This window comes from Cetorhinus maximus, chromosome 2, assembly GCF_964194155.1.
Source record: "Cetorhinus maximus chromosome 2, sCetMax3.hap1.1, whole genome shotgun sequence".
NCBI lineage: Eukaryota > Metazoa > Chordata > Chondrichthyes > Lamniformes > Cetorhinidae > Cetorhinus > Cetorhinus maximus.
The window spans coordinates 22,777,230-22,921,408 of record NC_135880.1 but is presented as its reverse complement, the minus strand read 5'-3'; the positions used below and the strand labels follow the sequence as shown (position 1 = coordinate 22,921,408).

At 43.5% G+C, this 144,179-nt stretch overlaps 3 protein-coding genes across 3 annotated transcripts; 2 read left to right on the top strand and 1 right to left on the bottom strand.

Annotated features, from left to right (window-relative positions):
* Nucleotides 1-3,065: 3,065 nt before the first annotated feature.
* On the top strand, nucleotides 3,066-34,317 carry LOC144692700 (N(4)-(beta-N-acetylglucosaminyl)-L-asparaginase-like). Its single transcript, XM_078561792.1, has 9 exons — nucleotides 3,066-3,296; nucleotides 11,195-11,348; nucleotides 13,335-13,447; nucleotides 17,397-17,509; nucleotides 17,648-17,765; nucleotides 18,354-18,429; nucleotides 22,317-22,424; nucleotides 27,161-27,294; nucleotides 32,727-34,317. The coding sequence occupies exons 1-9, from the start codon at nucleotides 3,155-3,157 to the stop codon at nucleotides 32,819-32,821; spliced, it is 1,053 nt and encodes a 350-aa protein (XP_078417918.1). The 5' UTR covers nucleotides 3,066-3,154; the 3' UTR covers nucleotides 32,822-34,317.
* Nucleotides 34,318-50,082: 15,765 nt separating this feature from the next.
* Nucleotides 50,083-79,230, top strand: aga (aspartylglucosaminidase). The gene is made up of 9 exons (XM_078561800.1): nucleotides 50,083-50,257; nucleotides 57,236-57,389; nucleotides 58,777-58,889; nucleotides 61,787-61,899; nucleotides 62,034-62,151; nucleotides 62,280-62,355; nucleotides 63,978-64,085; nucleotides 72,728-72,861; nucleotides 78,642-79,230. Exons 1-9 carry the CDS (start codon nucleotides 50,116-50,118, stop codon nucleotides 78,734-78,736), a joined length of 1,053 nt encoding a protein of 350 aa, XP_078417926.1. The 5' UTR covers nucleotides 50,083-50,115; the 3' UTR covers nucleotides 78,737-79,230.
* Nucleotides 79,231-87,227: 7,997 nt separating this feature from the next.
* neil3 (nei-like DNA glycosylase 3) lies at nucleotides 87,228-133,360 on the bottom strand. The gene is made up of 10 exons (XM_078557612.1): nucleotides 133,213-133,360; nucleotides 126,577-126,701; nucleotides 120,618-120,752; nucleotides 109,451-109,664; nucleotides 105,593-105,667; nucleotides 102,478-102,644; nucleotides 97,442-97,611; nucleotides 96,361-96,808; nucleotides 93,748-93,919; nucleotides 87,228-87,592 (listed from the first exon to the last, which is right to left on the bottom strand). Exons 1-10 carry the CDS (start codon nucleotides 133,303-133,305, stop codon nucleotides 87,410-87,412), a joined length of 1,782 nt encoding a protein of 593 aa, XP_078413738.1. The 5' UTR covers nucleotides 133,306-133,360; the 3' UTR covers nucleotides 87,228-87,409.
* Nucleotides 133,361-144,179: the final 10,819 nt, after the last annotated feature.

The following is a 144,179-nucleotide window of genomic DNA, read 5'->3' as shown; positions in this document are numbered from 1 at the left end:
GGTTGGGGACAGGGAACTGGAAATTGTTGATGTGACGTAAAATGTCAGAGGAATCATGGATGTAGGTGGGAAGGGACTGGACAAGGGGAGAGAGAAGGGAGTCAAGATAACGAGAAATGAGTTCCGTGGGGCAGGAACAGGCTGACACAATCGGCCTGCCGGGACAGTTATGTTTGTGGATTTTGGGTAGGAGGTAGAAGCGGGCCGTCCGAGGTTGGGCAACTATGAGGTTGGAGGTTGTGGGAGGAAGATCTCCAGAGGAGATGAGGTCAGTGACAGTCCTGGAAACAATGGCTTGATGTTCAGTGGTGGGGTCATGGTCTAGGGAGAGGTAGGAGGAAGTGTCTGCGAGTTGACGCTCAGCCTCCGCGAGGTAGAGGTCAGTGCGCCAGACAACAACAGTACCACCCTTGTCAGCGGGTTTGATGACAATGTTAGGGTTGGACCTGAGAGAACGGAGTGCAGTAAGTTCAGAGAGAGACAGATTAGAATGGATGAGAGGAACAGAGAAATTGAGATGGCAAATGTCACGCCGACAGTTCTCAATGAAAAGATCAAGAGAAGGTAAGAATCCAGAGGGAGGGGTCCAGGTGGAGGGAGAATATTGGTGGTGGGTCAAAGGATCCGTTGAACGGGGAGAGGACTCCTGCCCAAAGAAGTGAGCACGGAGACGAAGGCGGCGGAAGAAGAGTTCAGCATCGTGCCGAGCCCGAAATTCATTGAGGTGAGGGCGTAAGAGAATGAAACTAAGTCCTTTGCTGAGCACTGAACGTTCAGCGTCGGAGAGGGGAAGGTCGGGGGGTATAGTGAATACACGGCAGGGGCTGAACACGGCCACTGAACATCAAGGGAGTCAGCTAATGAACTGTTAACAAAAGATTAAAACATTTATTAAACAAGAAAAGATGAACTATATTACAATACTCCTTCACCCACAGCCATACCTTTACAGATGTATACGGATTTGTAAGGATAACACAAGTTACAAAAGCTAACTTATACTTTAATGTTCACAGTAAGTACACAGTCCATGTAAACTAATAGGCACCCTGTGACCAGGCACACCAACTCTGAAACCAAGTGACTGATGCCGCCTTAACCAGATGCTATGGATCTCTCATCAACTCCCCCCAGCCGCTTGTTACGCCATGAGTGAACTAGTCTCACTGAACTCCTTCTTTCACATGAGGGTTTCCAATCTCCACTCTCTGAGACCTTGCTTTGGAATCTTCTCTCAAACTGATGCTTTCTCTCAGACACCTTCCGCAAGGGTTCACCTCCAGGGTTTCAAACTCTCCTTCAGGTGTTCTCTCTGCCCTGGGGCACCACATACATTCAAGCTGTTTTCCATTTCTGTCTCTGACTCAGCCGTCAACAGTACACCACTGCTTCACATGCCCATAGCAAAGAGTTATAGACCTTCAGCCGTCTCTTTGGATCTCCTGGCCTCATGCAAACTGTTTTCACTTTAAATCTACTTTCTATTGCTTTTGTCAGTTTAAATCTGAAGCTTGGCGTCTTTCTCTCTGCCTTCACTCTTAACTTCACTTAATAGGACCTTTTTCAGGTTCCTGCCCTCCCTTTGACTAGAAGGTCTGCTTCAGACTTACTCCTGTTCCACTCCCCTGGATTTGGGGTTATTTTCTTTAGCTTGGGACTGGCTATCTGTCCCCTTTTCCAGTCTCTCCTGGCAGCTGCTTTTAAAGCGAACTGAACTCAAACAGCTTCCAAATCAAATTGCTGTTTCTAGTTTCTTCTGTGGGTTTGTGGGAGGGGCCTGTCTCTCTGGGCCCCTGTTGCTAGGCAACAGCCCAGTTTCTCTACTCTTGTTGTTTAACTTAGCTGCAACAGTCGTAAAAATCTCAGTAGACAAGCAGGCACCTTTCAAAGTGAAACTAAAACTCAATTTGACCTTTTCTTAACACACAAGCACGGAAATAAAAATCAAACTTAAACTTTAAAGCTAAAAATCATTCCTAACGCCCACAAATACAAATATAACTTACGTAAGCTGTCTCTATTTCCTAACAATTCAGCATTTTTGTAGTAATTGTGGGTATAGCCTTTCCTACTGCCTATCAGTGATTGTTCTTGGAGACTCTGACTAATGAGCCCTAAACACGGGTAATCCAGGGTGGGGCGGAGCTTTCTGGTCAAGGACCTGGTACAAGCATGTGGCATCTGTAATGCTCTCTGTAATAAAGTTATCTGTTTCTGGCTGAAACGGTATGTCAAGTCATTACAATTTTCAATTAATTCTCAGTGCAGAACAGCATGCACAGATCTCCTGACAGTGTTGCCATTATGAATGTAGAAAGAGTGCCCAGAATGTAGTGACACCCACCCCACCACTAACCTGTTAACTAATCCTGTTTTACAACTCAACAGATGACATTGGCACACTTGCATCTGTCAGTGAAGCTGGCCTGAATTCGACCGATTCCAAAATGTGCGAACGCACTCCTTAAAACTTTCCCCTTTGATTAAATTTTTGGTCGCTTTGTGGTTCAGTGACAATTTTTGTTTAATTTCACTCCTGTGATACACCTTGGTTTTACCATATTGAAGGCATGACGTAAATGCAAGAAATCGTTGCTATTATCTAATAAAATGAGGGCAGAATTTCTGAAACCATCACAGGGGTTCAAAGAGGAATATTCAACATTTCTCTTTTCTGCTCTCCCCCCCTTCTCCAATATCCAAACGATGTTGAGTTTACTCAATTTAAGAAACTGCAGGATCAGCAAATCTCTGGAAGCCACTTCTTAAAGCTTAAACCTCCCAGAGACTATAGTCTCTGTGCCCAGCCCCTGGAAGGCGATTTGAAAAATGCTTCCTATATTAAATGGGGGAACGGGATAATTACAACTTGGTGCGGGGTTGGCTTTGGGGTGGGTGTGGGGAGGAATATTAAATTTGCAAGGAATGCACCATCAATTGATGGGGTAGGGGCGGTGACTTGAGACAATGACAGATGGGGAGGAGCAAACCTTGCAGTTAAATAGTTGCTCAGCAACGAGTTTGATTTTTTTTTAAATAGCAGGGAAGTACTGCTTCCTTCACCGTCCTTTTGCAGCCACCGTACAGGGGTGTAATAGGAAGTCCCGATCCTGACCGGGCTGAGTAGTAACTGAACGTGCGGGGTTTTCTGTGAATGGGAGCCGGGCTTCGCGTTGCTATGGGATTCCCGGGCTACGTTCCACTGCTCCTCGCCCTCAGCGCCTGCTGCTTCCTGGCGGCCGCCCGGCTGCCCCTGGTCATCAATACCTGGCCCTTTAAAGCGGCAACGAAGCGAGGTAAGTGCATCGTTAAGAAGAGGGCAACCCAAGTAGCCCCATTTGTGTCAGCCTGTAGATGACCTGCATTTATACAAGAAGAGCTATTGCAAAACAAAAACAAAAATAGCTGGAAAAACTCAGCAGGTCTGACAGCATCTGCGGAGAGGAACACAGTTAACGTTTCGAGTCCGTATGACTCTTCAACAGAGCTATTGCAAACCCGTACACTGCCTTTAATCTAATTCAGTTTCAGACCTAGTTCCAGTACAGCCAGGGCACATCTGGCATCTACCTGGCAATGTGGAAAATTGCCCAGGTATGTCCTGTACACAACAAGCAGGACAAATCCAATCCGGCCAATTACCGCCCCATCAGTCTACTCTTGATCATCAGTAAAGTAATGGAAGGGGTTAACAACAGTGCTTTAGAGCGGCACTTGCTCAGAACAACCTGCTCGCCAATGCTCAGTTTGGGTTCTACCAGGACCACTCAGTTCCTGAACTCATTACAGCCTTGTTCCATACATGGACAAAAGAGCTGAATTCCAGAGGTGGACTGAGAGTCACTGCCCCTGACATCAAGGCAGTATTTGACCATGTGTGGCATCGAGGAGCCCTAGCAAAACTGGGGTCAATTGGAATGAGGAGGAAAACTCTCTGCTGGTTGGAGTTATACCTAGCACAAAGGAAGATGGTTGTGGTTGTTAGCGGTCAATCATCTCAGTTCCAGGACATCACTGCAGGAGTTCCTCAGGGTAGCGTCCTCGGCCCAACTATTTTCAGCTGTTTCATCAATGACCTTCCTTCCATCATGAGGTCAGAAGTGGGGATGTTTGCTGATGATTACACAATGTTCAGCACCATTCACAACTCAGATACTGAAGCAGTCAATGTCCAAATGCAGCAAGACCTGGACAATATCCAGGCTTGGACTGACAAGTGGCAAGGAACATTTGTGCCACACAAGTGCCAGGCAATGACCATCTCCAACAACAGAGAATCTAACCATTGTCCCTTGACATTCAATGGCATTACCATCATTGAATCCCCCCACTGTCAACATCCTGGGGGTTACCATTGACCAGAAACTGAACTGAACTGAACTAGCCATATAAATAATGTGGCTACAAGAGCAGGTCAGAGGCTCAGAATCCTGCAGCGATTAACTCACCTCCTGACTCCCCAAAGCCTATCCACCACCTACAATGCACGAGTCAGGAGTATGATGGAATACCCTTCATTTGCCTGGATGAGTGCAGCTCCAACAACACTCAAGAAACTTGACACCATCCAGGACAAAGCAGCCCGCTTGATGTGCACCACTTCCACAGACATTCACTCCCTCTACCACTAACACACAGTAGCAGCAGTGCGTACCATCTACCAGATGCACTGCAGGAACTCACCAAGCCTCCTTAGACAGCACCTACCAAACCCATGAACACTACCATCTAGAAGGACAAGGGCAGACACACAGGAACACCACTATCTGGAAGTTCCCCTCCAAGCCACTCACCATCCTGACTTAGAAATATATCGCCGTACCTTCACTGTCGCTGAGTCAAAACCCTGGAACTTCCTCCCTAACAGGACTGTGGAGGTACCTACGCCACATGGACTGCAGTGGTTCAAGAAGGCAGCTCACCATCACCTTCTCGTGGGCAATAAGTGTTGGCCTAGCTAGCAATGCCCACATGCCATGTTGAAGTAAAAAAATCTGTTGTTGAAACCCTCATTCATGCCTTTGTTACATCTAGCCTCAACTATTCCAACGCACTGCTGGCTGGTCCACAGATTCTACCCTCCTTAAACTTGAGGTCATCCAAAACTCTGCGGCCCCTGTCTTAACATGCAGCAAGTTCTGTTCCTTTCCTTCCCTGTGCTTGCTGACCTACACTGGCTCCTGATCAAGCAATGTCTTAATTTTAAAAGTTTTGTTGTCATTTTCAAATCCCTCCATGGCCTCGCCTGTCTGTCTCTGTAATCTCCTCCAGCTCCACAGTCCTCCAGGATATCTGCATACCTCTAATTCTGGCTTCTTGTGCATCCCTGATTTTCATTGCTCCACCATTAGTGGAAGCGCCTTCACTTGCCCAGGCTCCAAGCTCTGAAATATTCTTCCTCCATCTCTCTGCCTCTCTCCCTCACTTTCCTCCTTTTAAAGACACTTGTTTAAACATACCTCTTTGACCAAGCTTTTAGCCATCTGTCCTAATATCTCTATGTGGTATGGTGTCACACTTTGTTTTAAGATACTCCTATGAAGTTCCTTGGGGCGTTTTATTTTGTTAAAGATGCTATCTAAATTCAAATTTAGGGCCCGCTCGCCGACGGGAAAATGACGTGGGAAGACGTCGGGAGGAACCCCCGACATCATCCCGGCCCATTTAAATCTTCAGGAAGGCGGGCAGACAGCAAAATCAGCTGTACGCCCACAGACCTGTCTATGGCCTATTGAGGCCATTGACAGGATAATTAGAACAATTAAAGACCCTGCCCGTCCAACCTTAAGGCCCGGCGGGCTTCTGAAAATACATGAAACCTCATCCACCGGCGGGATGAGGTTTCATGTAGGGTTTAAAAAAACTTTAATTAAGTTTGAGTGAAATTTATTAACATGTGCCATTTCATGTGACATTGTCACATGAGGGAGACATGTTAAGGATTTTTTTATTTTTATATTTTTAATGTTTATACAAGTGTAAGTGATCTCCCTGAGACAGCACCTAGCCTCAGGGAGATGTGCGCTCTTTTGTGCACATGCGCGAAAGGGCGCGCTCTCGAATTTGGGGAATCCCCCCCCCCCCCCCCCCCCTGCACAGGAAGCGCATAGCGCTTAAAATGGCGGCGGGGCCTGCTTCTCCAGCAGGGATCGGCTCCCCGCCTGCTGGAGATTGGGTCGGGCCCGCCCACCAGCCAGGCAGAAAATTCTGCCCATAATTTTTCATATGCCTTGTATAAAATTTGACCCCTTAACTTTTAGCTTAAAAAAATTTAGTCTCATAAATTCAATCTTTACACAAATGTACACGGCTGTCTCCTGGACAAGACTGATTTTAGTTCCTGCCAGTCAGCTGGTGGGTAATGCTGGAATTGGGTAGCACCCAGTTGGCAACTACCAGTCCGACTTATTAGGTGCAATGTAAATGCATCATCGCGCCACATAGGAACGTGGACCATGTGATTTGATGGCATCACTTCTGTTTATCAGGTGCCTAGGCCTCCAATATTGCAAATAAGAAGTACGTGCTTATTATTTGGTAGAAGTACATTACCCACCATATGGGTACCTGGGGCTGTGCCTAACATGGCTGATGCAAATAAGGGCCTAACTCCTGTGAGGCTCTGAAGCAAATTTGGCTGGCACTGAACACAGCTAATACCAGGCTGGCTGAATTCAGCAAAACTAGTCGCCGGGTTATCCTGGTCCGAATCAGGGCTGAAATGGAAGTGGGCTGGGGAAAAATGGCAGCCGAGTCGCAGATCTGAAAGTCCCGCCTCCATCACCAGCGCCGGCTATTTTAACTGGCATGGGAAAGAGGGCTGGCTGTGTCCCTGGGATGCCTGCTGTTTAATGTTGCCGGCACCATTTTAAAGGTGGCCAGTTCAGATCCCCGGTGATTTGCATGGAGGCAGTCACGATCGGGAAGTCCTCCTGTTTGACATCTGATGAGTGAGGTCATGAGCTGTGACAGGAAACGTTGCAATCTGCGGTGTGTCTGTGTCACCATAGTCCCAGCTGGCAGGGCTTTGGATACAAAATATAACAATACATTGCCAGGATGGGTGAGGGTAGGTATGGGTGGTGAAGTGGGGGAGGTGGTGGAGGGTGGGTTATGGGAGTTTTGAGTGGCAAGGAGGGTGACGGTATTTATGGGGGTGTTGAGGGTGGGTAGGGATGTGAGGGTGGGTATAAATGGTAACATTGGGTATGGGGGTGTTGAGGGTGGGTATGGGTGGTGATGTTGGAGATAGGGGTGCAAGGGTGGGTATGGTGGTGAAGTTGGGTACAGGGGTGTGGGTATGGGGGTGAAGGAAGTGAGGGTGGATATGGGGTGTTGAGCGTGGCTAGGGGCGTGAGGGTGGGTATGAATGGTGACATTGGGTATAGGGGCATGAGGGTGGGTACAGGGGGAGTGAAAGAGGTGAGGGTGGGTATGGGGGTGTTGAGGGTGGGTATGGGTGGTGAAGTTGGGTGTGAGGGTTGGCATGGTGGCTAGGTGGCCATAAAACTGACTTGCATTGCTTTCGGTATTGTTTTGAGCCGCCAGTGTGCTCACCCACGTAGGCAGGCCTTGAAACCAGGCTGCATCAGCATCGGTCTGCCCGCATATACCTCTGGATCATTTCTACATGGGCCTGTCTCCAGCCCGTAATCCTTGACAAGAAAATAAAGTGGACAGGCTCCTTCCGGACAGAGGCAGAATCGTGAAGTCGGAAAAGTTCCTGACTCCTGATATCTGTCTCGAGCACAAAAATCCGGGCCAGGGTTTGCATGCGTCCTAACTGGTGATCCTTAAAGGGACCACTGCAGGCTATCCACCAGAAATGTAAGTTTGCTAAAAATACTTCAGTATGGAGCCTGAAGTTGCAGCAAAACTTCTCCCACCCCACAATGAAACCACTGCTGATCACTACACATCCACCCCCTCCACCCACCTGATCAGCCCACTCTCATTTGTCTAGTTGCCCACCTTCCAAATCAGATGCCTCCCTTCTTTAATGACCCGCCCTAGGGCAGCTTCAGGTGACTCAGCAGCTCAAAATGCCAAGCTTCTTCTCCAGCGAACTGACTTGCGACACAGAGTATGTGTCCACTGCTTACTGGACTCAGGCCTGAGGCCCAATATTGTGTGCGCCTTGAGCCTGCCTGTTCAGGCTCTGTGGTCATACCTCACTCTTAAGCCTCAACGGCTGGCTAGCACAACCAAATTTCTAGGCCCCAGTATCTTGATCTATACTTGATGCAAAACTCTACTCAAAGATATAAAAGCTTATTACTTAAGGCATCAGAGAAATAATGATTTTAAGAACTGCAATATAATTGCCCATTGTGGCTGTTACAGAGAGTGAGACTTTGGCCCCAGAGCTTTCAAAATATAGTGGGTTAGCTCATTGTAGCATGGTAACATGCCAGTCCTCTTCCCAGACAGTTATTTAACTTTTCCAACACTGTGCCACAATGTTAGTGAAATAGCCCCCATAATGTGCATGTAAGTTGCTACGTGTGGAGGATGCAGATTGAAAATAATTGTCAAAAGAAGAACTGAGAGAATTTCTGTTCCACGGCACGTTATGACGATCTGGAAAGCTCTGCCTGAAAGGGTTGTTGAAGTAGGTTCGACAGTAACTTTCAAAAGGGAATTGGATAAATACTTGGTATTTGCGGGCTATGGGGAAGAAGGAGGGCTGTCAGACTAATGGGAAAGCTCCTTCAAAGAGTTACCCACAGGCACATTGGCCTCTTTGTGCTGTACGATTCTAGGAAGTTAAAATGATCTGAGCAGATTATCTTAAGGAAGCAAATGTTCCTCCATCCCTGCATTATTCAGTCATAATGCGTTTCTTTATTCAGGGGCTTGGAATATTTAAGTAAAACAAATGAGGAAAGCAGTATTGGAAGGATTTTCCATAGGGTAAACGTCAGAAATTGAAGATTTTTTTTTGCTTGATAAAATATATATATTTTAAGTATACTAGCCATTGAAAGTAATCGCAGACATCTATTCCCCTGGCCTCTGTTCTTTATGATTCTGTGGGATGCTTTTTTACCTCAAACTCAAAGTCTAAGTGAAGCTGAGAAAAACGCTGCTGGTTATTCCTACAACTCGGAAGCTATGCATCTCTTACGCCTCGATAAAGGAATAGGCTGCCGTTTGAGAAGTGTTTCCCTTCTCACTTCTAGCTTCCAACCTTTTTTTCATCCTGTATTATTTATAGACGTGACAAGTCCGTGCTGTCTTAAACCTTTCTCTGGCCCTCTACACCTCCAGTATGCTGCCCAACATGTGCATTCTTCCCTGTAGGTGATTAATCATGTTTAAAATTGAGATTTGTCACGTAGTCTTGCAGAACGTCTCACACTCCCCCAGGCCCTCAAAACTATGGAACCTCCTAATCCTACCTTTCTTGACTCTGGTCCAATATTCAAAAACTTAAGAAACCCATTTTTGCCATCAATTAGTCACTGGTTTAGATTTAGTTGATCTGTTCTTTGTCACATTGATGGTATTTGCATTATGGGATTTAAGTTATGACCTTAATATCGCCATTAATGTCAATAAAACCGTGGGGTGCTTAGTTTTGAGCTTTGGTCATTAAGCTATACTTTTTGTTTCTATCTGTACCTTCACCCATTTGCTGCTGGATAAGATTTGATTAAGGATGTGATTAAGGAAAGTCAGCGTGGCTTCATCAAGGGAATATCATGGTTCAAGAGAATATCATGTTTAATTAACTTGCTGGAGTTTTTTGAGGAGGTAACAGAGAAGGTTGATAAAGGAAATGTTGTTGATGTGGTGTAAATGGATTTTCAAAAGGCATTTGATACACTGCCATACAACAGACTTGTGAGCAAAATTCTAGGTTATGGAAGAAAAGGCAAAGTAGGCATTTGGATAAGAAATTAGCTGAGTGACAGGAAACAGAGTAGTGATAAATGGTTGTTTTTCACTTTGGAGAAAGGTTTGTAGTAGAGTTCCTCAGGTTAGTGTTGGGACCCTTGCTCTTCCTGATATATGTTAATGACCTAGACTGTGGTGTGCAGGACATGATTTCAAAATTGCAGATGATACAAAGATTGGAAATGTTGTCAGCTGTGATGGGGATAGCCTTGAACTTCAAAAGAACATAGACATGTTGGTAGATTAGGCAGACAATTGGCAGATGAAGTTCAATGCAGAGAAGTGTGAGATGATTCGCTTTGTCAGGAAAGATATGGTGAGACCGTATAAAATAAAGGGAGAGCCTCTAAAGGAGGTGCAGGAACAGAGGAACCTCAGTGTATACATACATAGGTAATTGAAGATGGCAGGGCATGTTGAGAGAGCAGTTAATAAAGCATATAGTATGTTATTATTTGTTAATAGGGGCATTGAGCACAAGAGTAAGTAGGTCATGTTGAACTTGTATAAAACACTAGTTAGGCCTCATCTGGAGTATTGCGTCCATTTCTTGGTGCCATACTTGAGGAAGGGTGTGAAGGCATTGGAGAGAGTACAAAGGAGATTCACAAGAATGATTCCTGGGATAAAGAACTGTAGAGATGAGGATAGATTGGAGAGGTTGGGACTCTTTCTTTCCTTGGAGAAAAGAAGGCTGAGAGGAAATTTGATAGAGGTATTCAAGATCCTGAGGGATATGGACAAGGTAAATGGTGAGAAACTGTTCCCACTCGAGAACATCAAGAACTAGAGGACACAGATTCAAAATAATGGACAAAAGGAGTATATGTGATGTGAGGAAAAATGTTTTCACTTGGGGTGGTTGAAGTCTGGAACAAACTTCTTGAGAGGGTGGTGGAGGTAGGTTCGATTGAGGTATTCAAAAGGAAATTGGATTGCTACCTGAAAAAAGAGAATGCCCAAGGATATGGGGATAAGGCAGGGGAGAGGAACTAGGTGGAATTCTCTCTGACAGCCAGTGCAGACTTGATGGGCCAAATGGCCTCCTCTGCACTGTAACGACCCTGTGATATGGTGATCTATTTATTTTTGAGATACTGCTCATATTGGCAAAACCGTAGAAATTTGTCTTCCCTATTGAAACTGGATCTTCAATGTTTTTCTAATTTTCACACTTACTCTTCTTCAATAAGACATGATTTGTTTTCCCCACTCAACCAGTTGAAACTTATCTAACACGTGTTACCTGCTTTCTGCCCATTTATGGCTTAAATTGGATGTGTGTTGCATTTAGCATGGGACGCTCTTCAGTCTGGAGGTTCAGCGTTGGACGCAGTGGAGAAAGGTTGCAGTCAGTGTGAGGTTGAGCAGTGTGATGGCACCGTGGGATATGGAGGAAGTCCAGATGAACACGGAGAGACAACACTGGATGCTATGATAATGAATGGGTAAGTCATATACCTGACCATTGCTGCATACTGGGAACTTTATCTGTTTATGAATTAGGACCAGCTATGCAATGAAATAACACACCAATCTTCTATAAATATCTTTGGGCAAAGCAAAATCTAGTTTTCAAAATCTTTGCTTTAGTCCACCACGTTTTTGTTGGTTTCCTATGTAGGTACAATTACCAGACAGTGTGAGGAGGAGGTGGTGTTTCTTCATTTCTCCACATTCCCAAATTGTTTTGGAACGGGTTATGTCTCCCCTCTCCAAATCCCAGAATTGCCTATACTCTATTTTCTTGGTATGTGGTTTTGAAATGAATTTTAATTGCAGTTCAGGATGTTGAATACAATGTGTGTGAATGCAGCAACTGTGATTTGTACACATGGGGCCGAATTTTCATTGCTTAGAGAGGAGAGCAAAGTCGGATGATTTTCAGACTCTGCCAACCCAACTTGGGAGAAGAACCCCCAAAGGTTGGATTTTCATTCTGGGGGATGGGTTCTGACTGGAGTCGGGCTTGCCGCTCCTGGAAACAATGTGGAGGCCTCCGCAGGGGCCACCAGGTACCAAGGCAGGGCTGTTCAAAGGCCCACTTCGGTGCACTGGGACTTGGTCCCAGTCGTAATAAAAGCAGTAAAGTCCTCTAGACCTCGCCCCTCACATCTGCACGCCACCACCCCCCCCGCCCCCCCAACACTCCTCATGGCACATCTGTGTCAACCCATGCCTCCTCATGCCCCCACACACCCCCTTGGCCCCTCATACCCTCCATGCCAACTTATTCCCCTCATACCCCCACATAACCCCTTGGCCCCTCATTTCCACCATGTCAACCCCATAACCCTTTATAGCCCCGAGTCCAACTTAGTGCCAATTCATGCCAGCCGATGGCCCCCACTCACCTGTATAACTTTTTATAGCTCCTATGTTGACTTAGTGCCTACTTATGCCAACCCGTGAGCCTTCGCCTTACACCCTTCATGCCAACTCACCCACTATGCACCATGGGCAGATCTCAGGAGCCATGCTGAGATGAAATAAATTAAAGTTCTAAGTATCTATTACAGACTTCATTATATTTTTTTAAAATGCTCTCCTGGATAAAAGCTCATTCAACATAATTAAATCCCTTCAAGTACTTAATTCCCTAAGAAAATAAACATTTGTATTCATAGCCCCACTTCAAAGACAGCTAATCCCTTTATAACCTCTGAGCTGTCAATCAAAATGTGAACTTACATGTCTTCTACTGTGATAATAGGTTATTGAAGCAGTCAAGCAGCACTAATCCAACAGTGATAGCCCTCAGGTTTATGTCAACAAACATCTATAGAAATTGGAAGAACTGATTTTTTTTTTTCCAACTACAGGCTGGCTGTTTTTTTTTCTCAAAATTTAAAAGGCAGGGTATTTAAATGACTTGGCAGTTCCAAAGACCTTATCCACTTTTTGTGCACATTCATTAATACTGTTAACATCCCCAAAGGGCTACCTTACCTCTCCAAAAGTGAGGTAAGGTACCTCTTCAAAGAGCTCCAGTGGGTTTAGACATTTCTCTCAAATGTCTAAATGAGTCATGTTTCAGAAACCTGGGTGACCAAAATTGTGACCGTTTGATGGCTGCTGCACTTTTAAAATGTGCTGCTGCCTCCATGAGCTGCGGATGTGTGAAATACCTCCCGCTCCTGTTTCCCCTAAGGCAAAAATGGTAGGTGCCAGGTTTGCGGGCGGGACCTCTGGATTCCGGGCTCCTGTGCCATTTTGGCTAAGGCACAGAGGTCCTCCGAGTTGGCCAAAATCCTGGCCTAGATTTCAAGTTGTGACGTAATATTTAATATTTTTAACAAGAACACAGTGGATATAAATATTGAAGTCAAACTGAAAGCGTAGGGAGAAATGAAAGCTCACAACATACCATCACTTAAGTAAAAGATATTTTGAAACCCCTCGCTGTTACATAATTTTTTAAAAAATCTTTTCAGTAACACGATTGAGGTTGGAGCGGTTGGCAATCTTCGAAGAATTAAAAGTGCGATCAGCGTTGCTCGAGCAGTGATGGAACACAGCAGTCATTCACTGTTGGTGGGGGATTCAGGTAATCACTATTGTTTTTCCTTTTGCTTGTTGAAGGAAAAAATAAATTCCACTAATATAGCACCTTTTACAACCTCTGGCTGTAAAATACTTTGGAACAATGTGTTCTGTGGTCACAGACGATGTGAACATTCATTAAGCGGAACCCCTTTTCTCTTTACGAAAGCTCCCGGCTCATCTGTTGGCACCTTGATGGCAACTTGAGTGTAATCTATTGCACTCTGGATATGGGGGAACCCAGCCATCACGGCGAAGCCTCGTGCTTTCTCCGCCTGGCTCTCCTCCACTGTCTGGAAGTGGATGAATGTGCAGACGTGGCTAAAGATAGCATGAGCCACGAGTTTGATGCAACTGTGTGCAGCTGATTGAGAAACGCTGCACAGATCCCCCACTGAGCCCTGAAAAGAACCAGAAGCATAGAGGTTGAGGCCACTGTGACCTTCAAAGGCACCGGCCTGGGGTGTGCTCCCTCGCAGTTGGAGGCAATTTCCGGACCTGTCATGTGACATGTTGCTGTCACTGTGTCCCTGGAGAGGCAGAGTGTCCTGCGGCACTGGACCTCGGATATCTGGAGGTAGTTGGAGCGCTGCCTGAACAATCTAGCTGCTGAGTAATGGCATCTTTGGCGTGCCCACCTGTCCTGGCCTTCCTGCTGGCCCTGCACCAATTGAGCTCGTGCCTCTCCTCTTAAAGGTCTGTCCCTGGGACAGTGCCTGTGCTCACCTGGCCTCCTCTCCCTCCTGCCCCTCTCTTCCTCCTTAGAGGAGGTTCCACAAGCAGAATACACTATCGCCATTAGATGAGATGCAAAGGAGCATTGCCTTGAAGATGAAGGAACACTGTGCTGTAATACTCAGGGGAACCTTCCCGGGAAGATGAGGACCTGAGAAGCTGAAAGGCAGGCTTGACAATCAAACAAGATGCAAAGAAACTCTGGGACAACGTAGTACTCACGTAGTAATGAACTGGTAATGACAGGGAAAGTGCTGCTGCTCCGAGGGTCTTTTACCCCACCCCATGGATGAGGAAATGATTAAAACATGATTTCCGCCCAACCGTTTTGCTCGTGTGATGAGCTAGAAATCGCACGGACAATAGGCTTTTCAATGACCTTAATTGGCCCTTTAATTGTCGGTGGGCACTGCTCCGACTCCCGCACATTCCTGTTGACCTCAATATTGCACAAGTGCGTGATGACGTTGGGACGCATCCCGACGTAATTTCGCGCAAATTTACAGGCATTCATGCCTGACCTTGGGACGCAAGATTCAGGCCAATGTGTCTTGGAAAAGATTCCGATCATAAAACATGAGCAAATTAAGATTCATCATATTGTTATGCTCCAGTATGGCACTGATTAAGTTTGCTTATTTATTTACTGGACAGAAAGGTAAGTCAGGCCTTTGCAAAATGTTACAAGAATTTGGTAATTAGGTTAAAAGTAGATCTCTAATAATTAACTAATCTTTTGAGATAGTGGGTAGTTGTCACAAGCTTTAATGATTCTGTGGAAATTCTGCTTGCTGTCTCCATTGATACAAGAAAAGTACCAGGTACTGAAGGCAGGAATGGACTTAGTCCATCCTTTCGCTTAAAATTGCTGTCAAATCTAAATTTACTTTGGTTAGATCTCTCTACCCTGCTGGCAGCATTGATGGCCAATGTTCCCAAACTGTCTCCTTGCGGAATAGCCAACCTAGAACAGCCCAAACCCAGGAAAACCAAATACAATCTAGAGAATTTGTAGCATTTGTGGTTTTCTTGGACAGGTCTGAATTAGCTCTTATGGGCCCATATGAATACATGGCCCTCGGCATATCCTATGCTCAGGGACGTTCACTAGGGGAACCTGGCAGACAGGCAAATCTCCACTCCAGGATCTCCTTAGAGGCAAGAAAATTGACATTTTTTAAAATGATAAATGCATTTTTTTTGGAGCAAAATCTTGAATAAAAGGGGTGGGGGAATAAAAGGAGTGGGAGGGAAGTACCATCAAATATTGATGGATGGAGTGTCCTAGGCCCAACCATCTTCAGCTGCTTCATCAATGACCTTCCTCCCATCATAAGGTCAGAAGTGCGGTTACTCACTGATGATTGCTCAAAGTTCAGTACCATTCGCAACTCCTTGGATACTGAAGCAGTCCATGTCCAAATGCAGCAAGACCTGGACAATATCCAGGCTTGGGCTGACAAGTGGCAAGTAACATTTGTGCCACACAAGTGTCAGGCAATGACCATCTCCAACAAGAGAGAATCTAACCATCGTCCCTTAATGTTCAATGGCATTACTATTGCTGAATCTGCCCCTATCAACATTCTGGGGGTTACCATTAACCAGAAACTGAACTGGACTAGCCATATAAATACTGTGGCTACAAGAGCAGCTCAGAGGCCAGGTATCCTGAGACAAATAACTCGCCTCCTGACTCCCCAAAGCCTGTCCACCATCTACAAGGCACAAGTGTGATGGAATACTCTCTCTGCTTGACTGGGTGACTGCAGCTCCAACAACGCTCAAGAAGCTTGACAGCATCCAGGACAATGCAGCCTGCTTGATTGGTACCCCTTCCACAAACATTCACTCCCTCCACCATAGACAAACAGTGGCAGCGGTGTGTACCATCTACAAGAAGCACTGCAGAAACTCACCAAACCTCCTTCAACAGCACCTTCCAAACCCACAACCACTGCCATCTAGAAGGACAAGGGCAGCAGATAGATGAGGACACCATCACCTGGAAGTTCCCTCCAATCTATTCATCATCCTGACTTGGAAATATATCGCTGTTCCTTCATTGTCAAAACCGCTGGGTCAAAACCCTAGAACTCCCTCCCTAACAGCACTGTAGGTATACCTAGACCACAGGGATTGCAATGGTTCAGAAGGCAGCTCATCACCACCATCTTCTCAAGGGCAATTAGGGGTGGGCAATAAATGTTTTGCCTAGCCAGTGAAGCCCACGCCCCATAAATGGAATTAAAAGAAAGAATAGTCTGCCTGGAGCACCTTTCCCTAATGAAAAAAGTTTTACTTCCAAAGGATATTTAAAAGGCTGTCTATTAGAAGGGTCATTACAACACTAATATCTGCAGAGTATTTAACAATATTAATATGGCTGGAAAGAAGAGACTTGCTGTCAATGGTTTTTGTCTTGCTCTCATCAAGACAGTCATAAGAATGCCAAATTTCAAAGGGAGCAACAGTTTATACTGCATGAAAAACGTGTGCTGATTAGTTGACAAACTGACTCTGATTGGCCGAGGCTTTGCCATAGAGAATGCACCAGAGAACTATTCTCATGTATGCATTTGTTTAATTCAAAAGAATTTTGATTAATCAGTCAAACAGCATGCCTCTTCGGCTGCTCGTAATAGGCAGAGTACTGACTCTACTCAACCAGCCTGTGCTTGTAAAACTCCAAGCACAATGTTTAACGTTGGATGTGATTCCGGGATTGGACAGCAGTTGCTGTGCAATCCCAAGTGTGCTAAGAATTGCAAATAGCCAATTCAAGATTGTCAGCCAGGTTCCCAATGTAGTTCTCTTAATGCTTGTTAGAAGCTACATATATTCATATGCAGGGACCTGTCCTCTGCAGACAAAAGGATCATGTCCAGGCATTGTGCCTCTTTTTTTTATTGAACAAAAACATTGGGGAAAAATAGTTCCCTGGTACATTCTCCATGTCAACACTGTGACCAATTAGAGCCGACTTGCCAACCAGTCAGCACCCTTTTCTCATGTAGGATAAAATGTTGCTTCCTTTGGAATTTGATTCTTGCTTCTATCCTGATGAGTGCAAGAAAAAAAGCTTTGACAGCATGTCTCTTTTTTTTTTCTCTGCAAAACTCCAGTTCTGTACTATCAAGCGACTTATATTAATTATTGATAGTCATGTACTCAGATATCTTTAAGCTCTTCACATAAATACAATATTTTTCCAACAGCATCAATTTTTGCTCAGAATATGGGTTTCCTAAGTGAAGATTTAACAACGAATAAATCTCTGTCTATGCACTCAGAATGGCTGAGCAATAAGTGCCAGCCCAATTTCTGGAAGGTGAGTATCACGACCACAAAGAACAAATGTTATTAAAAATTTTAAATTCTTTTCAGATAGGATGCCAGGTCTGAAATGAAAATTAATAATTTTACATTACTGCCAGCTATTATGAAAAAAAAAATCTGATTTTCACAGAATGTCTTACCAAATGCTAAAATGTCTTGTGGGCCATACAAACGAATGAAGGGGCTGTGGTCAAAAAAACATAGATTGCCAGCACACATGGTCAATGTTCACAACCATGACACCATTGGTAAGTTCTTCCCTTATATTGTTAGATATTGATGTGTGTGTGGTATAGAAGGTTGATAATCGGTTTATTGAAAAATCGTCATGGTGGAAGGTGTCGAATTGTGATGACGATGCAAATAAAACAAGTAATCATAATTCACTACATAGTTATAGACAATCATTACAATAAAAATAAAGTACAAAATAATAAAAACATTGCACAATTATGAACACTACAGCGTGCAAATAATTACACTATGTTGGAAATTGCAGCTCTCCAGATTTAAAATGAAAAGTCTGCTACACTCTGCATTTTGTATTAAAGTCCATAGATCACCTGTTGTCAGATTGAGTTCAGTAAATTCTCAATCATTTATTATTTTGAGGATTAACTGTTATTAAGTAGGGGATTGGGCTGTCTCATAGTCTATTTATCCTTTATCTTATTTGTGCAATGGTGGCTTTTCTCCTTAATTCTGTCACACGTTTACTTTTGTGTGATTGTGGCAAAAAAAAGTAAATGGGACTTTTAGCATGAAGGCACTTTGTGCAGCCGTAAAGAGTTGCAGATTCATGTATGATTTTTGCCAAATTGAATTTTTGAATTTAGGTATGCTTGTGATTGATAAGAGTGCAAGTATAGCAGCTGGAACATCTACCAATGGTGCAAGACATAAAATCCCAGGGTATGTGTTCTGATCTTTTTAAGCTTCTAGTGAACAACATCTCTCCCTGTTGTACATTAGCATAAGCGTTGTTGAGTAGATATCATTTGGGCCAGTCTGATCTACTTTTAAAGTTCTTTAGTCTAAGGCAGTGTCCTCATCCATTTTATTAACAAATTTTAAATGAACCTCAGGTAACATTTGGTGTTGGCAATTGCCAAATATCATTCATTATTGGAATATGAGTTACAGTAAGATGACTTCTTGTTTTGTTGTCTTCAGCGCGTTACTTCCATCGCGTATTTGTTTTTTTTACTTAGCTGGCATAATGCTGTGGTTAAGTGGAAATTTAAAACTAAATTGATAAGACAATTAAACTATGGAATAAAAATCTGGAGGGCAATCCACTCCGCTACATTACTGCCCAGGCAGTGAAGTTGAAAATTGTCCCCATGATGTAAAACTGTTTAACAGATGGCTGTTTATTGGTCTGAATATATGTTTTAAATGTGTTTCTAATGCTTCAATAAATAACACTGCACCTCGTAAAATTGGGTTGAAAGCAACCTAGCACTATCTGTATGTCTCAGCATCTGTAGCATATTAATTGATGAATTTTGTTTTAAAACTTCGCTAATATCCCCTGTCAGCTTGTTAACAACAACTTGTATTTATAATGCACCTCTAATACAAAGTGCGTCACGAGAACATTATCAAACAAAGTTTGACACCAAGCCATATGAGATATTAAGGCAGATGAAGAGGGTAGTTTTAAGGAGTATCTTAAAAGAGGAAGTTAGGTGTAGAAAGGGAATTCCAGAGTTTCAGCCTTTGGCAGCTGAAGGCATGGTCACTAGCGCTGGAGTGAATACAACTGGGATCCTCAAGAGAGCAGAGTTGAAGGAGCACAATTGGAGGATTATAGGGCTGGTGGAGATCAGAGGTAGGGAGGGGCAAGGCCATGGAGAGACTTGAAAATAAGGATGAATATTTTAAAATAGAGGCATTGCTTAATCTGGAGCCAGTATAGATCAGCAAGCATAGTGGTGATGGGGGGAACGTGATTGGGAGTTTGTTAGGACATGAACAGCAGAGTTTTGGATGAGCTTGAGTTTCTGAAAGGTAGAATGAGGAAGATCAGCCAAGAGTGCATTGGAAGAGCCCAGTCTAGAGGTAACAAAGGCATGGTTGATGGTTTCAGCAGCAGATAAGCTGAGGCAGGAACTAAATCGGGGCTGTTATGGAGTTAGCCTTAGTGATGGCACAACTATGTGGTCAGAAGCTCATCTCAGGGTCAATATGACTTCCAAGTCTAGTTCATCCAAGAGACAATCGCTGGGAAGGAGTTTGTGTCTAGGCAATGAAGTTTATGGCAGGGCTGAAGACAGTATTTAATTGGAGCTAATTTCTGCTAATTCAGTACTGAATGTCAAACAAGCAGTCTGATAATTTAGAGACTGGAGGTATTAAGAGAGGTGGTGGTAGGGTATAGCCTAGTGCACGCGGTGTACATGCAAAAACTGACACTGTGCGCTCCTGAATGATGATGTGCTCCTGAATGATGTTTCTAAGAGGCAGAAAGTAGATGAGAATTAGGAGCGGGCCAAGGATAGATCCTTGGCGGGGGGCACCAGAGGTAACAATGTGGGAGCAAGTAGAGAAGCCATTTCAAGGGATTCACTGGCTATGAATGGATAGATAAGAATGCAACTAGATGAGTGTAGTCCCACCTAGCTGGAAGATGGTAGAGAGGTGTAGGAGGTAGAATGTATGGTCAACTGTGTTCAAGTTTGAGAAGGATGACATGGGGTAGTTTTCTTTGGCATGCTTTGCTAAGAGCTGCTTTGGCACTGTGGAAACCTGATTGGCAAGATTCATACAGTCAACTGTGGAAAAGATGGGCAGGTAATGGGGAGGCGACAACATCATCAAGAACTTTGGAGAGGAAAGGCAGATTGGAGATGGCGCAGGAACAGTTCTGGAAAAGGCCAAGGGTTGTTTTTATCTGAGGAGAAGACGAATGACGACAGATTTGAAGGAGGTGGGGATGGTATCTGAGGAGAACCATTAACAATATATTTTCATATTCATTCATGAGATGTGTGTATTGCTGGCTAATCCATCCCTAATTGCCCTTGAGAAGCTGCCTTCTGGAGCTGCAGTGCATATGGTGTAGGTACGCCCACAATGCTGTTAAGGGAGCTCCAGGATTTTGACATGTTGGCTAACATGGAAACCAGGAAGGGAAGTTGGGTGGTCACCAGTTTAATGGGAATATGGTCAAGGGACTCTGGGTGGGTCTAGGGAATGGGAGGGAAGTAGCTAATTGGATGGATTCAATCTCAGTGCCAAAGAAACCCCTAAGCTCTTGACACTTATTGTTGGAGATGAGATTGGAGGAAACTAGAGAGGGATTTGCGAAGACCATTTACTGTAGAGAAGTCAGAGGCTATCTTTGCATCCCAGGATGATCCTGAAATGGTGAGCAGTTTTGGCAGACAAGAGCAGAACCCAATAGTGCTTTATGTGGCCCAGCCAGATCTGGTGGTAAATAACTAAACCATATCTATTGATTCTGCATTCCTTGAACTTAAAGGAGTGGAGATGAAGGCCATATCAGGAGGATTGGCTGGGGTGAGAGAGAGGCATTGTTTTAATGTGGACTGGAGCATCAAAGGTGGAGGTGAGGTAGGGTGTTGAATTGCTGAGTGAAGAGAAAGCGCCTAATTTGTATTTAATGAACTTTTTAAATTTCTCTTGTATGCCCCCATTCCTTCACTGCACCATTGGCAACTTAGCCTTCAGCCCCCTGTATTCAGCTCTGGAATTTCCTTCCTAAATCTTTCTGCCTCTCTACCTCCCTCTCTCTGTTTAAGATGCTCCTATAAAACTCACCTTTCTCGTCAAGCATTTTGTCGCCTGTTCTAACATCTCCTTTATTTGGTTTGGTGTCAATTTTTGTTTTTTTCGATAATTGCTCCTGCGAATCATCTTTGGGTGTTTCACTATGTCAAAGGTGATTTATAAATGCAAGTTGTTTTTGTAATGTTGTAGCCACTTTCATGCAAGTCTTCTAACTTTTTATGAAGTGTAATGTGAGAGAAATTGCCCTGGTATATAAAAATAATTCCAGTCCCTCCCTCACTCTAATGCAATAATGTTGGGATAATGAAAGAGAACTCATTCCAAAAGATTCAAGGATGGTGGTAAGGCAATATATTGCAAGAGAATGTGAATATAACATCACTTTATTCAAAAATAAATGAAAAAATATATACAATGCTTCAAAATATTAGGTGCCCAAAATTGCCAATATTTGACTTCCCATTCACAGTGCAACACTGCCCCAGTTTCAGCTAAACCCACCTCCTGGAGTAAGTGTTTTACTGTATTTCTATTGGAGATCAGTGACTGCTTGATGAATCCCTGCACCCATCTGGTCCTTCGTCATTTAGTCCAGTGCAGATCAGAGGCACCCCCTTTCTGGTTAGTGTAATATAAGGGTTTGGTGCATATAGAGTTAACATGGGACTGAGTACAGTGCTGCCCACACAATGATGTAAGAGAACATGTGACCTGCACCCAGGGGTCAGTCTAGTATTGGACAGAGCTGTGTGCAGAAGCAAGCATGGAGACAGCTCCTAGCGTGAACCCTTTACTGTATATATGTACATAGTTCTTGTAGTTAATAAATACATAGTTAACCTACTTAAGACTATGAAAACTTCATTAAGACCTACCTAACAACAGTTAGTGAGTCATGTGGTTGAGTGTCAGAAACCCGCTCACTGTTGAATTCTTCGGTGCATCAGTTGTACAGTATTTTCAACAGTAAAATCTAATTTCTAGGGGCAATATGTATATTTATTCAAAATGATAATGATCATTTTATTTGTTTTTTCCCTCAGCCGTGTGGGGGATTCACCGATAGCTGGAGCAGGTGCTTATGCTGATAGCACGGCTGGAGCTGCAGCTGCTACTGGAATGGGGGATATCATGATGCGGTTTGTCCCGAGGTACGTCGTTCTTTCCAAATTTGCTTTTACTGGAGGATGTAGTTCATAAAGTGCTTACAGCGCAGAAGGAGGCCATTCAGCCTGTCGTGTCTGTTCTGGTTCTCTGCAAAAGCAGTTCACCTGATGTCACCCCCTCACCTTTTTTCCCCTTAGCCCTGCAAATCTTTCCTCTTCAGGTAATGTTCCAAGTCTGTTTTGAAAGCCAAGATTGAATCTGCTCCCACCACACGCTCGGACTTTGCCTTCCAGCTCCTAAGCAGTCGCTGTGTAAAGGAGTTTTCTCCTCGAGTCGCCATTACTTCTTTTGCGAGACGCCTTAAATTGGTATCCACTGGTTCTTGATCATTCCACTAATGAGAACGGTCTCTCCCAATCTACTCTGTCCAAACCCCTCATGATTTTGAACACATCAATTAAATCTCCTCTCAACCTTTTCTTCTCCAAGGAGAACAGCCTTAGTTTAGATTCATTTACTTCTCCAATCTATCCACGTAACTGAAGGTTTTCATCCCTGAAACTGTTCTCATGAATCTTTTCTGCACTCTCTCTAATGCTTTCACATTCTTCCTAAAGTGTCATGCCCAGACCTGGATGCAGTACCCCAGTTGAGGCCGACCCAGTATCTTACACGGGTTTCCTTGCTTTTTAGCTTTTTTATGTGCCGATTTATGAAGCCCAAATGCTTTAATAACCACTCTTCTCAACCTGCTCTGCCACCTTCAATGATTTATGCACATAAACCCCTAGGACCCTCTGCTCTTTCACCCCTTTTAGAATTGTACCCTATATTTTATATTGCCTTTCCCCATTCTGCATAGCAAAATGAATCACTTCACACTTCTCTGCACAGTTTCATTTGCCAATTTTCTGCCCAATTCGTCAACCTTTCCATGCCCCTTTGAAGTTATGAACTACCCTCCTTCCTCACAGTTCACAAAACATCTAAGTTTTTGTGTGATCTGCAAATTATGAAATTGTTCCCTGTACATAAAAGTCTCGGTCGTTAATATATATCAAGAAGAGCAGGGGTCCAAACAACCACCTCTGGTCAGTCTTACCAGAATTCCTCCTCCAGTAAGGAAAGCGGCTGTTCAATACTCTTTGCTTCCTGTTACTCAGCCAATTTTGTATCCATGTTGTTACTGAGCCTTTTACTCCATGAGCCTTTTATTCCATGACCTGTAACTTTGCTCATGTGTCTGTTTTGTGGCACTTTATCAAATGCTTTTTGGAAGTCCATGTGCACCACATCAAAAGCATTACCCTCTTGTTATCTCATCAAAAAACTCCAGCAAGTTAGGTAATTAATGATTTACTCTTAACAAATTTGTGCTGGTTTGCCTTAATTAATCCACATTTGGCAAAGTGACTGTTAATTTTGTTCCAAACTATATTTCTAAAAGCTTTTCCACCACTTGAGGTTAACCTGACTTGCCTATAATTGCTGGACTTATCCTTACACTTTTTTTTGAACAATGATGTAATGCTTTGCAATTCTCCAGTCCTCTTGCACCACCCTTGTATCTAAGGAGGATTGGAAAATTATGGCCAGTTCCTTCATAATTTCCACGCTTATCTCCCTCAGTATCATTGGATCCATCTCATCCGGTCCTGGTGACTTACCAACTTAAAGTACAGACAGCCTATCTCATGTCTCCTTTTTACAATTTCTAACCTCTCAGCTGTCTCAACTCCCTCCTCTTTTACGAGGACTAGGGCAGCATTTCCTTCCATGGTAAAGACAGATGAAAAGTAGTCATTTAGTATCTCAGCCATGCACCCTGCCTCCATGGGTAAATCACCTTTTAGATCCCTAAATGCTCCCACTTAGGCACTCAGAAAAGATAATTGGAAGGACAAAACGATTGGGTGGCAATATTGATCGAAAATACTATTGTAACACTAGAGAGGCATGATGTAGTTGAAAGGCCAAGGGCAGTTCTACTGAGTATACACTCAATAATGCAACAGTCCCTCTATTAACTGCTGCAGTCTGTGGTGTATGTTATGAAATGCAGGCTACAGCCACAAATTACTTGTGGGCATGGTGAACTTTTTAAGGAAAATTATGTGTTTTTCAAAATAAATACAAGCAAAGACACTGAGCAAAAATGGCTGAAAATGCAAAGGGACTACTTTCTGGAAAATTCCTATGTGGATTATACTGACAGAACTGTCCTGAGAGAACATGGAATCATACACCTGAAAAAGGTGTCATGGCCTTCTTGAAGCAGAGATACTTGAAAGGGAGATAGGAAAGATGCAAAAGACTGAACTTTAATCTCCTGTGGTTGCAGAGACAAAGGATTGATTACCAAATCTAAGTTCCATCTTCTGTTGATTAATATCTCAGAATATGTAAAATGGTTGGAGATCAAAGAAAGCAGATTCTGGGCGCAAGACATGGTTTCCTTCCCTTACAGGAATACACAGGAGAAAATGGGTTAAAAAGCTAGCTGCAGAGCTGCGCAGTGTGAGCTAGTGTGCAAGTGTGCTGTGAGAGTGACAGCACAAGAAGGCCAACTAGTCACCCCTGCAGTTGAAGGCTGTGTCCCTCTGGTGTGTCCCTCTGGTGTGTCCCTCTGGTGTGTCCCTCTGGTGTGTCCCTCTGGTGTGTCCCTCTGGTGTGTCCCTCTGGTGTGTCCCTCTGGTGTGTCCCTCTGGTGTGTCCCTCTGGTGTGTCCCTCTGGTGTGTCCCTCTGGTGTGTCCCTCTGGTGTGTCCCTCTGGTGTGTCCCTCTGGTGTGTCCCTCTCTCGCGCACTGTCCCTCTCTCGCGCACTGTCCCTCTCTCGCGCACTGTCCCTCTCTCGCGCACTGTCCCTCTCTCGCGCACTGTCCCTCTCTCGCGCACTGTCCCTCTCTCGCGCACTGTCCCTCTCTCGCGCACTGTCCCTCTCTCGCGCACTGTCCCTCTCTCGCGCACTGTCCCTCTCTCGCGCACTGTCCCTCTCTCGCGCACTGTCCCTCTCTCGCGCACTGTCCCTCTCTCGCGCTTGCTTTCTTCCTTGACACAAGGCTCAGCAAAGCCACAATCAAAAAGGAAATAGGACAGCTTCTTCAGCCAGCCTGCAGAACCATGTGCCTCCAAATCCACTGCGAAACTGCCAAAGTTAGCTCTATCGGAATCACCCAACTTAACTGCCACAATGTTTCGCCAGCTATGCCTCATGGGCAAGCCAAAGACTGATTTTTATGTCTTTTTTTAACTTTTATTTGGACTCTTAACCTCTCATTTCTGATCTGTGTATATGTGTGGCGTTTACATCATTTTTCTTGGTTTTTTAGTAACTAATAAACTTACTCTTTCTTTGACTCAAGAAAGCCTGGTTGAATTGCCCCCTTCTTAAAAAAAACATAAATACATTTGGACTGGGAAAAGGTATCCATGGGGGGTGGGGGGAGGGTAAGGGACGTCTTTCAAATTAACCTTGTTGCGACCAAACGAGGGGGTTGAATAAAGAAGGGGAGCCAGCTCATTCCTCCTTACCCGAGAGCATAACAAAGTTGGGGTCCCGTTCAGGAAGTTAACAAATTAGGGGACCAATCATAACAATGTACACCCGCAGTGCTGTTAGGAAGGGTGTACCAGGATTTTGACCCAGCTGGATCCTGGTTACTCGGGGAAGGAAGGGTGTTAATTATGGTGACTTTGGCCATAATATTCCAGTCTTCCTTGGATATGAGAGTCGTGCCAGATGATTACGAATGATATAAAGCTGTATTTTTTGAAAAAGGAGCAAGGGATAAACCTGGCCAAAACAGGCCAGTCAGCCTAATGTTGCTGGGGAAATTTTGGAGACATATTCCAGGGAAGAATTAATTGACGTTTAGAAAGTATGAGCACGCCAATGTTGGCACCGATTCGTTAAAGGCTAATCCTGTTTGAATTAGAGTTCTTTAAGGCAACGGAGAAGGTTAAAGTTGTAAACCTGGAGGTTCAAAAGCTGTTCAACAGTATCCCCTGACAGTAAAATTAAATCCCCCACAGTTAAAGGGATAGTGACAGCGTGGATACAAAATTGGCTAAGGGTCGGAGAGTCATGCTGAATGATTGTTTACCTCCCTCCAGACTGAGATACAGGGGTGTCCCTCAGGGATTGGTATTAGGACCACTGTTCTTTTTCATATACATTAATGAACTGGACTTGGGTATACAGGCATCATTTCAAAGTTAGGAAATAACTCAATGAGAAAGATTGTAACAGAGAGAGACTGGTGAAAAGAGCAGACACACAGTAGATGAAATTTAACGCATGTTAAGTAATGCATTTTAGTAGGAAGAGTCCAAAGAAGCAATATAAACTAAATGGGTACACTCTTAAAGGGGATAGAAGAACTGAGAGATCTGCCCCGATGTCTGGTCTTGCCCACAAGTTGAAATATCTTCTGTGTCTTCCCTGTCAAACCCTTTCATATTCATTAAGACCTCCATAAGGTTACCTCTATTTTATCTTTTCCAGAGTAAAGAGCCCTAATCTGTTCATCTTTCTTGACGGTATAACCTCTGTTCTGTATGCTGCATATCCTGCAGTGGTTCAGAAATGAATGGCTCCTTATAAGTAGGTTTTATTAAAACCAGTTAAGGTTTTAAAAATTCCTCCACTGATAAAAGTTACTTATATTGCATTAAATAAAAATGCTTGGTAAGGTGGTTGTGTAAACATTTTTTTTTGCTATTTGAATATTTTTTTGATGCAGACATTATCTTGGTTTGTTTTTTTTTATCTCAAAATAGTTACCAAGCAGTGGAATATATGAGATTGGGATTTGAACCCGCCGCAGCTTGTCGGAAGGCTATTGCAAGAATCCAAAAGTATTATCCAAAGTTTTTTGGTGCAATCATCTGTGCTAACAGAACTGGTGGTTATGGTAAGTCTTTAAAGCAAAAGCTCTCCAAAGGATAAGTATTGGTGAAAAAAGACATATGTTGTCGAAGCTTTTCATCTTGCACTCATCTGGACAATTTGTAAGAACGCAACATATAAAGGGAATAACAATTTATACTTCATGAGAAGAGAGCGCTGATTGGTTGTCAAGTGGATGTCAGTGAACTGGTGCATTCTCAATGGCAATGCCTCTGAGAGTCCACTAACTTCCTTATGCAAGGAGACCAATACTGTACACAGTACTCCAGATGTGGTCTTGCCAATGCCCTGTATAACTGATGCATAACCTCCTTACTTTTATATTCAATTCCTCTCGCAATAATTGATAACATTTTATTAGCTTTCCTAATTACTTGCTGTACCTGCATATTAGCCTTTTATGATTCATGCACTAGGACACCCAATTCCCTCTGCATCTCAGAGCTCTGCAATCTCTCACCATTTAGATAACATGCCTTTTTATTCTTCCTGCCAAAATTTTCCCACAATAAACTCCATTTGCTAGATCTCTTCCCACTCACTTAACCTATCTATGTTCCTTTATAGCCTCCTTATGCCCTCTTCACAACTTACTTTCCTACCTATCTTTGTGGCATCAGCAAATTTAGCAACCATACCTTTGGTCCCTTCATCCAAGTCATTTTATATTAATTATAAAAGGTTGAGGCCCCAGCACTGATCCCTGTGGCACACCACTCAGTACATCTTGCCAAACAGATAATGACCCATTTATGCCTACTCTGTTTCCTATGAGCTAGCCAATCTTCTATCCATGCCAATATGTTACCCCATACACCATGAGCTTTTATTTTCCACAATAACCTTTGATGTGGCACATTGTCAGATACCTTCCGGATGTCTAAGTACAGTACATCCACCGGTTCCCTTTTATCCACAGCACATGTTACTACTTCAAAGAGCTCCAATAAGTTGATTAACCATGATTTCCCTATCGCAAAACCATGTTGACTCTGCCTGATTACCTTGAATTTTTCCACTGCCCTCCTGTAATATCCTTATTAATAGCTTCTAGCATATTCCCTATGACAGTTGTTGAGCTGACCTGTAGTTTCCTGCTTTCTGTCCCCCATTTTGAGTAAAAGAATTATGTTCGAATGTGGAGTTGAGCCATGGTCTTTTTGAGTGGCAGAGCAGGTTTGAGGAGCTGAGTGGCCTACTCCTGCTCCTTGTCCATATATTTGTATTATCACCTGTTTCTCAAATTTCTATGACCCTTCCCTGAGGTAGACGAGGTACTTTTCAGGGCCAAAAGTGGCAACCTTAGGTCAGTCCATGAATTTGTGCAATATACAGCAAGCAATGATTTGATCAGGGTAGGCATTATCCCGCAGGATGTCTTTGATGCACCCCATTTCGGCCTCAAGCTTGCATGGTGAGTAAATGCCTCGGGCCCTATTTATGAAATTGCCAATAAGGGTAAGGTGTCTCAAATGTTTGAACCACATATGAAGCTAGCCATTGCATGCTGTTACTAAGCAGTAGCAACATGAATGGTATTCTTCACTAACAGGATGCTGCCGTCAAGCCAAAACAATGTTCTGTATATCACGCAAATGCGTAAAGTGGTATATGACTTTTCAGTGCTGGTGTGGTGGCAGACATGTAGGCCATATGTCCCAGTGACTGGCAGATCGTAACAAACAGCACGTCCCTTCATCTGTTCACAGTAGGCAAAGTGCTGACCATAGCCAACTAGCCCATGTTTGCAAAATTCAAAACATTAGATGTGATTCTGTGGTTGTACAATACTTGCTGAACAATCCTGATTGTATATTGGTTTTGTTGAAGCCTTTCACCTTGCAGTTATCAGGACAATTTGCAAGAAAAATACCAATGTCAGGGGAAACAACATATTTATACTGTATGAGAAGAGAGTGCTGATTGGTTAGCAAGTGGACCATGGAGAATGCACCAGTTGATTGTGACTGACAGTTAGCTGCCAAGCATTGTTTGAAATTTTAAACCAGGTAGCCTGATTCTGGTCAAGACATTGCTCTGGGGAATAAAGCAGTGAATGGCTTTCACTTATTTTGTTTAGCTGAAACAGGCACAATATGTGTACATGTTCTTTCTGCCTACAAAGAACAGGGCCCTGTGCATTAATATAGGTAGCTTAATATTTAGATAAATAATTAATATTTGTAGGTTGTCAGCGTAATTCTTAGCACATTGAGTATTATTCAGAAAATGTTGTCCATTTGCGGAAACATCTAAAATTGGACACTGTTTTGAGCTTTGTAAGCATGGGCTGGTTGGGTACAGTCCATAACTTGCCCATTGCGAACAGCAGAAGGGATATGCTGTTTGATACAATCCGCCCGCCAGTCTTTGGGACGCATGGCCTACATACCTGGCATCACACTGGCACTGAAATTCATATACCACATTACCCATTTGTGTGATGGACAAAACGTCTTTTTGGCTTCATGGCAGCATCCTGTTAGTGGCGAATACCACTCATTTTGCTGCTGCGTAGTAGCAGCGTGGAACAGCTAGCTTCTCCTGTTGCTCAAACGTTTGAGAGATCTTGCCCTTCCAGGGTAACCTGAGGTAGACTGGACACTTTTCAGGGCCAAAAGTGATGGCCTTGGGCCCGTTCTTGAGTGTGTGTGATATACAGCATAGCCATTATCCCGCAGAATGTCTTTGATGCGCCTTATTTCAGCATCAAGCCTGCATGGTGGGCAAATGGCTCGGGCTCTATTTGAGGTTGGCGATAGGACCAATCTTACAGCGCATGGTGCTGTAAGAATCTCAACGTGTGTATTGACCAGTGAAGGGAAGCTTTCAGTGAACCGTGGTAGAGAACCCCCTGTCAGATTTCTCAACTAGTAAATCAAGGAAAGGGACACACAAAAGTGATGTCTCTTTACACCCTATCTTATCTATGACCAGTTCTGCAGAGTGCTGATTGATTGGCAAGTGTTTGAGTCAAAGAAGTTGTTGACTGGATTGAATACTGCTTTGAGTTTCAGACTGGATATCAAGATATTTGTTCAGGGTAATTTCCAATCATTCCAGACAGTAACTGCACAACTGCATTCTTCCCTCTGTTGAAAGGTTACCATGTACTGTGGCTGGATTACAGATCCACAGACATCAGCTGTGCGATCACTGGCACCTTGGACTATAGCAACTCAAGAGGGACCAGACCATCATATCACAGCAACTATGGGTGGACAATAATTCTGGGTTTGCAGAGCCTGCTGCTCACATATTAACTCACACCAAGTCCTGTTCACACCTCGCCCCTGTGCTTGCTAACTTGCATTGGCTCACAGCTCGGCAACACCTCAATTTTAAAATCCTTATTCTGGATTCCAAGTCCTCCTGTGGCCTGACCTTTCCTACCTCTGTAACCTCCACCAGCCCTGCAACACTCCCAGATCTATACACCCCTCCAGTCTTTGCATCTCCCATTTTAATTACTCTGCCATTGACAGCTGCACATTCAGCTGCCTAGAGCCTAAACTCTGGAATTCCCTACCCAGACACCTCTGCTTCTCCACCCCTCTGTTAAGAAGGACAACTGTTTTGGTGACCTGTCTTAATATCTCCTCACAAAATATTGTGGGTGCTGAAAATCTGAAGTAAAAACAGAAAATACTGGAAATGTTCTTAATCGTCTTTGCCTGGGAGATGTTAATTATTATTACATGGGACAATACTTAAAATCTAGGATCACCCAAAATTATTTGCTTGAAAATACAGCTTTGCTGAACAATGCCTTTGGAAGCAATACCTTCAAAACAAAAAATCCCCCTACCATCCCTGCAGCAGCAATACAACATTCGTTCCATGTATAGAAAAAAGGAAGTTTTTCAGTCCAGTTATATCTTAATTGTGCTTAGTTTTCTTTGCTGTAAACTACAATTCTTGTTTTGTTTTTTTTATTCATCATGGGGTGTGGGTGTCGCTGGCTATAGCAGCATTTATTGCCAATCCCTAATTGCCCTTGTGAAGGTGGTGGTGAGCTGCCTTCTTGAACCGCTGCAGTCCATGTGGTGTAGGTACACCCACAGTGCTGTTAGGAAGTTCCAGGGTTTTGACCCAGTGACATTGAAGGAACGATGATCTATTTCCAAGTCAAAATAGTGAGTGGCTCAGATGGGAACTTCCAGGTGATGGTGTTCCCATCTCTCTGCTGCCCTTGTCCTTCTAGATGGTAGTACTCCTGAATTTGGAAGGTGCTTTCTAAAGAGGCTTGGTGAATTCCTGCAGTGCATCTTGTAGATGGTACACACTGCTGCCAACATGCATCGATGGTGGAGGGAGTGAATGTTTATGAAAGGGTGCCAATCAAGTGGACTGCTTTGTCCTGGATGGTGTTGAGCTTCTTGTGTTGTTGGGGCCGCATTCATTCAGGCAAGTGGGGAGTATTCCATCACACTCCTGACTTTGTTTTGGATCACAGCATCTCCTTGCGTGGCTAATGTTGAATTTTAACACTCCAGGGAAATACCCTTGGAACTTTTTATTAAGCTAAAGGTGTTACATAAATGGAAGTTGTTGTTGTTACCATCACTCACATGCTGAGAAACCTTTCCTGTTCTTAGTTCAATTGACCATTCTTAACGAATCTATATTTGACAGTGAAGGATATGAGAACAGAGCCTTCTCACGTTATCATTCAATGTTTACGTGTGCTGTTTCCATTCGGCTTCATTGGATAGCCGTTGGAACAGGCACCCTGATTTCGGACAGACAGCTAAAGCGGGTCAAAGATCAGGTCATCACGGTTGACTGTTTAATAGGCCTGGCAAAGAAATCAGAAGCAGCTGCTTTTTACAGTTCTTTATATCTTCTTAGCAATGCAATTTCTTAACTAATTCTGCTTTCCCAGGGTGGGATGAGGAAAGGGCTTATTGGGTAAATGAAATTAATAATTTCGTACAAGAAGTTGAACTACATAAAGGATGAAGCCTAAAACTTGCAGATTGTCAAAGCAATTCCACAAAGTACGCTAACCCTATAAGCTTTATAGTGTATTCACATTAGTCATGGAGGTTGCATTATAATTAGTACTGTTGATTATTAAGGCATGGTAGCTTTTCATCTTCATATACAGCCTGCAACTTTTGAATATGTAGTTACTCATCTAAAGGAAGACAAGAACACTCTTAAAATGGTTTAAATTGGGGGAGAATTTTGCTCTGGTATATTCACTTCTGCAATTGGAAATTCACTGTTACCCTTTTTGAAGAAAAGTTTCGCATTTTTTTTCTGTGACATAAAGCTGAAGTTCATTCGCTGTAATTCACTTGCAAATATGTATCGCTGCAAGAATTAGAAATGTTTTAGAATAAGTACCACGTGGTTCAAGATGATGAGCCTATTTTTGAAGAGTTACATTCCCCATGACTGGGTTTTCCTGAACTTGTCCTTTTCTTTTAGGTGCTGCGTGCAGTAAATCTCCAGGACTTGACCAGTTTCATTTTATGGTTTACAATCCAGTGAAGGCCTCTGAACAGCTTGTGGACTGCATTTAAAGCTGCTGAGATGCGTCGCTTTCAAAGACTTTTAAAGGGCTTGTGATTGTTGACACTCAATTGTGGACCTAAATGTCAACGCTCAAATTCAGCTGCAATCTGCTAAATGTAGTATGGAACATGATCAACAATGTGCTATGGAACGCGAACCATATTGATTTTCCAAATTAGTGAATGCATATTAAGTTTCTGAAGTCTCCGAGGTGTAGCGTGTTTTATTTTGTGGGTCCACATAGAAACAGTGGGTCCGACAGGTCCCCAGGCTTCTGACACTGTTAATATCATGATTGATCTGTGCCACAACTCCATTTACCCACCTTTTGATCTTTAGTAAGTTATTTTTGAACCTCAAGGAAAGCCAGTATGTAATTGGAGAACCCTAAAATTATACAAGTAGCAGCCATTCGTGGGTATGTTTGAAAATACATGAGAGCAGGAGTACGTCTTTCAGCCCCTCAAGCCTGTTATGCCATTTGATCAGATAACTTCATTCACTTGCTGTTGATCCATCGCCCTTGATTCTGTACCTGACGATCTATTGATCTCTAGTTTTGAAAGTTTCAATTGACCCAGCAGCCGCAGCCTCTTGGGGCAGTTTGTAGAAACGTAATGTTGTTAATGTAGGAAAAGCCACAGTTTCGGACCTGCATTAATGTGTTGGTGATAGTATAGCTCCAAATGGCCAGGCCGGCCTCTGCTTCCTGAGTGCACTAAGCTGAGGCACGAGTCTGTCCCCTGATTAAAGAACCTGGCGCTGCTGTGAGTTGTGCTGGGGACACAATCACACATGAAATGCTACATCTCTCAAGTGTCTGGAACTGAAGGGACCATTTTAAAATTGTTAACATTGAAAAAGAAAGATACTCCATTACACTCACTCTAGCATTAAAAATCAGCTGTCTGTGAGTAGGACTCTGGATATGTTCACAAACCAGTACAGGGGGAACTTGGTGAAGAAGTGCACCCAAACTGTGGCTTTCATTTGCACTTTGCATTTTACAGATACAGGGAGGAGATGAATAGTCACTGCATAACCCTACAAACTTTTTTGTGTTTTATCATTGTATGAGACAGTTTTGTTTTTAAGCTAAACTGTTTGTATTGCAGCTGCAGCTATTACCCTGCGCTTGGAACTGTTACTATTAGTTCTACTTAACTCCTAAACAAAAACAGAATTACCTGGAAAAACTCAGCAGGTCTGGCAGCTCCTAGCCTGCCAATTGTTAAGCTGCAATTAAGCAGTTCTCCATTTACCACATCTGAAGAACTCTGTTATTTTTACCAAGTCAGTGTAACCCCAACCCTCGTAACTTAAGCAATAGGAACAGGACTCGTTGTTCTGCCATTCAGTAAGATTACAGCTGATCTTCTATATCAACTCCAAAATTAAAATGATTACCAATCAGCAGAAAAAGATGGAGTTAAAATGATTTATTTAAAAAAAAACTGAAGTCTTTGTATATACAGTAACTAATATTAAAGAGTTTCATTCTTGAGACTATTTTACATTTTTTTGTGGAAAATAATTTTGTTTTTATGAACATTACTACAAGTCAAACACAATAACTTGCATTTATATAGCAACTTTAACATAGTCAAAATGTCCCAAGGTGCTTCATAGGGGCTTTATTGAACAAAATTTGGCACATAGCCACATAAGGAAATATAAGGGCAGATGACCAAAGCTTGGTCAAAGAGATGGGTTTCAATGAGTGTTTCAAAGGAGAAGAGGGGTATCGAGGCAGAGAGTTTCAAGGAGGCATGTCCAGAGCTTAGACCTAAGCAGTTGAATGCTGAAGTAATTAATATTGAAGATACACAAGAGTTAAGAATTAGAGGAGTGCAGAAATCTCAGAGGATTGTGGGGTTGGAGGAGGTTACAAAGATAGGATCGTGAGGCTATGGAGAAAAAAGAGAACATTTTGAAATTGGGGCATTGCTCAGCAGGACATTGCCAGTCTCATTTTGCTTTCCTCTGTAACTGCTCATTTTTGCTGCAATCATTCCCATTCTTTGAAGCTCCCCCACCCCGCATGTAATCGGAGACTTTATAAATGGGGCAGGGGCGGCAATGTGGATGCAAAAAACCCACATAATTCATCATTAACATTTTCTTCTTTTGGAAATCCGCGTGGTTTCCTGTGTCCTGCGATTTAAGTGATCTCTTGTTGGCCTTCTAGCTTCAGTTCTTTTAGAGCTGAAAGAGCAGAGAAACTGATTAAACTTCACCACAAGCAGCATCAAGCACTCAAGTCAGGGGAAGACTTTGAGTCATGATACCAAAGTAACAAAGATAAGTAACAGTGAGTCATGGTTTTAAGGTCCACTCGAGATGTCCAAAATACACATTGTAATTAGCAGATGGATCCAAACAGTAAAGAGTTGGGAAGTTGCTGCATACAGTTTTCTTTCAAATGGCATTAAGATTTATATTCAAATTACATTCATATTTTCCTATTAGCCCGAATCAAGAGTTCCTCTCCTCCTTATGGTTGACAAACATCCCATGACCAAATTAATGTTAGCACAGGGAATAGAATTCTTTTCCGTTCTAAATGATGATTTTATGAAGATTAGAATAAAGAATACTAATAATCATAACATTCTCGAATATATGCCTCAGAAGGAGGCCATTCAGTCCATCAAACCTGTGCCAGCTTTGTAAGCAATCAATGAGTTCCATTTTTCCCCATAGCCCTTTTTTCCCCTTCAAATATCCCTTTTGAAAATTACTCCTATGCATTCTAAACATTTTAGAATAGAGTAGTACACTCTTCTATATCCAGATAAAGAGCTCTCTCTCTCTCTCTTTCTCTCTCCTGCTCCTTCTCTCGCTCTCTCTCTCTCCCCCCCCAACCCCCGGACACAACTGATTTAGTTCCTGCCAAGTAAATGTTGGGTAATGTTGTAACGAAATTGGAACCCGGCAGTCTGACTGGCAGGAGCAATGCAAAATCGACCCACCTGCCATTCAGGAACCAAGGTCAGGAAATTCAAAAGGCCTGCTTTTCAGGTGTTAAATACTTGTCTTATTTCTTTAATTCATTTTCGGGATGTGGGCTTCGCTGGTTAGGCCAGCATTTATTACCACCATCCTGAGTTACCCTGGAGAAGGTGGTGGTGAGCTGCTTCCTTGAACTGCTGCAGCCATGTGGTGTAGGTACACCCACAGTGCTGTTAAGGATAGAGTTCCAGGACTTTGACCCAGTGATAGTGAAGGAATGGCGATATATTTTCAAGTCAGGATGGCGAGTGACTTGGAGGGGAACTTCCAGGTGATGGTGTTCCCATCTATCTGCTGCCCTTGTCCTTCTAAATGGTAGTGGTCGTGGGTTTGAGAGGGGCTGTTTAAGGAGCCTTGGTGAGTTCCTGCAGTGCATCTCGCAGATGGTGCACACTGCTGCTACTGTGCGTCGGTGGTGGAGGGGTGAATGTGGATAAGACCATAAGACATAGGGCAGGATTTTCCCTCTGTCGGAAATTGGAGGCGCGGCGCCATTTTACGTGGGTGGGCCAATTAAGGCCCGCCCAGTGTGACGTCCACACACAAGCGCTATGCGCTCCTTGTGTGGGCGAGGGGAATCCCAAAATCGAGAGGGCGTTCTTTCACGCATGCGCACGAAAGAGCGCACTCCTAAGTGCAGCCTCAGGAAGATCGGCTCTAAATGCAAAAAAGCTAAAAATAGAAAAATAAAATTTCCCTAACATCTCCCCTCATGTGACACTGTCACATGAGTTGGGACGTGACCATAATTTTTAGAAACACTTTATTAAAATTATTTTAAAACCTACATGAAACCTCATCCCGCCCGTGGATGAGGTTTTATTCTTTTTCTAATTCCCGCCAGGGCTCCTGGCCTGTCCACCAACCTTAAGGTTGGACAGGCAGGTCCATTAATTAGTTTAATAACTCTGTCAATGGCCTCAATTGGCCATTGACAGGTCAGCAGGCACACAGCTGATTTCGCTGCGCCCCCGCTTTCCTGAAAATTTAAATGGAGCGCGGTGACATCGGGAGTTCCGCCCGAAATTACCGCGTGTCATTTTATGTGTCTGCGTGCGGGCCTTGCCGCCGCCCCCCCCCCCCCACCCACTCGCCGACAGGAAAATCCTGCCTGTAGGAGCAGAAGTAGGCCGTTCGGCCCATCGAGTCTGCTCTGCTATTCAGTGAGATCATGGCTGATCTGTTAATCCTCAACTCCACTACCCTGCCTTTTCCCCACAACCCTTGATTCACTTACTGATTAAAAATCTATCTATCTCAGCCCTAAATATATTTAATGACCCGGCCTCTGCAGCCCCCTGAAGTAGAGAATTCCACAGATTCACTACCCTCTGAAAGAAGAAATTCCTCCTCACCTCATGAGTGACCCCTTGCTCTGAGATTATGCCCTCTGGTCCTAGACTCTCCTATAGGGGGAAACATGTGGTGCCAATCAAGCGGGCTGTTTTGTCCTGGACAGTGTCAAGCTTCTTGAGTATTGTAGGAGCTGAACTCATCCAGGCAAGTGGGGAGTATTCCATCACACTCCTGACTTGTGTCTTCTAGATGGTGGACAGGCTTTGGGGAGTCAGGGGGTGAGGTACTCATCGCAGGGTTCCTAGCCCCTGTAGCCACAGTATTTATATGGCTAGTCCAGTTCAGTTTCTGGTCAATGGTACCAGGATGTTGATAGTGATGGTAGTGCCATTGAACATCAAGGGGCGATGGTTAGATTCTTTCATTGGAGATGGTCATTGCTTGGCACTTGTGTGGCATCAATGTTACTTGCTACTCGTCCACCCAAACCTGGATATCGTACAGATCTTGCTGCATTTGGACATGGACTGCTTCAGTATCTGAGGAGTTGCAAATGGTGATTAACATTATACAATCATCAGTGAACATCCCCACTTCTGACCTTATGATGGAAGGAAGGTCATTGATGAAGCAGCTGAAGATGATTGGGCCCAGGACATTACCCTGAGGAACTCCTGCAGTGATGTCCTGGAGCTGAGATGATTGACCTCCAACCACCACAACTGGCTCTTTGAAAGAGCGGTTGTGCTTAGCCCCAGCTTTTTGTCTACAACCCTGTAACTTCCTCATCCTTAACTAGCTGTCCAATTCCCTTTTAAGATTATCTTTTTATCAACTTCCACCACTTTCTCAGGTGTAGTGGTTCCAAATCCTTGGAACTATGACTTTTGGCTGTTCCCCTGCACCTGCTTGATGATATCCTTTGCCTAGGCACGAGGGAGGCAACAAACCATTCTAGAATCATATCTGTGGTATAGACAGGAACACCTGTCTCTGCCCACAACCATCAATTTCCATGTGGCTACTGTAATTCTACTGTCTCCACCCCCCACCCCTCCCCTCTGCCCCACCACCCCCACCCCGTCGTGCGCAGTTGAATTCCTTGTGGTGCTGGGGATTTGATTCTTACTGCATTTCTCCAAGGAGTAGTCACCCTCCCCAGTTCTCCCAGCTGAAAACTGGTTTGCGAGAGCCACTAGCTTTGGGGATTCCTGCACTACCTGTGTCTTCCTCCTAAACTGTCTGGTGGTCGGCCATTCCCTCACCACCTGCACCTTCCGTAGAAACTGGAAACTCTGACTCCCAGATGCACTGCAGTGACTCTAGATGGTCCTCAGGCTCTGAAACCTGGAGTTTGAGCAACTGGCAGCACTTACTGGACACACCCAGGATGATTGGCATCTCCTTGAGTTCCCACACTGAACAGGATGTGTGTGCAACAGGATCCTGCTGGCTTGCTATAGTAGTTAATTCACTGACCTCTAAATCACTTGACCATTCAAACACTTGGCGCTGAACTCTAAAACTCTAACAAATTTAACACCTAAGACACTGTTCTATGAAATTCTAAGAGGCTGGTCTCTAAAAAAAACTGACCTCCGAAAGACTGAGATGGTAAATAAAATAAAAGAAAAGGACTGTTACATAATAACTATGGATATAAATTATAGTGGAAATTAACATTAAGTGAATTTCAACAGTGAAAAATAATTCATTTAATTTTAAAAAGTCACTGTGGTCTGCTGCTCGCCAAACCACTCCATCAAAATCTAAGTGGAGAAAGAAACAGAGTTAATGTTTCGAGTCTTTATGACCCTTCTTCAGAGCTAAAGAGAAGTAGAAATGTGCTGAAATGTATACTGTTTAAGGGGGGGTGGAGTAGGTGAAGCTGGATAGAGGGCCAGTGATAGGTGGGGGCTAAGGAGAGATTGACAGAGATGTCATAGACATAGACAATGGAGTGTTAATGGTAGCAGTAAGGGCTAAAGAAGATGCTGATAGTGGCATAAAGGTAAGAAAGCAGGATGTATTAGAGCAGAACAAGGGTAAGCAATCTGTGAAAGAACAACATGGAACAAGTAACAGATAGTCCTTTTGGGTGGGGGTGGTGTGGGGTGGGGTGGGGTGGGGGGTGGGGGCGGTAGTACATTATCTGTAGCACTGCATCCAGTTCTGGGCACCATACCTGAGGAAGGATGTGGAGACATTGGAGAGAGAGTACAGAGGAAATTCACAAGAATGATTCCAGGGATGAAGAACTGTATCTATGAGGAAAGATTGGAGAGGTTGGGTCTGTTTTCCTTGGAGAAAAGAAGGCTGAGAAGAGAAAAAGGTTTTCACCCAGAGGGTGGTTGAAATCTGGAAAGAACTTCCTGAAAGGGTGATGGAGGCAGTTTCAGTCGAGGTATTCAAAAAGGAATCGGATTGCTATCTGAAAAGAAAGAATGTGCAAGGTTATAGGGATCAGGCAGGGGAGTGGGACTAGGTCAGATGTGCTTTCAGAGAGCCAGTGCAGACTCAATGGGCAGAATGGCCTCCTTCGGAACTGTAAAGATTCTGTGATTCTGATTCTTCGCCTGCTTGCAAGCGACCTCTTGGTTCTCTAAACTTCTCACATAATAGGTATTGATACAAAGCCTCGAGCAAAGACATTCAACTCCCAGGGATCCCAAACAAGATTAAAAAAGTGCAATAATATTTGCAAACATCACATGATAAGGAGCTTTGCAATTAATCCTCCAGAAAGACATGAACTCAGAGTAAGCAACCCTACTGAAAAAAGACTTGCATTTATATAGCACTTTCAAGGACCTGAAATAGTAAAGTCATAATAGCCAGAGTAACAAAGAATCATAGAATTACTGCACAGGAGGAGGCCATTCGCCCCATCGAGTCCATGATGGCTCTCTGTAGAGCAATCCATTCAGTCCCATTTCCCTGCTCTATCCCCGTAGCCCTGCAAGTTTATTTCCCACAAGTGCCCATCCAATTTCCTTTTGAAATTATTCATCATCTCTGCTTCCACCACCCTTGTGGGCAGCGAGTTCCAGCTCATTCCCACTTGCTGCTAAAAATGTTCTTCTTCACATTCCTCCTGCATCTTCTGCCCAAAACCTTGAACCTGTATCCCCCTAGTCCTTGAACCATCATCTAATTATCTTTGTTCTTTGTTCTGAAGAGAGTTCCTTGACCTGAAATGCTGGCCGGAATCTTCTGCCCGACCCTGTGGTGAATTTGGTGGTTGAGGACATTTAATCAGGTGGGAGGGTGACTAGTGGGGACCGCACCACCTTCCTGCCTCCACCTCGATTAAGTGCATGGCGGGAAGGCTTGTGGACAGCCTTCGGGTTCCACTGCCAATAGGCCCTTAAGTGGGCAATAAATGCCCAGTCATGGTCTTCATCCACTGCCACAGGCTGGGGGCTCACCATGCAGGGAGCACAACAAACAAACCGATGTAGGTTTACTTGTGGGTTTCCAGGGAGGAGAGACCCCTCATTCGAGGGCACTTAGTGTCTGATCGAGGGACCTGGCATCGGATAGGGGTGCCCGCTGAGAGCCACCCTTTGCCCCTGCTGCTGACCCCGTGATTCCCTTCCCACCATCATTCATCTGTGGCCTGAGATCCAGTGACGATAATGGCCTCGGGTGGGTGTCTTCCTTCCCTGGGTCCTTGATCTCGGGGGAAAGTCTGCCGCTGGCCTGTTAAGTGCCTGAGTGGCACATGATGAGGCGGGCCTTCCCGAGAAGAGGCGACGCGGCGCTCTCACTGGCTGTCCAGCATACGGCTGAGACCCTCTGTCATCTCCACAAGGTTCTGGCCATTAACTCTGTTTCTCTCTCCACAGGTGCCGCCAGAGTGCTGACCATTTCCAGCATTTTCTGTTTTCATTTCCGATTTCCAGCAACTGGTGTGTTTTGCTTGTTTTTTAATCTGACTTGAAAATATATCGCCGTCCCTTCACTGTCGCTGGGTCAAAATCTTGGAACTCCCTCCCTAACAGCACTATGGATGTACCTACACCACATGGACTGCAGCGGTTCAAGGAGGCAGCTCACCACCACCTTCTCAAGGGCAGTTAGGGATGGGCAATAAATGCTGGCCTAGCCAGGGAAGCCCACACCCTCTGAATGAATAAAAGAAATCTAACCTATCCAAACCTGCCGTAACCTTGTACACCTCCATCAAATCTCCCCTCAATCGCATTTACTCCGAGGAGAACAACCCCGGTTTCTCCAGCTTGGCCTTGTAACTAAAATCCCTCATCCCTGGAACCATTCTGGTAAATCTCCTCTGTACCCTCTCAAGGACCCCATGTTCTTCCTAAAGTCTGGTGACCTGAACTGGAAGCAATGCTCTAGCTGTAGCCTAACCAAGGCTTTAAAAAGATTCAGCATAACTTCCCTGCTTTTGTCCTCAATGCCCCTATTTGCGAAGCCCAAGGTATGCTTTGCTAGCCAATTTCTCAACATGTCCATCCACCTTCAAAGATGAATGCCCAGCATCCCCAGGGCAACATCTCCCCCCGTCGGGTGGGATGTGCGGGAGCGGCCATGGGCGGGCAGTTTCCTGATCGGCGCCCCCAGTCGAGGGCACACCATCATTTTATGTGGACGGGCCAATTAAGGCCCACCCAGTGTGACGTCCACCAGGAAGTGCTAAGCATTCCCTGTGTGGGTGGGGGGGTGATTCCCTGAGCCGGGATTGTGCTCGTTCGCGTATGCACGTGAAAGAGTGCACAGATCTCCTTGAGGCAAAGTGCTGCCTCAGGGAGATTGGCTCAAATGTGAAAAGCAGTTTAAACAATAGAAAAAATTTCGCTGCCATGTCCCCTCATGTGTCACTGTCACATGAGATGGGACATGTCCATAACTTTTATTTTAAAATATTCTGAAAGTTTAAAATCTATCATGAAACCTCATCCCGCCCTTGGATGAGGTTTCATGTTTTTTAAGATGCCCGCCTAGGCTCCCAGCCTGCCCGCCAACCTTAAGGTTGGACGGTCAGGTCCATTAATGATTTCAATTACTCTTTAATGGCCTTAATAGGCCATTGACAGGTTGGCGGGCATGCAGCCGACTCAGCTGCACGCCCGCTGACCTGAAAATGTAAATGACGTAGGGTGACGTCGGGACGCCCGCCCAACATCACCCCGCATCATTTTACACATTGACAAGCGAACCCCGCCCCCGCTCGCCGACCAGAAGATGCAGCCCCAGGTCTCTCTGCCCTGTACGTTCTTTAGAACTGTTGTTATAATCCCAGATGACGTTACTGCTGGACAAGCCCGATCCCAGGGTGGAACCCAGCTTGATAGATCCTAACTTTTATTTATTTGTTTAGTTACATGGTGAGTAGCTACTGAATAGGGTCACCAGAGTTGGCTAATAAACTCTGAACAAAAGAAAAAAAAAATTATTAACCAAGAAAAGATGAACGATATTACAATACACCTTCACCCTCAACTATACTTTTACAGATATATACAGATTTGTAAGGATAAAGCAAATTACAAAAAACTATCTTATACTCTAATGTTCACAGTAAGTACAGTCCACATAAACCAATTGGCAACCTGTGGTCAGACACACCACAGTTGAAACCAAGTGACAGATGCCACCCCGACAGATGCTATGGATCTCCCTTGAACTCCCCCCAGACACTTGTTACATGGTTAGCCAACCACTGAACTCCGTCTTTCACATGAGGGTTTCAAATCTCCACTTTCCAAGAACTTGTTTTGGAATCTTCCCCCAAACCGACGCTTTCTCTCAAATAAAAACAGAATTACCTGGAAAAACTCAGCAGGTCTGGCAGCATTGGCGGAGAAGAAATCAGTTAACGTTTCGAGCCTTCATGGCTCTTCGGCAGAACTGAAGCATAGTTAGAAGAAGGGAGAAATATAAACTGGTTTAAGATGGGTGGGGGGGCGGGGGGGGAGAGAGACGTTGAGGGTGTGGTGATTGTGGAGATGAGCAGATAATCAAAAGATGTCACAGACAAAAGGGTCAAAGAGGTGTTGAAGGTGGTGATATCTGTCTAAGAAAAGTGCTAATTATAGGTGGGGAAAGAAGAATCTATATAAATTATTGAAAAAAAAAGCCGGGGGGGGTGGGGGGGAGAAACGGGGTGGGGATGGGGGGAGGAGGAGTTTAAGATCTAAAGTTGTTGAATTCAATATTCAGCCCGGAAGGCTGTAAAGTGCCTAGTCGGAAGATGAGGTGCTGTTCCTCCAGTTTGCGTTGGGCTTCACTGGAACAATGCAGCAAGCCAAGGACAGACATGTGGGCAAGAGAACAGGGTGGAGTGTTAAAATGGCAAGCGACAGGGAGGTTTGGGTCTTTCTTGCGGACAGACCGCAGGTGTTCCGCAAAACGGTCGCCCAGTTTGCGTTTGGTCTCTCCAATGTAGAGGAGACCGCATTGGGAGCAACGAATGCAGTAGACTAAGTTAGGGGAAATGCAAGTGAAAGTGAAGCAGCAATTTATATAGATTCTTCTTTCCCCACCTATTTCCATTATTTTTAAATCTAAAACTAAAACCTTGTTAGTCTTTCCACCCCACCCCCACTAGAGCTGTACTTTGAATATCCTGTCTTCCATTCTTAATTAGCACTTTTCTTAGACAAATATCACCACCTTCAACACCTCTTTGACCCTTTTGTCTGTGACATCTTTTGATTAACTGCTCATCTCCACAATCACCACACCCTCAACGTCTCTCTCCTCCCCCGCCCCCCCACCCACCTTAAACCAGTTTATATTTCTCCCTTCTTCTAACTATGCTTCAGTTCTGCCGAAGGGCCATGAAGGCTCAAAACGTTAACTGATTTCTTCTCCGCCGATGCTGCCAGACCTGCTGAGTTTTTCCAGGTAATTCTGTTTTTGTTTTGGATTTCCAGCATCCGCAGTAGCTTTTAGCTTTTTGTTTTTATCTTTCTCTCAAATGCCTGCTGCAAGGGTTCACCTCCAGGATTTTGAACTCTCCTAATGTTCCTCTTCCCTCGGTCACCACATGTATTCAAGCTTTCATCCACACACTCTCTCTCACTGACTAGCTGTCAACAGTACACCACTGCTTCACATGCCCAGAGAAAAGAGTTGCAGACATTCAGTTGCCTCTTTGGACCTTCTGACTTCTCACAAGCCTTTATATTACCTTGAGTCTGCTTCCTGCAGTTTGGAGCTTGAAGCTTGGAGCCTTTCTCTGCCCCTCGCCCTTAACTTCACTTAACAGGACTTTTTCCAGGTTCCTGTCCTTCCTTTGACTAGAACATCTGCTTGGGACTTTCTCCTGTTCCACACCCCTGAATTCTTGGGGACTTTCTTCTTTAGCTTGGGACAGCTATCTGGCCCTTCTAGGCTGCTTCTGCTTGGCAGCTGTCTTCAAAGCCATCTGAATTCAAACAGCTTCCAAATCAAACTGCTGTTTCTAGTTTCTTCTGTGTATGTGTCTGTGGGAGGGAGTTGCCTCTCTGGATTCCCTTTGCTAGGCAACAGCCCAGTTTTCTCTACCCTTGTTTGTATAACTTAGCTTCAACAGTTGTAAAACTTTCATTAGAAATGCAGGCACCTTTTAAGGTGAAACTAAAACTCAACTTGAACTTTTCTTAACACACAGATACAGAAATACAAATCAAACTTAAACATTAAAGCTCATTCCTCATGCCCACAAAATATAAATATAACTTACTTAAACTATTTCTATTTCCCAACACTGTGCCATTGAGTCTATATTTTCTCTCCCTATCCCTTCTGCTAAGAGGCATCACCTCACACTTCTCAGTATTAAATTCCAACTGCCACTTGTCTGCCCATCCTGCTAGCTTACCTGTCCTTCCTTTATCTCCACGTTTGGTATCACAGCAAATTTTCAAATTTTACTCCGTATTCCAATAGCCAAATCATTTATTTGTATTAGCAATAGTCCTAGCCCGGCCCGGTGCCAGGGTTAATGACATCTCCTCGGGACTGGAGGGGAGGGATTCAATTGTTGTCATCCAGATTGGTACCAACGACATTGCTAGGACTAGAAAAGAGGTTCTGCTGAAAGAATTTGAACAGTTAGGAGCTAAATTAAAGAGCAGAACCTCCAAGGTAATAATCTCGGGATAGCTACCTGAGCCATCGACAAACTGGCATAGGGTAAATAAAGTCAAGGAGTTAAATGCGTGGCTCAAAGGTTGGTGTGGGAGGCACTAGCACCAGTACTAGGGTAGAAGGGAGCTGTTCTGGTGGGACAGGCTTCACTTGAATCGTGCTGGGACCAGTATCCTGGTGAATTGAAAACTAGGTCTGTTGGAGGGGGGGTGGGGTGGTTCTGGAGAGGGGTAAAACAAAAACAGAATTACCTGGAAAAACTCAGCAGGTCTGGCAGCATCGGTGGAGAAGAAATCAGTTGACGTTTCGAGTCCTCACGACCCTTCGGCAGAAGGGTCCTCACGGTCGTGAGGACTCGAAACGTCAACTGATTTCTTCTCCACCGATGCTGCCAGACCTGCTGAGTTTTTCCAGGTAATTCTGTTTTTGTTTTGGATTTCCAGCATCCGCAGTAGCTTTTAGCTTTTTGTTTTTATATCTGGAGAGGGGTATGTAGGTTTACAAAGCAAAAGGATATGGCAGCATTGCAGGGCAGCTATTTAGGTAATGTTACCCAGGGTAGGACAGGAAGGGACAGGCTATACAAACAAAAAAACAGCAACAAATAGGGTTAAAGGGGGGAAAATATGGTAAAAAGGCAAAACTAATGGCTCTTTACCTAAATGCACGTAGAATTCGGATTGAAATAAATGTATTAATGGCACAAATAGAGGTTAATGGGTATGATCTCATTGTCATTATGGAGACACGGTTACAAGGAGCTCAAAGCTGGGAACTAAACATTCAGAGGTATAAGACCATAAGACCATAAGACATAGGAGCAGAAATTAGGCCATTCGGTCTATCGAGTCTGCTCCGCCATTCAATCATGGCTGATAAGTTTCTCAACCCCATTCTCCCGCCTTCTCCCCGTAACCTTTGATCCCCTTACCAATCAAGAACCTATCTATCTCGCTCTTAAATACACTCAATGACCTGGCCTCCACAGCCTTCTGTGGCAATGAATTCCATAGATTCGCCACTTTCTGGCTAAAGAAGTTTCTCCTCATCTCTGTTCTAAAAGGTCTTCCCTTTACTCTGAGACTGTGCCCTTGGGTCCTAGTCTCTCCTACTAATGGAAACATCTTCCCCACGTCCACTCTATCCAGGCCTTTCAGTATTCTGGAAGTTTCAATCAGATACCCCCTCATCCTTCTAAACTCCATCGAGTATAGACCCAGAGTCCTCAAACGTTCCTCATATGTTAAGCGTTTCATTCCTGGGATCATTCTCGTGAACCTCCTCTGGACCCTCTCCAGGGCCAGCACATCCTTCCTGAGATACAGGGCCAAAAATTGCTCATAATATTCTAAATGTGGTCTGACCAGAGTCTTATAAAGCCTCAGCAGCACATCCCTGCTTTTATATTCTAGTCCTCTCGAAATAAATGCCAACATTGCATTTGCCTTCCTAACTACCGAGTCAACCTGCAAGTTAACCTTAAGAGAATCCTGGACTAGGACTCCCAAGTCCCTTTGCACTCCAGTTTTCTGAATTCTCTCCCCATTTAGAAAATAGTCTATGCCTCTATTCTTCCTACCAAAGTGCATGACCTCAGACTTCCCCACGTTGTATTCCATCTGCCACTTCTTTGCCCATTCTCCTAACCTGTTCAAATCCTTCTGCAGCCTCCCCACCTCCTCAATACTACCTGTCCCTCCACCTATCTTTGTACCATCTGCAAACTTAGCCAGGATGCCCTCAGTTCCTTCATCTAGATCATTAATGTATAAAGTGAAAAGTTGTGGTCCCAACACTGACCCCTGTGGAACTCCACTAGTCACCGGCCGCCATCCTGAGAAGGACCCCCTTATCCACACTCTCTGCCTCCTGCCAGACAGCCAATCTTCTATCCATGCTAGTACCTTGCCTCTAACACCATGGGCTCTTATCTTACTGAGCAGCCTCCTGTGCGGCATCTTGTCAAAGGCCTTCTGGAAGTCCAAGTAGATAACATCCATTGGCTCTCCTTTGTCTAACCTACTCGTTACCTCCTCAAAGACTTCTAACAGATTTGTCAGGCATGACCTCCCCTTGATGAAACCATGTTGACTTTGCCCGATTTTACCATGCACTTCCAAGTATTCTGAAATCTAAACTAGCAAGTAATATAAAAATGGACAGAAAGACCTTCTTTAAATATGTAGAAAGGAAGAGAGAGACCAAAGTGAACATAGGTCCCTTAGAGAATGAGACGGGGGCAATGGTAATTTAAGGGGAGGCGATGGTATAGTGGTATTGTTGCTGGACTAGTAATCCAGAGACCCAGGGTAATGCTCTGGGGACCTGGGTTTGAATCCTCGCCACGACAGGTGGTAAAATTTGAATTCAATAAAAAAAAAATCTGGAATTAAAAGTCTAATGATGACCATTGTCAATTGTTGTAAAAACTCATCTGGTTCACTAATGCCCTTTAGGGAAGGACATCTTCTGGTTTACATGTGACTCCAGCCTCACAGAAATGTGATAGACTCTTAAAAATGCCCTCTGAACAAGGCAATTGGGGATGGGCAATAAATGTGGCCTAGCCAGTGATGCCCACATCCCCTGAATGAATAACAAAAAAGAAATCAGGACATCGCAGAGGAGTTGAATAAATACTTTACATCAGTCTTCATGGTAGAAGACACTAATAGCATTCGAAAAATACTAAATAATCAAGGGGGTGGAGGAAATAAATACAATAACTGTCACTAGAGGAAAAAGTACTAGGGAAACTAATGGGGCTAAAGGGCAATAAGTCCCCTGGACCTGATGGGTTGCATCCTTGGATATTAAAAGAAGTAGCTACAGAGATGGTGGATGCACTGGTAATAATCTTCCAAGAATCCTTGGAAAAGTCCCAGAGGACTGGAAAACTGCCAATGTAACACCCTTATTCAAAAAGGGATGGAGGCAAAAAACAGTTAACTATGGGCCAGTTAGCTTAACATCTGTCATTGGGAAAATGTTAGAGTCTGTTGTAAAGGATGTAATAGCAGAGCATTTAGAAATACATAATATAATCAAGCAGAGTCAGCATGGCTTCATGAAGGGGAGATCATGTCTGACAAATTTATTAGAATTCTTTGAGGAGGTAACAAGCAGGATAAATAAAGGGGAACCAGTAGATGTAATGTATTTGGATTTCCAAAGGGCATTTGATAAAGTACTGCACATAAAGCTACTTAATAAGGTAAGAGCACATGGTGTTGGGGGCAGGATATTAGCATGGATAGAGGATTGGCTAACTAATAGAAGATGGGATAAGGGGGGGCAATTTCAGAATGGCAACCCATAACTAGTGGAGTGCAGCATGGTTCAGTGCTGGGGCCACAATTATTTACAGTATATATTAAGTCTTGGATAAGCGAAGTGAATGTACTATCGCCAAGTTTGTGGATGACACAAAAATAGGTGGGAGGGCAAGTAGTCACAAGCAGTCTACAGAGGCATATAGACAGGTTAAGTGAGTGGGCCAAAATGTGGCAGATGGAATATAATGTGGGAAAGAGTGAAGTTATGCACTTTGGCAGGAAGAATAGAGGAGCTGAATATTATTTAAATGGAGGAAGACTGCAGAAAGCTGCAGCACAGAGAGATTTGGGGGTCCTTGTGCATGAATCACAAAAAGCTAGCATACAAGTTCAGTGGGCAATAGGGAAGGCAAATGGAATGTTGGCCTTTATTTCAAAGGGAATAGAGTATAAAAATAGGGAAGTCTTGCTAAAACTATACAAGACACTAGTTAGACCACACCTAGAATACTGTGAACAGATTTGGTGCCCGTATCGAAGAAAAGATATACTGGCACTGGAAGCAGTCCAGAGAAGGTTCACTAGGTTGAATCTGGGTGTGGAGGGATTTTCTAATGAGGAGAGGTTGAGTAGGTTAGGCCTATACTCATTGGAGTTTAGAAGAATGAAAGGCGACCTTATTGAAACATAAGATTCTTAAGGGGCTTGGCAGGATAGGTGCTGAGAGGTTGTTTCCCCTTGTGAGGGAGTCTAGGACCAGAGGGCATAATCTCAAGGTAAGGGGAAGCCCACTTAAGACAGAGATAATGAGGAATTTCTTCTGAGGGTAGTCAATCTGTGGAATTCTTTACCGCAGCGGGCTGTAGAGGCTGGGTGCTTAAATATATTCAAGGCTGAGATAGAGAGGTTTTTAATCAGTAAGGGAATCAAGGGTTATGGGGAAAAGGCAGGAAAATGGGGATAAAGATTAACAGATCAGCCATGATCTCATTGAATGGCGGAGCAGACTCGATGGGACAAATGGCCTACGCCTGCTCCTACTCTCGTGGTCTATTGTCTAGCATTTGAACCTTGAGGGCCAAATAATCCCTTTTAGATTTTGATAGAAGACACCAGCCAATTAACTGGGAGGAGATTGTAAAACTGTTCATATCTCTGTTAAATAAAAACAGAAAATGCTGGAAAACCTCAGCAGGTCTGGCAGCATCTGTGGAGAGAGAAACAGAGTTAACGTTTCGAGCCCGTATGACTCTTCTTCAGAGATCTCTCCAAAGGTCGATTTATTTATTTAAAAAAAACTATTAAATTAACTTGGAGAGGAGTGTAACATTTGCAACAGGAGTCAAATTTTTCAGGCTGAGGAATATGAAATTTGGCATAAAAGTACCACAAACACATTTACTTTCCACTTTAAATTAGAACATGCTAAAAACAGTGGAAGGGGCGGTGCTTAAGACAATGACAGATGGGGAGGAGGAAATCTTGTCATTCAGCCGTGGATGAGCCAGTGTTTGTTAGTACAATTTCTTTCTCCGTCCTTTTGCAGCTGCTGTACGTAGGTGTAAAGTCCCGATCCTGACCGGGCTGAGTAGTAAAGGAACGTGCGGGGTTTTCTGTGAATGGGAGCCGGGCTTCGCGTTGCTATGGGATTCCCGGGCTACGTTCCACTGCTCCTCGCCCTCAGCGCCTGCTGCTTCCTGGCGGCCGCCCGGCTGCCCCTGGTCATCAATACCTGGCCTTATCACGACGCTGTGCAGCGAGGTAAGTGCACGCAGGTATTGCAAAGTAGCCGGCACCTCTGCGCGAGTTTGCATTTGTACAGTGAGAGTTATTGCAAGCTCCTGCACTATTTGCTAATTTTAAAAGTTAACATTTTAGCCCAGTTATTTTGCGGAGTTAAATTCTGACCATGGTCAGAATTGCTGTTAGCCTGGGCACTGGTCAACACAGTCAACGTGAGGTTGGGGGTGATGTGCCAATGGTTATTGTTAAGCGTAAATTTTTTTTTTTTTTTGTAAAAATATACTTTATTCATAAAAATCTTCAATCACATTCAAAACCATTTCAAAAACAACATTACAAGGGTACAATCCAGGTTAAACTTTTACAAAATGTATCACCAGGTGCATCAGTACAAACAATATTACAATCATTTACAGCCTTTCATTTTGATCTGTACAGCCCGAGGGGCTCTAAACAGTTCCCAGTCTCTCGGTGCGCTGTGGTAGAAAGGTCTTAGACAGCGACCCTTCCCCATTGCGCCTTTGCGGCAGCTGCCCCAAGCTTTAGTGCGTCCCTCAGCACGTAGTCCTGGACTTTGGATTGTGCCAGTCCGCAACAATCGGTCGGGGACAACTCTTTGTGCTGGAAGACCAACAAGTTTCGGGCAGACCAAAGCGCGTCTTTCACCGAGTTGATGATCCTCCAGCTGCAGTCGATGTTTGTCTCGGTGTGTGTCCCTGGGAACAGCCCGTAGAGCACAGAGTCCTGTGTCACAGAACTGCTCGGGATGAACCTCGACAGCAACCACTGCATCTCTCTCCAGACTTTCTTTGCAAAGGCACAATCCACAAGGAGGTGAACAACGGTCTCTTCCCCACCACAGCCACCTCGAGGGCAACGTGCAGAGGGGGTGAGACTCCTGGCGTGTAGGAAGGATCTGACGGGGAGGGCCTTTCTCACCACCAGCCAAGCTACGTCTTGGTGCTTGTTGGAAAGTTCTGGCGATGAGGCATTCTGCCAAATGACTTTGACAGTCTGCTCGGGGAACCATCCCACAGGGTCCACCCTCTCCTTTTCCCTCAGGGCCTCTAGGACGTTACGTGCTGACCACTGCCTGATGGACTTGTGGTCAAAGGTGTTTTTCTGCATAAATTTTTCCACCAGGGACAGGTGGTACGGCACGGTCCAACTACTTGGAGCGTTCCGCGGCAGCGTGGCCAGACCCATCCTTCGCAACACCGGGGACAGGTAGAACCTCAGCACGTAGTGACACTTGGTGTTTGCGTACTGAGGGTCTACGCACCGCTTGATGCAGCCACACACAAAGGTGGCCATCAGTATGAGGGCGATGTTGGGCACGTTTTTTCCCCCTTTATCTAGAGGCTTGTACATCGCGTCCCTGCAGACACGATCCATTTTCGACCTCCAGATAAAGCGGAAGATGGCTCGAGTGATCGCCATCGCGCAGGAGTGTGGAATGGGCCAGACCTGCGCCACGTACAGCAACAGCGAGAGTACCTCACACCTGATGACCAGGTTCTTACCCGCAATGGAGAGGGAGCGTCGCTCCCACATGCCCAGTTTCCTTTTCACCATAGCCACTCGCTCCTTCCAGTTTCTAACGCATGCCCCGGTCCCTCCGAACCATATCCCCAGCACCTTCAGGCCGTCAGCCCTGACAGTGAAGGGGACAAAGGATCGGTCAGCCCAGTTCCCAAAGAACATGGCCTCGCTCTTCCCACGATTTACCTTGGCTCCCGAGGCCAGTTCGAACTGGTCGCAGACGTGCATCAGTCTGCGCACCGACAGCGGATCCGAGCAGAAGACGGCGACGTCGTCCATGTACAGGGAGGCTTTTACCTGAGTGCCTCCACTGCCTGGGATCGTCACTCCTCTTATGCCCGGATCCTTCCTGATGGACTCGGCAAAGGGTTCTATGCAGCACACGAAAAGGACAGGCGAGAGAGGGCAGCCCTGCCTGACTCCAGATTTAATCGGAAAGCTATCTGTTTCCCACCCATTGATTGAGACTGCGCTACTGATGTTAGTGTAGAGCAGTTGGATCCAATTTCGAATTCCCTCCCCAAAGCCCATTTTGGAGAGCACATCCCCCATGTAGGTGTGCGATATTCTGTCAAAGGCCTTCTCCTGATCCAAGCTGATGAGGCAGGTATCCACACCCCTGTCCTGTACATAGGCAATCGTATCCCTGAGCAGCGCCAGGCTGTCAGAGATCTTCCTGCCTGGCACAGAGCAGGTCTGGTCAGGGTGAATCACCAATTCCAGAGCGGATTTGACCCGGTTGGCGATGACCTTGGACAGAATCTTATAGTCCACATTCAACAGTTTATTGTTAAGCGTAAATGCTGCTATTCAGCTTAAATCTCTGTTGTTGCATGTTGATGGTGGTAGCATAAGGGGCTGCTGTCCTGCTCATTCTAACACCTTGCACTCAGGGTGACCAACTCCTGGCAGAAAACGTTAAAGGTTACTTTGGCAATGGCATGAACCTGTGGGTTGCAGGGGAGTGCCAGGCCTCTGGAGAGATGATTGAAGAGGAGTGCATTCCAGCCTCAAGCAACCCAGGGCATGGGACAACCAGCTCAAATACGGGATGGTTCAGTAAAACCCAGGACAGTTGGTCACCCTGCTTGCACCCTCTGTAAACTCTGCTTTCATACCCTAACTCAGACTGGGTCCCGTCCCTCCACCAACTCTGTGGTCGGGGACTTTCATCGGCACCAGGACTGGCAATGCCTTGATTTCAAAATTCTCGCCCCATCACCTGACTTATTTCCGAATTCCGCCTCCATCTCCATAGCCAACAAACAGCTGGAATCTATATAGCGCTTTTCACTTGAGAAAACGTCCCAGTATGTTTCACAGGGGCATCATAACACAAAACCCGAAATAGAGCCAAATAAGGAAATATTGGGGCAGGTGACCGACCTGAAGCTTGGTCAGTGACATATATTTCTCTTAGTATAAAGCGAGCCTGAGAGGTTTGGAGGTGGTGCAGGGAGTGGATTTCAGAGCTTAGGGCCTTGGCAGCGGGAGGCATGAGCACCAGTGGTGGAGTGATTAAAACTGGGGATGCTCAAGAGGCCAGAATCAGAGGAGCACAGACACCTTGGAGGATTGTAGGGCTGGAGGGGATTACAGAGATAGGGAGGGATTTCAAAACAAGGATGAGAACTTTAAAATCAGGACTTTGCTTGATGAGGAGCTAGTGTAGGTCTTTGAGCATCGGGGTGATGGGTGGATAGGACTTAGCACAGTTTAAGCCAGGAGCAGCAGAAGTTTGGATGACCTCAGGTTTATGGAGTTAGAATGTGGGGCCCCCACTAGGGGTACGTTGGGATAGTCGAGTCGAGAGATAGCAAAGGCACAAATGAGGGTTTCAGCAGCAAAGGAGACAAGATGGGCAAAGTCAGCCAATGTTTCAGAGGTGGAAGCAGGCGGTCTTCGTGACGGCATGAATATGAGGTTGGAAGCTCATCTGGGGATCAAATGTGACACCGAGGTTGCGGACAGACTGGCTTATTCTCAGACTGCTGTCAGCGAGATGGGTAGATTCATTAGCTAGTGAACGAAGTTAGGAGCGGGGACCAAAAATAAAGGCTTCAGTCTTCCCAACATTTATTTGGAGGAAATTCCTGCTCATCCTGTGCTAGATGTCAGATAAGCATAGACTTGATATCGAGGAATTTAGAAACCAAATTTGAGAAAAGATCCCATGTTCACTGAAGAAAGCAAAGAACAGGGATGGTCGGGGGATGGGGAGGCAGTTTAAACTAGTAGTTAATTTATTATTTTTCAAAAAATATACATTTCATTAAATTTGTAAAAGTACTTTGCATGACAGTGCAAATTTGACACTGCAATATTGTTTAATTTCTTTCAACACAGTATGTGACACACTGAGGTGCCTCACTACACTTTTAATGCTGTTATTTTTTTACATTTGCACTTCATGTCAAGCATTCTCTGATGCACACAGCCTGCGGGTTTTACACTTGTTCCAGCCCCTCAGTGTACTATAGCAGGAGGGCCTTCGATAATGGCCTTTCCCCATTGAGCCTTTGTGGCAGCTGCCCCAAGCTTTAATGTGTCCTTCAAGGTCCTGGACCTTGGAATATGCCTTTCTTGGTCATGGACAGCTCTTTGCACTGTAAGACCAGTAAGTGTTGGGAAGACTAAAGAGCCGATGGTCCTTTAGCCGCAGTTGATGTTTATCTCAGTTTGCATCCCTGGGAACAGCCCATGGAGTCCTGCGTCACAAGGCTGCTTAGGATGAACCTCAACAAAAACTACTGCATCTTATTCCAGACCTTCTTTGTGAAGGCACATTCCAGAAGGAGGTGGTCAATGGTCTCAGAATCACAGAATTGTTACAGTGCAGAAGGAGGTCATTTGGCCCATTGTGTCTGCAGCGGCTGTCTGAATGAGCAATTCACTTTGTGCCTTTCCCATCTTTTCCCTGTAACCCTGCATGTTCTTCTTTTCAGGTAACAGTTTAATTCCATTTTGAGAGACTGCATTCCAGACCTTAACCACTTGCAGTGTGGAAAAGTTTTTTCTCATATTGCTTTTGCTTCATTGTCCAATTACTTTAAATTTGGGCCCTCTCGTTCTTGATCCTTTCATGAGTGGGAATAGTTTCTCCCCATTTACTCTCTCAGACCCCTCGTGAATTTGAACACTTCTATCGAGGGCAGTGGGCGGAGAAGGTGAGACTCCGGGCATGCAGGAAGTATCTGACGAGGAGGGCCCTTCTCACCACTAGCCAAGCTACGTCTTGGTGCTTTGAGGCATTTTGCCAAATGAGTTTGACAGTCTGCTCAGGGAACCATTCGACAGGATCCACCATCTCCTTTCCGTGCAGGCCCTCCATGTTAATTCATGTTGGACTACTGCCTGATGGACTTGTGGTCAAAGGTGTTTCTGTCCACATCTTTTCCATGAGGTATAGTGGTACGTAATGGCCCAGCTGAATAGGGCGTGGCAACATTACCAGACCCATCCTTCACAACACTGAGGAAAGATAGAACCTCAGCACAGAATGACACTTGGCATTTGCACACTGAGGGTCTACACACAGCTTAATACAGCCGCATGCAAAGCTAGCCATCTGCATGAGGGTGAACTTGGGTATGGTTTCCTCCTTTATCTAATAGTTTGTAAGTGGTGCCTCTGCAGACGCCATCCTTTTTTGATCTCCAAATAAAGTGTAAGATGGTTTAGGAGTAGGGTATGGGCTAGATCTACGCTGTGTACAGCAACACTGAGTGCACCTGACACCTGCTGACCAGGTCCTTACCACAATGGAGATGCTCCCATGTTACTGTTTAGCTTTGGCTATATGTTCCTCCCAGTTTTTGAAACACCCTGGCCCCTTCAAACCAAATCACCAGCAACTTCAGGTAGTCTAACCTGATGTAAGCGGGATAAAGGATCGATCAGCCCAGTTTCCAAACAAGGCCTCGTTCTAGCGGTAATTTACCTTCTTTCTCGAGGTTAATTTGAAGTGGGCACAGATGCTCATCTGCCTGCGAATCGACAGCAGATCCGAACAGAAAACAGCAATGTCTGCGATGTACAGGCTTTTACCTGAGTGCCTCTGCTTTCTGGGATGGTCACGCCTCTCATGCACGTATCCTTCTTGATGGACCCAGAGAAGGTCCGATATGGCATATGGACAAGGCAGAGGAGGGAGGACAGCCCTACCTGACTCCAGATTTGATTGGAAAGCTTTCCAGTTCCCACCCACTGATTAAAAATGAGCTTGACATAGGTGGATATGACTGTCAACTGTTGGGCCATGAACAGGAGGTCTTTCCTGGAATGGGCAGACTCCTCTTGCCTTGACCAGCTTTACCTATGCGGCTGTCTGTCTGCAGGCTTGCTCAAGACATCGTGCATCTTGCCTGCCTTTACCTTTACCGCTGCCACCGGGAGTCTGGATGTAGTGTTCAGTTTCCTGTCTGCCCTGCTGGATCGTCCGGCCACATCGATGATGCGGTTGAAGTCACCACCTAGAATGACTGTCTTGGATGTCTTCTGCTGCAGTGAGAGCTGAGAAGGACAGCCAGCCACTTGCTGTTTTGAGCAGCAGCGTTCACTTTGATTAACCAGAATTGAGTGTTTTTTTACATTATGTTTGCTACCATACTACCTTCTTAATGTTGGTGATAGTGAAGTTACCTCGCTGCAGCAGAATACCCAGGTTGGAGGAACGGCAATTGTTATGTCCTAGCCAGATCTATGGCCCTTGGGATCACCACATAAGCAATGTGTATAGGTGCTGAGGTGCAATATTCTGCACTCCTGTAGAAACAGCTTTGACCTTGGCGTGGTACCCTAATGTTGAAACACATCGAACAGAGGCCTTAACACAATGCAAGTTAATAGAGGCGATCTTAAAATCTGTTTAAACTATGTATCGTTTCCCAGTTCCATTGTCCGTGTAGGTCTCAATCTTTGGATAGGTTCCTGCACACTCGTAGCATTCGCAAACTGGTCAACCAACCCCAGGCTGAGAGACCCGTTTTGAATACCCACTATTAGAGCCAAGGGAACTTAAACAGTGGAAGAGAGGAGATTAGGGGAAAAAGGGCACCACATGTCGTGTGGATGGCTAAGGATAGAGGTACACAGTAGGAAGCTGACTGCTCAGGAGCCATCTTGAACTGATTTCAATCGGAAAGAGAAACTGCTTTTAACTTTCTTTTTCACATTTTGCAGGAATAATATGTTTTGTTTTAAAAGCATGCATCAATCAGTTCTAAATTGTCTTCCTTGTGAAAGCTGCTTTCTGCAATTTTTTAGATTATGGAATTGCTTCTCATTAGGAAGTTAAAAGTAAATTACATTTATTTTTAAGTTATTTACAGCACAGAAGGAGACCATGCAGTTCATTGAGGTCCGTGCCAGCTCTCTATAGAGCCATCCATATATTACCATTCCACCCCACCTATCTGTAGTCCTTACAGCTTATTTCTGTTTTATTTTATTTAGCATGGGACACTCTTCAGTCTGGAGGTTCAGCATTGGACGCAGTGGAGAAAGGTTGCAGTCAGTGTGAGGTAGATCAGTGTCGTGGCGCCGTGGGATATGGAGGAAGCCCAGATGAATATGGAGAGACAACACTGGATGCTATGATTATGAATGGGTAATTAACTACTGCAGCTCACTGGGAAATTGACACACTTACAAAGTTGCTTTTTAAGCCAATTGTGCAATGAATTACTCTTGTTGTCATGATGGTCCTTATGTATGATTACTACTTACACATGTAGGAAAGAGCTTAAAATGTGACGTCAAGTTTGGGTACCCATTTTCCTCCTGAGATACCAGGTGGCGATACAGGCTGCCTCCTGCAGGTCTTAGTGGGCCAGTTATTGTGCTGTATTCTACGGTCTCGGATTCATGGCCACAATCACACTTTTGGTCGATCCTCATCTGTCACTTATAGAGCAGGTGGCTTCTTGCCCTTTCTAGACTTGGTTGAGAACGGTCTACTGTCTTCGAGGGAGGTTGAAGCCAGGGACCTCTGTTGTTGGGTCAGTGATGAGCCCATTTGTAATGGGGATATGCCTTCCCTCTCCAAAACTCAGAATTGCCTCTGACATTCTCCCCCATCATGGATATGGTTGCAATCAGGTTTTGGAATGTATTTTAATTTTCAATTGCAAGTGGTTCAAGGTGTCAAATGTAACTTGTATGAATATTACATGTTTCTTTATTTCATGCATGGGATGTGGGCATAACTGGTAAGGCCACTTTTTTATTGCCAATCCCTATTTGTCCTTGAAGATGATTGTGAACTATTGCAGCTGCTGTGGTGTAGATACACCCACAGTGCTGTTAGGAAGAGAGTTCCAGGATTTTGATCCAGAGACGATGAAGGAATAGTGATATATTTCCAAATCCGGATGGCGTATGACTTGGGAACCTGGAGGTGGCTGTGTTCCCATGTTCCTGCTGCCCTTTTCCTTCAGGCTTAAGAGGTCGAGGGTTTGAAAGATTTGGTCAAAGGCACCTTGGCGAGTTCCTGCACTGATTCTTGTATGTAGTACACATTGGAGCCACAGTGCACAGGGGTTGAAAGGAGTGAATGTTTAAGATGGTGAATGGGATGTCAATCAAGTGGGCTGCTTTGTCCTGGATGGTGTCAACCTTCTTGAGTGTTGTTGGAACTGCACTCATCCAGGCAAGTGGGGAGTATTCCATCACATTCCTGACTTGTGCCTAGTAAATGGTGGACAGGCTTTGGGGAGTCAGGAGGTGAGTTACTCGCGACAGAATTCGCAGCCTCTGACCTGCTGTTGTAGTCGCAGTATTTACGTGGCTAGACCAGTTCAATTTCTGGCCATGTGATTTGTCCACTAGATTTCAAGTTGTGAAATGATTTTAAAACTATGGTTTTAATGAAAAGCCGGCAGACATGAACATCAAAGCTCGACTCAGAATGTAGGGGAATGAAAAGTCACACATATTCTGAACAGCTGATATTGAGATTTGTCACTATTGCATATATTTTTTTAAAAACCCTTCAGCGACACGATCGAGGTTGGAGGAGTTGGGCAACTTCAAAGAATTAAAAGTGCAATCAGCGTTGCTCGAGTAGTGATGGAACACAGCAGTCATTCACTGTTGGTGGGGGAGTCAGGTAATCGCTCGTCCTCGTTGTTCTTTGATCTTAGAAAAAAGCTTTAATTTTATTTGGTTACTTTCATGACCTGAAGATGTCCCAAAGCACTTCGTTGCGGGAAAAATGCACAGTGAGGTCAGCAAACAGAAATATGATAATAACCAGGTACTCTGATTGTGACATTGATGATTGAGGGATAAATATTGAACAGGAAGAATTCCCCTGCTCTTCGAAATAGTGCCTTTTGTGTGCTGCTGAGAGCAGGCATGGTGTCAGTTTGAACCTCTCATCTGAATGATGGCAAATCCAACAGTCCAGCACTCCTCGGATACAACGTTGGAGTGTCAGGCTAGACTTTGTACTCAACCTTGAACCCACAGCCTTCTCAATCAAGAATTGAGAGTGGTCGTCACTGAGGCATGGCTAACAGTGTGAGAAACAATTAATAAAAGTTGATTGTTTTAAAAAATGGTAAATTGAAGACACAAAAAAATTACACATTATAAATTTAATTCCCAAAATGGATGGATTGACTAGTCCAAAATCAAAAGACCAGCAGCAAGTCATTTTACGTTTTTATTGGAGTGAAATTTAAATATGGGAGCATAACTGCTTCATTTTCAAACCATAAGACATTTTTTTTTTCTCCAGAGTTGGTCTGTTCATGGAGTACACTCTTAAAATGAATATGCAGGCATTGTTAATTTTAAACTAGTCTCCTGACTGTCAACAAACAACTACTGTTGGAAGGCAGATTAACCTTTGCGTTGGGCCTAAAGTTTTGGAAATAATTCTAGTCCCCATTAAAATGGTGAACCATAAACAAATTATGATTAATAATATTGTTGTGCCACAGTATCTTGTTATGCAAGATGTTGATAATTAAATTATGAACAGGTCTTTAACTAATTGAGAGAGATAATGGGTTGTTGACACAAGCAGTATTGAATGTATGGAAACTCAGGGCAGTGTCTCTACTGGTGCAGGAGAAATACAATATAATGCAGGGAGGACTTTTTTTCCTTCACTGAACATTGCTCTCAAAACTGTTGAACCTACTTTAGTTAGGTCTTCTTTCTTGATGGTCAATGTTCCCATCTGTCTCCTTGGGGAATGGCCAATCTAGCACAGTCAGGGCAACCCAAATGCAATCTAGGGAATTTGCATCCCCTAACATTTGTGGTTTTCTGAGGTTGAGCAGGTCTGAGTTAGCTCTTATGGGCGCATATGAATTCATGCCCCCTGCAATATCCTATGTCAACACTTAGGGATGTTCACTGGGAACATGGCAGACAGCCAAAGCTCTTCTCTTGGATCTCCTTGGAGGTAAGAAAATTGACATTTTTAGAAATGCTAAGTGAAATTTCTTTTCGACTAATATTGTCTTACAAAAGGGGCAGGGGACATACTTTCAACCAAAAACTAGTCTGTCCAGGGTACCTTTCCCTAATGAAAAATATCACGCCTTCAAAGGAACGTAGGAACGGAGTTGTCCATTTTGTTCCTCAAGCCTCTTCTGTTATTCAGTATGATCATAGCTGACCTAACTCTATACACCAGTCTTTGTCCCATTTTCCTAATACCTTTGGTTAACAAAAATTTATCAATCTCAGATTTAAAATTAATTCTTGATGTCGCATCAGTTGCCAGTTGTGGAAAAATAATTCCAAACATCCACCATCCTTTGTGTGCATAAGTATTTCACTCCTGAAAGACCTGGTTCTAAATTTTACAATATGTTTCCTCCCAAATAGCAGAACAAATTTCTCTCCATCTACCCTACCTGTTCCCCTTAACATCAAACTTCAATCAGGTCACCCATAACCTCCTAATCCCAGGGAATGCAACCATTATTTGTGTAATTTCTCATGGTAGTTTAGCCCTTGTAGTCCAGGCATCATTCTGTTAAATCTATGCAGCCTTCCCTCCATGGCCAACATATCCTTTGTTACAGCCAAATGAGGAGTGGTATAATGGCTGCCATCTCTGTCCACCTCTTGGTTGACCGCAACAGGTGTTTTTAAAAGAATTTGCTTACCAATTCAGTGAGTGTTTAACTATTTAAGTGCTGTTACTGTAAAAGACACACATATAGGTTTTCTTGAAGTTTTAAAAGAAAAGGAAATATTTATTGTGCTCAACACCCGATCTAAAAAGAATAATTAAAAATATTCCCAACTCTCACTCACACATGCATTCAAGCGTTCACACACACACAAGCAAGTTACAAAGAGGGAGGGTAGGTTAAATGGTTTAAGATTCCCAAAACAGAGATTTCCTGTAGATTGATCATTTGGGTGGTATCAAGCTGGATTTGATAAGCTTTCGGGATTCGGCATTGAGACGATTTAAAATGTTGATGGACAATTTCTGACTCTTCTTCCGGAGTCAGCAGCTACTTGGTTTATATTGAAGATGCTACCTGTGGTTTTTGGTCAGAATATAAGCCCAGCACATGCTTGGAGAATGGATAGAGAGAGAGAGAGAGAGGAAAGAAAGGGACCACGAGTCTTTTTGCTGTTACCCACGCATGGTCTTTCTGCAGTCTTTTTGCATACACCTTGGAAATCAGTGTCTCTTTAACAAAGGGCTCGCTTGCTGTCACATGATCTTCCTTCACATACTAGCTAGTAACCGAACATGGTCATAACAAGTTCATTCCAGGTCTTTTGCTTAAGGCTGTATTTGCTGCCAATGCCGTGCATGCACAGTTCTAGTGTTTTACTCTGTTATGTATGCTGCAGCCGGGAGCAAAGATGGCGCTGCTCAAATCATCTGGCTGTATTTTAGGCGGCCTGTTTTATCTTATTGGCCTTGTTTGTATGTATTTGTTGTGTGTTGTGTGTATTCAGCTATTAATATTCATGCATCCAGATGGCTAAACACTTCATATAAGTACAATACTTTTTCAACAGCGTCAATTTTTGCTCAGAATATGGGTTTCCGAAGTGAAGATTTAACAACGACTAAATCTCTATCTATGCACTCAGAATGGCTGAGCAAGAAGTGCCAGCCCAATTTCTGGAAGGTGAGTATCACTACCACAAAGAACAAATGTTACTAAATATTTTAGATGCTTTTAAGATGGGATGCCAGGTGTGAAATGAGAATTTTACATTACTGTCAACTAATACTTTGTAAAAATCATTTTGATTTTCACAGAATGTCTCACCAAATGCTGAAACTTCCTGTGGGCCATACAAGCCAAGGAAGGGACTACGGTCAAAAAAACATAGAATGCCAGCAGAGATGATCAATGTTCACAACCATGACACCATTGGTAAGTTCTTATCTGGATAAATGTAGATGCATTGAGCATTTATGGAAAGTTAGCATGCAAAAACTGTGCTGCTCTGAAGAGTTGAGGATTCATGTATGATCTCACTTGATTGTTGATTTTGAATTTAGGTATGATTGTGATTGATAAGAGTGGAAGTATAGCTGCTGGGACATCCACTAATGGCCTAACGCATAAAATCCCAGGGTACGTATTCTTGTGTTTTATGCTTTTAGTAAAAATTCTCTCTGTCTCTTACACAATAGGTTTTTATTTAGCTATCATTTGGGTCATTAGGCAACCTATTTTTTTCCAAGTTCTTTAATCTATCTAAGGCAATATCCCCAATTATCTTAAGGTTAACAATTTTGAGTGAACCTCTTACTCAATCTTTAGGGTTGACTATTATTATAAGCATCATTTTTTTATTCTTTCACAGGACATGGGCATCGTTGGCTAGGCCAGCATTTTTATTGCCCATCCCTAATTGCCCTTGAGAAGGTGGTGGTGAACCGCCTTCTCGAACCGCTGCAGTCCGTGTGGTGTAGGTGCACTCACTGTGCTGTTAGGGAGGGAGTTCCAGGATTTTGATCCAGCGACAGTGAAAGAATGGCGAAACATTTCCAAATTAGATGTGTGGCTTGGAGGGGAACTTCCAGGTGATGGTGTTCCCATGCATCTGCTGCCCTTGTCCTCCTAGTTGATAGAGGTTGTGGGTTTGGAAGGTGCTGTCGAAGGAGCTGTGGTGAGTTCCTGCAGTGCATCTTGTAGATGGTACACGTCGCTGCCACTGTGCATTGGTGGTGTAGGGACTGGATGGGGTGCTAATCAAGCAGACTGCTTTGTCCTGGATAGTGTCAAGCTTCTTGAGTGTTGATGGAGCTGCACTCATCCAGGCAAGTGGGAATATTCCATCATCCTCCTGACTTGTGCCTTGTGCCATGTACATGGTGGATAGGCTTTGGGGAGTCAGAAGATGAGTTACTCACTGCAGAATTCCCAGCTTCTGACCTGCTCTTGTAGCCACAATATATGATTGGTCCATTCCAGTTTCTGGTCAATGGTGATGTTGATAGTGGGGGATGCAGCGATGGTAATGCCATTGAATGTCGAGGGAAGATGATTATATTCTCTCCCTTTGGAGACGGTTATTGCCTGGCACTTGTGTGCTGCGACTATTACTTGCTAAAGGTCAGAAAACCAGAAAATCCAGGTCAGGTAGCACCTGTGGAGAGTGAAACAGAGGCAAAATTTAAGGCTGATGCCTCTTTATCAGAAAGGTTCAGTAGCAAGAGTTGCCATCTGCTGTTTTAAATAGCCTTGTACCCCTCCCTTAATGAGGGGAGGAACCAGTCAAGCCCCTCCCCTGGCTGCTGTGGGACATTGGGCTGCAGAGGACGATTTAAATGGGTATGCTAGTATAGTGGTTATGGTACCAAACCAGCAACTTCCCACTCCCCTCTCTGCATAACGAAGGAGAATCCATTACAAAAGACAATAATAATGATAGGGCGATTGCAAGCGAGCATGAAAATATAATTCTTTACATTCAAAAGCAAACTATAATGCCACAAAAAGTTAGACAGGAGCCTACAGTTGCCAGAGGTGAGCCATTGTATCTATTTGGTACTTCCCCATATAGTCCAGCGGACATTGGAGGACCATTGAGGGAGTTAGTACAAACCTGCTACATGTGCTATGCCTTGGTGCTGCTGATTGATAAAGCTGCCATATTTCCCGACAGTGAATCTAAACCCCAGAGTCAATCCAGATGTATATTTGTTCGAAATGATAATGAACACTGGACATTTTATTTGTATTCCTCACAGCCGTGTGGGGGATTCACCGATAGCTGGAGCAGGCGCTTATGCTGATAGCACGGCTGGAGCTGCAGCTGCTACTGGAATTGGAGATATTATGATGCGGTTTCTTCCAAGGTACATTGTTCCCGTCAGATTTGCTCGTGGTGGAAGATGTGCTTCTAAAGCTTGTGAACTATCATGAGGTGGCTGAAACTCCAGTGTTTAGAAGAATAATGAGTAGTCAATGCTTAAAAATGTGCCTTGTATTTACAACACAAATGGCCGGGATTTTCCAGCCCAGCGGGACCCACCTGGCCAGGCCAGCCAGACGTCCATTGACTTTCGACGAGACTGGAAGATCCCACAGCGGGCAGGGCCGCAAAATCCCGACCAATTTCTCTTGCTTAGTGCCATGGTAGCAGCAGTAGTTTTTTTGTAAAGTGTCACATTTCTGCATTATGATCATCATTAAGAAGGAAAGATGTTCTGTAACCATGCCAAAACAAAAACAGAATTACCTGGAAAAACTCAGCAGGTCTGGCAGCATCGGCGGAGAAGAAAAGAGTCGACGTTTCGAGTCCTCATGACCCTTCAGCAGAACTGAGTAAAGTTAGGAGAGGGGTGAAATATAAGCTGGTTTAAGGTGGGGGGTGGGGTGGGAGGGGTCGTTGTAGGGACAAGCAAGCAGTGATAGGAGCAGATAATCAAAATATGTCACAGACAAAGGAACAAAAATGTGTAAAAGGTGGTGATATTATCTAAGAGAATGTGCTAATTAAGAATGGATGGCAGGTCACTCAAGGTACAGCTCTAGTGGGGGTGGGGTGGAAAGACTGACAGGGCATTACAGTTATAGATTTAAAAATAATGGAAATAGGTGGGAAAAGAAAATCTGTATAAATTATTGGAAAAAACAAAAGGGAGGGGGAAGAAACGGAAAGGGGGTGGGGATGGGAGAAGGAGTTCAAGATCTAAAGTTGTTGAATTCAATATTCAGCCCGGAAGGCTGTAAAGTGCCTAGTCGGAAGTTGAGGTGCTGTTCCTCCAGTTTGCGTTGGGTTTCACTGGAACAATGCAGCAAGCCAAGGACAGACATGTGGGCAAGAGAACAGGGTGGAGTGTTAAAATGGCAAGCGACAGGGAGGTTTGGGTCTTTCTTGCGGACAGACCGCAGGTTTTCTGCAAAGCGGTTGCCCAGTTTACGTTTGGTCTCTCCAATGTAGAGGAGACCGCATTGGGAGCAACGAATGCAGTAGACTAAGTTAGGGGAAATGCAAGTGAAATGCTGCTTCACTTGAAAGGAGTGTTTGGGCCCTTGGACGGTGAGGAGACTTCCTCTATCCAGATTTTTCTTTTCCCACCTATTTCCATTATTTTTAAATCTATACTTTTAATGCCCTGTCAGTCTTTCCACCCCACCCCCACTAGAGCTGTACCTTGAGTGTCCTGCCATCCATTCTTAATTAGCACATTCTTTTAGATAATATCACCACCTTTTACACGTCTTTGTTCCTTTGTCTGTGACATCTTTTGATTAGCTGCTCCTATCACTGCTTGCTTGTCCCTACAACCACCGCCCCACCCCGCCAACTTCTCTCCCCTCACCCCACCCCCCACCTTAAACCAGCTTATATTTCACCCCTTTCCTAACTTTACTCAGTTCTGCTGAAGGGTCATGAGGACTCGAAACGTCAACTCTTTTCTTCTCTGCCGATGCTGCCAGACCTGCCGAGTTTTTCCAGGTAATTCTGTTTTTGTTTTGGATTTCCAGCATCCGCAGTAGTTTTTTGTTTTTATTTCTGTAACCATGCCATGGGTGAGTAACAGGTATCCTAAGAGAGTTATAGGATTTTGGTGTACTAATGGAGGGCTAGGAAGTGGGTCTGCACCTGGGAGTGTCCACACAAGACTCTAATTTTAGTCATGCTCCATGAGCAGGCCCAGTATATTGGCCTATGCATCATACAGTCTGCTTTAATGCCAAAGAAGCAGTGATTGTAGCCCAGCATCAAGTTAAATGTCTGCCCTCATAATCATTATGGGCTCCATTTTACTATTTACATAGAAATTTGTCCTGCGCTTGACTGTAGACTATTAGGAGCTATCCTAAATTGTTGATGCTGATGTTTTCTTGAAACTAATTACTATATTTGATATAAAAGCTTTTTCGGACAGCAATAATGTATATCTTAACTCTTGCGTGTGATGGAGCACAGATGCTACTTTGAAATAGGTATTAACTACCCGACACTGTAATTGTGGGTCCAATATGCTGTTAAATTGGACACCACCCAGTTACTTGTCATACAACTTTAACAGCCTCACCATTATGGTTTCCCTTTTCTCTGTCCCTGCAGTTATCACTTTTTAAAAATAGGGTCTAACCCTGCATTCGATCTTTCCCTGTTTGTTCACCTTCAAAGGACAGGTAGTATTGAGGAGGCGGGGAGGCTGCAGAAGGATTTGGACAGGTTAGGAGAATGGGCAAAGAAGTGGCAGATGGAATACAACGTGGGGAAGTGTGAGGTCATGCACTTTGGTAGGAACAATAGAGGCATAGACTATTTTCTAAATGGGGAGAGAATTCAGAAATCTGGAGTGCAAAGGGACTTGGGAGTCCTAGTCCAGGATTCTCTTAAGGTTAACTTGCAGGTTGAGTCGGTAGTTAGGAAGGCAAATGCAATGTTGGCATTATTTCGAGAGGACTAGAATATAAAAGCAGGGATGTGCTGCTGAGGCTTTATTAGGCTCTGGTCAGACCACATTTAGAATATTATGAGCAATTTTGGGCCCTGTATCTCAGGAAGGATGTGCTGGCCCTGGAGAGGGTCCAGAGGAGGTTCACGAGAACGATCCCAGGAATGAAAGGCTTAACATATGAGGAACGTTTGAGGACTCTGGGTCTATACTCGATGGAGTTTAGAAGGATGAGGGGGTATCTGATTGAAACTTCCAGAATACTGAAAGGCCTGGATAGAGTGGACGTGGGGAAGATGTTTCCGTTAATAGGAGAGACTAGGACCCGAAGGCACAGCCTCCAAGTAAAGGGAAGGCCTTTTAGAACAGAGATGAGGAGAAACTTCTTTAGCTAGAGAATGGTGAATCTATGGAATTCATTGCCACAGAAGGCTGTGGAGGCCAGGTCATTGAGTGTATTTAAGACCGAGATAGATAGGTTCTTAGACTATAAGACCATAAGACATAGGAGCATAAATTAGGCCATTCGGCCCATTGAGTCTGCTCCGCCATTCAATCATGGCTGATAAGTTTCTCAACCTCATTCTCCCGCCTTTTCCCCGTAACCTTTGATCCCCTTACCAATCAAGAACCTATCTATCTCGGCCTAATTTCTGCTCCTATGTCTTATGGTCTTATGGTACCTGTTCTGCCTGCTATTCTGTTCCATCTAATGTGGCTATATAACTGCACTTCCTCCCCAATAGCTCACTTTGTAAATGTAACTGAGCTATTAATGATTAAAGGTCAGATGTTTGTTTTATTGTTAGACTGTGTTGAGTTAGCTGATCTTGGTCGAAGTGGGAATGGAGGGGTCTACAATTGTCTTCAAAGCCTTTGCATTAAAGAGGTGAAAACTAACCAGTACAATGACTGAATCACTACATCTCCTCCGTGTCCTTCAATAGGACAATGAAGGATCGGGGGTGGTGGGGAATAGTGATAAAAAATTTAATCTTCCTTTCAAGTAAAAGACAGCTACCATCTCCTAGCTTTTTGAACATTCACCTATAGTCTTTTTATGAATCAATATTCTTGGCTACACTATTTTCGTTACCCTCCAGTGGAATACCCACATCACCAGCATTTTTAAGATAAAAGCAAAATACTGCGGATGCTGGAAATCAGCTTTGAAGAAGAGCCATACGGACTCGAAACGTTAACTCTCTTTTATCTATCCACAGATGCTGTTAGACCTGCTGAGTTTTTCCAGCAGTTTCTGTTTTTGTATCAGCATTTCTAAAGCGGATTCCAAGGAGCTTAGTTTCCTCTGCATGGGAGAGACCAAATGCAGACTGCGTGACCGCTTTGCGGAATACCTTCGGTCTGTCCGCAAGCATGACCCAGACCTCCCTGTCGCTTGCCATTTCAACACTCCACCCTGCTCTCATGCCCACATATCCGTCCTTGGCCTGCTTCATTGTTCCAGTGAAGCTCAACACAAACTGGAGGAACAGCACCTCATCTTCCGACTAGGCACTTTACAGCCTTCCGGACTGAATATTGAATTCAACAACTTTAGATCATGAACTCTCTCCTCCATCCCCAACCCCTTTCCGATCCCCCTTTTTTCCAATAATTTATATAGATTTTTCTTTTCCCACCTATTTCCATTATTTTTAAATGTATTTCCATCCATTGTTTTATCTCTACCTTTTAGCCTATTTCGATCCCTTCCCCCCACCCCACCCCCACTAGGGCTATCTGTCCCTTGCTCGTCCTGCTTTCTACACTTAATGTCACCTATTTGCACATTCCTTAGATAATATCACCACCTTCAACACCTCTTTGTCCTTTTGTCTATGACATCTTTTGGCAATCTCCACCTATCACTGGCCCTCTATCCAGCTCTACCTGTCCCACCCCCCCTTAAACCAGCTTATATTTCACCTCTTTTTTATTTTTCCTTAGTTCTGTTGAAGAGTCATATGGACTCGAAACGTTAACTGTGTTCCTCTCCGCAGATGCTGTCAGACCTGCTGAGTTTTCCCAGGTATTTTTATTTTAGTTTAGTTTCCTTCTTTGTTTGCATCTCTCTCTATTTTTCTCCCCACCTAATCCACTCTTGAGAGCTGATTCTAGATTTGGGCTTTGCATGTGGCATTAGCTGGGACATGGTGGGCCCGTAGACCCTTTTATTTCTGTTCTCGCAATTTTTAAATGGGTGGACAGTCAGGCACTGGTTATTCACAATTTTCTGACTGACACCCAGCTGCTCCTCACCAGGACTGCAAAAAATCAAGGCAAAATACTGCGGATGCTGGAAATCTGAAACAGAAACAAAAAAATGCCGGAAAAACTCAGCAGGTCTGACAGCATCTGTGGAGAGAAAGACGGAGTCAATGTTTTGAGTCCGTGTGACTCTTCTTCAGAGCTTTGAAGAAGATACAGACTTGAAACGTTGACTCTGTCTTTCTCTCCACAGATGCTGTCAGACCTGCTGAGTTTTCCCAGCATTTTTTGCTTTTGTTGCTGCAAAGAAATCAACCTTGTTTCTACAGTGGATTATCCAGAACTGCACAGAACAGTGTGGATTTTTCAATCCTGACACTCCCAGTGGGAGTGCTGACTAGATGCACATCCCGGGGAATTGTGAGCACACCACTCCATGATTTCCCAATACCCACTCCCTGTTAGAAGGTTGGCCACCAAGTAATATTCCAAGTAATATAACCAAGTAATATGGTTTGATTCCCTATAAAGCCAAAGCCTGTCCAGTATAAAGACTCCAGTACAAAATATTGTGGGGAAAAAGTTCAAGGTTCCTCTCATTCTCTTGCACACTTTTTTCTTTCTCTGTCACTCAGTCACGACTACGATCACCAGTGCTGCATTGAACTTGTTTTGTTTCTTCTAAGCCCCATAGTACGCGGTCATTCAGCCTTCCTCCTCTCTGCATCCTGTGATGAAACAAAAAAAAAGCTTACATTTATATCGGAGTCGTGATTTGGGGACTACAGTTCCTGTTGGACCTCGGGATTTCTGCGCATGCGCCAGCCGGGAAAGGGCTGCACATTCGCAGTTCATCCATTTTCGCGCCTTCAGGCCGGGAACTGGCCCTACGCACAAGCACAGAAGAAAAAGAAGACGACAAGTGAAACAGCGCAGAACTGCAGGTCAGGTGACCTGAAGAGGAGCACTATTGCAGAGGTGTCCCTGGGAGCAGGACACAGAGAGGGGGACAGTGAGTAGGTCTCAAACTAGGGCGTGGGCAGAAATAGGTCCCAGAAGAAGGTCCCAGGTAAGGAACAAGGATAGAGATCAGAATCGGCTGTGCAGAATCAGCTGTGCGCCCACCGACCTGTCAATGGCCAGTTGAGGCCATTGACAGAGTCATTAAACTGATTAACAGACCTGCTCGTCCACCCTTAAGGTTGGTGGGCAGGTCGGGAGCCCTGGTGGGCATTGGAAAAAGCATAAAACCTCATCCACGGGCGGGATGAGGTTTCATGTAGGTTTTTAAAATTGTAATAAAAGTGTATTTAAAAGTTATGGACATGTCCCAACTCATGTGACAGTGTCACATGCTAATGAACTTTTAACACAAAGAATAAAACATTAAGTAAACAAGAAAAATTAACTATATTGCACCAGACAAACAGTTTGGAAATATCTTAATTCAAACACAAGAAAATGATTCAAATATTCACTATTCCATCACCCCAGCTATATCTTTACAGACACTTAGGGCAGAATTTTCCCCCCTATTGGGGAGGATGTTTAAGAGCGGACATGTGGAGGTGCGCCCGTGATTGGCGCCCCCAATTGGGGACATGAGGGGACATGTCAGGGAATTTTTTTTCTTTATTTTTTGGATTTTTTATTGTGGAGCCACTCTCCCTAAGGCAGCACTTAGCCTCAGAGAGATGAGTGCGCTTTTTCGTGCGCATGCGTGAAAGAGCGCACTCTCGGCTCAGGGAATCTCCCCGCCCCCATCCGCACAGGGAGCGCATAGTGCTTACGTGTGGACGTCATGCTGGGCGGGCCTTAATTGGCCCGCCCACGTAAAATGGCGGCACGCCCCCGATTGGGGGTGCCAATCAGAGGCGCACCTTCGCATGCCCGCTCTTAAACATTCTGCCCTATATGTCTGTAAAGATATAACTTGGGTGATGGAATAGCAAACATATGAATCATTTTCTTGTGGTTGAATTAAGATATTTCCAAACTGTTTGTCTGGTGCAATATAGTTAATTTTTCTTGTTTAATTAATGTTTTATTCTTTGTGTTAAAGGTTCATTAGCAGACTCCTGTGAATTTGTTCAGTTTCTTACCTCCACATTTTCCAGAAAAACTAGAAGTTAGCATCTCTCAAGCCAGGTTTCACTCTAGGATCTGACTTGTCCAGCTGGGGGGTCAGCTGGGATCGTAACAACCCTCACTGAAATAGTCTCTTATTCAAACTCATTCTTTCATGCTACTTCAAAACTAAACTGTTTGTCTCCTGTAATCTGCAGGCTTGTATTTCCCAGAGCTGTTCACGTCCTGTGCTCCAGGCTTTAGTTTGCGACCTTGGTTTTTCTTTTAAGAATTCCTACTCCACGGGCAGGATTTTCGGGTCTTCGGGCAGACGTGGTGGGTGGGCCCAGGAGCGGCCGGGAAACGGCCGCCTACCGCAATCGGTCCCCGACCGCGATTTCATGCTGGCTGGCCAATTAACGGCAGAGCTGCCTCAGGGAGCTGAAGAATTTTCCAATCAAAAATAAAGATTATGAAATGCAGGAAAAAATGTCCCCACCTGGGACTTGTTCACCTGAACATTATAAATAAAAAAAATTCTGTCAAAAACATTTTTAAAAAATTCATCTCAGAAACCTCGTCCCGCCCGTGGATGAGGTTTCCTCAAAACTCCAAAGGCTGCCCGGTCGATTCACCCACCCGCCAACCGTAAGGTTGGTTGGGCAGCAAAAAAACCGCTCTTAGTTAATAAAATAATGGCCTAAATAGACCTCTTAATCGTCGGCGGGCACGCTGCTGACTTTCGTGCTTGCCCGTCAACCGAAGTGTTGCGCAATTGCACGATGACGTCAGGACGCTCGCATGGCGTCGTCGCGCGCTATTTTACGCCCAATCGGGTTGGGCGCACGCCTGCCCATGGGACCTAAAATTCTGCCCCATGCTTTCCAATAACATCTGTGAGAAAGTGAGAATTGGGTGGATGTCAGATGAGAGAAGTTTGGGTTCACCTTTGATTAAATAACTTGCCCACATTTCATTATCTCGGCTCACAAAGGATGGTCATTCGGGGAAAGAGAATGATCGGTCTCATTGGAACTGTATCCCAGCGTTAAGCTAGTGTCTTTCAGAGGAGATATAAGTGAGGAAAGAGGACCTGCAACTTAACATGTGTTTAAAGAGAAATGGAATTGAGGTTTTTGGTTATTGTACAATTACAAAGTATTTACAGCCAGAAACTGGCCATTTGTTCAGCAGGTTCATGCCAGTATTTCTGCTCTGCACGTGCCTCCTCGAACCCTCTTCATTGAAAGCCCATCAACATAACCTTCTATTCCTTTCTCATGCGCTTATGTAGCATATTGCTTAAAAACATCTCCACGCCATTCACCTCAAATACTCTTTTTTTAAAATAGTAGCGTGTTTTACCTTCTAACTCTGCGTAAAGAAATTTCTCTTGAATTCCCTTTTGGATTTATTAATGACTGTCTTGTATTTATGGCCCCTAACTCCGGTCTCACCTACAAGTAGAAACATTTCTCACATCTATGTTATCAAACTCTTTTATAATCATAAAGACCTCTACCAAGTCACCCGTCAGTAAGAATCCTAGCCTTTTTGATCTCTCCTGATGGATATAAACTCTCAGTTCTGTGTGGTGAATGTCTTGCAGTGGTTCGGAAATTAACAAATTCTTTTAAGTAGTCTTTTTAGACTGTTAGGTATTTTGAAAATGCTTTAGTTGCATTAATAATTGTTGCCTATTTTGCAGAAAATAGGTCATTGTTCTTGTTCTTTTTTGCTATTCAGCTATCTTTTTAATGTGGGCGTTATCTTATTGTGGTGCTTTTTGTCTCTCAAATTAGTTACCAAGCAGTGGAATATATGAGATTGGGGATTGAACCAACCATAGCTTGTCAGAAGGCTATTACAAGAATTCAAAAGTATTACCCACAGTTTTTTGGTGCGCTTATCTGTGCTAACAGAACCGGGGGTTATGGTAAGTCTTTGAAACAACCTGTTAAAATAGTAAGTGTGAAACTGGTTTCTTGAGAGAATGGCTAAAGCCATACAGAAAATACACAACCTTGAGGAAACGTGTCTTCCACTTAACTATATTGTGTAGAATATCTGCAAAATAATTTGTGTTGTCAAAGCCTGCAGGGCCTTGCAATATTAATTGTGTGTCCTTGCACGTGTGGGTACAAACTTGCATTTGTGAAATCAAAAAGGAAGAAAAAACTGGAAATATGTCCAGTTTAAGGGCCTCTCTTTACATGAAGTCTAGGGAACCATTTGGTTAATGCACTCTAGCCAAAACTGAAACTTCCTGTATGGCCAATACCCAAGTGCAGTCAAACTATTGTGACTCCTAGATGTAAATTCATGATTTTTTAATATTCGTAGGACATTTAAATTGTAGTCTGCAGAACTTGAGGCGAGGTTGATCTTTATCACAAACGTTGAGATGGCAAATTGATAGTGAAGTTTGATCGGAAAGTGGTGGGATTCGACGGGCATTACTCTGGGTCTCTGGATTACTAGTCCAACGACAATACCACTATGCCATCGCCTCCCTGTAATTGCAAGGGGATCTAGGCCGAAATAGGGAAGGGGTATTACGTGGATATCTATGGGTCTGGGATGGAGTTCGAGAAATCAGACAGGATCTATGAAAGAAAGCTCCATCAGGTTGAACAGTGGCCAGTGAAATTCACTGTAGACAATGCAAGGCAGTGGATATTGGAAGTAGAAATAGGAACTATGTGTACCAAAAAGTATACTGAAAGACCTAAAGATACTAGTAGACTTGAATGTTCACCGCACCCGAACATTGTGAAGCTAGAAAACACAATGAACAGGATCCTGGGATGTATTACCAAATCATTGCGTTTATAGTGAAGCTGTACATAGCTCTGATCTATTCAGAAGGGGTGACTACAGCCAGGGTATTGGCTCATAAAAACCAGCGAGTTGCTAGGGTGAGAAGATGGAAAGGCTGGTGTTACAGAAGGTAAAGGTGGCCAGTGGCATTGTACATTCAGATTAATTGTTAATTGCATTGATAGATGGTTGAGATTGTGGCACTATAACTGGAAGAAAGACAATGAGCTTTTTGAATGAATCCAAAGGTTAAAGCTAAAAAGGGATTGAATTCAGATAGTTTGATAAAAGTGGTCATAAGATTTAAATGATCTTAAAAGCAATGATGATTAGATTATGATCCTTCCAAATATTTTAAAAATTATTTTGAGACAGTGCAACTTTTTTTGGGGCGGGGTGGACACGGGATGGGGAGATAGTTTAATAAATCTGAACTTTGCAACACACCTTGAAACAATTTGCAAGTCAAGCTTTGACCCTTTTGTTATCTAAAACTAGAGTGTTTGGCTGTACTACTGATCTATGTAAAAATTTATGTAGAGGACTTCAGTTGTAAAGGTAGCAGTTTATAATAGTTAACGGGTAGTTGAGATTTGCAAAACTGGCAGTCTCCAAAGAACCTTTGCATAAATTTCACTGATGATGATCACTGGTGAAATAACTTTCAATTTATATTTTTTATTCTTTCCTGGGATGTGTCATCACTGGCAAGGCCAGCATTTGTTGACCATTCTTAATTGCCCTTGAGAAGGCGGTGGTGAGCTGCCCTCTTGAACTTTTGCAGTCCATGTGGTGCAGCTACACCACATGGCACTGTTAGGCAGGGAATTCCAGGATTTTGACCCAGCAACAGTGAAAAGGAACAGCGATAGTTCCAAGTCAGGATGGTGTGCGACTTGGAGGGGAACTTGCTGGTGGTGGTGTTCCCCTGTGTCTGCTGTCCTTGTCCTCCTAGATGGTAGAGATCGCAGGTTTGGAAGGTGCTGTCAAAGGAGCTTTGCCAACTTGTTGCAGTGCATCTTGCTGCTGCTGTGTGCTGGCCTTATAGGGAGTGAATGTTCAAGGCGGTGGATAAGGTGCTGATCAAGCAGGCTGCTTTTGACCTGGATGGTGTCAAGCTTGTTGTTGGAACCGCACTCATCCAAACAAATGGAGAGTATTCCATCATACTCCTAACTTGTATCTTGTAGATAGTGGTCAGGCTTTGGTGAGATACGCACCACAGAATTCCTGCCTTTGACTTGCTCTTGTAGCCTCTATATTTATATGGCTGGCTGGTGAAGTTAAGCTTCCAGTCAATGATAACCCCCTGGATATTAATAGTGAGGGTTTCAGCAGTGGTAATGCTATTGAATATCAAGGGGAAATGTTTGTATTCTCTTTTGTTGGGGATGATCATTGCCTGCATGTTGCTTGATTGTTCAGGCCTGGGCAAATAACCTTGTCCAGGTCTTGTTTTGTGGAGCGCAGACTGCTTCAGTATGAGGACTGAACATTGTGCAATCTCCAGCAAACATCCTCACTTCTGATGGAGGGAAGGGCATTGAAGCAGCTGAAGATGACTATGCCTAGGACACTACCCTGAAGAACTCTTGCAATAACATTAGTGCCTTTCATGATCTCCAAGTACCAATAAAATATCTTTGATGTATGTATGTTGTGCCGAAGTAACCACAATAATTCTTAAACAAAACAAGGTAAATAGCCAGATTCCCTGCAACACAAAGTACTTCATTAGTTGTGAAGAGTTTTAGGAAGTTATGAAAGGGATTGCATGTGTTTACTTTCTTGAATCTTTCAGTCATGTTGGTTGAAGGATAAATATTAACCAGGAACTGAGAAAAACTTGCATGTTCACCTGGGGAGGCAGTTGGGGCCTAAAGTTTAATGATTCATCTGAAACAACACTTCTGGCAGTGCAGAGCTGCACTGAAGTGTCAACCCTGAAGACTCCAAAGCAGGCCTTAAACTTGTGACCTCGTGATTTGGAGGTGGGAGTGCTACAACTGAGCCAAGCCATGGTCAGGCAAAACAAGTACAGCATTGAATTTAAGGGGTGGCACAAAACCTATAGCTACAACGTTGACTACTAATTCTTGGCAAATAAAAGCTTTATGAATGGTACTAAAAATTTGAAAATCTGTTTTACTAGGAACAACATCAAGATTTCTATTTATGATTTTGTTTGGACTACTTGGGACTATAGCCATTTCCCCAAGCTAGGAATTATTTCAGTTGAAAAAATAAGTTTCACTCTGGCGAAGTAAACAGAAACACAGTAAAGTGGATAATCCCACTGGTTATCTGAAAATGAGATTCTGATCTGGAAGGAAGGATGCATAATTCAGCACATGTAACTCTCTGTTTGAAGGCATGTAGAAGTTTCATCTTTTGAGTGGTGCAATTTTCTTTTCAATGAAGAACTGGAAACCTATTGTAGCTCTTCTACAAAATATTTCCATTATACAAGGTCGAAACACGGGAGAGAAATACCTGGTAAGAAAACCTGGAAAAGAAACGATCTGAATTTGTAATCGGCTGGCTGGATTAGTTTTGTCTTATGCTATTCACTCCCTGCTGGGAAATGGAGGAGTGTTGGGAGTCTGTTACAAACATACAGGCGTTTGTGTATTAATTTCCTGAAGCACCACTGTAGGATAGAGTATTTGGGAATCTGAAAATCAAATATTGTGATATATCTTTGACAGGGTGATATTATTTTGATAAACCTGCTTCTTTCAAAAAAATAAAGTAGATGCTGGAGTCAGGTTAATAGAAGTGTTGCCATAGAGCAGTATTTTTGGCTGTAAAAACAAATATATTCTGGATGTAAAAACAAATTTCTATCAAAGTAAATTAAATGTTTTCACGGGGACATATTTCGGATTGGTTTTATTAGCTAGCTTGCTAAATGGGTTGAGAGAAGAACACTCCATTTATATAAGCTGTTTAAAAACTAAGTAAATCCATCACAAAACCAGCAGCAATGCCATCTGAGTCTCTGTGAAGCTACACAGCTTTGCTCAGTTCAGCATTTCATTTGAATTTTCTTTATTGATTAAGGAATTTTGTCGATTATACATACTTCTACTTTTGAATTTTAGATGATGTTACCACTGAAGCTAGTATATTTACTTGCAAAAGGGAAGACATCATGGGCCAAATTTTAACTCCGATTAAGTGGACAGTTTTAAATGAGTTAAAATGGGAGCAATGGGACTCATGAAAATGGTTTAAATGTGTGGGGTGGGTGGTTGGGGAGAGATAAATGGATGGTTTAACAAGGGGAGGCGATGGTGTAGTGATATTGTCACTGGACTAGTAATCCAGAGGCCCAGGGAATGCCATGGGGACCCGGATTTGAATCCTGCCACAGCAGACAGTGGAATTTGAATTCAATAAAAATCTGGAATTAAATCTAATGATGATCATGAAACCATTGTCGATTGTTGTAAAAACCCATCTGACTCACCAATGCCCTTTAATCTGCTGTCCTTACGTCCAGACCCACAGCAACGTGGTTGGCTCTTAAATGTCCTCTGAATAAGGGCAATAAATGCTGGCCTAGCCAGCGACGCCCACGTCTCTCAAATGAATTTTAAAGAAGTTACATTATCTTGTACATTTGGAAATTTACTTTTACTTCTAAAAAAAAACCACTTTTTTGTGACAAAGCGGCAAAACTCTAATTTACTTGGAAATATTTAACGCTATTAGAAATATTTTAGTGTAAGTACTAAGAACAAAGAACAAAGAAAAGTACAGCACAGGAACAGGCCCTTCGGCCCTTCAAGCCTGCGCCGATCATATTGCCCGTCAACTAAAACATTTTGCACTTCCGGGGTCCGTATCCCTCTATTCCCATCCTATTCATGTATTTGTCAAGCTGGCTCTTAAACACCACTATCGTACCTGCTTCCACCACCTCCTCTGGCAGCAAATTCCAGACATTCACTGTGTAAAAAACTTGCCCCGCACATCTCCTCTATAGTTTTCTCCTCTCACCTTAAATCTATGTCCCCTAGTAATTGACTCTTCCACCCTGGGAAAAAGCTTCTGACTATCTACTCTGTCCATGCCACTCATAATTTTGTAAACTTCTATCGAGTCGCCCCTCAATCTCCGTCGCTCTAGTGAGAACAATCCGAGTTTCTCCAACCTCTCCTCATAGCTAATAGCCTCCAGACCAGGCAGCATCCTGGTAAACCTCCTCTGCACCCTCTCCAACGCCTCCATATCCTTCTGGTAATGTGGCGACCAGAATTGCATGCAATATTCCAAGCGTGTCTTAACCAAGGTTCTATACAGCTGCAGCATGACTTCCCAGCTTTTATACTCAATACCCCTGCCAATGAAGGCAAGCATGCCATATGCCTTCCTGACTACCTTATCCACCTGTGTTGCCACTTTCAGTGACCTGTGGACCTGTACACCCAGATCCCTCTGCCCATCAATGCATTTAAGGGTTCTGCCATTTACTGTAGAACTCCTGCCGGTATTAGACCTTCCAAAATGCATTACCTCGCATTTGTCCAGATTAAACTCCATCTGCCATTTCTCCGCCCAAGTCTCCAACCGATCTATATCCCGTTGTATCCTTTGACAATCTTCTTCACTATCTGCAACTCCTCCAACCTTAGTGTCATCTGCAAACTTACTAATTAGCCCAGTTACATTTTCCTCCAAATCATTTATGTATACTACAAACAGCAAAGGTCCCAGCACTGATCCCTGCGGATCTCCACTAGTCACAGCTCTCCATTCAGAAAAGCACCCTTCCACTGCTACCCTCTGTCTTCTATGACTAACCCTGTATGGTTCAAGATAACAAACTTATTTCTGATGAGTTACATTAACCGTAACTGGGTTTTCCTAAACTTGTCCTTTTTTTTTTAGGTGCTGCCTGCAGTAAATCTCCAGGACTTGACCAGTTTCATTTTATGGTTTACAATCCATTGACAGCCTCAGAACAGATTGTGGACTGCATTTAAAGCTTCTGAGATACATCTTTTTCAGAGACCTTTAAGGGCTTTAAACCAACCGTATACACTTAATTGTCAATCTAAAAGGCAACTCTCAAATTCAGCAGCAATATGCTAAATTTAGTACAGAATGCTGTTGGTACTGCACTATGGAAGCTATACAGAATGATGTTGATGAACTATGGAAATTAATTTCATGAAGATTAAGTTTATAATTTTCACAAGTTTGATGTAAACATTAGGCTAGATTTTCATTCTACGAAAGTGGTTAGTTTGGAGGTGGGCAGGCAGGAGGTTTTGTACTACTGGCCAGCGTGTCAATCCGTTGGCATATCCTTGCACGGGTAGCCAATCAAGCTAATTAAAATACCCATTGAGGGCACTTTTTACATACCGTCTGGAATTTTCCGGACAGCATATGAATGAGGCCAAAGACCATTGGATAGATGGAGGTGGCCGCCCTGGGGTGGGGGCAGCGAAGTCTTATTTAAATTCCAACCCCCCCCCCCAACACACACAGAGCCACAATTACTAAAGGATCACAGCTACAGCCATTGGCCATCTGGTGTAGCGGCTCCCCCTCCACAGTGCTAGCCCAGCAGCTGTGGACACATTTTATTCTTAAACTTTGAAAAGCCTTCAGAGGGCACCTCCATCTTGAGCCGTCCTCTCGCTCTTCCATCGACATGTGCAGCACCCACCTCTCCAGCTGGCTGTCTAGAGCCTCAGACACTCCAACTGGAGCAGAGATGAGATGCTCACCGTCCTCAATTAGACGGGGCTCCTGGAGGTGGCCTCTTAATTGGCTGCCTCCTCCAAATAACCCTCTGGTTCCCACCACTGGCTTTTCCAGGTTCCTGACCAATTTTTCATCCCAACAGCAGGTTAGGGATCTGGAAATGAAAACCCATCCTTTTGGGAGCTAAATTGGGGTGCGTTGCAGTCTTAAGATACTTATGTTGCCACGTAAGGATCAAAAATGGCATCCAAGCTGCTGATGCATAGTGTTAAGGGACAAATAAGAGGCATACTTTATCCACATTTGAAGCAGGCATTAGGCCCCTTATTTGAATGTGTAAATAGTCCAGCAACTGCATCTATCTCTGCATGAACTTTGCTTTGACCTAAGGCAGTTAGCACCAGTGCTGGTCACAATTGGAAATGCAGCTGTAAACAAACACCATGTTAAGTTAAAGGAGAGCAAGTATTCAATCCTGCATCTCAGACCCCTCTTCAGGCTATCTTCCCAAAAGTACTCCTACCTCTTATGATTTTCCTATCCATTTTCAACCCCAACTAATTTCCTACCATGGACCCCAAGGCCCATGACGTAACATCCAACTCTATCACCAACTTGGAAACTGGAGCACTGGCCTGCGTGTGCTCCTACAGCAGTGGCATTTACATTGAGGTCCAAGGCCCAAAATACAGCACTTCTCTGACCTTGACTATGGGCTGTTAACAATGGGTGGGTGAATTGTCTACTTACTTATACTAGGTACAAACATGAAGGACCAATAAGCCATTTAAACACTCAAGTTTCTTCCGTCGCTCAATTAGATCATGGTTTATCTGTATCTGGACCTCCAATTACACATCTTTGATCTTAGTGAGATATTTTGAAACTTATTCTAAATCAGTAAGTAATTTAGAAAATCTCAGTGCAATTGGGCAGCGTCAACATGGTTATGTGAAAGGGAAACAGTGTTTGACAAATTTATTAGAGCTCTTTGAGGAAGTAACAAGCAACATGGATAAAGGGGAACTAGTGGGTGTGGTGTACTAAGGTTTCCAAAAAGCATTTGATAAGATGCCACATCAAAGGTTACTACACAAAATAAGAACTCATGGTGTAGGGGATAACGTATTAGCATAGATAGAGGATAGGTTAGCTAACAGGAAACAGAGCAGGCATAAATGGGTCATTTTCAAGCTGGCAAGATGTAATGAGTGGAGCGCCACAGGGATCAGTGATGGGACCTCAACCATTTACAATCTATATCAGTGACTTGGATGAAGGGACCAAATGTATGGTAGCTAAATTTGTCAATGGCACCAAGATAGGTAGGAAAAGAAGCTGTCAAGAGGACATAAGGAGACTGCAAAGGGATATAGATACATTAAATAAGTGTGCAAGTATTTGGCAAATGGAGTACAATGGGAAAATGTTAACTTGTCCACTTTGACAGGAAGAATAGAGAAGCAGCGTATTACTTAAATAGACATTGCAGAACTGGGTGGTACAGAGGGTTCTGGGTGTCTTGGTGCATGAATCACAAAGTTAGTGTGCAGGTACAGCAAATAGTTAGGAAAGCAAATGGAATGTTCTCATTTATTGCAAGGGGAATGGAATATAAAAGTGGGATGTTTTGCTAGAGGTATTCAGGGCATTGATGAGACCACAGCTAGAGTACTGTGAACAGTGTTTATCTTCATATTTAAGGACATAATTGCATTAGAAACAGTTCAGAGAAGGTTCATTCGAATGATACCTGGGATTGGTGGGGGAGGGGTTACCTTACAAGTAAAGGTTGGACGGGCTAGGCCTGTATCCGTTGGAGCTTAGAAGAACGAGAGGTGATCTTATGTAAACATATACGATCCTGAGGGGACTTAACAGGGTGGATTCTGAGAAGATGTTTATTTTTAATGGGACAGACTAGAACTAGGGGACACAGTTTAAAGAGGAGTCTTCCATTTAAGACTGGGATGAGGAGAAATTTTCTGAGGCTTGAGAGTCTGTGGAATTCTCTTCTCCAGAGGGCAGTGGAGACAGGGTGATTGAATGTTCTTAAGGCTGAGTTGGATAATTTCTTGGCTAAAAAGGGAGTCAAAAAGGATCGGGGGAAGGTAGGAAAGTGGAGTTATCACCACAACCGGATCAGTTACGATCTTATTTAATAGTGGAGCAGGCTCGAGGGACCAAATGGTGTACTCCTCCAAATTTGTATGCTTGTAATTGGAGAACCCTGAAGTTGTACTAATAGCAGCTATTCATTCCTATTATTGAAAATGCAAGATCTATAGAAACAGGAGTTGGCCTTTCAGGGCTTTGAGCCTGTGACACCATTCGGGCAGATAATGGCTGATCTGTACCTCAACTTCATTTACCAGCCCTCAGTCCATACCCCTAGATTCCCCTACCTAACAAAATGTTGATTTTTGTGTCTTATATTTTAATGGACCCAACATCCATGGCCTTATGGGGAGGCTGTGAAAATAAAATGTAGTTTAAATCAGAGCATGGAAAAGCCAGTTTCATCGACATGGTGATGACAATACCACTGAAGTGAAAGGTCAGCTTTCTAGTTCCTGGCCTGCATTAAGCTAAGAGACGCAACACCATCCTGTCAATATCTCATTGCACTGGGTGCACAACCACCTCATCCCAGTGCAAAGCTGCATTTCACAAATGTCCGGCAGTTGACTGAACTAACTGTTTCAAAATTTTAAATATTTTTTAAAAAAAAAGACACACACTGAGCAGAGCTTTGTGTATATAAACAAACCAGGAAATTGGGTGCATTCCCATTGAATTCTCGAAGTGTGACTTGCATCTGCATGTTCCATTTTACAGACATGGAGATGATTCGTTGCAGTATAACAGCACCCTCTACAAGTTTTCCTTGCTAAACAGTTTTATTTAGAAAGCAAGCACTGGGATGGTCATGCAGAGATGTTGCTGAACGGGACTGAACACTAGTAGTGGAATTAAAAGAAATAAGTTGTAATATTTAAGTGCAGTTGAGTTGCAGCTGTGGCTATTACACTGCACACTTGGACCTGGTACTATGCTAATTTCCCAGTTAACTCATGGCCTGCCGTCTGTTTTCAATTGTTAAGCAATATTTAAGTATTTCTCCATTTACCACACGTGAATGAACTCTGATGTTTACCCCATGTCAGCGTAATCTCAGCCCTTGCAACTGAAAACATGATGATTAAAAATCAAAAAAGATGGAATAAGTATTTTTTAAAGAAATAATTCTTTGGACTCTCATCTGTTATATACAAAGACATCACATGATGTAAAATAAAAACAGAAAATGCTGAAAATACTCAGCAGGTCAGGCAGCATCTATAGAGAGTAACAGAGTTATCCTTTTCAGGTAATTGACCCTTCGTCAGAAGGTCACCAGCCTGAAACGTTAAACTCTGTTTCTCTCTCCATAGATGCTGCCTGACCTGCTGAGTACTTGCAGCATTTTCTGTTTTTATTTCAGGTTTCCATCATCTGCAGTATTTTGCTTTTGTATTACTGTTCAATCTCATTCTACTCTCTATGATTACTGTTCTTAATCACAGTCACTCCCATTCATTGAAACTCATAGAATGTTCTATAAATGAAACTGGGACGAGAAGAAAAAACACAATTCATTGTTAACATTTTCTTCTTTTGGAAATCCACATGGCTCACATGCCTCACTATGTAAATGATCACCTGCTGGCCTTTGATCTTCAGTTCTTTTACAAGAACAGAGAAACCAAATAAAGTTCTTCACAAGCAGCTTCAAACGCTCAGAGGAAACCTTTTGTGTCATCATGCCAAAGTATGAAAGATAAGTAACAGTAAGTAATGAGACTTTAAGGCCAGCTTGACTCAGATATTCAATATGCCAAAATGCATATCCTAATTCGCAGTTGGATACAGAAAGTCACTGATGCTGCACAGTCTGTTTTTAAGCTAAATTGAGAGACATCACATTAGTTCATTAGTGTCTAATTTAGTTCTTCCCAAAGCTTATTCCGGTGTGAACCCAGGGTGCCATACTTTAGAAAAGATTTGAAGGCATTGGAGAGGGTGCAGAAAAGATTAATCAGAATGGTGCCAGCGACGAGGAACTTCAGTTATGAAGATAGATTGGAGAAGGTTTCCCTATTTTCCTTGAAGAGAAGGCTGAGAGGAGATCGGATAGAGGTGTTCAAAATCATGAGGGGTCTGGACAGGGTAGAGAGGGAAAAACTTCCCACCCGTGAAAAGATCGAGAATGAGATGACAAAGATCTAAAGTAATTAGAAAAAGAAGCAAAAGTGACGTTAAAAAAAAAACTTATTCACACAGCGCGCGGTTGGGGTCTGTAACACACTGCCTGAAAGTATGGTGGAGGCAGATTCAATCGAGGCATTCAAAAGGGAATTAGACTTATCCAAAAAGGAAGAAAGTGCAGGGTTACAGGAGAAAAGGTGAGGGAATGGCTCTAGGTGAATTCCTCATTCAGAGAGCTGGTGCAAACACAATGAGCCGAATGGCTTCCTTCTGCCCTGTAACAATTCTGTGATATTAATGTCTCATACTTGGCTTAACCCTGGGGTGAAAATTTGGAGCAGGGCGGGGTGGGGGGTGAAATTAGGAAGGAGGCTTCAGTTGTTGAGCAGGAGGGAAAAAGAGTTGAGCATGCCCCATCTCCCCCTATTTCACACACACATCTCCTTCCATTTTCCCCCTCTTCAGCTCCCTTATATCCAGCTCCTTCACCCTCCCATCTCTCCCATCACCCATTCCTCCAGCTCCCCTTCCTCCACCCACCATCTCCCCCTCCATCTGTCATCTCCGTTGTGGGGAGGAGGGGGGGTGTAATAAAAAGGCAGGGTTTCCCCCCCCTCCAAAAAAAAAAGCAATCAACCTATGCACAGGCTTTTTTGCAGCCACAGCAATCGGGCCTCATAAATTAGTCCATAAAAGTAATAGCCGCCAACAAAAACAAGAGAATTTAAAGGGGCCTCACAGCGGTCAGAAAGCAGTCCGAGCTTCATGGCCATCACTGCCTCGGAGCTCGTGACCCCAAAATCTCATCTGAGATCCACAGTTTGGAAAGCCCTGGTCTAATACATGAGCTCCTATCCTCATGGTTCACAAGAAGCTAAACTGCAAAGAAATACACTCTAGAACTCATTCCCAGTCATGGGATTATCTAGTTATATTTTTAAAATAGATTTACATTTATATAGCAACAGGTAAGCATCTAAAGCAATAATTAAACATTGCCTCGAAGCAGGAGCCAATAGGGTGGATGATGAAAAGCTTAGTTAAAGTGGTAGGTTTTAAGGAGAATCTTAAAGCTTGAAAAACAGAGGTTTGGGAAGGCAATTCCATAGCTTTAAGCCTATTTGGCTGCCAACGTAGGATATACGAATTGGAGGAATGCAGAGTTCATAGAGGGTTGTAGGGCTGCAGACCAAGGACGAAGGGGGTTAGGGTGGACGGGAATGGCCATGGAGGTAATTTAACATGGGATCAGAATTTTAAAAATGAAGGCATTGGTGAACTAACACAGGGAACTAATGTATGTCAGTGAACACACATGCGATAGGTAGACAGGACTTGGTGCGGGTTTAATGTAGACAGTGAATAATTTCAAGTTTATGGAAGGTGGAAAATGGAAGGCCAGCCAGGAGAGCATTGGAAAAGTCAAGTCTGGAGGGAAATACATGGATGAGGGTATCAGCAGCAGATAAGCTGAGGCAGGTGATGTAACAGGAGTGAAGGTAGGTCTGTTTCGTGCTAGAAAGGATGTGACATTGGAAATGCTGCCCAGGGTCAAATAAGATATTCTTAATCAATATGAGACATAGACTAGGAAGGGGGATGGGAAGATTTTGTGACTGTGTCCAAAGACAATAGCTTCAGTCCTCCCAGTGTTTCATCAGGAAGAAACTGACGCTCATCCAGGAATGAATATTGAAAAAGCAGTGTGACAAATCAGAAGCAGTACCCAATATATAAATAAATGTTGAATTAAGCATATGAGTGGGATGTTGTGACTGGGTTAATCAAATGACAAAAGATCCCATGCGTCCTCGATGCTCACCAATTTCAAGTCAGTCTAGAATATGAATAACTAATTGAGAGGAATAAATAGCCACCGAAATCTTACTTTAAAAAAAGGATTGAATTCGCAAAGAACAAATCAAGATGGTATCGAGACGATGAATAGAATAATTTAAATTTCACACTCCTTTCATGAACAGAGGTTCAATGGGAGTGTTGAATAAATTTTATGTGGAATAACCACATGGTCATATCCCAAACTAATTTCGTAGAGAATCCTTTCACAGGCCCAAATGATTGTTTTGTACTTACCTTGTACTTGGGAGTATTAAATAATTCGTGATGGGGAAATGAAGACATCTGACAAATTGGGCAAAAGTTCATAGGCTCTAGCTGAAGCTGAGGAAGACTTCATTAGACCTTTTTGAACTAAACATGAGAGATCATACAGGAGGTGCATGGCGAAATCCACAAAGCCCATAGAGGTACATAACTCCTGAATTAAGCCACAATCAAACTTCAGACATAGGAGTTGAGGGAATTATTATATTAAACTTATTAATAAGCTATATAATCATAGCATGTTTAAAACTCATTCTCCAATTTATTAATATTTATTTGCAACGTTACATAGAAAAGCCAGATGACAAAGAGGATCACGTCAACGATTGAATCATATTAGAGCGACAGAAAAACAGAATATGGAAAACAAGACATTACTTAAAAACAAAATAGCTTTGAAGAATTCTCTTGTTATGCTGATTGAAAACTTTTGCAGTTTCCAGATAGTTAATACAATTTTATAGACATGGGTTTTTATAAAACCACTCGTGCTTTTTAAAAGAATCATTTGCATTAAATGCATAAATATCATCCAAGTGATGTTAAATTCTCTGAAGACAACAAGAAGCAGGATCTTACTAGCAACTAATAATTTAAGTTTACCATTTGAAAAGTTGCCTAAACGTCCACATAAAATATACTCTTAATTCAAATGATAACTTAGTTTTAATCATTAAATTTATACTCTTAACGGGCTTTTTAACAGTTTTACAAAAATGACAATTAGCAGGAGTGGTCAATAGTTGTGTTAAAGCATACCTGTATTTGTAATTTCCTACCCTGAATATCGTGTGGAAAAGAAAATATTATGTTGTCCAGAAATTGTTGCCATATTAACAAATTTTGCTTAAGACACACATTTTCTGACTACAAACCTCATCCACTGTGGTCACTATTTTTGGTTCTGCTTTTCTGTCAACATTTAAAATAGTCAATGTCAACAGTTTCCATCCGATTCTGCTGTCAATTGTGATGTAGCTTTAGGCTTTGGCCACTTGATCTGTCTGTGGAGCCCATTTCCGAAGTGCCCAACTCCATTGCAATCTTGTCAGTTAAATTTAGTACATCCTCGAAGCGTGCAGAAAAACTTACAAGTAAAAAAAATAACTTTGATAAGCCTTTTCCCTATCTGTATCCTTATATTTTTGCTATTTGTTGCCACTACCTCCTAACCACATCCTGCAGCACCCCACACCCCCAAAAGCTCTAAAGTTGCTTGTAGCCTAAAGATTGCAGTCAATTGATCAAAGAGCTTGATGACACTGTGGACAATGTATCAGTATCTGCTACTCATTAGTTATGGAGTGGATCCTAGATCAATGCATACCCAATCCTAAATACAGAATTCCAATGCTCTAGCTTCATTATGCAGGTCTACTGGAGGGGAGGAGCAGTGGGGAGGAGGCCTGAAGCGTTATCATAATGTAAATTCAAAATAAAAATTCAGCAAAATAAAGATACATTTTTATGAAAACATTTAAAATTTTAATTCAAAAGATTTCTTCATTTTCTGGTGCTTGGGTCAGTGGAACAATTCTGTAAATGCTTGCCTCAGCAGTGCAGATCGACTTTCAGCAGCCTGGAATGATCTTGACGCCTGGTCCATCCTTCACCCATTGAAAAAAATTGCACTGTTTGTCCTTTCCTTGTGGGCACACGTAAAAATTACGTCCATTATTAGGTCCAAGTTTCAGCACTGTCCTCATGATGCATCGTTTTCCATGATTGCAGAATGGAAAATGTAAATCAGCCCACTATAAAATACAAAGCAGTGTTAATGCCCAACAGTTTGCATATGACAGCTGACTTGCAGCCCCGTTTACTTGAACTTTTTCAACGGCATAAAAGTTTACAAGGTCAATTTGAAATACTTCAAGTTATTATATGTCAAGCTCTATATACACTGCTGTACAAAAATGAAGATAGCTGCGTGACAAGTTTATACAGGTGTGCTGACTGTAATTAACTTCCGCATTTTCCTACAAAAATCAATCTCAGAATTGTTACATGCAGGCGGCGGCCATTTGGCCTATGATGTCTGCATCGGCTCTCCAAATGAGCATTATGACCTAGTGCCACTCTCCTGACTTTTCCCCTCCATTATTTGAATAGAAACAAATCATCTAATGCCCACTTGAATGCCTCAATTGAACCAGGTTCCACCACACTTCCAGGCAGTGCAGTCCAGACCTGAGCCACTTGCTGAGTGAAAAAGTTTTTTCTCACCTCGCATTTGCTTCTTTTGCAAATCACTTTAAATCTGAGCCCTCTCGTTCTCGATCCTTTTACGAGCAGGAACAGTTTCTCCTTATCTACTCTATCCAGCCCCCTCATGATTTTGAACACCTCTATCAAATCTACTCTTAGCCTTCTCCTCTCCAAGGAGAAGTCCCAACTTCTCCGATCTATCTTCATAACTGAAGTTTCTCATCCCGGGAACCATTCTTGTAAACCTCTTCTGCACTGTCTCCAATGTATTCACTCCTTCCTATAGTGTGGTACCTAGAACTGTACACAATACTCCAGCTGAGGTCTAACTAGTATTTATACAAGCTCAGCACAACCTCCTTGCTATTGATAAAGCTCAGGATACTGTATGCTTTATTATCTGCTCTTTCCACCTGTCCTGCCACCTTCCATGATCTATGCACAAAGACACCCAGGTCCCTCTGCTCCTGCACCCCTTTAAGAATTGTAGCCCTTAATTGTCAATTGTCTCCATTCTGTTGCAGACGAAAGCCGTTCTGTGTACAAGCAGCCCCAAGAGATTTGCAAAGCTCAGCAAGTCCCACTCCTCTGTTTTTTCCCTGCAGTTTTGAAAATGTTTCTCTCTTCAGGTAATTTTCCAATTCCCTTCTGAAAGCTATGACTAAATCGGCCTCCACCACACTCTCAGACTGTGCATTCTAGATACTAACCAGTCATGGATATTTCGATCCCTGGAGGGGAAGTGTAAACCAAATAATCAAATTTACTAAATGAACACCAAATGAAGAAAATACCAACAAGATTCCACTTTTGTAACCTTTACGAATCAGAACCAAAGCAAATTAGACATGAATTAACAGGCAAATGATACTTCAAATAAAATGGTAAATTTCACTTTAAATAGTTGATACAACAAAGATACATGTTATTCAACCACAAGTACCTGCATCACTTCCTGCACAAATTGCACCACGTGAAATCTCAGTTTTTCTAACTCAATCGATCGGCCCTTGAGTCACATTCATCAGCAGGTGTCTCCTGACCAATTGTTATCTCTCAGTCAACACCGCAAACTAAAATTCTCCGGTAATTATCGCACTGCTGTTTGTGGGAGCTTGCTGTGCACAAGTTGGCTGTTGAGTTTTGCACATTACAACAGTGACTACAATTCAAAAGTACTTTATTGGCTGCAAAGCACTCAGGCATTTGGAGGTCATGAAAAGTGCTTTATGAATGTAAATTTTTTCAAATCGATCCTCCCTGTTACGTCTTCAAAAAACTCAATCAAATTAGCTAAACACGATTTTTCCCCAATTAATGTACGCTGGCTTTAATTATTTGACGTTTGTGTAAGTAACTGTTAATTTTGTCCTGGATTATCGATCCTAAAAATTTTACCACATCAAGGTTAAAGTGACTGGCCTATGGTTGCTAGGTTTATCCTTTTTCAACAAGGGTATAACATTTGCAATTCTCTAGTCCTCTGGCACCACACCCTAATCTCTGTAATCTCCACAGACCGTACAACCTTTCAAGGTTTCTGCGCTCTTCTGATTTTGGCCTCTTGCACATCATTCATTTAATGCTGCAGCATTGGTGGCCACGCCTTCAGCTGTCTAGGCTCCAAGCTCTGAAATTACCTCCTCAAACCCCTAAGTCTCTTTACCTCTCTCTCCTCCTTAAAATCTTAAACCACTTTGATTAAGTCAGCTGTCCTACAATCGCTTTTTGTGGTTTGGTGGCAAATTTGAGAATAGCAACGTGGATACAAAATTGGCTGAGGGATAGGAAACAGAGTAATGGTTAATGGGTACTCTTTGGGCTGGAAGGTTGTTTGTAGTGGAGTTCCCCAGGGGTTGGTATTGGGACCCTTGCTTTCCTGATTGTCAGGGAGATATAATAATTTCCATAATGTTATTGGAATTTATGTAGAATAGAGTAATTGTGGGACGTGTCTGTGTGTGTGTGACTTAATTGGATTAAAGGGTCTGAAGGCTTTGATGTCAACACAGGGGAAGTTTAGAATGTAAGGTAAAAGGACATTTGCATTTTTAAATAAACCAGACTAGATTATTTCTAAAGCAGGGGTGAAATGTGAAATGTGTCACCTAGCCAGGTGAAGTTTAGAAAGTGGGCAGAATTTTTCCGTCGGTGAGCTGGGGGCGGGGCCTGCTCGCCGACGCGGGATGATGTTGAGGGGAACCCCCGACGTCATCCCGCCCCATTTAAATATTCAGGAAGGTGGGTGGACAGCGAAATCAGCTGCAGGCCCGCCGACCTGTCAATGGCCAATTGAGTCCGTTGACAGGATCATTAAGCCAATTAAAGGCCCTGCCCATCCAACCTTAAGGCTGGTGGGCAGGCCAGGAGCCCCAGCGGGCTTCTGAAATAACATGAAACCTCATCCACTGGCGGGTTGAGGTTTCATGCCTGTTTAAAAAAAGTTTAGTTTTAGTCACATTTATTAACGTGTCCCATCTCATATGACATTGTAACATGAGGGGGACATGTTAATAATTTTTTTATTATTCTATTTTTGAAGTTTGAAACGCTATCAGTGATCTCCATGAGACAGCACTTAGTCTCAGGGAGATGTGTGCTTTTTTGCGCGCATGTGTGAAAGAGCACACTCTGACAGTTGGGGAATCCCTCCACCCCCCCCCCCCCCCCCCCCACACACACACACACACAAAGGAAGCGCATAGCGCTTCCCATCGGCTGGTCGGGCCTTAATTGGCCTGTCCACTTAAAATGGTGGCGGGGCCCGTTTCGGCGGCGGCGGCGATCGGCCGCCCGCCCATCAAGGGCAAAATTCTGCCCAGTACTTTTATTTTTCCCAAAGGTTACTGGTAAAACTGAGAGGGTTTTATTATCAGAAAGATAAAGTCCAAAGACATAGTGAAACAATGGGAATTTGCATTCAAAGGGGAAATATGTATAAAGGAGCAAAGGCTGTGTGTAAGGGTAGGCATTCTAAGATCTTACAAGTGTGAAAAGCTTTCGGCATCCAAGCCTCATGCTGCTGTTTTCAAAAGGCTGAAGTTCAGAAAACTCACTTTGAATTTGACTTTTCAGGGTATTACATTTCTTTGCCTGGGTCTTTGTTGAAAATGATCTAGATCTCGGTCTGCAGGGGGCAATTTCAAAGTTTGCAGATGACACAAAATTTGGCATCTGTGAGGAGGACAGTGTAGAACTTCAAAAGGACATTGACGTATTGTGGAGTGGGCAGATAGGTGGCGCATGAAGTTCAATGAGGAGAAACGTGAGGTGATACACGTACAAAGAACATGGAGAGACAATATAAAATAAAGGATACTATTCTAAAGGGTGTGCATGAGCAGAGAGACCTGGGTGTATATGTACATAAATCGTTAAAGGTGGCTGGACAGGTAGAGAGAGCCGTTTCTAAAGCATACAGTATTCTTGGCTTCATTAATAAGGACATAGAGTACAAGAGCAGTGAGGTTATGATGAACTTATATAAGACTTTGGTTATACCTCAGTTGGAATATTGTGCACAGTTCTGGGTGCCACACTATAGGAAGGATGTGAACGCATTGGAGAGAGCGCAGAAGAGGTTTACGAGAATGGTTCCAGGGATGAGACACTTCAGTTCTGAGGAAAGAATGGAGAAGTTGGGACTGTTTTCCTTGGAGGGGAGAAGGTCAAGAGGATACTTGATAGAAGTTTTCAAAATCATAAGGGGTCTGGACAGAGTAGATAGGGAGAAACTGTTCCCGCTCGTAAACGGATTGAGAACCAGAGGGCACAGTTTTAAAGTGTTTTGCAAAAGGAGCAAATGCGAGGTGAGAAAAAACTTTTTCACACAGCAAGTACTTAGGGTTTGGAATGCACTGCCTGGAAGTGTGGTGGAGGCAGGTTCAATTGAGGCATTCAAGAGGAGATTGGATGATTATTTAAATAGAAACAATGTGCAGGGTTACAGGGAAAAGGCAGGAGATTGGCACTAAAATGCTCAGAGCCAGTGCAGAAACAATGGACTGAATGGCCTCCTTCTACACCGTAATAATTCTGTGATTTTGCTTGATTAAGTTTCTGTGAAGTGCCTTGGGACATTGTACTACATTAAAGATGTTATATAAATGCAAGCAGCTGATATTGTGGTATTTTCAAAAGAGATGGTGAATAATGCACCAGTATGTGGAGCAGTTTTGAATTTGTCATCCTGATGTTATTTCACCTCTAACATATTAAATATTATGTTTTGCAGAAAGCTATTTTTAATTGATCACTTCTGTATATTAATTTTAGGGTTTGTAACAAAGAAGTGATTTTGTATTCTGTATAATGTGGCTGATACAGACAATTCTATTAACACAGAACAATTCTAGATGTATGAAAACATGTTCCTAAGCGCACAATTAAAATTATTAACATCTTCAGCTAATTAGTAAAATCCTTTTGATTTGCAGGCTTATTATACAAATCATGTGTAACTAAACTGAACAAATGTAATTAAATTATAAATAGTTGAAACACTGTTTCACACAATATACTGTAATCTATTACCCGACTACATTCATTACCTAGTAAACAGATAGCAATTACTGCAATTTCAAATTAAATAGTTCAATTCAACAGTCAAACTGCACTGCAGCTGATGTTTAAAGCAAATTGTGTAGAAATTCATCTAATGTGGGACACAAGTCATAGTAAATCTGAATACTGCGGTTATTCACCCTCAGGCTTTTGGATGGTGTTCAAGTGCCCTCTTCAGGCTATTTAGTGTAGTGGTAGCAACTATTAAACCTATCAAAACTGAATCTGCATTAAACTGAGATGACACTAAATTCAGCTTGTAACATTGTAATATATGTACTTGCTTTTTGAAGAAAAAACTTTTAGCATTACTCGATACAGGACACCTACAATTATTGATAATGTTAATAAGGCTCTTTGCCATATTTATCTAGAGTAATAAGACAAAACTGCTAATGTTAGAATGGTTGTTGCTTTGACATGACAATGTTATTTATCTGACTGGATTAGTTAAATTGATAATGCAGCGCAACCTCAACTTCTAGTATTCTTGATTATCCAAGGTTCTCACAGAAAATTAATGGCCTGCATGATTCAAGGCCAATGGCATTTTTTCCATCACATCTCTTTTCTTCTCACCATTGAAAGTTCCCCACACACTTGTCTGCAATTCCAGCTGTCAAATTGGATGCAAAACTGAGAATGTCAACCTTATATTGGTATTCCCCCTAGCCAACCATCAGATTTGCAGCTACAAGGGGGAACGCTAAAAGATAATGTATGTTCACCTGCAACAATCTTGTGGGTAGCGTCTGCAGTGCTGATCTTAGTGGAGCTGTTGATTTGAAAGTCAGTACTAAATCTACTTGTTTAAACAAGGTGCTGTCCTGCTAAACAGAGTGCACAGTGAATGTGGCACCAGCTCTGAAATACTGGGGCTGTGGTTGTCACTGTGGGGAGCATATTGGTGTCATTTTTCAAATCAGTGGTGGGTCCAGTGACTCAAATCCTAAGCAAACATGTAGGGAAAGCTTTGAGTTAACAGACAGAGGAAGCGAGGAGGTGTGGAAGCGGATAGTGGCAGCACACTTAACATTTATAGCAGCCATCAACAGTACATTTGGGTTACTCAGTCATTCAAGAGGAGTGTCACTTCAATGTTAGTTAATATAGACTACACTACAATACAGTAACATACTTCAAAGTAGCCACACTGGGATTCTCGAGGTAGAGAGCACGCATAGAACTGCCTCCCCTTGTTGTTGCCTTCTTTCTTGACCACTCTCAATGCGCACGGACGATTATGCTCTTTGCAACATACAATTGCAGAATTTACAGCAGTAGTGTCATCATTGATGTTAACAGGGTCCCTGTGAACACAAGATTATTTTTTGGTAATGCAACCATATTCTTTTATCAAAACCATGCAATGAAACTGCCCTTTGTGCAATTTCAGGGCTTTATGCCTGTTGGACAACCAGACTACAGGCTGAAGCTTGATAAATATCACCATTTTGTGGCAAGAAATCACTGGACTGAAAATAATTCTAAAATGATATGTTGTTTTAGAATGATTCAGTCTAAGATGTTACTTTGTCATTCGGATTTACTAAGGGGTGAAGGTAAAGAAAACAAATGCATCTTTCTGTTTCTCAAACCCTTGATGTTAAAACTATTCCTATAGTCATTTCTCTCCTGTCTGTAAACTAGTTCAATTGTAGCTGCAGGAAAATACCAGATCTCTCAGCAACCTGCATCCACATCTCCGCTATTGAAATCACATTGCTTTTAGATTGGTGTAAAAAATTTATTCGGGAATAACATAAAATTGCAGCGTCTATGGTGCCTTCAATATACCTGAGCTGAATCACATTTAAGTCCCATCAGTCCTTAAACGATGTCCACCTACATTTAGAGATCAAGAGGTAGCAATAAGAAGCTGGGACCCAGTCAGACTTTTACAAAGCAACGCTTTCAGGCAGGAGAAGTTCCTTAGCCCATTTAAGTTCCTTAGCCCAACTATCCAGAGTATTCCCTTGGTGTATTTCTAATAATCTGCTCATGTACTGCTACTCGTTGTTGGCTACCAATCATTTAACAATCTACTTTAATACATCAACATCTATCCCATCAGCTTTTTAAAAAATATATATTATTCACTCATGGAATGTGGGTGTTGCTGGCAAGCCCTGCATTTCTGGCTCATCCCTAACTGCCCTGGAGAACAGTTAGGAGTCACCTATATTGATGAGAGTCTGGAGTCACATGTAGGCCAGATAAGGATGGCAGATTTCCTTCCCTAAAGCACATTAGTGAACCAGATAGGTTTTTAACAACACTCCATGATAGTTTCATTACTGAGACTAACTTTCAATTACAGGTTTTTTAAAAAAATTGATTTTAAATTCCGTCAGCTACCATGGTGGGATTTGAACCCTTCCCCCCCAGGACATTAGCCTGTGCCTCTAGATTATTAGTGCAGTGACATTACCACTACGCTACCATTTCCGCCTTCAGTAATAGCCTTTCCTGGAATCCAGTAGGTAATATCCACATCAACTAGTCTGCTGCCTCTTCAAAATAATCCAATAAATTAGACAAGCATGACACCTCTAACGTAAAACTGCAATGGCTGTCTCAGTTTAGATCAAGAAGCTCCTTTGTATTAATCCTTCTTGTTATTTGCCAAGGGATACCAAGAACAAATGTAAGTTCTTCAATAGCTGCTCATCTAAGATCAGTTAACCTAGCAAAGACCAGGACCCAAACCTGGTAACAACCCAGTCCGTATCAAGAGTCAGTTTGGTTCAGATGATTATGGATTCAAGTCACATACAAACCACGGCAATCCACTATTGCCAAAAGTGCTGTATTTTGGGTGAGGCCGTCTGTTTGCTCTGAGACTCCCTATTCATCACTATTTTGAAAACAGGAATTCTCCTTGTTTCCTGACCCACATTTCTTTCTCAGACAGCCAAAAGAAGGTTATATTACTGTTTATTTAACTATTTTTCTGTTATGCGACCTTGCTGTGTGAAAATCAGCTCACACATTTACCTGCAAAAGTGCAAGAGAATTAAAAGTAATCCATTGCTTGTGAAGTGCTTTGGACACCCTAAGGTTGTGGTATAATTCCAAGCTCTTTCATCATCTCCCATGAAGTCCATTTGAGCTGAGCTAATCAAGGAAGCTTTAATCTAACAGACATCTATCTTGAAAATGAAGATTGTACAAGCATTTCTGCTATGATAGCACATTTGAAAACTGCTCTTAATTTGCTCTTAAGTTTATTTAAAGCATGGAGCTGTCATGTTCTAAATGTACTTTAAAAGGAGTAATGTTTTAACGTACGCTGACAGAACATCCAATACAGCTACCAACATATAAAAAATACATCAGCAATTAAAAATTTCTATTTATAAAATACAAGAGCAGTTAAAATCTGATGTGCAAGTGTTATCTGCATATGTAAGGGCAAAATAATCTTGTCTGCATGTCAGATTCTGTGTCATTTAAATTAATCAGATATTAACTAAGAAATTCACTAATTAAGGACACTATCTTAATTCATTTTTCACAAAATCAAGTTACAAAAGGATAGATGCAGTGATGTATCCACCATAGTATCTGATCAAAGCCGACAATGGATGGCTAGGTTAGGATGGGCAGCCTTTTTTGTTTAAAAACCATTGTCCAGAGGTGCAGAAAGCAAGCCACGCCTATCTCAGTTAGCTTACTTTAAAACTGACGTTCCATAGCAACTTTCTGCCACCTGTAGTTTTATTTTAAATAGATATTTTAATGGGCACACCTGAAAACAGAAACTGTAGTGCTTGTTTTGGAATCAAAAGATGAACAATGGTCCTTTTTCATTCTTTTGGGAGATTGATGAAATAAACTTTGGTTGATACAGCCAAATGATGTTGAATTGCTGGCCATTTGGTTTGCATTGTTATGAAAGGGACCATTCACCCAGAGGTTTGAGTTCATTCCATCTGCAGAACTATTATCAATTGAAGACAAAGCTTGACGTGAAGGATTTCCAACTGATAATGGCGTCTTTCTTTTCATTTCATCGCCTGCTGAGAAACTGGATGCGTGGCTCTCTCCAGGGCTCCTTCGTGATGTGAGAAGCAGTGTTGTTGTACCAAATGCTGCCTTCCGATTCAGCTTCCACTCCACCAGAGGCTTACCAAAACTATTGCAGGGGTATTTTATGAGGCCAGTGTCAAAGTCAGACATCTGAAGAGAAGGTTCCTCTTTAAAAGATCCAGAACCTGCAGTTAATTTTTTTGGAAAGAACAGATTTAACATTGCTGAACAAAATAAATCATCAATATCACTAAAGTGAGATTTTTTTCAGTTCCCTTTTGCAAGTTAAAATACTGTATTTCCTAATGAGGTGGCAAAGGGATTATAGATACATTAATTTAGTTGTGAGCAAGATGTTCAATACCGTGTTAAACTTTCAACTCAACAAAGCGTAAGAATAGGACTTACTTGCAATTTTCATTTACATGGTTGCACCATATACTAATAAAACTGTTATTGTATCTACAATAGAACTATTTCCTGGGAGGGGAGCGGCACGTCTAGGTCCCAGAGGTGGAGGAAATTGTCATTAATATGTAAACAGTCATTAATATTTTGTTCACGTGTAAACAAAATTCAACACCACGAAAACTATAATCGACCTTTTTAACATTGTGGCCGAGTTCATACAAAGTTTCATGTTACATTTCCAACAGTAATACATCTCTTTCGACAGATACTGGCTATGCCACAGGGAGTTAAGAAACTGGAGACATCAAATCACAACTGTACGAAAGTTAAATGAACTTGGTAATAATGACTAAAATTGTTTTGGTCCACTTGCTGAAGACTATACTTACCGACAGGCCTCTGCGTCAAACAGGCATTACATGACTCGGCTGATGGTGCATTTATTAATGTGCAAAGTGAACATGTCCATTCTTCCTCCTCTTTTTTGGCAATGGTGTCAGTAGAATGATCTCCAAAGCCACATGCCCAGCCTATCAGGCTATTCCGCTTTGGCAAATTACTGCTTATAAAAAACATTTGAAAGAATGAGGAAAAAATAGTTTCATTGTGACCAAAGTAGATATTTTCAGAATAAAAACTTGACATTCCACTTACAATGTTGGAATTATTGAATAATAAAATTGTTGGAATTAAGATTTTATAGAATCACAATACCCTAAACGTATGTGTTGCTTACATTTAAAGAATATGCAAAAATATACATAAACCTCCAATAAAGAAAATGTATGTTAACTATGGCAAACACCAGCAATACTGTTTATGTACAGAATATCTGCACTGCTCAAAACAGAATAGATAGCTACCTTTCAATGCAATTTAGATTTCAGGGAGTTTCTCTTCACACAGAGTGATCAATATATTAAATGCTCTTCCAGGTAAAGAAGCGGAAGTACAACTCAAAACCATTTCAGGAACAGATGTTGCAATGGGGGCAGGAGGGGGAGAAGGAGACAATCGGGTCTTTCTGGATGGATGAACTAAAATAGGACAATTAAAACATCCTTTCTGTATTTATCTTGTGATGTGACCTTGCATCTCACTGTGGGCAGATATGCACCAGCAACAGAAATGCCATAGTTACTGGAGCAGGTCAGAGGATGGGTAGTCTGACAAGTGACTGACCTGCTGACTACCAAACCTTCCACACAAGCACAAGGTGCAAGTCTCCATTTGCCTAAAGGGCATAGGAATTAGGAGCAGGAGTAGGTCACTCAGCTCCTCGAGCATGCTCTGCCATTCAACAAGAGCATGGCTGACCTGATTGTAACCTCAATTGTACATTCCAGCCTACCCCCAATAACCAACACCCCCTTGCTTATCAAGAATATATCGAGCTCTGCCTTAAAAATATTCAAAGACTCTGCTTCCACCACCCTTTGAGGCAGAGTTCCAAAGACTCATGACCCTCAGAGAAACAATTCCTTCTCATCTCTGTCTTAAATGGGTGACCCCTTATTTTTAAACAGTGACCCCTGGTTCTAGATTCTCCCACAAGAGGAAACATCCTCTCCACATCCACCCTGTCAAGGCCCTTCAGAACCTTATACGTTTCAATCAAGTTGCCTCTTACTCTTCTAAACTTCAGTGGATACTAGCTTGTCCAACCTGTCCTCATAAGACATCAGTCCCATTCCAGGTATTAGTCTAGTACTAATCTCTGAACTGTTTGCAACACATTTACATCCTTCCTTAACTAAGGAGGCCAATAGTACTCCAGATGCAATTTCACCATCGCCCTGTATAAACAAAGTATAACTTCTCTACTTTTGTATTCAATTCCCCTCACAATAAACGATAACACTATTAGCTTTCTAATTACTTACTGTATCTGAATGCTAGCTGTTTGTGATTCATGCACAAGGACACCCAAATCCCTCTGCATTTCAGAGCTCTGCAATCTCTCACCATTTAGATAATAAGCTTCCTTTTTATTTTTCTTACCAAAATGGACTTCATATTTTCCCACATTATACTCCATTTGCCAGATCTTTGCCCACTCACTTAACCTATCTATATCCCTTTGAAGCCTCCACATGTCTTCTTCACAACTTATTTTTCTACATATCTTTGTGTCATCAGCAAATTTAGCAACCATGCATTCGGTTCCTTCATCTAAGTCATTTATATAAATTGTAAAAAGTTGAGGCCACAGCACTGATCCCTGTGGCACACCACTTGTTACATCTTGCCAACCAGGAAATGACCCATTTATGCCTACATTCTGTTTCCTGTTAGCTATCTAATCTTCTATCCATGCCAATATGTTACCCCCTGTACTATGAGCTTTTACTTTCCACAATAACTTCTGACATGGCACCTTATCAAACACCTTCTAGAAATCTAAATACTGTACATTCACTGATTTCCCTTTATCCACAGCACGTGACTCCTTCAAAGAACTCCAATAAATTGGTTGAACATGATTTCCCACTCACAAACCATGTTGACTCTACCTGATTACCTTGAATGTATCTTAGTGCCCTGCTATAGCATCTTTAATAATAGCTTCTAACATTTTCACTGTGATACTAACATTTTACCTATGATGCTAACTAGCCTGTAGTTTCCTGCTTTCTGTTTCCCTTCCTTTTTGAATAAGAGTTACATTCAGTATTTTACAATCTAGGGAATTTTGAAAAAATTAAAACAACACATCAACTATCTCAATAGTCACTTCTTTTAAGGTTCAAGGATGAAGTCCATGAGGACCTGGGGACATGTCAGCCCGCAGCTCCAACAATTTGCTCAGTACTACTTCCCTGGTGACTGTAATTTTCTTGAGTTCCTCCCTCCCTTCCATTTCCTGATTTGCAGCTATTTCTGGGATGTTATGTGTCTCGAAAGTGATGACCAAAGCAAAATACCTGTTTAATCTATCTACTTACTTTCCATTATTAATTCCCCAAAGTCACTTTCTATAGGACCAATACACACTGTGTTAACTCTTTTTAAAAAATATCTATAGAAACTCTTACTATCTGTTTTTATATTTCTGGTTAGCTTTCTCTCATACACTAATTTTTCCTTCCTCATTAATCTTTTAGTCATTCTTTGCTGTTTTTCATATTCTGCTCAATCTTCTGACCTAGTGCAATTATATGCTTTTGAAGTCTGATACTATCTTTAACTTTTTTAGTTAACCACAGATGGTAGGTCCTCCCCTTGGAATTTTTCTCTCTTGTCTGAATGCATCTATTCTGTGCATTCTGAAATATCCCTTTAAATGTCTACCACATTTGTCAGCCATCTCTATTGGCCGATCCCTTTACCTAATTTGTCAGTTCACTTTAGCTAGCTCTTGATTTCATACCCTCAAATTTAAAAAACAGTCATTTAGGGGATGTGGGCTTCGCTGGCTGGGCCAGCATTTTTATTGCCCATCGAGAAGGTGGTGGTGAGCTGCCTTCTTGAACCATTGCAGTCCATGTGGTGTAGATACATCCACAGTGCTGTTAGGGAGGGAGTTCCATTTAAGCTTCACTGGTCCTCATTTAAGTTTAAAATGGTAGTCTTGGACGCATTCGTTTCTCCCTCAAAGGGAATGTAAAATTCAATCATTATTATGACCGCTGCTACTGAGGGGTGCCTTCACCATGAAGTTATCAATTGATCCTATCTCATTGCTCAATACCAGGCCTAGTATAGCCTGTTCTTTGGTTGGCTCCAAGACACGTTGTTCTAAGAAACTATCCAGAAAACATTCTATGAACTCCTCATCTATGCTACTTTTTCCCACCTGATTTTTCCAGTCTATATGTAGATTAAAATCCCCCATGATTTTCACTGTATCTTTCTGACAAGTGCCCATAATCTTTTCCTTATACTCTATCCTATCATGTGAGTACTGTTAGGGAGCCTGTATACCATTTCCACAAGTGACTTCTTGCCTTTATTTCTCATCTCTACCCAAACCACTTCTACATCTTGGTTTCTTGAACTTAGGTCATCCCTTTCTATTGTGCCAGTACCATTATTAATTAACAGAACCACACCTCCAGCTTTTCCTGGCTTCCTGTCCTTCTTAAATGTCATGCACCCTTCAATATTCAAGTCCCAATGGTATAGACTCCACTTTTCCCAGTACTGGTGCCATTGCCATTGAACCAGAACCCACTTCTACCACACCAGACTTTGAGCCACACATTCATTTCTCTAATCTTATTTGCACTATGCCAAGTAGATGCAGGTGTAACAACATTCAGGAATTCTGATGTCATCCAGAACAAATCTCTCAGAGGGTAGTGAATCTGTGGAATTCTTTGCAGCAGAGGGCTGTAGGGGCTGGGTGATTAAGTATATTCAAGGCTGAGATGGACAGATTTTTAATCAGTAAGTAATCAAGGGTTATGGCGGTGGGGGGGAGGCAGGGAAGTGGAGTTGAGGATTATTAGATCAGCCATGATCTCATTGAATAGCAGAGCAGACTCGATGGGCCAAATGGCCTATTTCTGCTTCTACATCTTATAGCATGCCGTCATTGTCACTGGATCAAAATATTGGAACTCCCTAGCTGCTATTCCAATGAGAACATCCTCACCACACAGACTGCAATGATTCAAGAGGACTCACCACTACCTTTTCAAGTGTAACTAAGAATGGGTAGTAACTGACAGCAACAGCACACTGAAAATGGAAAAATAATTATAAACAGCAGCTAATGTAACCTGTTCACCCCATTGGCTTAGGTAATAGTTCAGACCTTATCAATACCTGAAAGTACGAAGAAAATAATTAAACTCAAGAGGGATGAGAAAAAGGAAAGAAAAGCAATTAATAAAGGCCAAGGGAAGCTGGTCTGGTCAGGCTTCAAGATACTGGCTCCTCTTATGACACCACAATCAAATTTTCAGACCATAAATTTGCAACATTTGGACAGGCTACAAAATATGGTCACAAGAAGTCAAGATAAACGTTGAATAAAAAGTGATGAGAGGAAAGGTTAAGAGGGGCAACTGCTGACTAGAAGCAATAGAGTACATAATACAGAAAGAGAGAGACTGGGAGTGGCCAGAAATAGCTAGAAGACAAATCAGGTGCAGTCAAAGTGACAAAGTAGTGGGGATTGAGAAATACGGATGAAGATTACAGAATTTGGAAGCTGACACAAAAATAAAAAAAGTTAACTGGAGCTGGGAAGATAACTATAAATTGAAGGAATGCTCTATAGTTCTTATTTCAAAATCAAAAGTGAAAATAAATTCGTAATAAAATTCAAATCAGCCACGCTCATAAAGTGTTGTGTGGTCTGAGCTAAAATTGATCTAAATTACAATTTCACAATGATAAACAAGTTCACAAAACTCAGCTTTCTAGGCGTGTGTCTGACATACATGGTACATTAATATATTTTGTACATATGCAGTACCTAATATTAACCTGACAGGGATCTTCCTTCTGACAGTGGGAGCAGAAATAAGTCATTCGCTTATTCTCACCAAGGCGGCAGACGGTGATTTTGCCATTGCACTGTCCACATGAGGAACGCTTGTATACTTTGTAATGCTTATGCAAGGCTGGCCCCACCTTACGGCACTAAAATGTAGGAAGAAACAGAATTTAATCATAAAGTATAGATTGGACTGAAGGCGAAAAACCAGATCTCTTTCCAGTGTTTAATATAAGAGTTCAAATTGTACCTATTACATGTAGATCTCCAGTGGTGTTGCTTAATAGTACATAATCTGGAGAGAAGGTTTTGATATTTACCACGTATAAAAGTTTTCACCTTTTTCTCACACTACCACTCCAGTCTCCCAAATTGCAGAGGAAAGTGGGTGTGGAAATCAGCAGCTTGTATGCCATTCTGAAATTGCTAATTAACAAGCTATTAAGCTTGTCAACAACCTAATTGTCTCCAATTTTTTGTTTCCCGCTGCGTTTTTTGGGCATTGGGTGTGAAGAGGTTTGGAGCGTTTTGGAGCTATGAGGAGGTGGCACAAGGGTGGAAGAAAAGGCCACCAACAGGCCTCGAAAGCACCAGCAGAAACTGCTGGGAAGGTGGCAGTATCTGCAAGTTTTTAAAAAAACTCTGAGCAGTCAGACAGCATGGTGGTAGTCAAGATCTTGAGTGATGGTACACAGTTAAAGTGGGACATAATCAGCATTTATGACCCTACACCCATGAATGGTGTCATCAAAGGACAACACAGTCAGGACAAAGAAGGGGATCAAAAGTGGAGCTATGGGGCAAACCTAAGGTGGAATAAAAAAAACACTGCTGAATGTGTTGGCTGCACTGTGACAGCTAAAAGTGAAACCACCTTAGGGCAGTGGAAAAGAGAGGGGTGATGGGGGAGCTGGAGGTTTTTGTGCCTATCATGTCCACTGTCACCGAGTCAAAATTCTGGAACCCCCTTCCTAACAGTGCTGTGGGTGTACCTACACCACATGGACTTCAGCAGTTCAAGAAGGCCGCTCACCACTACCTTCTCAAGGGCAACAAGGGATGGGCAATAAATGCTGGCCCAGCCAGCAAAGCCCACATCCTGTGGATGAATAATTAAAAAGGATATTCCAAAATGCTTTACAGCTGATCATTAATGCTTTTGGAACTGCAACTATTGTTTATACATAGCAAGGTACCAGAAACAGGAAAGGGCATAAATGACTAGTTAATCTGCTTTGATGGTATTGGCTTAGGGGTGGATATTAGGCAGGTATATATGGTCAGGTATACTGGACAGATATACGTATATATACTGAGGCACCAATACAGATCCTTGGGGAACACCAACATTACATCTCATCAATCAGAGTCCTTTATTCATACTTTTTGTCTTCGACCTCCCAATCAATTACCAACCCATGTCACAAGATTAGCTCCAAATCCATACGGTTTCATCTTTTGCTAATAACCTTCCACAGCACCTGAACAAATGTCTTCTGGAGACCAAATAGTCAAAAAATCTACCATGCCAGTGTTCTCAAAAAAATTCAACTGGATTGATCAGGCATGACCTATCCTTTTTAAATCCATACTGACTCCCTTTAATCATCTCATATTTGTCCAAGGGCTCAACCATACTGCTCCTAATGATGCATTCATGCGACTTCCCCACAACTTATGTTAAACTAACAGGTCTGTAGCTTCCAGGTTTCTCCCCCCCTCCCTAAACACTGGATTGACATTTGCAACTTTTTAACACAAATGCATAATTCTTGAATCTTTGGAAAATCATAGTTGATGCATTTGCAATTCCCTCATCTATTTCTTTTACTACCCTGAGGATGGAAACCATCAGGTCCTGGTGATATATCTATTTTTGATTCCATTACTTTTTCCATTATGATATTGTGTACCTATATTGAATCAAAAATGTTCCTTCCTTTGACATATATTTAGCTCCTTTGTACTTTGTCATTTTCCTCTACTGTGAAACCGGATATGAAGTTTTAATTTAATAATTCTGCCAACTTCGTATTGTCATTATAGTCTCACCTGAACCTAAAAGAAAAAGAAGCTTGCATTTGTACAGTGCCTTTCTCAACCTGAGGCCATCACAAAGGATACTTTTGAAGCACAGGCACTGTGCCAATGTAGGAAATGCCGCAGCCAATTTGCACATAGCTTTTAGCGTTGCTTTTTATAACTCTCCCAGTCTGTTGGATTTCTACTATTTTGTACAATTGTGTCAACATTTTCCTTTGGCTGGATACTATCTCTTAACTCTTAATGTGTTGACCATAGCTTTTAAGTCAAGCTTGTGCATTTTAGGGGCATGGATGGATACTTTTCATTGCACAAATACTTTTTTGAATACTGCCCAATTTTTGACTACAATTTTACTCATTAACAGTTCAGCTTAGTTTACTGTAATTCATTTATTTCCTCACTCCACTGAAGCTTACCTTAATTAAATTTAAAGCCCTGGTCGGTGATTCTACCTGCTCCCTCTAAAAACTAATAACAAATTCATATTTTCTTACTATAAGGGTGCCCCCTTACCATCGGTTTGTTAAGTAATGCGTTTCTTAACTCATTACTAAATCTAGTATGATATATTACACAGAGAATTTACATGTCTTCGCTGAAAGAAAATCAGAAAAGAATCAGCTTTGGAATTGCAAAGCCTCAAAAAAAAATCCTGGAAATTAAGCGAAATGACTAATGAGCCCTATATATGTGAAAATGGCTCAACAGTTGTTTGACAAGATACAAATCCCAAGGTTGTTTTAAAGTCACAAGTTTTTGACTAAATAATTCCTATATTGTGTAAGATTCAATAATGCTGGATTCTGACCCAAGTAGTTTGGCAAGATATGTGAATAACTATAAATGTAAACCATCACATTGTTTCTCCTTCATTCGTACCACAATACATGCCTAAGCTTTCTGACTGAATAGTACTTTTTAAAAAAAACTATACAATACATTACTCAGGTGGAAGTAAAGGTTTGCCAACTTCAATCAGAGGGTGCAACTGAGTTAGATGTAATAATTTAGTTGATTTTTTGCAAATAATAAAAGGTACCATTCTTACTTTGTAGAACAGAAGTGTGAAATCACGAGTCATTTTTACAAGGTGGTGGATTTGCTCAGCTGATAACCGCCAAATCTATGAGAAAGAATATAGACCTGAGATAATGGTTTACCATGTAAATCAATGACAGTTGATGCTTGATTTTAAACTGACTGACTTTATATTAATTGCCTTTTGAAAATCTGGAATTACACTGCACTACCCAGCTCCACCTAAAGTGGTTAGAGACATCTGCTATAAAAAGGTGAAAGAAGTGTGACACAAAAGTTAATTATTCAGCTGTCACCCCTTCACAGGTTTACATTATTTTGCATCTCCGTTTATGTAAAAAAAAGCAATATTTAGTAGCCATGTATTTTTAAACAGTGCTGAATAAACAGGCTTGCAGCTCAGGTAAGTCTACATGATGGGCAGTATTAAATGGAGACGACGGGTGTCTTGCCTGGCAACTGGGATCCAGCAAGAGCCCCATATGCCTCTTTTAAGGAAGGCCCGCAGTATTAAGTGCCACTTAGGCATTTAACTGTACAGCAGTGGGCCTTCCCTGGGATTTGAGGTGTCAGCTGTGGCTCAGTTCGTAGCACGCTCGCCTTTGAATCAGAGGGTTGTGGGTTCATGTCCCACTCCCGGAAACCAAGAACTGTGATTGTACTTGAAAGAGTTGCAATCTGTGACTGTTGATAACTCGAAAGAGTTTCCCTGGGATCAAGGACTCTGCGGCGGACGTCCCACCCACCAAGAGCTGCCTGTACCACATGGGAAACTGTGGCTACTACCTGTAAGACACCGATCCAAGGTTTAGTATCGTTGCTGAATCCCAGGCCACAGGTGAATGATGGGCAGGGGGGGGTGAAATCGCAGGATAAGGTCCATGGAGGTGGGTGGGCGGGGGTGAGGGTTGGCTCTCAATGGGGGCCCCCATTCCCAATGCCGGGTCCCTTGATCACACACCAAGTGCCTTCAACTGTATGGGCTTGCTCTTTGTTCTCTGCTTTGGGACAGTTACTATCTTAAAAGAGTTATATGAATACTGTTGTCGTTATCTACACAGCAATAACCTAGCCTATTGCAATCGAGTTGAACTCAGGAGGAAAAGGTCATGTTGGCAACGTCCTTGACCTGTTTGAGATCTTAAAAATATAGAATATCATTTGTTTCACCACCTCTTCAGCCTCAGTGTCTGTGACAGCAGCTTCGTAAACCTATCCAGAATTAAGTCAAGACCGACTAAAATAATAAACTTCATAATCAACTAATTGGGTTATAAACAGGTCTGCACAAGTTCTCAAGGGCAAGAATGTTAGCTTGTATTTGAAACCAAACATATTTGTGCATGGAAGACTTCACAAGCGATTAACCAAACATTGAAAAGAGTTTAACAAATGGCATGATAACGCCACTCTTGTTTATAAATTGCATTTGAGACACAGAATTAACTAAATAATTGAAAGGCAAATGGAACTGGCTAATTTTCTGCTGAATTGTAATAAATACATAACTTGGGCTATAACATTCATCATCTGACAAGGGTTTTGAAGTCTTGAATAATTCCTATACCAAAGCTTTGAAGCTCCTGGGGCTTGTGTAGTGAAGAACTAAGATGGAAAATTAAGATCTGGGTCAGTGGTTATGAAATGGTGCTAATGTCTCATGCATCAGAAAAAGTCATGCTAAAATGGGAGGACTGTAGGGCTGGAGAAAGTTACAGAGATAGGAAGAGGCACAGCCACAGAGGGATTTGAAAATTGAAGCATTGTCGGACCAGCAGCCAGTGAGCACAGGGGTGATGGGTGAACTGGATTTTGTGTGAGTGAGGTAGCAGAGTTTTGGATGAAATCGAGTTTATGGAGGGCGGAAATGAAAGGCTAACTAAGAATGCTTTATGGTTCTTTGGCTATGACTAGAGAAGAAAGAATAGAATCAGGTCAGGCCATACCACCCAGATTAATGACAGCGGAAGGCATTGAAGGAAGAGATATAATTAACTACCAAAAGCTGCAGACTGGTCAAGAAGGATGAGGAAGATAATTTACCAAGCTCACAGTCACACTGGATCATTATCTGGTAACCCTGGCTGATAGGCACATGCATGGAGCTCTGCTGAATCTCAGAATTTTAACGGCACAGGAGGCCATTGGACCCACCATATCTGCAATGGTTCTCCAAATGAGCATTATGACCTAGTGCCATTGCCCTGCCTTTTCCCCGTACCCCTGCACATTGATTCTATTCAAATAATCATCTAATGCCCTCTTGAATGCCTTGATTGAACCTGCCTCCACCACACTTCCAGACAGTGCATTCCAGTCCCACAGTCCAAAATGTAGTTTAAAGCCAGCTTACTTTAGCAAGCTACAGGGACGTTGCTTGAACAATATCCAACAGGACTCAATGACCAGTATTTACAGGGAAGGTGCAAACGAGCATTTTGCGGGGCAAAGCCCATAAATCTTGGGAACAGAGATCCTGCCGAATTTAATGGCAAGGCCTTATTAGCATTTTCTTAACTCCTCCCATCACCCGGCAGCCAGCCAATTGATAGGCTGGTCAACAGGAAAGCCAGCAGTTGAAAGCCACAGCCTGGGTCTGTTGAGGATGGTGCCTAGCAACTGCGAAACATCGCAAGTTGGACGGGGAGGGAGGAAGATATAGAGTTGGATAGGTAATTAGAAGAGAGAGGAAACTCAATTAGATTGCAGGTTTAGTGGGGGGGGTGGTTTCAGTGTGTTAGATGATCCTGGCAAGAGAGCAACTGGGGGGGCTGATGGGAAGGGGGTGCTCCTGCTCCCTCTGCCCCACAAACAGTGTGGTCAAAAAAACACTTACTTGCTCGGTCCATCTGTTCCGGCCTCCCTTTAACTGTTGGGCTTCCCCAGCTCTGGGAAACCCAGAGAGCCAGCATTAAATTCAAATGACTCCCAAAACCTGAGGAACGGAGCCTCATTAACAAATCAAAATCACAGACCCATCTCTCCAGAGTAGGCCATCCCCAAACCTGCAGCAATAACAACAGGGACAGAATATTGCACTCAACGGGCGGGCGCACGCCCTACCCGAACAAGTTTAAAATGAGAAGTCCTATTTCGGTCGGTGGGCACGCGCGAGAGTCGGCAGCGCACCCGCCAACAATTAACAGGCCTATTAAGGCCATTAAAGTAATAATTAAATGAAAGTTTTTGCTGCCCGTCCAACCTTACGGTTGACGAGCAGGTGAAAAGGTCAAGTGGCCTTTAGGTTTCTTTTAGGAAAGCTCATCCACGGGTGGGATGAAGTTTCCAACAGCAAATAAAAATTAAATAACACTTGTTTTAAATTTCATACATCACATGTCCCTGCTCATGTGACAGAGCCACATGAGGGGGACACGTTTTTAACACTGCCTAAGTTTTTAATTCTTTATTTTAAAACTCTTCAGCTCCCTGAGGCAGCTCTGTGCCTCAGGGAACTTTCACTGCACACTCCTGTATGAACTTCAGCGCTTGCACTCCTCCCGCACTCCCATTGAGCGCTGCAGTGCGCGCTTCACCCTGGCCAGCCATTAACTGGCCAGCGAGCGTGAAATCGCGGTTGGAGCCCGATCGCGGGTGGCAGTCGGCTTACCGACCACCAGAAAATCCTGGCCCAGTAGGAGCAATTCACCTATTTTCTGACTTGTCTTTCCCTTGTCTCAGTGGATGCTAAGATTGTTTCAATGCGTGCAGGAAAGAAAATCAAATATAAAATAGATATACAAGAGGAAAGTATTACTAAGTTGCGCCTTTAAAGACTTATTGAATGAAGTCACTACTTCAATTAATTTTATCTACCCTAAAACACGCAGATGAGTTTTAAATGGGCTCTGCTACATGAGGCACTTACCTTCACAGCAGGATGGAAGCCGCTATCAAACATTGATTCATTTTTGATGATATTTCCCACTCCAGGAAGCACAGTCTGGTCCAAGAGCACATCACAAATCATACGAGCACCATATTGCTTCAATTCATTCTCAGCTCTAGAGCAATTGAACTTAGCTGAACAAACATCCAGTTCTTCCAATAATTTTACTTTCTGCTTGCACTCAGATGCGTTCCTGATAGATAATGGAAACATTAATGTTAAATTTCATTCAACATATAACATTGTCATGTGTTCATTGCACCATAGTTTCTACATAACGGTCTTGCAATCTCAACCAGTTATCAATTCCTTCAAATCTAACGTTTCTTCCCCCTCCCAATTCCATTTCCCACCTGCTCCCCATATCAGTGGATTCACCGAGACCCCAAAAATCTGTCGATCTCAGCCTGAAACATAGTCAATGATAGAGCATCCACAGCCCTCTGGTGGAGAGAATTCCAAAGATTCACAACCATTTGGAGGGAAGAAATTTCTCCTTATCTCAGTGCCAAATGATTGGTCTCTTAGCCTGGGAACGTGCCTCCATGTTTCAGATTCCCTGACCAATGAAAACCATCTCTCAACATCTACCCTAGCAAGCCTCCTCAGAATCTTGTATGTTTCAGTGAGGTCACCTCTCATTTTTCTAAACGCTAATATATAGAATATAGGCCCAATTTACTCAGCCTCCCTTCATGGGACAGTCCTAAATGATCAGTGCCTTATGCTCAAACTGTACCCCCTTGTTCTAGATTTCCCAGCTATGGGATACAATGTCACAGTATCTACCCTGTCAAGCCTTTTCATAGGCTGGGATTTTCTCCGAGATCGGCAAAGTCCGTTATCGGGCGGGGAAAATCGGCATTTGACCTGCCGATGGCAATGGCGAAATTTCACCCTGTATCGTGTGGAACGTTGTTGAAATAAAATCAGAGGCACGGGTTTTACGTTGGATAGCTGGTGGGGCGGCCTCGGATTCACCTGTCCAGCCGTGACCTCAGAGCTTCAGTCGTCCAGGCACCATGTTTAAAGGCCAACTCTGCATAGAGATAACACTCACCAAGGGATAAGAAGCTGCTGGGAACTGATGGCCGCAAAAGCTGGGAAACATGCTGCCCCCAAATTTAGCGACTTCTCGCTTGAGTACCTATGCGACGCAGTGGAGGCCCACCAATGTCCTCTTATCCCCACTCTGGGCGAAGGCCAGCAAGCAGGGGCACCAACCCAGCATGGCAGGTGATGGCAGCAGTGGTTAGCGCTAGCACACTCCAAAAGAGGACAGCTGAGTGCCGGAAGAGGATGAATGATCTCCTCCATTATGCCAGGATTAGTCACTCTTTTCATCACTCTCAACTCACACACACACACACACACACAAGCCCATCACAGAACCACAGGGACAAAAATAAAAATACCTGGAAAAACTCAGCAGGTCTGACAGCATCTGCGGAGAGGGATACAGTTGACGTTTCGAGTCCGTATGACCCTTCATCAGAACTAAGACATATAGAAATGAGATGAAATATAAGCTAGTAGAAGGGGGTGGGACAGGAGAGCTCAATAGGGGGCTAGTGATAAGTGGAGGCCAAGAAGAGACTGCCAAAGATGTCATAGACAAAAGGTAAAAGGGATGTCGACGGTGGTGATATTATCTAAAAGATGTGCTAATGGGGACATTAAGGGAAGCAAGCTAGTGGCAGATGGCCCTAGTGTGGGTGGAGTGGGGGGGGAAGGGATCGAAATGGGCTAAAAGGTGGAGATGAAACAATAGATCAAAATAAATTAAAAAATAGGAGGGAGAGAAAAAAAAGTTGTTAAAAATAAATAATAAATTATTGGAAAAGGGGGGAATCGGAAAGGTTGTGAGGATGGAGGAGACAGTTCATGATCTGAAATTGTTGAACTCAATATTAAGTCCGGAAGGCTGTAGAGTGCCTAGTTGGAAGATGAGGTGCTGTTCCTCCAGTTTGCGTTGAGCTTCACTGGAACATTGCCACAGACCAAGGATGGACATGTGGGCATGAGAACAGGGTGGTGTGTTGAAATGGCAAGCGACAGGGAGGTCTGGGTTATGCTTTTGGACAGACCGAAGGTGTTCTGAAAAGCGGTCACCCAGTCTGCGTTTGGTCTCTCCAATGTAGAGGAGACCGCATTGGGAGCAGCGAATGCAGTAGACTAAACAGAACCACAGGGGTCTCACTCACTGCCAACTCAAGAGACATCACCACTCTCTCACACAACTTCATCTGCCCTGCGGATCATGTCCTCATCCTGTCAATGGCATCACTCACCATCCACACATGCCAGACATCTTTTTCGTCTGGCCTGGCAGGCATCCTGCTTACACCTTCTCCACCTGTTTTCATGCAGGACAAGCTGGCACACAAGAAAAGGGAGAGGTCCCAGACTGGTGGAGGAATGCCCGACCTCAACGGCCTGATTTTGAAAATCGGGCAATTCAGCTGGCCATAGAGGATGTGGACCGTTTGTGTGCTGACGATGAGGTCGGCGACGCTCAATCAGGTGAGGATCCAGCACTGCAACATCTACCAGACAACCATGCTGCGAGTGGTGTCTCCTATTTCACAGGTCACTGTCATGCATTAATTATCTCTCCTTTCTTTTGGAGGCACATCTGGGAAGCAGCTAAGGGGGTCCGCAACCCAGGTCCTCGACTAAAGCCACGAGGACACCACAGAAGGAGAATCCACAGATACCGACATTGAAGACTGGCCACAGCGCTCACCCATACCCTCCACCAGTGCAGAGACACAAACCTCAGTGGGACCTAGTTTTAGAGTAGCCTCGGGGTCACAATCTGGTGAGCACAGAGGCATCCCAAGGTACCGGCATTCGGAATTGCTGGAGGCCAGAAACCTGCTGAATCCAGGTCAGATGAAGAGCCTCGGGACTCGATCATACCTCAGCTGCTGGAGTTGCAAAGACAAGCTCGGGAACATCGGAAAGGGATGTCTGCCTCACTCCTCAGGTTGCAAAGCACGATGGATGAGTTTGTTCACCTTTACCCTGAGGTGATTGTGCCGGCCTGCCAATGCACCAGCAGCCGCCAAGGAGGCCTTGGTCTAGGACATTGGTCCTGCACTGCTGCAGGAGTTGTACTCCATGTTGAGGCACTTGCTAGCATCCATCAGTGTCAACTTGAGAGCCCCTTCCTCCGAAGGAGTCAGTCGGGGCCCGAGGGCACCCACAGGGAGGAGGATCAGCAGGTGCACACCCCAGGGCCATCCACCCAGGTGACTCTAGGAGTGACTGGCCCATCCGAATCCCCTCTTCCTGTGGCCCCTGCAGCTCCAACTCTGCAGGCCAAGGAGGATGGCACTGCCACACAGCAAGACCCCAAAAGCAGGCCTGGGCCCACCAGGTCTCAGCCCTCCAGAGGACATCCGCCAAGGTCATCACAGACAACAGGGCGTAGCAGTCAGCAGGCCACCTCCACCTGACTAGCCTGACCCCAAGCATGTCAATTGAGCTCAAGCTAGACAGAATCAGCTGCAGAAGAATGCCCATCTTTGACATGCTTTTCCATTTGCCTGGCCATTTTCTTCCACTGCTCCCCCACCCCGGCATGTGTTAGTGTGCAACCTTCAGTCTGTGCTGCCATGACCACCAGCACCCCCCCATGCACCGTGGTTCCCTTCTCTCCGGCACTGTTGCCCTTATCCCAAGGTTCCCTTCTTGCAGGCACTGTTGCCCTAGTACCGAGGTTCCCTTCTCCCCAGCACTGTTGCCCTTACCTCAAGGCTCCTTTCTCTTTGGCACAGCTGCCCTAGCCCATAGGTACCCTTCCCACCAGCACTGTTGTCCTAGCCCCGGCACCACAAGCCAGCCACAAAGCTGCTGTGGAGACTTCCCAACAGCAGGAAATGTGAGCTGCCATTGACGGGGGAAGGTGACAATCGTTTCCCGGATCTACATCATCAGGAAACAAGCTTAGGGCCTTCTTGCAAGATTTTTCGATCTATCGACCAAACAAGCCCATCCCATACCATAATCTTGTATATATCAATGAGATCAATTCTCATTCTCCTTAACTCCAGAGAATATAGTATATAGAATTTTCACAGCTGTTCACCACAGGATGACCCCCTCACCCCAGGAACCAATCTAGTGAACCTTTGTTGCACTGTCTCCAATGCAAGTATATTGTTCCTTAACTTGAGACCAAAATTGAAAACAGTATTCCAGGTGTTGTCACCAAAGCCCTGTACAATTGTAGCAAGGCTTCTTTATTCTTGTATCTCAATTCCCTCCCAATACAAGGTGCAAGTTATTTGCTTTCTTAATTACTTGCTGTACCTGCATGCTACCTTTTTGTGCTCCTTGTATAGGTGCACCCAAGTCTCTCTCAGCATCAAGTTTCACCTTTTAAAAATATTCTGCTTTTATGATCAAAGTGAATAACTTCCCACTTCCCCACATTATATACCTTCCATTTTGTTGTCCACTCATTTAAGCTGTTTATATCTCTTTGCAGCCTCTTTGTGTCGTCCTCACAGCTTTACATTCTCACCTAGCTTTAATCATTAGTAAACTTAAGATATATCACACTCCATTTCTTTGTCTAAGTCACTAATATAGATTGTAAATAGCTGAGGCCCTAGCACTGATTCTTGCGCTGCTCTACTAGTCGCAGCCTGCCAATTTGAAAATGCCTTTTATCCTTACTCTCCGCTTCCTGTCTGTTAACTTCTACCAATGCTAATATATCTTGCCTATTAACCTTGTGTGGCACCTTATCAAATGCTTTTTGGAAATTCATCTAGCAATTCCCCTTTATCTTTATAACATTACATTGTTAAACAGGATCTTCCTTTTGTAAACCACGTTGACTCTGTTTTATCATACAATGATTCTCCAAGTGCATTATGAAGGCTTCCTTAATAATAGATTCCAACACTTTCCCATGACTGATGCCAGGCTGCAGTTCCCAGCTTCTCTTTTCCATCCTTTTTGAACAGTGCTGCTACATTTAATAGCTTCCCATCTTCTGTGATCATTCCAGAACCTAGGGAAGTTTGGAAAATTATATCCAATTACTCTGCAGCTCTTTTTTAAAAACCCTAGGATTTAAAAAAAAATTCATTCATGAGATGTGGGCATTGCTGGCTAGGCAATGCCCACATCCCATGTCCATTCTTAATTGCCCTTGAGAAGCTAATGTGGAGCTGCATTTTTAAACCGCTGCAGTCCATGTGGTGTAGATATACCTACAGTGCTGTTCGGGAGGGGTTTCCAGGATTCTGACCCAGCCCATGCCTGGATATTGTCCAGATCTTCCTGCATTTGGGCATGGACTGTTTCAGCATCTGAGGAGTCACGAATGGTGCTGAACATTGGGCAATCATCGGTGAACACTGATGAAGCAGCTGAAGATGTTTGGACCTCAGATACTACCCTGAGGAACTCCTGCAGTGATGTCCTGAAACTGATGTAGGCCATCAAGTCCTGGAGTTCTGTCAGATTTTAGTCCCTTGGGTTTTTCTAGCACTTTTCTCTGCTAATATTAATTACCTTAATTTCCTCACTCATATTAGCCCCTAGGTTACCCTCTATTTCTGGTATGCAGCTTGTGTTTTCTACTGTGAAAGCAGAAAAAAAGATATTTCTTGTAAGTTTCGGCATTTCCTAATTCCCCATGATAAGTTCTCCTGTGTCTGCTTCGAAGGGACCAACGGGCAGAATCGTCCGTGCCTGCTGGCAAGAGCAGACAATATGGTGAGCAGGGACAAAAATCAGTTTCACCATTAAACTTTCATTAACATTCATCGTTAAACCAGTTTGCGATCATCCGCTCATCATTGGCGGGCCGCATTTCCTGCCATCAGACGTCAGGAACCTCATTGTTATACCTCTGAATATTGTTGTAAGGCTAGCCGTACAGACTCATTCCCCCACGCGGGATCATCTGCCCACGTCAGCGTGATTGTACAACCGCACATAAGTAACCGACATCTGGCCAGCTGCGCTTCACTCAGGACTTCAAGGTTTGTTTGCCTATCTCGCTTCAGGCAGCACTCGCAGTCACCAGCGCCAGGCTTCGCAGACAGCACCACAGCACTTTTGGGGGAGCTCACAGTCAGGTCTCTATCTACAAGAACAGCCATAAGGCAGGAGTGAGTTTTGTACAGCTGCAGGGCTAGGGCTTGCTTGGTGAAGCATTGGGGGGGCCGGGGGGGGGGGTAGTGGACTCAGGCAAGGGAAGAGGCTGAAGAATGAGGGCTGTACTGAGGAAGGAGAGTATCCCAGGGTTTGTGTGGGGGCACAAGTTGATCTGTGCAAGTAGTCTTAAGAGGGTGAGGGCTGAGGGGGCTGTCTCCGGTGCAGATGAGGGCAGATGGTGATGTGAGGGCGTGTGTGTGCGTGAAAGAGTGAGTCGTGATGTCCCTTGAGCTGGCAGTAAGTGAGATGGTTGCCATACCCTGGCTGCACGGTAAAAATTATTCATCCTCTATCTGCATTGGATGGCGAACCTCTTCTGTGCAGCATTGGCACTGATCACCACTGCCTTCGCCTACCAAGCTGGAATGGTAATGTTGCTGCCCCTCCTGTGTCCAGAGCTGGGGTAGAGGACATCACAGTGGGCCTCCACAGTGTCCAAAAGGTGCTTGAGGGACGCGTCACTAAACCTGGGAGCTGCAGTCTTGTTGCCTTGTGGAGCCATATTTTATTTGCAGCAGTCCTGGGCTGGAAGCACTGAGAGGTGGCCCCTGGCATGGTGAAGAAGTAAGGTGACGGCATTACAGGCGAATTGGAGCCCACCTGCCATGGAAATAGCGCATTTCCCAGGAATGCACAATGAATGCAGCAGGTTTGGGACAATCCAGCATGAGAGGCCATCATTGTGGCTGGCTGATAAAACATAAGAACATAAGAAATAGGAACAGGAGTAGCCCATCCGGCCCCTTGAGCCTGCTCCGCCATTCAAAAAGATCATGGCTGATCTTCGTATGTTTCAATTTCCACATTCCCATCTAACCCCGATAATCTTTGATCCCCTTGCCTAACAAGAATCTATCTAACTCTGCCGTAAAAATATTCAATAACCCTGTCTCCACCACCTTCTGAGGCAGAGAATTCCAAAGTCATACAACCCTCAGAAAAAAATTCTCATCTCTGTCCTAAAAGGGCGACCCCTAATTTCAAAACAGTGCCCCCTAACTCTGGACTCACCCGCAACAGGAAACATCCTTTCAACGTCCACTTTGTCAAGGACGTTCAAGATCTTGTATACTTCAATCAAATCACCCCTCACTCTTGTTTCCAGTTGAAACAAGCTCAGTCTGTCCAATCTTTCCTCATAGCCCACTCGTTCCAGGTATCAATCTAGTAAACCTCCTCTGAACCGCCTCCAATGCATTTACATCCTTCCTTAAATAAGGTGACTAAAACTGCACACAGTGTTTTGAGGTGCGGTCTCAACAATGCTCTGTATAACTGAAGCATAACATCCTTAATTTTAGGTTAATCCCTCTCATAATAAAGGATAGCATTCCATTAGCCTTCTTAATTACTTGCTGTTCCTGCATACTAACGTTTTGTGATTCACATACTAGAACACCTAGATCCCTCTGCACCTCAGAATTATGCAGCTGTTCTCCATTTAAGTAATATTCTTTTTTGTTCTTCCTGCCAAAGTGAACAACTTCACATTTTCCCACAGTAAACTTCATTTGCCAGATCTTTGCCCACTTCCTCAACCTATCTATATCCATTTGCAACCTCCTCATGTCCTCTTCACAACATACTTTCCTTTCTTACTATCTTTGTGTCATCTGCAAATTTAGTTACCATGTCTTCACTCCCCTCACCTAAATGATTGATGTAAATCGTAAAAAGTTGAAGCCCAGCACAGACCCCTGTGGACTCTACTCTCACATCCTGCCAATCGTAAAAAGACCCATTATGCACGCTCTTTGCTTTCTGCCAGCCAGCTAATCTTCTATCCATGCTAATATGTTACCCACTACACCACACGCTTTTATTTTCCATAATAACCTTTGACGTAGCACCTTATCAAATGCCTTCTGGAAATCCAAGTACAGTATGTCTACAGGTTCCCCTTTATCCAATGTGCACATTACTTCTTCAAAAAACTCCAGTAAATTGGTTAAATATTATTTTCTTTTCACAAAACCAGGCTGATTCTTCCCGATCGCCTCGAGCTCTTCGAAATGCCCAGCTATAATCTTTGTAACGACCAATTCAAACAACTTCCTCATGACAGACGTCAAGCTAACAGGCCTATAGTTTCCAGTTTTCAGTCTCCCTCCCTTTTTGAATAGAGGGGTTATATTTGCTACTTTCCAGTCTGATGGAAGCTTTCCAGAATCTCGCGAATTTTGGAACATTAATACGAAAAACGTTGTTTTACCCACCTGCTACTGCACTTAGTGCAAATCTGGGAAGATTCTGCCCAATGTTTAATTTAGCTACTGTCCTCCTTTTCACATACTTATAAAAGCTCTTACAATCTGCTTTATATTCCTGTTTCATTCTCATGTTCTATTGGCCCTTTGCTGGTTTCTACAACACTCCCAATCCTCAAACTTGCAACTATTCTTTGAAACATTATAAGCCTCTTCATTTCATCTAATACTATTCTTAACCTCCCTTAGTAAGCCATCTTTCTTGCTGAGTTTTTGTATGGAATGTATTTTTGTTGAACATTTTGAATTGTTTCTTTAAAAGTTTATCACTGTTTATTCATTGCTATATCTTTTAGTCTATTTATCTAATCAACCTAAGCCAGCTCTCCCCTCATACCCATGTAATTGGCTTTAAGTTTATATTCCTGTTTGTGATTGATGTATGTTGTTTTCAAACTTAATGTGGAATGAAATTATATTATGATTACTATTTCCCAGTGAATCTTCTGCCATGATGTTACTAATTAATCCTGCCTCATTGCATAATACTACATCTAAAATAGCTCTATCCCTATTGGTCCACACCTTTTGCTCCAGGAAACTGCCTTGAAAGCAATCTACAAACTCATCTTCCAGGCCACCTTGATTGGTCCAGTCTATATGAAAATTAAAATCCCCCACAACTATTACATTGTCTTTGTTACAAGTTCCAATAATTACTTATTTAATGCTCTGATCAACGGTATAATTACTGTTAGGTGGCCTATAAGCTATTCATATCAGCATTTTCTGACCCTTGCTATTCCTAACCTCCCCCCATACGGATTCAATTTCTTGATTTTGAGATCCTTTCTTACTAATGCCCTTATGTCATCCTTTATCAGGGCAACCCTTCCTCCTTTTCCCTTTAGGAACTCTTTAGGAGTTAGAACACCAACCTAACATTAAATTTGAATTTTTTTGGTATCAAGTAAAGCATTTCCTATTAAAATATAACTTTTATTTTCAGAGCAAATATCACGTATGGTAATTCTCAAGAACTTTATATATTCAAAGAGCAAGGCACCGAAAAGAAGAATCAGCAACAGGTCAAAAGGTGTGAATCTTGTGGGATTCTATGAGATAACTAACGTCACAGGCAAGGACCAGAGTAATACATTTACTTCAATTTTATAAAAATCCACTTTCGAACTTTCTTGAATTATGAGGAATTACTAGAGCTTACTCTACAATATTTTACTCTACAATGTCCATTATAAAAATATTGATCTTGCTCTACAATACCCGATACCAAAAGCACAAACGCCTTTAACTTCAGTTTCTTTGCTTATTTTTTTCTCTCAGATCTCACTGAACTTACTTTTTTCTACTACATCTGCCCCTTTATTATTTTTTCTGGTTATCCGTCTGCATTTGTGCAATTCTTCTTTCAATACCTATCCTTCAAGTTATCTTGTCATTCTAATCTGACCATTTTTTTTTAGGCTATCCTTCTCTGCCCATCATGTCTGCCACTTTCATTTGCGTAAACTGTACTCCCATTGCACTGGTCCTCAGACTTCATTACACTCTATGTTGCCTTTCAGCAAATTCCTTTATGTAGTCTCATAGGCTCTTGTTTTTTGTGCACCTTCTTGTATTGCTGTCTGCCTCTATACCCTTCCTACTCTGCTCCAGAGGGCAACAGGGAGCTGCAAAGGGAAACTGGTAAGATGGTGGAATGGGCAGAAACGATGCAGATGGAATTCAAATGTGAGGCGGGAAATTTTGATTCAAATAAAAATAATTACACCTGGAAAGCCAGACGATGCAGAAGAGCAGAGAGATTTAGGATTCATATTTACAAAACATTAAAAGCAGCACCTCAAGCCGATAAGGTCATAACAAAAGCTAATGGCTTACTGGCTTTATGGCAAGAAGTATAGAATATAAAAGCCAAGGTGTAATAGTGAATCTATATAAAATCTTAGTTAAACCACAGTTGAAGAACTTTTATAGAGTCATGGGCTCTACATTATAGAGTGCTGAGAAAATGGAGAGGGTACAGTGCAGATTCACTAGGCTACTACCTTGTATGAAGGAATTCATTTATAATAGAGGAAATTAATGAGTGATTTGACAAGCGTCTAAAATTATGAAGGGATGGACATAGAAACAAACTATTTCAACTAATTGAAGAGCTAGAACAAAGGAACATTTATTACTATACAAAAAGTAAAAGAATTACAGCAGAAAGCAGAAAAACATCTTTTAAAAAAACAGTTGTGAGCTGTGGAATGCTCTCAGTGTGAAGTAGAGATCATGCGCAAATGTAAGAACAGGACAAAATGATTGCAAGAAAGGGGAATAAAGGAATATGGAAACAGAGCAGGCAGAGGAAAAATAGATTTAAAAGGCCTGTTTCCATGTTGTACCTTCTACATAATTCTGCTGTCACTTTGATCACTATTCTCTCAATTGTTAGTACAACTAGTGCTGTAAATTATTGCATAATTATTAAGAAACCAAAAACATATGTTTACAAAAGTAATGACTTGATGGATCATACTTAGACCTCGACATAGGAAATAAATGTGGGGAAATTAAAACACACACCAACATACACACACACACACACTTGAAATCCTATTTTGTGTCAAATAATTTTGAACAAATTTGTAATTTATTTCCATCAGAGTTTAAGGCGACACAGAAATTGATGAATAAAATTAAAAGAAAACATAAAAATAAACTAGAAAGTTAAGTTGATACACATTTACCTGACATCCACGGTAGAGTCAAAGAAGCAAATCAAATCATTAGACAGCTGGATTTCCAGAACTGCTGCGGCTCCAACCTTGTGCCTGCTCTCAGATGAATTGATATGCAATGAACCATTCATACCAAAATGTACCCTGGAATGGCATATAAATGAGATGCTTACAGTTATTTCAAACCAAGAGTCCACCAGACTGTCCCTTGAACACACCTGGAGATGATCTCTCAGGAATTAAAGACAAAGTCAAATCAAAAATCTTTGCTTATCTCCAGCCTACATTCTTGTCAACTGGTGCTCTCATCAATGCAAATAACTGAAGCAACACAAAAGAAAAAACGCTCCTCTAACTTTGAAATGAGCATTAAATGGATGAAGAGTTTCAAGTAGGAGTTAGTGTACATTTCTCTTCCCATCTCACCCCAACCGAACAGCTAAATAATATAAAGCACTCCACATGTAAAACAACATTTCAGAAGACTTCACATAGGCAAGAGTGGACATCAAGCAGGAACTAAAGGAAATGTATGTGCATGCATATAAAGAGCAAAGACACAGCATTTTCATTTTCTAAAGGGGTGCTCATTTTGGTCTTTTAGTTCAGCTTCCAGGTGTCCAGTGCCTTTGAGCAGGCTCTTAGATAGGAGGTTACTGGAATCCAAATGAAAAACCACTATAAAAACAATTTGACTTAGAACACTTTCTTGAACCATTATACTGAAGCTGCCTTCATTACTGAAAGAGTGATGGTCTCAATACAAGTATAGATAGTGAGATAGAGACAGATTTTTAGAAAAAACATAGAACCAAAACACTATTAACATATCCCAAAATCTACCCACCAACTAAAACACACACTTTGTCTGGTCTTTTATCTCACTGAAGCTGGGGGATCTTGTTGGTCATTTGCTGAGAGGTGTTTTGGAATGACCTGAGGTTTTTAAAACATATTTTTTAATTTATTCTTTCACGGGATGTGGGCGTCCATGGCTAGGCCAGCATTTGCTGGTCACCTCTCATTGAACTTTAGTTGGCAGCAGTGAGAACACAGGAACATAAGATCTAGGAGCAGGAGGAGACTCTACGGCCCGTCGAGCCTGCTCCATCATTCAATATTATCATGGCTGACCATGGGCTTAAACTCCACCTTACGGCCACTCCCTATTTCCTTTAATACTCCGAGACACCAAAAATCTGTCTATCCCAATCAATGATGGGGCAACCACAACTCTCTGGGGTAGAGAATTGCAGAGATTCAAAATCCTTTGAATGAAGAAATTTCTCTTCATCTCAATTCTAAATGCTTGACCCCCTAACCTGAGAATGTGCCCCCGCTCCATGTTTCAGATTCCCCGACCAACGAAAACAATCTCTCAGCATCTACCCTAAGCCCCCTCAGAATCTTCTATGTTTCAATAAGATCACCTCTCATTCTTCCAAACTCGAAAAAATATAGGCCCAATTTACTCAGCCTCACATCCGGGGTACGAGGCCTAACATTCACGAGCAGAACTGGGCCAGCATCCCAGCAAACAGAGGCAGGCCTACTAACCTGCCCGCCTTGGCATCTGCCCACCTCTGTTCCCCTCTCAGGCCTGCTTCAGGAGGCAGAGGCCCCACCTCCAGGCCGTCCCCCACTCTGCGCAGGGAAAATAACATGAGCCTGTGGGTTGAAGCAGGAACGCAGCGTCGGGATATGGCCTGACTCCTGATTACCATCTCAAAGGGTGGTATCTGTCCTGTAATCTTGCATGTAATGTACACTGGGAAAATGAGAAAGGCACTGATTTCATGTTGGTTCCTCTAACCTTTGGCCAACGTTCACCAATCTGCAGATTCCCAATTAACAGCAATTCAGTTATCCTGTAATTGACTAAATCATGTGCCTTCTTACAATTTCACAATGTGACTTTAAAGGCACCGACCATATAGCCCACCAATAGCAAGCAAAATAATTGAAGTACTACATTCAGTTTAACAACTGAAACAATATCGCAGGAGAAATAAGGTCATTTAAAAACACTAACTTGTATTATAAAGATATTGATCTAAAAATCTTAATTTATGTACTAATCCTACATCTCATTTGTAAGAACAGAATTTGTAAATTATTTGGTTAGTTTCACTTTTGATGTTAAACTCTACCTCTTTCCTCAGTGGGTACTAGACTTTGGCACGGAACCAGAAGTATTCCAAAATTGGGTCCGAGTCTATTCCAAGTTTAGGCGACATAACTTGTCATCCTATTCCAAAAAGTAAATCATTTCAAGAAGCATTTGGGAGACATTTTGGAAATGTAAATGCAAGTTACTGCACTATATGCATATTCAATGCTATATATTCCTACAATTATTTCAATTTTCTTTCTAGATTCAGAGAGAAGCAAAGGTAGAGATGTAAGCCAAAAGCAAAATACTGAGGATGCTGGAAATCTGAAATGAAAAACAGGAATTGTTGGTAAAACTCAGCAGGTCTGGCAGCATCTGTGGAGAGAGAAATAGAGTTAATATTTCAAGTCCATGTGACTCCTTCAGAGCTCTGAAGAAGGGTCATAAGGACTCGAAACATTAACTCTGTTTCTCTCTCCAAAGATAGAGATGTGGTTGCCAATTCAGAGAACGTGAGAGTAAATATAGAATGAATTGTCTTTATATCACTGCTTTCATGATCTCAAGTAATCCAAAGGCATTTCGCAACCAACAAAATACTGTTGTAAAGTAGGAAATGCGACAGCCAGTTTGCACGCAGCCAGCTCCCACAAACAGCAATGAGATCATGAGCTGACAATTACAGCTTATTAAAGGCATAGAACCAGGTCACTCAGCCCAACAGGTCCCTGCCAGTGTTTACGATCTATACCAGCTTCCTCCCATCACTCTTCATCTAAGCCCATCAACATAACCTTGAATTCCTTTCTCCCTCATGTGGTTATCAAACTTTCCCTTAAATCTATCTACATTATTCACCTACAGTCGAGTTCCACATTCTCATTATTGAGTAAAGAAATGTTGCCCGAATTGCTTATTAGATTTAATAATGACTGTTATATTTATGGGGCCTAGCTCGGGTGCCATCAGCCAAGTGGAAACATCTTCTCCATGTCTATCCTAATCAAACCTTTTCATAATCCTGAAGACCTCCATCAGGTCACCACTCCATCTTTTCTTTACTCGAGGAAAAGGCTGCAGCCTGCTCAGTCTTTCCTTTGGGTGCAACCTCAGCAGCTCTGGTTTAATTCAAGTAAACCTTTTATGCACCATCGCCAGTGCCACTACATATTTTTTATAAGACGGAGGCCAGAACTGTTCAGAGTATCCAGGTGTAGTTTAACTTGGGTTCAATGCAAATTTGACACCAGCTATTCTGCTATCCATCTATTACTGAAGTTTTTGGGAAATCCAAATATATTACATTTGCTGCACTAAACCTGTTACTCTGTCAAAGAATTGGTCACACGTTGGCCTTCCCTTTTGGAATCCATGTTGATTACTGTTATATTTTCAGTTTCCAGATGTTTTTCTGTCACACATCATGAAGAGATATTAATATCTATGACGTTGTTGGAAATTTAAAAATTGAATTGTAGTGGGGTCTGTGTCTGTTTGACTGTGTGTCTTAATTGGATTAAAGCCAGCTAGCCTGGGTGCTTTGATGTTATAGTAGCTTTGAGATGTTAATCAGGTAAACAGTAAGGAAGTTAAAAAGGTTAAGCGTACATTTGCATTTGTTGAATAAAGCATTCAAAGGTGGGAGTAAAATCTTGCACCTACCTGGGAGACGCCAAGCAACGTGTTTATATTGGTAAAATTAGTGGGGTGAAAATGTTATTGTTAGGAGGTGTGACATTAAAAGCCTAGTGAAACAATGGAAAATTTACATTCAAAGGAAAAGCTAGGTATAAACAGAAAGGAGTTTGTGTGTATGTAAGGCAGAGGCATTTAAGATCTAACCAGCCTGTAAGCCTACAACTGCAGAGGATCCTAATTTTGAATTCATAAGGTCAAATGTGCTTTGCCTGGTGTCTGTTTAAAGTCTATGGGTTATTGTTGCCTTGGTGAAGATTTTCCTGGTAGTGATTAACTTGGGGATTTGTTTGAAAGTTATTATGGTAGTAAGTTGTAGAAATGTGTATTCCTTTAATTTGTTGTTAAATTAATAAATGCTTATTTTGGTTTTATACAAAATAACCTCTTGAGACTCGGTGGTTTTGTTCCAGAATTCAGAGCTGCATCTCAAACATACCAACTGAAAATATAGATTATGACAGTTGTTCAAATTTTCCTTTGGGATTTAAACAATTCAGCCTTTACCAACTGCTGTGTCATCATACACATCTTTGATGAAGGATTTTATTCGCTTTCCTAACATTGACACTAAGCTAATTGGTTTATAGTTCCCTGGACTTGTTCTACCTCTGTTTTTATATTTAAGAATCTCATTAGCTTCAATTATCCCATTACACCTCTGGACTATTCTATGTACAAATAACTTTTTATGAAAATGTAATAGTGTTTCTGCTATCTCTTCCCTAACTTAATATTCGGGGAAGCAATTCGTCCAAACCAAGGATTTTATCCTCTCCAAGTTTGGTTAGTTTATCCCTGTTTTCTATCTTAAATGTCTTTACATCCTTTTTGATCTTTTCTCCCATTATCATGTCCAACACTCTGATAGTTTGTTTTTAGCACTGGTTAAATATTGGCCAGGAGAAATTCTCTTTTCTTCTTCAAAATAGTGCCGTGGAATCTTTTATGTCCAACTGAGAGGCCTACTGTGATCCAACTGGTTTAACATCTCATACAAAATGCAACACCCCAACAGTGTAGAACTCCTTCAGTACAGCACTGGAGTGTCGGCCTAAATTTTGTGCTCAAGATCCTGGAGTAGGATTGAATGCAGAATCTTCTGCCTCAAGGCAAGAGTGCTACCACTAACCCAAGACTAATGTAAGATGCATAGTAAACGGAGGGTCAAATTCACCAACACCTCCTGTCTAAAACAGGATAGGTTCATCGACTCAGCCTAGAAATGTATTAGAACATTTTGCCATTCTGCACAGACAAGGCCAAGTTAGAGTTTGCCTTAAAAGTTCACATTTACTAACAGTCATATCATTCTAAATAAACATTGCAACCCAAACAGTGGCAATCTAAAGTAGCTTTAGGCTGCAATTGCAGACAATCAAGTTCCAGTGGAACTAGACAGGGCTAAAACCATGCAATGTAACTGCTGGAACTGGCACTGTTTGAGCTACATCTCAGTGATTTATTCACAGGTGTTCCACAGACAAATTTAAGTTCTATATTCAGCATAAGCCAAAGCACTAAAAAGCAAATATATTCCAGATGTCATGCATCAGCAACATCGCTACTCCATCATTTTGGAGTAGGCACCGAAGCTAAAGTATGTCTTCAAAGAATGGTTTTATCAATGTTCCTTTCAGCGATACAAAACATGTTCATACTAACTTGCTGCATGATAAGTAAAACACTGCCCATGACATTGCTAGAGACAAATCAGCAATACTGAACACACACATTTTCATTGATTTAGGATTCCTAATGGCTTGGTAATCAAACACATCAAGCTATCCTATCCTATCGATTACAGCAACATTTGCATCAATTTGAAAAACGTGTCGCTCATTCGATAATCCTCGGCACCTTTCATTTATTTTGAGGTCGGCACACAGACAATAGTATTTCTCATTTTGAAATTCCTAGGTGCATACCCATGATTCACCCAGATGAATAGGAGTAACAGCCCAGAGCACAGCCATCACTGAATAATTATCCTTTACAGTGGGCTTAGTATAGACATTATCATTGAAGTCAACCAAGGAAATGCTGAACCTGAATTCAGTGTCCCATGTTGTTATTGCAGAATGGGATTGTCACAATAAATGCGCTCTTTCAACAAGAATGTGTTTTATTCAGTAGAAAAAAAAATACAAGACACGCTACCTTAATGTGGTTAGGCCAAAATATATGAAAAGTTCTTTGCCCAATGTCTCCACACCAGTGTAAACCTTTCCTTTGAGCAGTCGGATTCCATCCGGACAGGAAACCTGTCCGTTTACTTGAGTGATCTGGAAGAAAGCATAAAAGCAAAATTCATCTAACTTCTTCAGTTTTGATGGAAGATTATTGACATGAAATGTTAAATGTTAATCGCTTTCTCCAGATGCTGCCTGACCTTGAGCATTTGCCATTTTTGAAGTAAAATATATATTAGCCTCCCAAAATTCTAAATTCATTTTTTGTGCTCAAGTCTTAAATATCCAATCACTTGAATTAAGCATTTTAACACTATCCCTATTTTAAAGTCATACATCTGTCTAATGTTTAAATGACATTTCAACTATATTTTAAAGTTGAAAGCAAAAGTTAGGAAGACAGGAACCATGGTAAGCCATCCAGTCCTTCAAGTCTAGCATCTGTATCTTAACTCCATTTACCACCTTGATTCCATGTCCCTGAATACATTTGTCAAACAGAAGTCTATCAAACTCAGTTTAGAAATTTTATATTTATCTGCCGTCAAATGCCTTTTGGGGAAGGGAATGACATATTTCCACTAACTTTTGAGAGAGAGTGCTTCTGACATTACCTCTGAACAGTCCAGTTCTAATTACAAGGTTACACCCCCTTGTTCTTCACTCCTCCACCAGAGGGCAGCAGTTTCTCTCTACCTTCCCTACCAAATCATTTAATTATTTAAGTACCCTAAAACTAAACACAGTACTCCGGAGGGAGTCTAACCAGAGTTTTATACAACTGGAGCATAAAGTCAACCTCTTCGTAATCCAGCCTATTTGAAGTGAAGGCTAACATTCCATTAGTCTTTTTAATTCTGTACAGTTATGCACCATAAATCTCTCTGGTCCTCTAGTTAGTTTCCTTACAGTTTCTATTATCACATCATTTATTAAACACTGATCCATCTTTGAGGTCCAACATGGACAATCACACCACATCCCCATGTTGAACTCTTATCAGTTTTGCTGACTCTCAATCTTTCAACATCTCTTTATACCTTGCTGAACTCATCCAGGCTCTTTACTGTGCTATCGAGCTCGTGTCATCAGCAGACTTGGATATAAGGCTCTATATTCTTTTGTATTAACCATTTATAAATATAGTGACTAGCTGAGACTCCAATACTGATTCCTGGGGAGGCACACAAGTCACCTCCTGCCAATTTGAATAACTCCCAGCTCAGGCTCGATGGGCTGAATGACATTCTCCTGCACTGTAGCGTTTAATGACACTACACATGCACTTTTCTGCCCCAATCTACACTATTTATTGTATATTTATTACGCTTTATAATTATTTATGATTGGTGGCTCCATTAATATGTCCAGATATTTATAGCATCCATTTATACACTGCATGTTAATTTATGATGGGCATTTATATACAGGGAGGTGGTGGTTTAATGGTAATTTCACTGGACTAGTAATCCAGATGCCCAGGCAAAGGCTCTGGGGGCACAGGTTCAAATCCCCTGACGGCAGCTGCTGGAATTTAAATTCAATTAATAAAAGTAATCTGGAATATACAGCTAGTCTCAGTAACGGTGACCATGAAACCACCATCGGTTGTCACAAAAACCCATCTGGTTCACTAATGTCCTTTGGGGAAGGAAATCTACTGCAAAGCAGGAGAAGGTCATTCAAATGTGACTGCAGGCCCATAGCAATGTGGTTGACTCTTAGCTGCCCTTTGAAATGGCCTAGCAAGCCTCTCAGTTCAAGGGCAATTAGGGATACCCGCATCCCATGAAATAATTAAAAACAATTCATTGTCTACGCATTTTTTTTTATTCATTCGAAGGATGTGGGTGTCACTGGCAAGACAGCATTTGCTGCCTATGCCTAATTGCTCCTGAAAGGTGACAGTGAGCTGCTTTCTTGAATCGCTGCAGTCCTTGTGGTGTAGGTTTGGGAGGGGGTTCCAGGATTTTGACCGTGCGACAGTGAACAAACTGCGATATGCTCCCAAGTCAGGATTGTGTGAGACTCGGAGGGGAACGTGTGGGTGGTGGTGTTCCCATGTGCCTGCTGCTCTTGATACCCTCGATGCTGGAGGTCTCGAGTTTGGAACAAGCCTTGTCAACTTGCTGCAGTACACCTTGTACATGATAGATAGGTCTGCCACTGTGCATTAGTGTGGAGGAAGTGAATATTTAAGCAGATGGATGAGGGGCCAAATAAAGAAAGAAACAGCTGGAAATGCTTAGTAGGTCTGGCAGCATCTGTGGAGAGAGAGAAACAGAGTAAACATTTCAGGTCAAGGACCTTTCTTCAGACTGAAGAAAGGTTACTTCAACCTGGGATTTTCCAACCCCCACCGCAATGGAACATTCCAGCCATTAACTTTGTTTCTCTCACCACAGGTGTTGCCAGAGTATTTCTAGAATTTTCTGTCTTTATTTCAGATTTTCAGCATCTACAGCATTTTGCTTCTGCTTATCCTGCCAGGAGTCAAGCTTCTTGAGTGTTGTTGGAGCTGCGCTAATCCAGGCAAGTGGAGAGTATGCCATCACACTCCCGACTTGTGCCTTGTAGATGGTGGACAGGTTTTGGGGAGTCAGGAAGAGAGTTACTTGCCACAGAATCCCCAGCTTTTGACCTGCTCTTGTAGCCATATTATTTAAGCAGCTAGTCTAGTTACGTTTCAGGTAAATGATAACCCTCAAGCTCTTGATGCTGGGGGATTCAGTGATGGTAATATCAAGGAAAAATGATTAGAGCTTCTCATGTCGGAGATGGTTGTTGTCTGACACTTGAATATTACATGCCGTTTATCAGCCTTAGGACAGTCTGCTTCATTATCTGAGGAGTCACAAATGGTGCTGAACATTGTATAAACATCAGTGAACATCCCTTCTTGTGACCTTGTGATGGAAGGAAGATCATTATTGAAGCAGCTGAAGGTGGTTGCATCTAGGACACTACCTTGAGGAATGTCTGCGGCAATATCCTCGGACTGAGAGAATTGCTCCAACAATCACAACCATCTGCCTTTGTATCAGGAATGATAGCAACCAGTGGATAACTTTGCCCCGATTCTCTGATTATTATACAGGGCCTGTATTAATATGTCTGTATAATGACAATCCTTGTCTACACTGTTTTTTTTTAGATGCCATGTCTATAGTCTCAGTCTGTGTGTCTATAGTCTGCATATTGTTATGAAATTCATTCATTCTGTCTCTGTGTGCGCCATGTAAGCTTATAGTCTGTGGAGATCGTAACATTTAAGGTACAGGGTGTTCCACTGCTTGTTACATTTTTTCCTGCCTAGTAACAAGGGTGGGACCCTCTTGGAATGCTTTGATAGGCCACCAGATCAGTTCAAGGATCAGTCAGCCAGTTTAAATCAGAAAAAAGGGGGCAAAAGACAAAGGGACAGAAACAGCTTTGTCAGGAAAGTATAATCATTTTCATAATATTTTTCTTGTTTATTGTGAAGTAGGTTTATGGGGGTAAGTTGGGTCTTTGTGTAATTTGCTTACATTTGGAGTCAAGCAGACTGCAAGTTTAAAATCATCAAAAGAAGCTAGGTGCTTGACATGTTAATGAGTAAACATGGATGCTGGTTTAACGTGCAAGGTGTGAAGGGAATTTGCATTTTTAGATAAATGAAGGGAGATTTGGATTTCAAAGGGATTTTAGTCTGTTTACAACTAGCCAGATAAGCAAGGTTAAGGAATGTGTTCCCAAAGGTTACTGACAAGAGAGTGACAAGATGAAAGTTTTTATATTGTGAGGAAGATACAGTTTCAAAGACATATGAAACAATAGAATTTAGATATTAAAGAGGGAAGTATATATAAAGGAGAACGAAAGGTTGTGTGTCAGGAGAAGGCCATGTAGAATCTAACAGGAGCGTGTCAAATAGCCTTAACGAAGCCTCCAGCATTTGTGCATATGTCTGCTGTCGGCCGAAACTGAAACTGGAGAAATGCCATTTGGAATTCCACTGTCTAGCGTATTGTGTTAACTTGCTGAGTCCGTTTAAAATCTAAAATCTATTTTTGGACCGTTGTCTAACTGGCAGTTAGGCTACTTAGGAATTTTAGGAGTTATCATAGTAGCAATTGTAGTCTTATGCATGTACTTGACATCTTTTATTTTGTTTGTTAATATTTTAATTTGATTTTTTTAAAAAACATTTCTGAAAGGTCTTGGTGGACTTATTACTTCTGAATTCAGTGCACACAGCTCGTAATAAATACAAATTGCAAAATAGTTGTGACAGCGCAACCAAGTTTCCCTCGTGGATTTAGTCCGCCTGGCACACACCATCTGCCACGTCATGACAGCTACTAGCTAAGTTAAAAGTAAGGAGCAGGGAAACTGACTCCAATTAGAGAAACAGCTCTAAACAGGGAGCAGGATTTAAATGAAGTGGGCTCAAAAGAAGCCCGGAAATTCCACAAAGGCAGCCGAAGGATGGCAACTCTGTGCCGCGGGCCATTGGGGCAAAGGTACCCCTTTGGAGCAGTGGTGTTCTGCTCGGCACGGCCAAGGTCTGAAACGGTAGCTGTAAGTGGATGCTTGAGTGTACTCGGGAATCCAGGGGAATGAAATCTCGGAGGGCGAGATTCAAAACCTGTGAGGTGGGCCATCGTTGAAGCTGTCCATGTGGGAGCAACATTGAGAGAATTCCACAGCAGGATTTTCGAACGTGGAGATTGGAAGCCCTCTTTAGAAACACAAAGTTCCAGTGAGATTGGTTGGCTCATAATGTGACAGTCAACAGCCCCCGGTGTAAATACCGGGTACCTATACATCGACAGTCCCTGTGCCTATAGGGTGTTTCTATATTGACAGTCTCCGTGCTTATAGGGTGCCTGTATATCGACAGTCTCCGTGCTTATAGGGTGCCTGTATATCGACAGTCTCCGTGCTTATAGGGTGCCTGTATATCGACAGTCTCCGTGCTTATAGGGTGCCTGTATATCGACAGTCTCCGTGCTTATAGGGTGCCTGTATATCGACAGTCTCCGTGCTTATAGGGTGCCTGTATATCGACAGTCTCCGTGCTTATAGGGTGCCTGTATATCGACAGTCTCCGTGCTTATAGGGTGCCTGTATATCGACAGTCTCCGTGCTTATAGGGTGCCTGTATATCGACAGTCTCCGTGCTTATAGGGTGCCTGTATATCGACAGTCTCCGTGCTTATAGGGTGCCTGTATATCGACAGTCCACGTGCCTATAGGGTGTTTCAGTATCGACAGTCCCGTGCCTACGGGATGCCCGTGTATCGACGGTCCCGTGCCTACGGGATGCCCGTGTATCGACGGTCCCGTGCCTACGGGATGCCCGTGTATCGACGGTCCCGTGCCTACGGGATGCCCGTGTATCGACGGTCCCGTGCCTACGGGATGCCCGTGTATCGACGGTCCCGTGCCTACGGGATGCCCGTGTATCGACGGTCCCGTGCCTACGGGATGCCCGTGTATCGACGGTCCCGTGCCTACGGGATGCCCGTGTATCGACGGTCCCGTGCCTACGGGATGCCCGTGTATCGACGGTCCCGTGCCTACGGGATGCCCGTGTATCGACGGTCCCGTGCCTACGGGATGCCCGTGTATCGACGGTCCCGTGCCTACGGGATGCCCGTGTATCGACGGTCCCGTGCCTACGGGATGCCCGTGTATCGACGGTCCCGTGCCTACGGGATGCCCGTGTATCGACGGTCCCGTGCCTACGGGATGCCCGTGTATCGACGGTCCCGTGCCTACGGGATGCCCGTGTATCGACGGTCCCGTGCCTACGGGATGCCCGTGTATCGACGGTCCCGTGCCTACGGGATGCCCGTGTATCGACGGTCCCGTGCCTACGGGATGCCCGTGTATCGACGGTCCCGTGCCTACGGGATGCCCGTGTATCGACGGTCCCGTGCCTACGGGATGCCCGTGTATCGACGGTCCCGTGCCTACGGGATGCCCGTGTATCGACGGTCCCGTGCCTACGGGATGCCCGTGTATCGACGGTCCCGTGCCTACGGGATGCCCGTGTATCGACGGTCCCGTGCCTATGGGATGCCTGTATATTGACAGTCTTGTGCCTATAGGATGCTTGTATCGACAGTCCCGTGCCTATAGGATGCCTGTATGTTGACAGTCCCGTGCCTATAGGATGCCTGTATGTTGACAGTCCCGTGCCTATAGGATGTCTGTATGTTGACAGTCTTGTGCCTATAGGATGCTTGTATCGACAGTCCCGTGCCTATAGGATGCCTGTATGTTGACAGTCCCGTGCCTATAGGATGCCTGTATGTTGACAGTCCCGTGCCTATAGGATGCCTGTATGTTGACAGTCCCGTGCCTATAGGATGCCTGTATGTTGACAGTCCCGTGCCTATAGGATGCCTGTATGTTGACAGTCCCGTGCCTATAGGATGCCTGTATGTTGACAGTCCCGTGCCTATAGGATGCCTGTATGTTGACAGTCCCGTGCCTATAGGATGCCTGTATATCGACAGTACCGTGTCTATAGGATTGTTTCTGTATCGACAGTCTATGTCTATATTTTCTATATGATGCATGTCCTCTGATATAATTTTATACATTCTTCACTCACCACAGTCCCTCTCAGCTCCACAACTCGCTGTCCTTCCCTTACTCGGCTCCTGATCCTCTCCCCGTTTAACGTGCAGCCGGGTCCTTCCACCATCGCGGACAGTCAGACAAGGAGATCAGGCAGGAGCGAGGAAAATGCGCCAAAACATTCAAACCGGAAGGCTGCCACTGTGCGTGCGCAAGGAAAGCCCGCCAATCATTCAAACGGTGGCGACACTGTGCATGCGCGATTTAACACCCAAACCGGACGGGGGTCTGGCCTTGCGCATGCGCGATGACAACCAATCGGGGGGATCTGGCCTTGCGCATGCGCCTCCGGCTCGGAACGCCCCTCATTCGATAAAGTCGGACATCCGGGAGATCGCGTTGGGCGGGGCTTTTTGCGAGGTATCGCGAGAATGTGCTCTCAGTCAGGTGGGGGCTGGGTCGGTCAGGATTGGGGTCTGAGTTCTGCGAACTGGGTGGTGAGTTTTGTCCAAATTGCCAAAAAGCCACACTCTCAGATTCTTTCGTATTAATATGCCGTGTCTTCACAACGTACTTAGCAGCACTCCAGGGATGACTTTTCTTATCCTTCCTCCGCAACACGACTTGCATTTCTCGAGCCCCTTTAATAACAACAACAACTTATATTTATATAGCACCTTTAACACAAGGATAGTCCCAAGGCGGTTCCCCAAAATAAAGCCACAAAAGGCAACAATAGGTCGGATGACCAAAAGCTTGGTCCAAGAATTATGTTTTAAAGAGTGTCTTTAAGGTTGGCGGGCAGGCCAGGAGCCCTGGCGGGAATTAGAAAAAGCATAAAACCTCATCCACGGGCAGGATGAGGCTTCATGTCGGCTTTAAAAAATTTAATTAAAGTGTTTAAAAAAATTATGGACATGTCCCAACTCACATGAAGGGACATGTCAGGGAATTTTTTTTTCTATTTTTAATAATTTTTTATAGTAGAGCCGATCTCCCTGAGGCTGCACTTAGCCTCAGGGAGATGAGTGCGCTTTTTTGTGCGCATGCGCAAAAGAGCGCACTCTCCGGTTCAGGGATAACCCCCCGCCAGAACAGGGAGCACATAGTGCTTCCGTGTGGACGTCACGCTGGGTGGGCCTTAATTGGCCCGCCCACATAAAATGGCGCCGCGCCCCCAATCGGGGACGCCGATCGGAGGCGTGCCTGTGCGCGCCGGCACTTCAACTTTGCCCCCGACTGGGGGAAAATCCTGCTCTTGGACTCTTAGCCAATTGAAACAACAGCATGCATTCATGTAGTGTCTTTAACAAAGTAAAATAACCCAAGAAGCTTCACAGGAAGAACGTTTATCATGCAATTTGACCCTGAGCTCCATAAGGACAGACTAGGACATGTAACTGGTCAAATAAAGGTTTTAAGGAGCATCTCATAGAAGGAGAGATTTAAGGAAGCAGTGAAGTTAGGGGAGGGAATTTCAGACGAAGGTTCTTGATAGATCAAGGTATGCTGCCAGTGGAGAAGCTGTTAAAGTCAGAGATGCATAAGTTACCAGAATTGAAGGACACACAAATCTTGGAATATGGTAGGGCAAGAGGAGATTACAGGGATAAGGAGGAGAGGAGAGGAGAGGGGGGGGTGGGGGGTGCAAGGACATGGATTTGAAAACAAGGATGAGAATTAAAAATCAAGGTGTTGCTCAACTGGAAGCAAAGAGGTCAATGAGTACAGGGTGATGGGTGAAAGGGACTTTGTGTGAGTTAGGAAACAGGCAGCAAAATTAATTGTTTTTGGCAAATCTAAAATTTGTATGCTTTTGAGTGTTTAATGTAGTTTATAGTATTGCCACCTTTTGTGAAATTACTAATCAAAGGGATCGGGCAGGTTCATCATTAAAATGGTGAGATTTTCTGTGACGGAAATTAATTGGAAATCTTAATATATATATTAAAATAGATACATATCAAAATTACGAATTACAGTGAGGAAGACCTCTTAAATAACAATCTTAGATGATTAGTTTATATCTTTTATGAATTTTAAACTTTGCAGTCAAAAAAGAACCTGTTCAATCAAAAGCCAGACAGTTAGCAATCCTGAAGACAGCCTTATCCCAATTTTATTAATTCCTGGGAATGTGGGCATGGCCTGCTTTTAATGCCCATTCCTGATGCCCTTGAGAAGTAGGGTTTCCAACGCTGCAGGATTGGCCTGGAGTCTCCAGGAATTGAAAATCAATCTCCAGGACACTGCTGTGTGCCACTCTGGAGAAAAATCATTAGGACATTAAAAAAGGTAGTTTTTTGCAATTTTCTTTGAATATTTTTCTTTACCAACTTAAAAATATTGAAAATGGGGTGAGAAAAGTCTGTTTGGCTGATGTCAAGCATCATCCAATTGGATAATGAGTTTTTTGCTTTCCAATTCACCAGGGAAGGCAGTACATCACAAGAATAGATGTATTGGCCAACTAACAGCTGGAGACTGAGGCAAATCATAGTCATAGAGGTCTACAGCACAGAAAAAGGCCCTTCGGCCCATCAGGTCTGTGCCGGTCAAACAAGCACCTAACTATTCTAATCCCATTTTCCAGCACTAGGCCCATAGCCTTGTATGCCATGGCATTGCAAGTGCACATTCAAATACTTATTAAATGTTATGAGGGCTTCTGCCTCTACCACCCTTTCAGGCAGTGAATTCCAGATTCCCACCGTCCTCTGGGTGAAAAAATTCTTCCTCACATCCCCTCTAAACCTCCTGCCCTAACCTTAAATCTATACCCCCTGGTTATTGATCCCTCCACCAAGCGGAAATGTTCCTTCCTGTCTAACCTATCTATGCCCCTCATAATTTTATACACCTCAATCATGTCCCCCCTCAATCTCCTTTGCTCCAAGGAAAATAACCCCAATCTATCCAATCGCTCCTCATAACTAAAACTCTCCAGCCCAGGCAACATCCTGGTAAATCTCCTCTGCACTCTCTCTAGTGCAATCACATCCTTCCTATAATGCGGATTCCAGAACTGCATGCTGTGGCCTAACCAGCGTTTTATACAGTTCCAGCATAACCACCCTGCTCTTATATTCTATGCCTCAGCTAATAAATGCAAGTACCCCATGTGCCTCCTTAACCACCTTATCTACCTATCCTGCTACCTTAAGGGACCGGTGGACATGCACGTCCCTCTGATCCTCAGTACTTCCCAAGATCCTACCATTCATCGTGTATTCCCGTGCCTTGTTTGTCCTGCTCAAGTGCATTACCTCACACTTATCCAGATTAAATTCCATTTGCCACTGATCAGCCCATCTGACCAACCCATCTATATCCTCCTGAAATCTAAGGCTATCTTCCTCATTATTTACCACCCCACCAATTTTCGTGTCATCCGCGAACTTACTGATCAACCCCCCGACATTCAAGCCTAAATCGTTTATAAAAAACACAAACAGCAAGGGACCCAACACCGATCCCTGTGGAACTCCACTGGTCACTGGCATCCAGTCACAAAAGCACCCCTCGACCATCACCCTCTGCTTCCTGCCACTCAGCCAATTTTGTATCCAATTTTCCAAATTGCCTTGGATCCCATGGACTTTTACCTTCATTATCAGTCTCTCATGCGGGACCTTATCAAAAGCCTTGCTGAAGTCCAAGTCGACTACATCAAATGCATTGCCCACATCTACACACCTGGTCACCTCTTCGAAAAATTCAATCAAATTGGTCAGACATGACCTCCCCTTAACAAAACCATACTGACTGTCCTTGATTAATCCCTGCCTCTCCAAGTGTAGATTAATTCTGTCCGTCAGAATTGCTTCCAATAGTTTCCCCACCACTGAGGTTAGACTGACTGGTCTGTAGTTCCCTCGTTTGTCCCTTCCTCCCTTCTTGAATAATGATACCACATTGGCTGTCCTCCAGTCCTCTGGCTCCTCTCCTGTGGTCAGAGAGGTATTGAAAATTATTGCCAGCGTCTCTGCTATCTCCTCCCTTGCCTCACTTAACAGCTTGGGATACATTTCATCTGGGCCTCGAGATTTATCTACTTTTAAGCCTCTCAGACCACTTAGAACCTCCTCCCTTTCTATGCTAATTTCTTTAATTATATCACAGTCCTTCTGTCTGATTGCCATATCCACGTCGTCCCTCTCACTTGTGAACACCGACATAAAGTATTCATTTAGAACCCTACCTATGCCTTCCAGTTCCACACACAAATTGCCACTATGGTCCTTAATTGGCCCTACTCTTTCCCTAGTTATCCTCTTACTCTTAATGTACTTGTAAAATAACATGTAATAAGTCATGTGATGAAACCTCCAGGAATACATTTAATCAGAGTTGGCAACCCTTTTGAGAACATGGTGGTGAGCTGCCTTCTCCAACGACTGCAGTCCATATGTGAAACTATTCCACAATGCGGCTGCACTAAGAACAATCTTTCTCCACTGATTCTATTCTCCGCCGCCCTCATTGCCTGTCCCATAGAGAGGCCAGTCCATGTTCTGATATTATCCATCCACGTCATCTTAGGTCCTCCTTGTGCGCATTTTCAGGTGTTTTGCCTGGCATTACCTCTTTTTCCAAACACTCCCATCCTGTTCGCATTACAATCCAGCTTGCTCATTGGCAATCTCACTCTCTGGGTGGAACTTTCCTTGCCCGCCAGTGTCGGGCGTGTTCAGTGGCATGAGTGGACAACATGACGTGGTCAGTTTAACGACGGCGTGAAACCAGTTTGCGATTGTCCGCTCAGCCCGCCAATGGTGGGCCGCATTTCATGCCATCGGACGTCAGGAATCTCATTGTAATACATGAGCATATCATTATTAGGCCAGCCCACCGGAATTTGGCGGGAAAGCATGCCAACATGTTTCACAACAGCACATAGAGGTCATGCACTTGGCGGGCTGCACTTTGAGGGGAACTTTGGAGGTGAGTACACAGTAACGTTGGGCAGCGCTCGCAAGGGTCGCCTGGTGGAATTCGAGCATGAGGGGTGTTGGGGGGTTGAGGTTAAGGGCAGCCTTGCGTTTGAGGTTCCTTGTCAGGGGTTTGGTTAAGGGCAGCCCTGCCGTTGAGGTGACCTGTTGGGGGGAAGTGGCCACAGATTAGGGAAACCTGTATAAAGTGACCATTCCTCTGCAGCTGACAGTTCAGGCGCAGCCACATTAATATGATTGGAGTCGGGCTTCTAGCTTATCTGCCCACTCAAGCAATGCAGAGGCATCAAAGTGCCACCATGTATTCCAAAGCTTTTCACCACTTCCCCCCGACCCTCCTGGCACAGACTGCAAAGTCATGAGCATTTTAGTGGACTGCAGAACAGTTGGATGACTGCATACGTTGTACAATCTCCTCACTAAAGTTGGCCATGGAGCAGTCACTGGTGGAGGCGCTCACAGCCCCTTGCAATGTCAGCATCCCTCTTTGGACCAGTCTCCCCCATGGTTCAAGCTAACAGTGCAGCCTTGCAGTGCGGGTTAGGAGAATGCCTGCGCCTGAGCTGAGAGCACAGCATGCAGACCAATGGGCAAAGCTGCTGCCAATCAGTCAGGTGGAGTGGGGCTGATGTGGTGGGGTTTCAGGCAGTCTTGCAGCACACTAATCTCTGGCCGTCCAAGTAGTGGCCAACACTCTCCTGGAAGCATTAAGGGGCCTTCACACTTCACCAGGACAGGCTCTTAGTAGACCTGTGCTAACCATGAGTCTCTCTCTTTCATCCTGCAGGATGAGTACATCAGGACCATGGAGCCTGGTGAACTAGCTATCTGCCTGATGGCCTATGGAGAGTGAAGGCGATGGAGGAGAGAGCAACTGAGGCTCTGGCTGTGCAGAGGCAGGAGCAACAACCTCAAGAAGAAGGGGTGGCTGGGGCTCCCGCACATGCGACCGAACAGCCACAGCAATCCCTCGCTGGTCGGCACCTAGCGACACCCAGGGGCTTTGGACACCGCCTTTCATTCCAGCGACCAGTGTCGCCGAAGACTGGGCATGTGTAGGGAACTGGTTGTTCACTGCCAGCTACTGCAGGGTTTGGCGCCATAGGGACATGGAGGGCATCCACTGCCAGTAGCCGTGAAAGTGACCATGGTGCTCAATTCCTACCTTAGTGGCTCCTTTCCAGGCTCCACAGGCGACCTCTGTGGGATCTCACAAGCCTCCATCCACAAATGCATCCATGAGGTGACAGATGCTGCCTTTGCAAGGGCACACAACTTAGCGCATTTCGCCCGGGGCCAGGACAGCCAAGATGCAAGAGTAATTGGATTCGCCCAGATCTCGATCTTCCCACAGGTTCAGGGTGTGATCGACTGCACTCATGGGTGCTCCGATCTCCGTTGCAACGCACAGTTAACTATATCAACCGCAAGGGGTTCCATTCACTGAATGTGCAGCTGGTGTGACCACCAGAAACGCATCCTGCAGATACGTGCACGGTTTCCATGAAGTGTGCACAACTCCTACATCCTCAGTCAGCCACAGATCCCTGGAGTCTTCCAGGGTCCGCAGAAGCTGCAGGGATGGCTCTACCCGCAGATGCCGCGGCTGATGACACCCATGCGGCGGCCTCAGACTGCAGCAGAGCGACAGTATAATGAGGCTCATGCTGCAACTCGCAACTTGGTGGAGCAGACCATCAGGATACTGAAGGTGAGGTTCCGGTGCCTGGACTGGTCTGGTGGAGCCCTGCAATAAAGTCCACAGAGGGTGTCATGCCTCATCGTCGTTTGCTGCTCCCTTTATAACATGGCACTGCAACAGGGAGAGGAGCTGGTTGAGGAGGAGATGGAGGAGTTGGAGGTCTCCTCCGATGCAGAGGACGCTGATGGGGATGAGGGTGAGGAGGCCCTCGGAGGCGACAATGATGGGGATAAGGTCCTCGCACTGGCAAGACAAGACAGGTGTGCTTGGGAGGCCCTCAGAGCTGCCAGATTTGTGAAGGATGATGATGACATCATCTGTGAATGGTTGTTTCCAGCCTGGCTCATGGCAGCGTGAATGCCCTCTGTGAGAATGATCCTGTCATGGAGAGGCAGTGGAGGCCCTAATAGTCACTCAATCACAGGAGGATGATGATGACATGCAGTGAGGACACTTCATAGATCTTCACATAGCTTTTGAGAATGTCTGACTCCTGTCTGGCCGAGGGCAGCTCGCTTGTGCTCTGTGATCAGGGTCATATCATAGAGACGCAGCCATGAAAATTTAGAAGCACCTGATCCTTTGTCCACCTTCAGCACCTGAGCCCTTCAGGAGCACAGGATCAGAGGTAAGAGATGGGGCCAGCCCCACCTTAAAGCTGCTGAGAGCAAACTGAGAGACCTACCCACTACATTCTGACAGCAATGACAAAGTGCAGGCATCAGTAATGTTTCCAGGGAGTGTGAGGCCATCACTTTGGTCCAAAGGCTGCACAGAGCACAGGGAAGAGGCCCTGCACCAAGACACCTGCCTTTATCTTGTGCAGGAACCAAGGTTTCACATCTGAGTGACAAGAACACTGCTCATCAGAACAAGGAGCCATAGGCAGGGAGACATTCTTGGGAGTTTATTGACAATAGTAAACAGTATGTACAAGTGATTAGCACCCATGCCCAGCCTGTGCAACTAATTCTTTTTAACTTTGCCAACGCTGCTGCTGTGCCTTGTTGCTCCCTGGACATCCACAGTGGAGGTGGAGGCAGCCTGCTGACTGTGATGCCCTGTTTGTGATGACTTTGGTGGGTGTCTGCTGGAGAGCTGAGACCTGGAGGGCCCCGGCCTGCTTTCAGGGTCTTGCTGTGTAGCAGTGGCACTCTCCTCGACCTGTGGAGCTGGAGCTGCCGAGGTCACAGGAAGAAGGGATTCGGATGGGCTGGACACTCTCGGAGTCACCTGGATGGATGGGCCCGGAGTGTGCACCTGGTGATCCTCCTCCCAATGGGTGCCCAAGGGCCCCTGGCTGACTCCTTGAGGAGCAAGGATAGCTGGAGTGAGATCGAGCTGCCCAGCACCCCTCTCATGTACACACTGCTGGAGGCCAACTATGGCATCAGCGATGGAGTTGAACCCGTGCAGCAAAGCAGGAGCGATGTCCTGGACTAAGGTCTCCATGGTGGCCGTCATCCTACCAGTGTTAACCTCGGTGCATTGGCATGCTGCATTATCACCTCGGGGTGATGGCGGACTCCTCCATCGTGCCTTACAATCTGAGGAGTGCAGCGGAAATCCCTTCCTGATATCCCCGAGCTTGCCTTTGCAGCTCCAGCAACTGTGACATGACCAAGCCCAGAGGCTCATCACCTGACTCGAACTCAGCAAATTTCTGGCCTCCAGCAGCCCTCCGAGTGCCGGACACCATGGAAGTCCCTGCCACCGCCTGCTGTGGATCAGACAGTGCGGTGTGCTCACCAGATTGTGATCCCGAGACTATTCTAAAGCTAGGACCCACCGAGGTGTATGTCTGCACTGGTGGAGGGTGTGGGTGAGCGCTGTGATGGGACTTCAGGGAGGGTGCCTTCAGATTCCTCTTCAGAGGTTTCTTTGGGGCTTGATTGGAGGCCCTGTGTCATGGACTCTGTTGGCTATTTCCCAGATGTGCCTGCGAAAGCAAGGGGAGGTAATTAGTGCATGGTAGTGGCTTGTGAAACAGGACACATCACTTATAGTACGGTTGTCTGATGGATGTTGCACTGCTGGATCCTCACTTGGTAGAGCACCGCCGACCTCACCGTCAGCACAGGACCAGTCCAGATCCTCGCCGGCCAGCTGGATGGCTCTGTTTCCAAAGTCCATAAGGACCTTGATTTCAGGCATTCCTCCACCTGTCTGCAACCTCTCCCTCTTGTTGTGTGCCAGCTTGTCCTGCATGGATAGAGATGGAGAAAGTGTAAGTAGGATGCCTGCCAGACCAGGTGATAAGTATGCCTGACTTGTGTGGGCGCTAAGTGGTCCCATGGATGGGATGAGGACAATGACAATGAGTGTGAGAGTGAATGGTGATGTTCCTTGAAATGGCAGTGAGAGAGGGCCCTGTGGAGTTGTGATGGGTTAATGAGTGTGTGAGTTGAGATTGATCAGAAGAGTGACTTTCCCTAACGGAACGGAGGAGATCATTCATCCTCTTGTGGCACTGGGTGGCTGTCCTCTTTTGAAGAGCATTGGTGCTGACCACCACTGCCACCACCTCCCAAGCCAGATTAGTGATGCTGCTGCCCATCTTGTGGCCAGGGCGGGGGTAGAGAACATCCCAGCGGGACTCCATGGCATCCAAAAGGCGTTCCAGTGACATGTCCCGGAATCTGGTGGCTGCAGTCTTTTTGCCTTTCAGGGCCATGTCTTCCTTGCAGCAGTCATAGTCTGGAAGCACTGATATGTGTGTGCGCGGCTAGACTTTAACTATGGAGCCCAGCGTGATGAAGTGGCAAGGTGATGACGGGCGGGCCAATGAGACTGGGTCTGAGACGATACAACGTGAAAACCCGCCATCGCAGCCAGCTTTAAAACATGGTTTTACCTGCCCGCTTCTGCACTTAGTGCAAACTTGGGACCATGCTGCCCTCTGTCTTTTTTCAAATGCATTGCGGGACGATCCTGAGCAAGACTTTACTGGTGTGGGAGATCCAAGCAATTGTTCTATAATTTCTGCGCTGCTTCAGGTCACCTTTCTGCAGAAGAGGGATAATGGTAGAATCAGTCCAGTCCGTCGGCAAATCGCTGGTCTCCCACAGTGCCACACACGTTCTATAAACCCTGTCCACTGCTGCTTCTCCTCCCATCTTAAGTAACTCTCTTGGAATACCCTCCGGGCCCATGGCCTTATGGCTGGCCATCTGATCAATGGCTTCCTGTGCTTCAGCTTGAAGTGGAGCTGGAGCAGGGTCATGTTCAATTTGGCCTTTAAATTCTGACTCATCATCATCCTTGTACTCACAGTTTTCACACCATCGTGCAGCAATTTTCTTCGCTTCCCTTTCATCCTTGCCAGAAGCTGACTGAATGCAATGCAGGTGCAGTTGAAACTTTAGTGTAATTGATCGAACAGTTTGGAAATGTTTCCGTGTATTGCCTTTCTGATTCTCCACTTCTATTTCATCACACATCTCATTTAGCTATTTCTTTTTATCCGCTTGCAGCTTTCTTTGAATTTCTGTTTTTAAATCTTTGTAACAATCCACATCCTCTCCCTCTTCGCCTCCCTCTTGGCTTCAATCAGGGCAAAGGCCTCATCAGGTATCCATCCTTTCTGTCTCACGGGGTGCACAGATCACACCATTTTCTTTGCTGCATCCAGGAAAACAGGCTTTATAGTTTGCCAAAGCTCTTGTGGCATTCTCTGATCAGTCACCATCTGTGGAGCTCTGAATCTATAGGCGATGTCGACTTCATACTGCACTGCCTTATCATCCTTAAGATCATCTAAATTCTATTGTGTCATTAAAACCTGTTTAGCCCACTCTGACCTTCAGTATGCTCCTGGATACGTCTTATAATTCTTTAGACAGGATCTCCATCGTTTTGCTACTGCAATGTAACCAATCTGATTCTTAGTTTGTCCATTTGCTGAGGTCCAGATTTCCAACCGTCTTTGATGATACTTAAACCATGTGTTGCCCAGGACCAAATCATGCTCTTCACAAAAATCCCAAAGGTGCTTTCCAGCTTCATTAGCCTCTCCTAGCCCAAGGACTCCTACCCTTTGTATATTTCCAATATGTAGATGATACTTTTGCTACATTTGAATCTGCAGTTGCACGTAAGAATTTCCTTATACACCTTAATGAGCTCTATATTGCACTCAAATTCACTTTTGAAATGGAACAGTCAAACAAGTTCCCTTTCCTCGACCTACGCATTGAGAAATCTGCCAATGAGTTCTCTACTACTGTTTACCACAATCTCATCTTCACTGATCATTATACACATTGGGATTCCTACAGTTCCACGCTCAATAAGATTGGCCTTATTGGCAACCTCGTAAATAGGGCCCAAGCTATTTGCTCACCATGA

Coding starts and splice junctions, on each gene's coding strand:
- LOC144692700 (XM_078561792.1), top strand. CDS start 3,155: ATGGGAGCCGGGCTTCGCGTTGCTATGGGATTCCCGGGCTACGTTCCA. Junction 3,297..11,194: donor TAAAGCGGCAACGAAGCGAG/GTAAGTGCATCG, acceptor TGTTGCATTTAG/CATGGGACGCTCTTCAGTCT. Junction 17,510..17,647: donor GCCAGCCCAATTTCTGGAAG/GTGAGTATCACG, acceptor TGATTTTCACAG/AATGTCTTACCAAATGCTAA.
- aga (XM_078561800.1), top strand. CDS start 50,116: ATGGGAGCCGGGCTTCGCGTTGCTATGGGATTCCCGGGCTACGTTCCA. Junction 50,258..57,235: donor TCACGACGCTGTGCAGCGAG/GTAAGTGCACGC, acceptor TATTTTATTTAG/CATGGGACACTCTTCAGTCT. Junction 58,890..61,786: donor ACTGTTGGTGGGGGAGTCAG/GTAATCGCTCGT, acceptor CTTTTTCAACAG/CGTCAATTTTTGCTCAGAAT.
- neil3 (XM_078557612.1), bottom strand. CDS start 133,305: ATGGTGGAAGGACCCGGCTGCACGTTAAACGGGGAGAGGATCAGGAGC. Junction 109,665..120,617: donor GACTCTACCGTGGATGTCAG/GTAAATGTGTAT, acceptor ATTATCTATCAG/GAACGCATCTGAGTGCAAGC. Junction 96,809..97,441: donor TTTGACGCAGAGGCCTGTCG/GTAAGTATAGTC, acceptor GATCTTTTAAAG/AGGAACCTTCTCTTCAGATG.